Genomic DNA, 144,179 nt, shown 5'->3' with positions numbered 1-144,179 from the left:
GCCCCACATGTAGATCCACCTGCACAGCCCTCAATGGCACCCTAATATCATAGGCCACCATTGGCACTCAGGCTCAGTCTTACACAGCCTTAGTCACAACCTCTAGTCAGCCACACAGACAGTTTGCTCCATATCCTGCAGGTGGTAATTATCATGGCCCGAAGCCTTCACATCTACTCAACCTGGATACTCAGGCATTTCTCCCCAGACCATAGCTCAAATCCCTGCCTATGGGGGAAACTGAAGCACAGGAGTACTCCTCCTACCCGATGGCAGGAATCCTGGCTGTTTAGATGGGTTTCCAAGCCTCAGCGTGGGAACCAGCTGCATGGCCCATGAGACCACAGTCACAAACAGGCATTGTGACCCTCAGTGTGAGTATGCTTTCGAACAAACCACCTTGGTAGCTGGACCAACAGCACACAGGGCAAGCCTGCCAAGTCCCTAGGGCCAAAACCTCACCCTCGATGTTTTCCAGATGCCCAGTCCCAGTACCTGTCTCTGGAATCCCACTTTTGGGGGTCCTCTGAGACAGAAAACAGCAGTCTTCCCTTCCCCCAGACACATCAGACTCTAGGGAGCTGGGCAGAATCCCCAGAGTCGAAGAATCTCCCATGACCCCATGCAGAATCCCCTACATTTTGCAACTGTCCTAGACACAGAGTCCAGACAGAAAAGCAAGTGCTACGGCCTCCATGACACCTTAATTTCAGTACACTATGAGGTGCACTCATGCCATGAAGATTTGGCTTGGATCACACCAGCCCTCACCCTAACCATAGTTTGCGTTTGCAGATTTCTGTCCCCAAAACCCTGGCCCACATACCCTCCAGGATGGGACTTCTGGTGCCACACCAGACGAGTGTGCTTACACTCCCAAAGAAACTTTGTCCTTCACGTTTGCCAAAACCATGAATCTTAGGAGCAAAATACAAAGCACCTGAGCCCAGATCAATTTCAAAGAACGCTCTGGACCCAAGTGTATATTCTTTTTTTTTTAAGATTTTTATTTATTTATTTGACAGACAGATCACAAGTAGGCATGCAGGAAGAGAGAGAGAGGAGGAAGCAGGCTCCCTGCCGAGCAGAGAGCCCAATGCGGGGCTCGATCCCAGGACCCTGGGATCATGACCTGAGCTAAAGGCAGAGGCCTCAACCCACTGAGCTACTCAGGTGCCCCCCAAGTGTATATTCTGATACACAATGAGCACCTGCCTCCAGACAGACATCCAAGTAAAAGGCCTTGATTCAGAAGATTGAACTGAACATGCCTCTAGGAATTCATCGATACCCTAGCTTAGGTTTTCGGTCTCCTGTACCCAGAGGCCTGTTCTCCAATACCAACTTATATTTCAACATGTGGTCCCTCAGCCACACAACAGAACCCCTCTTGTCCCCAGAAGGATACCTTGCTCTTGGTAGCTGTGCCAAGACTCAATGCAGGAGAATCCTGTTTGACCCCGTGACAACCCCAAGATTCTAACATCTCCCTGGATAACAACCAACATTGTGACCCAACAGCATATAACTCCACGTCAACTTTGGCCTCGTGGAACTTCGCCTCAGAAGCACCAGAACAAACCTGCCATTTTCCTCAGCTGCAATGGTCAATGGAGTTGTGCTTTTAGGCATCCATGAGGGAGAGCTCTGCTACACAAACTTTCCATAATGTGGACCCTCTAACAAACAAACCAGACACCACCTCTCCACTAGAAGGAAAAATTGCTATTTGGAGCATCTCACAAGTCACAGTGGGGGAAATCCTCCATGGTCTCATGACGCCAGCCTTCCATTTGGCAGTCATCATAGACACAAACTCCAGTGTGAGCAAACATCTGATATCCACCCTTACTCACATGCTGGATATCTCGTATCAGCCGCTGCACCCTGGAAATGCCTTCTGCTTGTCACTGCATTTAACTGTAGCTTGTGTTTACAAATCCATCCTCACCCTCCTTGTGCCCACGCCCTCTTGATACAGGATTCTTTAGCCACAATGCAGCATTCTGCCTCCCCCACAGAAAGAAGAAGTGTCTGGTGAGTCTTCCAAGAAACCCCACATTAGGATACACCAGCATGGCCCTCGATGGGACCATAATACCTTAGGCTGCCATGGGCACTCAGGCTCTGTCAGACTCAGCCTGAGCTACGACCTTCAGTCAGCCACGCACACAATGGACCTCATATACTGCAGGTGGGACCTGCTGTGGCAAGAAGCCGTCACATTTACTCAACTTGGTTATTCAGTCATCTCTCCCCAGACCATAGCTCAAATACCTGCCTATGGGGGAAGTTGAAGCACAGGAGTACTCTTCCTTCCCGATGGTAGGAATCCTGGCTGTTGAGATGGGTGTCCAACCCTCAGAGTAGGATCCAGCTGCATGGCCCATGAGACCACAGTCACTCATGGGAGCCGCCCTGGGCACAAACAGGCATTGTGACCTTCAGCGTGAGCCTGATTTCAAACACACCCACTTGATAGCTGGACCAGGAGCCTGCAGAACAGGACAACCAGGTCCCTAGGGCCAAAGCCTCACACTTGTTCATGTTTTCCAGGTGCCCAGACCCAGAAACTGTCTCTGGAATCCCTCTTTTGGTGGTCCCCTGAGACGGAAAACAGCAATCTTCACTTCCCCCAGAGACACCAAACTCTTGGGAGCTGGGTAGAATCCCCCAAGATGAAGAATATCCCACGGCCCCATGACGACTCCAATACATTTTGCGACCATGCTGGACACACTATCCAGACAGAAAATTCTGTGCTACTGCCTCCATGACTCCTTAATTTCAGTACACTATGAGCTGCCCTCAGAGCCTGCAGATGGGTCCTGCAGATCATTTCAGCCCTCACTCTAACCCTAGTTTTCATTTCCAGATTTCTGTCCCCAAAGCCCAGGCCCACATGCCCTCCAGTATGGGGTCACTGGAGCCCCGGACAAATGTGCATACGTCCCCGAAGGAAACTCTGCCCTTCACTGTTGCCAAAACCCTGAAGATTAGGAGCAAAATACAAAACCCCTGAGCCCACCTCAATTTAAAGGAAAACTCTGGACCCAAATGCACATTCTGACACAATAATCTTCAGGTAGACATCCAAGTCAAAGGCCCTGAGTCAGAAGATTGAACCTGACATGCCTCTAGGACTTCATCTATACATGAACTTATGATTTCAGGTGCCTGTCGCCAGAGACCTGTTCTCCAATACCAACTTATATTCCAACATGTGGTCCTTGAGCCACACAACAGAACTTCTCCTGTCCCCAGAAGGATACATTGCTTTTGGTAGCTGTGTCCAAGACTCAGTGTAGGAGGATCCTGCATGGGCCCCTGACCACCCCAACATTTTAACATCTCCTTGGATGCAAACCAGCACTGTGATCCAACAACATGAAACTCCATGTCAACTCAGGCCTCTTGGAACTTCGCCCAAGAAGCACGATATCGAACCTGCCATATTTCTCAGCTGCAAAGGTCAATGGAGTTGTGCTTTCCTGGCATCCATGCGATATTGCTCTGCTACCCAAATTTTTCCATATTAGGGACCCTGGAGCAAAGAACCCAGACTCCCCCAGTCCAGTAGAAGGAAACCTTGCAGTTTGGAGCATCTCACAAGCCCCAGCTCGGGAAATCCTCCATGGCCTCGGGATGCCACCACACCATTTGTCGGTCTTCATAGACACAAACTCCAGCGTGAGCAAGCATCTGACATCCGCCTTTAGTCAGGTGCTGGATATCTCAAATCAGCCACTGCACACTGGAGCTGCCTACTGTCTGAGACTGATTGAACCATATCTTGTGTTTACAATTCCATCATCAACCTCCTGGTCCACAAACCCACTTGATAGAGAATTCTGGAGCCACAACACAACATTCTGCCTACCCCACAGAAAGAAGTCCTGCCTGGTGATTCAGCCCAGAAACCCCACATGAGAATCCACCTGCATGGCCCTCGATGGCACTCTAATATCATAGGCTGCAATGGGCACTCAGGCTCTGTCTGACACATCCTGAGTCACAACCTCCAGACAGCCATGCAGACAGTGGTCCCCATATTCTGCAGGTGGGAAATGCCATGACCCGAAACCGTCATCTCTACTAAACCTGGGTATTCAGGCTTTTCTCCCCAGACCGTAGCTCAAATCCCTGCCTATAGGGGAACCTGAAGCACAGAAGTGCTCCTCCTTCCTGATGGCAGGAAACCTGGCTGTTGAGATGGGTGTCCAACACTCAGAGTGGGAACCAGCTACATGGCCCATGAGACCACGGCCACACATGGGAGCCTCCTTGGGCACAAAGAGGCATTGTGATTCTCAGCGTGAGGCTACTTTCAAACAAACTCCCTCGGTAGCTGGACCAGCCTGCAGAGCGGACCTGCCAGGTTCCTAGGTCCAAATCCTCAACTTGATTCGTGTTTTCCATGTTCCCAGAACAAGGATCTGTCTCTGGAATCCCTCTTGTGGGTGTCCCCTGAGATAGTAAACAGCAGTCTTCCCTTGCCCCAGAGACACCAAACTCTTGGGAGTTGGGCAGAATCCCCAGAGGTGAGGAATCTCTCATGGCACCATGAAACACTCCTACATTTTGCAACTGTCCTGGACACACAATCCAGACAGAAAAGCCTGTGCTACTGCCTTTATGACACCTTAATTTCAGTACAATATAAGATGCACTAAGGGCCTGCAGATCGGGCCTGTGATCACCTCGGCCCTCACCCTAACCCTAGTTCGCGTTTCCAGATTTCTGTCCCCAAAGCCCTGGCCCACATGCCCTCAGGACAGGGCCTCTGGAGCCACACCGGACGACTGTGCCTACTCTCCCGAAGGAAACTCTATCCTCACTGTTGCCAAACCCCTGAATATTAGGAGCGAAGTAAAAAGCACCTGAGCAGAGTACATTTTGAAGAACGCTCTGGACCCAAATGCGCATTCTGACACAAAATGAGACCCTGCCTCCAGGCAGACATCCAAGTCAAAGGCCTTGAGTCAGAAGATTGAACCTGACATGCCTCTAGGACTTCATCAATACCAGAGCTTAGATTTTCAGGTGCCTATCCCCAGGGGCCTGTTACCCAATACCAACTTATATTCCAACATATGGTCACTGAGCCACACTACAGAACCCCTCCTGTCCCCAGAAGTATACCTTGCTTTTGGTAGTTGTGTCCAAGTCACAGTGTAGGAGAATCCTGCATGGCCCTCTGACCACACCAACATTCTAACTTCTCCATGGATCCCAACTAGCATTGTGATCCAACAGCATGAAACTCCATGTCAACTCATGCTGCTTGGAACTTAGCCCCAAAGCCACCAGATCGAATCTGCCATTTCCTCAGCTGCAATGGACCATGGAGGTATTCTTTCTAGGCATCAACGCGGAAGAGCTCTGCTACCCAAACTTTCCATATGGGGGACCCTGGATCAAGCAAACAAAAATCCTCCTGTCCAGTAAAAGGAAACGTTGCTGTTTGGAGCATCTCACAAGTCACATCATGGGAAATCGTCCATGGCCTCTTGTGCAACCCCTCCATTTGTCGGTCATCATAGACACAAACTACAGTGTGAGCAAACATCTGACATCCACCCTTACTCAGGGGCTGGGTAGTTAGAATCAGCCTTCTGACTGGCACTGGACTGAACTGTAGTTTGTGTTTACCATTCCATCCTCACCCTCCTGGTCCCCAAGGCCTCTTGATGGGAAATTCTGTTGCCACGATGCAGCATTCTGCCTCTCCCACAGAAAGAAGTACTTGTTGAGTCTGCCAAGAAACCCCACATGAGGATCCATCTTCATGACCCTTGACGGAACCCTAATATCATAGGCCACCGTGGGCACTCAGGCTCTGTTTGACACAGCCTGAGCCACAACCTCCATTCAGCCACACAGACAGTGGGCCCCATATTCTGCAGGTGGGACCTGTTGTGGTCCGAAGCCATCACATGTACTAAACCTGGATATTAAGGCATCTCTCCACAGACCATAGCTCAAATCCCTGCCTATGGGGGAAACTGATGCCCAGGAGTACTCCTCCTTCCCGATGGCAGGAAACCTGGCTATTGGGATGGTTGTTCAACCCTCAGAGTGGGAACCAGATGCATGGCCTATGAGGCCACAGTCACTCATGGGAGCTGACCTGGGCACAAAGAGACTGATATGACCATCAGCCTGAGCATGCTTTCAAACAAGCCCTCTCAGTTGCACCACCAGGATCCCGCATTGAAGGCCTGGTATGCCCCTAATACCAAATACTAACCCTTGTTGGGATATTTCAGGGACACAGACCCAGATCCTGTTTCTGGAATCCCTATTTTGGGTCACCCCTAAGATGGATAACAGCACTCTTCACTTCCCCAAAAAAGCCACCAAACTATTGGGAGCTGCTAGCATCCTAAGAGAGGAAAAATCTCCGTGTACCCATGAGACAACATCTGCATTCCGAGGCCATCTGGGACAAGAGTCCAGATATAAAAACTTGTGCTACTGCCTCACATCACCCTAATTACAGTTCCTGATGAACTGCCCTCCAGGTCTATGAACTAGGCCTCTGATCACATCGCCACTAACCCTAAGCCTAGTTTGTGTTTGCAGACGCCTCTCTCAAACCATGGATCACATTCCCCCCAGGATGATGTCTCTGGAGCCACACCACAGGACTTTGCCTGCCATACCCATGGAAATTTTGCCCTACCCACTTGCCTAAACCCTCCAGATTAGAAAAACCTGCAAGGCCCCTGAGGCCACCCCAATATTGGAGGCTGCACTAGACGCAAATGCACAGTCTGAAACACCCTTAGTCCCTACATCTAGGCAGACAATCAAGTCAATGGTCCGGAGTCTGAAGATTGAAACACACAGGCCCCTAGGACCTCATTGGTACCCCAATGAGGTTTTCATGTATCTGTCCTCAGAGGCCTGTTCTGGAATACCAACTTATGATACAACATGTGGTCCCTAAGCTACACAGCAGAAAAACTCTTGTCCCCAGAAGGAAAACGTGCTCTTGAACCTGTGTCAAATCCTGAAGTTAGGAGACTCCTGAATGGCACTTTAGCCACCAGCACAGTTTAAGATCTCCCTGGTAACAAATAAGCATTGTAACCCCTGTGCAAGACATTCCATGTCAACTCAAGGCCTTGGTAATTCATGCCAGAGCCACCAGAATGAAACTGCTATGATCCTCAGCTGTGTGGTCCATTGAGATACGCTTTCCAGGCAACCATGCAAGAGAGCTCTGTTACCCAAATTTCCATATGGGGGACCCTGGAGCTAAAACGCCAAACTCCAACTGTCCAGTAGAAAGAAACCTTGCTGTTTAGATCATCTCACAAGCCTCAGCATGGGAAATCCTCCATGGCTTCTGGATGCCAACCCTCCAATTGTCGGTCATCATAGACACAAACTCCAGTGTGAGCAAACATCTGACATACACCCTTACTCACATGCTGGATATCTTTCATAAGAAGCAGCCATTTGGAACTGCCTTCTGCCTGGCACTGAATTGAACTGTAGCATGTGTTTACAATTCCATCCTAACCCTACTGGTCCCTAAGCCCTCTTGATAGGGAATTCTGGAGCCACAACGCAGCATTCTACCTTCCTCATAAATAGAAGAAGTGCCTGGTGAGTCTGCCCAGGAACCCCACATGAGGATTCAATCTACTCCTGCCATGAGGGAACCCTGATTAATAGACTGCCCTGGCCACTACTGCTGTGTCTGACAGAGTCTGAGCCCCGACCTAGTGACCTCCTCCCAGAGAACAGGGCCCATACCAAGCATGTGAGACCAGTCATGGCTCAAGTCCATCATCTCTACCCATCCTTGTTATTCAGGCATCAATCCCCAGTCCTTTCCTGGAATCTTTGCAAATTGGGGTGTTAGGATCCATAATCAAAGGAGCAGGACTGAGGCAGAGTGAAGGTCAAGCAAAGCTATATTTCGTGCCAAGCATCGAGAATCACACTGACTGATCAGGGCCATCTCTTGCAAAGAGGTGACCCCTCCCAGGCTCACAGATTAACTTTTATATAGGTAGTTTAGCCAAGCTATACACAGGTGGCCAATGAGATTGCAGTACACAGAGAATACTGCACATGCATGGTATGTCTGCCTCACACAGAAAAAAAAAAGTTAAGTAACACACGTGTGCCCAACTGAATTTCAATTTACCATAGGAGATATATGTGTGACCCACTGATTGGATGTCTTCATCTGGCCTGACCCGCCCTTGTATCTAGGCTCTGTAATTAAGTTCCTCTGGGAGAGGCAGGGTCAATCTAAGTTTAGTGCATAGGGTCAATCTAAGTTCACTACATAAACACAAAATGATGCCCTCTGGCCAACCAGGCTCTTATATTCCCTCTTTTCTTTGGAGATTAGTCAAATCCTTGACTTTTCAGCCAGTTCTATGTTCTCTGGTTGTAAGGGGTTATACTGAGCATGTAAGTCTAACATTTTTATAGCTCTAGTTTTCTTTTGTCCAAATGATACTAGTGCACAGTCGGCTGATGAGTTAGCCATTTACTGCTTCATCTAATTTCCTACCTATACGTTACATAAATAGGTAACAATAAGAGCAACAATAAACTCATAGTCTTTTGAGTCTTAGCTTTAGTCCATGGTCAGCGGGGTTCATTGGCTGAGGCTTCCACCTCTGGGGGGCATCTTCATCCTCAGCTCGTTTGATGTGACCCTTGTGAATCCAGACCCTGATGCCTTCTACTTTTATTGCTGTGGGGTGGTCAGGATAACAGTAAACGGTTACTTTCAGCAAGGCTCCAAGTTCCCCACTTGATAGCGACGTATGCAATCCAAGTCCTTGGGTTGGTAAGGATGTGGTTCCATCTCCAACTCCATCCCAGTGTGGGGAGTCCAGATCCTGGCATGGGCTTTTTTTTTTTAAGACAGATTGTAATGCCTGCAGTGACTGGAGTACAGACTGATCAGTAATTTCTGCTAGAACAACCTCTTGTAGTCGAAGACAGAGTGGGGGGGTGGTCTCCCAAACATTATTTCAAATAAGGTCACCTTGTTTAAATAGGGTGTAAATCGTGCACTGAGGAGGGCGAAGGAAGGAGATCCAGCCATCCACTGCCAGTCTCCAGAATTATTTTTGTCAAGGTCTCTTTAAGAGTCCGGTTCAGGGCGCCTGGGTGGCTCAGTGGGTTAAGCTGCTGCCTTCAGCTCAGGTCATGATCTCAGGGTCCTGAGATCGAGTCCCGCATCGGGCTTTCTGATCCGCAGGGAGCCTGCTTCCCTCTCTCTCTCTCTCTGCCTGCCTCTCCATCTCCTTGTGATTTCTCTCTGTCAAATAAATAAATAAAATCTTCAAAAAAAAAAAAAGAGGAGGAGGAATCAAGATGGCGGAGAAGTAGCAGGCTGAGACTACCTCAGCTAGCAGGAGATCAGCTAGAGAGCTTATCTAAAGAGTGCAAACACCTGCAAATCCATCGGCAGATTGAAGAGAAGAAGAACAGCAATTCTAGAAACAGAAAAACAACCACTTTCTGAAAGGTAGGACTGGCGGAGAAGTGAATCCAAAGAGATGGGAAAATAGACCCCGGGGGGAGGGGCCGGCTCCCGGCAAGCGGCGGAGCAACGGAGCACAAAATCAGGACTTTTAAAAGTCTGTTCCGCTGAGGGACATCGCTCCGGAGGCTAAACCGGGGCGAAGCCCACGCGGGTTCAGCGTGACCTCAGGTCCCGCGGGGTCACAGAAGGATCGGGGGTGTCTGAGTGTCGCAGAGCTTGCGGATATTGGAACGGGAAAGCCGGCTGCAGAGACAGAGCCGACAGTAAGCTCGCAGCTCGGAGTTGCCTTGAACCGGTCGCAGGCTCGGTGAGCTCGGAGCGCTGCCGGAGGTTAGGCAGACGCGAGTTACTAGGAACGGTTCGCTGAGGGCGCACAGGGGAGCGGGGCCCCGGGCTCTCAGCTCCTCCGGGCTGGAGACCAGGAGGCTGCCATTTGTGTTCCCGTCCTCCGAAACTCTACGGAAAGCGCTCAGGGAACAAAAGCTCCTGAAAGCAAAGCCGAGTAGATCACTCAGCCCGGCCCCTGGTAAGGGCGGTGTAATTCCGCCTGGGGCAAAGACACTTGAGAATCACTACACCAGGCCCCTCCCCCAGAAGATCAACAAGAAATCCAGGCAAGACCAAGTTCACCTACCAAGGAGTGCAGTTTCAATACCAAGGAGAGAGCAGCAGAATTCCAGAGGAGGAGAAAACAAACCACGGAACTCATGGCTTTCTGCCTGTGATTTTTCAGTCTTGCAGTTAATTTTTTTCTTTTTCATTTTTTTTTCTCTTCTTCTGCTAAAATTTTTTATAACTTTTACCCTTTTCTTTTTAACGTTTTTTAACTAGATTATCTAATATATATATATTTTGCTTTTTTATACTTTTCTTTATTCATGTTCTTTTTTTTAATTCTTTTTTTCTTTTTTTTCTTTCTTTCTTTTTGAACCTCTTTTTATCCCCAAATCAGAAGAGATCCTAATCTCTTCAATCTTTTTTTTTCTTAATTCTTTTTTAAATTCTTGATTGAATTTTTAATTCAATCTCTTTTTTTTAATTCTTCTTTTTTCTTTCTTTCTTTTTGAACCTCTTTTTATCCCCAAATCAGAAGAGATCCCAATCAGAAGAGATTGGGAGATCCCAATCAGAAGAGATTGGGAGATCCCAATCAAAGGAGATCCCAATCAGAGGAGATCCCTCACCCAATCGTGAGGGGGGAGAAATCCCCCCTCACGATTTGGGATCTCTTCTGATTTGGTTAAAGCATATTTTCCTGGGATTGTTGCCACCCTTTTAGTATTTTACTTGCTCCTTCATATACTCTTAGCTGGACAAAATGACAAGGCGGAAAAATTCACAACAAAAAAAAGAACAAGAGGCAGTACCGAAGGCTAGGGACCTAATCAATACAGACATTGGTAATATGTCAGATCTAGAGTTCAAAATGACAATTCTCAAGGTTATAGCCGGGCTTGAAAAAGGCATGGAAGATATTAGAGAAACCCTCTCCAGAGATATAAAAGCCCTTTCTGAAGAAATAAAAGAACTAAAATCTAACCAAGTTGAAATCAAAAAAGCTATTAATGAGGTTCAATCAAAAATGGAGGCTCTCACTGCTAGGATAAATGAGGCAGAAGAAAGAATTAGCGATATAGAAGACCAAATGACAGAGAATAAAGAAGCTGAGCAAAAGAGGGACAAACAGCTACTGGACCATGAGGGGAGAATTCGAGAGATAAGTGACACCATAAGACGAAACAACATTAGAATAATTGGAATTCCAGAAGAAGAAGAAAGAGAGAGGGGAGCAGAAGGTATACTGGAGAGAATTATTGGGGAGAATTTCCCCAATATGGCAAATGGAACGAGCATCAAAATTCAGGAGGTTCAGAGAACGCCCCTCAAAATCAATAAGAATAGGCCCACACCCCGTCACTTAATAGTAAAATTTACAAGCCTTAGTGACAAAGAGCAAATCCTGAAAGCAGCCCGGGAAAAGAAGTCTGTAACATACAATGGTAAAAGTATTAGATTGGCAGCTGATTTATCCACAGAGACCTGGCAGGCCAGAAAGAGCTGGCATGACATTTTCAGAGCACTAAACGAGAAAAACATGCAGCCAAGAATACTATATCCAGCTAGGCTATCATTGAAAATAGAAGGAGAGATTAAAAGCTTCCAGGACAAACAAAAACTGAAAGAATTTGCAAACACCAAACCAGCTCTACAGGAAATACTGAAAGGGGTCCTCTAAGCAAAGAGAGAGCCTACAAGTGGTATATCAGAAAAGAACAGAGACAATATACAGTAACAGTCACCTTACAGGCAATACAATGGCACTAAAATCATATCTCGCAATAGTTACCCTGAATATTAATGGGCTAAATGCCCCAATCAAAAGACACAGGGTATCAGAATGGATAAAAAAACAAAACCCATCTATATGTTGCCTCCAAGAAACTCATTTTAAACCCGAAGACACCTCCAGACTTAAAGTGAGGGAGTGGAAAAGAATTTACTATGCTAATGGACATCAGAAAAAAGCAGGAGTGGCAATCCTTATATCAGATCAATTAGATTTTAAGCCAAAGACTATAATAAGAGATGAGGAAGGACACTATATCATACTCAAAGGGTCTGTCCAACAAGAAGATCTAACAATTTTAAATATCTATGCCCCCAATGTGGGCGCAGCCAACTATATAAACCAATTAATAACAAAATCAAAGAAACACATCAACAATAATACAATAATAGTAGGGGACTTTAACACTACCCTCACTTAAATGGACAGATCATCCAAGCAAAAGATCAACAGGGAAATAAAGGCCTTAAATGATACACTGGATGAGATGCACATCACAGATATATTCAGAACATTTCATCCCAAAGCAACAGAATACACATTCTTCTCTAGTGCACATGGAACATTCTCCAGAATAGATCACATCCTCGGTCCTAAATCAGGACTCAACCAGTATCAAAAGATTGGGATCATTCCCTTCATATTTTCAGACCACAATGCTCTGAAGCTAGAACTCAACCACAAGAGGAAGTTTGGAAAGAACACAAATACATGGAAACTAAACAGCATCCTTCTAAAGAATGAATGGGTCAACCGGGAAATTAAAGAAGAATTGAAAAAAATCATGGAAACAAATGATAATGAAAATACAACGGTTCAAAATCTGTGGGACACAACAAAGGCAGTCCTGAGAGGAAAATATATAGCGGTACAAGCTTTTCTCAAGAAACAAGAAAGGTCTCAGGTACACAACCTAACCCTACACCTAAAGGAGCTGGAGAAAGAACAAGAAAGAAACCCTAAGCCCAGCAGGAGAAGAGAAATCATAAAGATCAGACCAGAAATCAATGAAATAGAAACCAAAAAAAACAATAGAACAAATCAACCAAACTAGGAGCTGGTTCTTTGAAAGAATAAATAAAATTGATAAACCCTTGGCCAGACTTATCAAAAAGAAAAGAGAAAGGACCCAAATAAATAAAATCATGAATGAAAGAGGAGAGATCACAACTAACACCAAAGAAATACAAACTATTATAAGAACATACTATGAGCAACTCTACGCCAACAAATTTGACAATCTGGAAGAAATGGATGCATTCCTAGAAACATATAAACTACCAAAATTGAACCAGGAAGAAATAGAAAGCCTGAACAGACCCTTAACCAGTAAGGAGATTGAAACAGTCATTAAAAATCTCCAAACAAACAAAAGCCCAGGACCAGATGGCTTCCCGGGGGAATTCTACCAAACATTTAAAGAAGAACTAATTCCTATTCTCCTGAAACTGTTCCAAAAAATAGAAATGGAAGGAAAACTCCCAAACTCATTTTATGAGGCCAGCATCACCTTGATCCCAAAACCAGACAAGGATCCCATCAAAAAAGAGAGCTATAGGCCAATATCCTTGATGAACACAGATGCAAAAATTCTCACCAAAATACTAGCCAATAGGATTCAACAGTACATTAAAAGGATTATTCACCACGACCAAGTGGGATTTATCCCAGGGCTGCAAGGTTGGTTCAACATCCGCAAATCAGTCAATGTGATACAACACATCAATAAAAGAAAGAACAAGAACCATATGATACTCTCAATAGATGCTGAAAAAGCATTTGACAAAGTACAGCATCCCTTCCTGATCAAAACCCTTCAAAGTGTAGGGATAGAGGGCACATACCTCAATATCATCAAAGCCATCTATGAAAAACCCACTGCAAATATCATTCTCAATGGAGAAAAACTGAAAGCTTTTCCACTAAGGTCAGGAACACGGCAGGGATGTCCATTATCACCACTGCTATTCAACATAGTACTAGAAGTCCTAGCCTCAGCAATCAGACAACAAAAGGAAATTAAAGGCATCCAAATCGGCAAAGAAGAATTCAAATTATCACTCTTCGCAGATGATATGATACTCTATGTGGAAAACCCAAAAGACTCCACTCCAAAACTGCTAGAACTTATACAGGAATTCAGTAAAGTGTCAGGATATAAGATCAATGCACAGAAATCAGTTGCATTTCTCTACACCAACAACAAGACAGAAGAAAGAGAAATTAAGGAGTCAATCCCATTTACAATTGCACCCCAAACCATAAGATACCTAGGAATAAACCTAACCAAAGAGGCTAAGAATCTATACTCAGAAAACTATAAAGTACTCATGAAAGAAATTGAGGAAGACACAAAGAAATGGAAAAATGTTCCATGCTCCTGGATTGGAAGAATAAATATTGTGAAAATGTCTATGCTACCTAAAGCAATCTACACATTTAATGCAATTCCTATCAAAGTACCATCCATCTTTTTCAAAGAAATGGAACAAATAATTTTAAAATTTATATGGAACCAGAAAAGACCTCGAATAGCCAAAGGGATATTGAAAAACAAAGCCAAAGTTGGTGGCATCACAATTCCGGACTTCAAGCTTTATTACAAAGCTGTCATCATCAAGACAGCATGGTACTGGCACAAAAACAGACACATAGACCAATGGAACAGAATAGAGAGCCCATAATTAGACCCTCAACTCTATGGTCAACTAATCTTCGACAAAGCAGGAAAGAATATCCGATGGAAAAAAGACAGCCTCTTCAATAAATGGTGTTGGGAAAATTGGACAGCCACGTGCAGAAAAATGAAATTGGACCATTTCCTTACACCACACACAAAAATAGATTCAAAATGGATTAAGGACCTCAATGTGAGAAAGGAATCCATCAAAATCCTTGAGGAGAACACAGGCAGCAACCTCTTCGACCTCAGCCGCAGCAACATCTTCCTAGGAACATCGCCAAAGGCAAGGGAAGCAAGGGCAAAAATGAACTTTTGGGATTTCATCAAAATCAAAAGCTTTTGCACAGCAAAGGAAACAGTGAACAAAACCAAAAGACAACTGACAGAATGGGAGAAGATATTTGCAAACGACATATCAGATAAAGGACTAGTGTCCAAAATCTATAAAGAACTTAACAAACTCAACACCCAAAGAACAAATAATCCAATCAAGAAATGGGCAGAGGACATGAACAGACGTTTCTGCCAAGAAGACATCCAGATGGCCAACAGACACATGAAAAAGTGCTCCATATCACTCGGCATCAGGGAAATACAAATCAAAACCACAATGAGATATCACCTCACACCAGTCAGAATGGCTAAAATCAACAAGTCAGGAAATGACAGATGCTGGCGAGGATGCGGAGAAAGGGGAACCCTCCTACACTGTTGGTGGGAATGCAAGCTGGTGCAACCCCTCTGGAAAACAGCATGGAGGTTCCTCAAAATGTTGAAAATAGAACTGCCCTATGACCCAGCAATTGCACTACTGGGAATTTACCCTAAAGATACAAACGTAGTGATCCAAAGGGGCACGTGCACCCGAATGTTTATAGCAGCAATGTCCACAATAGCCAAACTATGGAAAGAACCTAGATGTCCATCAACAGATGAATGGATCAAGAAGATGTGGTATATATACACAATGGAATACTATGCAGCCATCAAAAGAAACGAAATCTTGCCATTTGCGACAACATGGATGGAACTAGAGCGTATCATGCTTAGCGAAATAAGTCAAGCGGAGAAAGACAACTATCATATGATCTCCCTGATATGAGGAAGTGGTGATGCAACATGGGGGCTTAAGTGGGTAGGAGAAGAACCCATGAAACAAGATGGGATAGGGAGGGAGACAAACCATAAGTGACTCTTAATCTCACGTAACAAACTGTGGGTTCCTGGGGGAGGGGGGTTGGGAGAACGGGGGTAAGGTTATGGACATTGGGGAGGGTATGTGCTTTTGGGTAAATTGGAAGGGGAGGCGAACCATGAGATACTATGGGCTCTAAAAAACAATCTGAGGGGTTTGAAGTGGCGGGGGGGTGGGAGGTTGGGGTACCAGGTGATGGGTATTATAGAGGGCACAGCTTGCATGGAGCACTGGGTGTGGTGAAAAAATAATGAATACTGTTTTTCTGAAAATAAATAAATTGGAAAAAAAAAAGAGTCCGGTTCATTCTCTCTACTTGCCCGGAATTCTGGGGCCAATAGGCACAACATAGTTTCCAATTTGTGCCCACGGCCTTGGCCAATGTCTGTGAGACTGAGCTAAAAAATGCAGGGCCATTGTCTGACCAAATCGCGAGAGGCAGCCCAAACCTAGGAATTATTTCTTCTAGTAACCTTTTTTTTGCCAATCACTCCTGCTGTCTCACGTTTGGTACTTGGAAATGCTTGCTTATAAGTTTCTAGAGTTTGTATATCTCCAAATAAGTACCCTGATGTGTCTGGTCTATTATCTTCTTACCTAGTCTTCGAAGAAGAATTAAATTTCTCTTTTAGTCTTAGCCCAGTCTCCTTCATATTCTAATTTATCCCATTTTGGTAAATACTTTAAATCTTCCTCTGAATAGTCCGGATTTTCTGGTAGGGCTAGAGCTGGGAGTGTAATCAGCTTTTGCACTGTTTCACAGGTTGCTTGCTTTGCAGCTTGATCTGCTAAGTGGTTTCCTTTTGAAATCAGATCAGTCCCCTTTTGGTGTCCTGGGCAATGTAGAAGGGCTTGGTAACATCTAGGATGGCCAATGCTGGGGCACTCATTAAGGCTGTTTGCAATTCCTAAAATTCTCCTTCTGCCTCAGCTGTCCACTCTATCATAGTGAGCCCTCCTTTTGCCAGTTCGTAGAGAGGTCAGGCAATCTCTGCAAACCATGGAATTCACAGCCTACAGCAACACACTGTCCCAAGATACATCCTCACTTTTCAGGACATGGTGGGGTGGGTATATCGCTAAACCTAACCCTAACACTAATCCTGAAGCTAACCCTGGCCGGCACATGGGCACAGAAGAGGCACATTGACCTCATCCTAATGGAAGCCCCGGGAAGTCTGAGTCACCAAGGTCAGAAGCCATTCACTGAAACCTTGCAAGGGGGGATGGGACACAGGCAGGAGGAGGGTGGCTTTGCCTAGATCCCAGAGCAGATCCAGGCCTCTTTGGGCTGTGTTCCATTCCGTTGCCCAGCCCCAGGCTCACCTTGCCTTGCCAAGTGTGTGCAACAGCCTCCTGGGAGAGTAGGATGGAATGTATGGAGAGGTTCTACCCCTGATGGCATCCCTAGAAGTAGAAGCCAAAAAACCCCCAAAGTGCAGATGGGGAGACTGGGGAGGCTCTGAGAGCCACAGGGTGTGTGTGGGCTCACAGTCCTGGGCAGGAGCAGGAGGCCGGTCTGAACCCAACTCTGTGTCCTAACAGCGGGGACAACAGCTGCACCCAGGCCTCCCAGGGGCTGGGGGGAGGCTGTGTGGGTGTCACTGGATGGACAGGGCATGGGGTGGAGTGTGAGCCTTGAGCAGCTGGGAGAGGGGCATCGTCAGGGAGCTCTGGTGGGAGCAGGAAGACACTAACACTAATCCTGACCCTGACTGTGAGCCTGATCCTAAACTTAACCCTAAATGTAAACCTGACCCTGACCCAACCACGGGCCATGACACGAAACTTAATGCTGACCCTAACCCTAACACTAATCCCTAACCGTAACCCTGACGCAAACACTGTCTAAACCTAATACTCAACCTAACTCTAACCCTAACCCTAACCACTAAATTTAACGTTATCCCTGACCCCATTCCTCACCCTGATCCTATCCCTAACCCTGAACTTTGCCTAACACTGAACCTGAACCTAACATTGAACCTAAACCGAACCATGACCCTGACCCTAAACCCATCCCTGAACGTAACCCTGATCCTGGCCCTGACACTGATCTTGACTCTGACCCTAACCCTGACCCTTACCCTAACTCTAACCCTAACCATGACCCTGAACCTGGCCCTGACCCTAACAGTAACTGTCACCCTAACCCAAACCCCTAAAACACACCCTGACCTTCCCTGCCTCCTTCCCACCCACTGACTCACGCCAGGGCTAAATCCAAGGACAGGCTGCACCTCTGTCCCAGGGAACAACCAGGTAGACCAAGCAGAGGGGGAGAGAAGTTAAAGTGGCCCACTGATTTCCCTGCCCTGACTTGTCTTCCACTGATGTATCCAAATCCTCTGGCTCAACCCCACCTTGAGCGGGACCCTGGGAGGGATTCTGAATTCCAGGCTAGCTGGGTGGGGGGTACTCGATGACATTTGCATCCCCAGATGTCCAACACACCTGGCCATGCACCCTGAGCCTTGCTTCCCAGGATAGGTATGGTTCCGGTAATCAGCAGAGTCTGGGGTCACAGAGCACCTGGCAGTGGTTAGGGAACATGGGGGACCCGTCAAGGACAGTGCCATGATCGCGTACACATCCACCGCTGCTGGGTCATGGTACAGGTGCTGTGTGCCTTGTCTCCTGTGCACACCTGGCCCTCTCGGAATGGAGGTCTTTGTGCCTGGTGCACCTATTCTCCACCTCCACCTACCCTTGGAGGAACGCCCAGGTTCAAGCATTTCCATGTCCATCCCTCAGGGACAATTGAGAATCTGCGGTCAAGAGAGGCAGCTACTGGCCCAGGACAAAAGACTGGTTCAGAGTCCAAGGAGCAGAGCTTCCCTCCAGTCCTAGGCAATCCCTGACCCTCCCATGAGGTTTGACTGGACAGTGAGAGCTCCTCAGATCCTTGGGGAGAGCTACCCACCCCATCCTATGTGGGGACATGGCCTCAGGCATCCCCAGACAACCAGAGGCATATGTGTTTGAGCGAACACATACACACACACAAACACACACAAACACACACACACACACACACACACACACACCCCGATCAGCCCAGCTAGGGGTCAAAGGTGGAGAAACCCGGGGCAAATGGTGGGTAACAAGGAGGAGAGAAGAAAGAGGTAGGAGACAGCTCGGCCATGGGGTCAAGGTCATCAGGACTCCTGGCCCAGATTGAGTTCCAAAGCATGGGGAGGGGAGACAGGACGGGCTGATGGTCAAGGGGTCCCCAGGCAGCCCAGGGGCTTTGCAAGGGCACTGGGTGCGGACAGTGTCTGGGGTCTGGTGTCCATCACCACCCTGGACTACTGGAAGTAGGAAGAGGTAACCAACCCATGTGGACAGGGCTACAACACCAAAGGCCTCCCCTTACTCTTCTATCAATGGGGCCATAGAGACAGGGTGTCCCTAGTCTCCCACAGAATTGTAGAAGAACCTGTTGGCCCTGAATCTCGATCCCTGACCCACGGTGCTCCCAGTCTTAGGAAAATTCTTTCTACTCCCTCGAGGTCCTTCTGAGCAAAAGACAGCATGGAGGCTTGGGGGACTGACATTGTGAGCTTGCAGAATGTGGCAGAGCACTAGGCCCCTGGCCTGAGGACCAAGGTCAGGACCCTCCTTCTTGACGGCTCAGGGTCCCCATGGGGAAGAGGTTCCAGAATCAGTGCTCTTCTCACAGTGAGAAGGTCTAAACTAGCAATGGACTAAGCACCAGCACAGGAGAGGGAAACAGGGACAAGGGAGAATTTGGATGTTTCTCCTTTCAGCCCTGGAGCCCACAGACCCTGCTCCTGTGAGACACACAAAAACAGAGAGAGACGCAGACGCAGACACAGAGACAACGACAAAGACAGACACTGAACACAGGAGAGAGTGAACCAGCAGAAGTGCCAGACATTCCTTCATCAGCTTGGAAAGGACAGCCAAATATTTTGTCCCTTTCTCAGGCCCACGGGCCATCCACCCTGGGAGGACAGATTCGAGAATACCCAGGGACCACTGTGGGGACTGGCCAGCACATGGGCGCAGACGAGGCCCTTGGACCTCAGCCTAACGGAAGCCCCAGGAAGTCTGTGTCACCAAGGTCAGAAGCCATTCACTGCAACCTTGCGACGGGGGATGGGACAGAGGCTGAGGGTACCAATGCCTGTTTGTGCCCAGCTGCCCATCCTGAGTTGGTGTGGTCCCATGGGCCAGGCACCTGGCTCCCACTCTGAGGGTTGGACCGCCATCTCAACATTCAGTTTTCCTGCCATGTGGAAGGAGGAGTACTCTTTTGTGCTTCAGGTTCCCCCATGGGCAGGAATTTGAACTAAGTTCTGGAACAGGTACCTGGTTACCTAGTTTACTTCAAGATGACAGCCTCGGGCTAAGCAGGACGCACCTGCAGGATATGGGGCCCGCTGTCTGGGTGGCTGACAGGAGGTTGGGGCTCGAGCTGTGTCAGACAGAGCATTCATGCAGAGGGCAGCCTATGATATTGGGGTGCCGTTGAAAGCCATGCACCTGGATCTTCATGTGGGGTTTCTTCACAGACCCATAGGGCAATTCTTTCTGGTGGGCAGGCAGAAGGCTGCGTTGTGGCTCCAGAATTCCCAATATGGAGGGCTTGCAGGCGAGGACTGTGAGGACAGAAGTCTGTAAACACTAGCTACGGTTAAGCTCAGTGACAAGCACATGGCCGTTCCAATGTACAGTGGTTCTTTCGAGATCTCCAGCACCTGAGTATGGGCGAGGGTCAGATGTCTGCCATGCTGGAGTTTGTAGAGATGGGCTCTGGGTCTGGGCACGTGGAAATTCCCACAAAGGGTTAGGATTTGGGCGTAGGGGCGTACCAGTCCTGCAATGCGTGATCCTGGAGGTTCAACTAGGAGGGCTTGTTTGAAAGCATGCTCAGGCTGAGGGTCACAATGCCTGTTTGTGCCCTAGGTGGCCCTCATGTGTGGGTGTGGTCTCACTGGCCATGCATCTGGCTCCAACTCTGAGAGTTGGACACCCATCCCAACAGCTAGGATACCTGCCATGGAAAAGGAGGAATTCTCTGTTGTGCTTCAGGTTCCCCCATTGGTAGGGATTCCAGCAAAGGTATGGGGACAGACACCTGAATACCAAGGATGAGTAGAGATGATGGAGTAAGGCCATGTTCGGTCCCACATGCTAGATATGGGTCCCACTCTCTGGGTGGCTGACACTAGGTCGGGGCTCAGGCTCTGACATACACAAACCAGCATTGTGATTAAAAAGCATGAAACTGGAGGGGACAAGATGGCGGGGTACTAGAAAGAGGCGTCTTTTCAGCTGGTACCCCAAAGTGAGCTGATTACCTACCAAAGAACTCTGATCACCCATGAAATCAGCCTGAGATCAGAATTATACACGTCTGGATCTCTACAGGGGCAGAAGATGCCAGTGAGCAGGTAAAGCGGAATGGGAACAGCGGACTGAGATCGGAAGATAAACAAAAGGGGGAGGGAGCCACCAGAGGCGACCGGTGGGAAAGTAATACCCCGATACGAGCGAGAGTGCCCTGCGTCTGGGGACCAGCATTAAATCGGAGACTGGTTGAAAGCACTCCAAAAGAGCAAAGGATCGCGGGGTCAAATTGTGGGAATCGGGGCGGCTAGGGACAGGGGCTTAAGTCCCCGGTCCCAGACGGCCTCCCCGGCGCGGAGGCAGAGAGAGTGCGGCGGAGAAACCGGCTCCTGGTCCCTAAGCCGCCAGCGTGCCCCAGAGCGCGGGGTTCCGGCTCCTGTGAGGGGATGGGAGCCGGTCTGCAGAACGCGCGCTAGCCCTACCACAAAGCTTGAGATGCGCCTACACGTCGCTCCAGCTCTCCTGGGTTTCTAAGGCCCTGGGGCGCTTCTAGACCCGGGCCATTGTTTCAAAGTCTAAGCCTCGCGCCCGCGAAACTCTTCCCCGGACAGAGGCGCGCAAAAGCCCAGCCTGCGGCTTACGGACCAGCGCCCCGTTCTCAGTGCCCCAGACGCGCCCCCGACCCACAGCCGCCTCTGAAAAGAGGTGCGCGCAAGCCGGGCACTCCCAGCCCCAGCCAGCGGCAAAATCTCAGTGTGCGATCGCTGCTTGGAACCTCTCTGGCGGTCAGGAGCTCCCAGACAGCCGCCACTGCCTTGGCTTTGGGGACGAGCAAAAGATCCTGCGCCCCCAGGGTCTTTAACTTGGAACCTGCACTGCCAGCATCCAGGGGGGAATTTATTCAGCTTCTGCACCCAGACTGAGGCTTCTGAGACGGAGATCAGGAAGTCTTCCAGGGTGCACCTTGACTGCACCAGAGTTGATACATCCAGCTACATCTGTTCAGTCTTCTCCCACCAAAATGACTAGGAGGAGGAATGCCCAACAGAAGAAAAATACAGAGGATGGACCTTCCGCAACAGAGCTAACGGCTATCAACATAGACAATATGTCGGAAAGAGAATTCAGGCTAACAATTATCCAGGCAATAGCTAGGTTGGAGAAAGCCATGGATGACCAAACAGAATTGATTAGAGCCGAACTGAAAGCGACCAGACAGGATGTTCACAATGTTAGGGCGGAGCTTAAAGCTACCAGGGAGGAGGTCCACAATGCTCTCAATGAGTTCCAATCCAATCTAAACTCTCTCAAAGCTAGGGTAACTGAGACAGAAGATAGAATTAGTGATCTGGAAGACAAACAGATAGAGAGAAAGGATCAGGAGGAAGCCTGGAACAAACAGCTTAGATCCCACGAAAGCAGAATTAGGGAAATAAGTGATGCCATGAAGTGTTCCAACGTCAGAATTATTGGAATTCCTGAAGGGGAGGAGAAAGAAAGAAGTCTAGAAGATGTCGTGGAACAAGTCCTTCATGAAAACTTTCCGAATCTCGCGAATGAAACCAGCGTTCATGTACTAGAGGCTGAACGGTCTCCACCCAAGATTATACACTCCAAAAAAACATCACGACACCTGATAGTCAAATTGAGAAATTATAATTGTAGGTATAATCTCTTGAAAGCTGCCAGGGCAAAGAGGCTCCTTACTTACAGAGGGAAGCCCATCAGAATAACGTCAGACCTGTCCACAGAGACCTGGCAAGCCAGAAGAGGCTGGCAAGATATATTCAGGGCACTAAATGAGAAGAACATGCAGCCAAGAATACTTTATCCAGCAAGACTGACATTCAAAATGGATGGAGAGATAAAGAGTTTCCAAGACCGGCAAGACTTAAAAGACTATGCAACCACCAAGCCGATACTGCAGGAAATATTAAGGGGGGTTCTATAAAAGAGGAAAAATCCCAAGAATAGCATTGAACAGAAATATAGAGACAGTCTACAGAAAGAAAGACTTCAAAGGTAACTCGATGTCAATAAAAACGTATCTATCAATAATCACTCTCAATGTGAATGGCCTCAATGCACCCATAAAACGGCACAGGGTTGCAGATTGGATAAAACGACAGGACCCATCCATATGCTGTCTACAAGAGACCCATTTTGAACCTAAAGATACACGCAGACTGAAAGTGAAGGGGTGGAGAAGCATCTTTCATGCCAATGGGACTCAAAAGAAGGCTGGGGTAGCGATTCTCATATCAGATAAATTAGACTTCAAACTAAAGACTGTACTCAGAGATACAGAAGGACACTACATAATCCTTAAAGGGACTATCCACCAAGATGATCTAACAATTGTAAATATCTATGCTCCCAATATGGGAGCAGCCAATTACTTAAGAAAACTATTAATCAAGATAAAGAGTCATATTGATATGAATACACTAATCGTAGGTGATCTTAACACGCCTCTTTCAGAATTAGACAGATCATCGAAGCAGAAAATCAATAAAGAAACAAGAGCATTGAACGACACATTGGACCAGATGGACCTCATAGATATATACAGAACATTCCACCCTAAAACAGCAGAATACTCATTCTTCTCAAGTGCACACGGAACCTTCTCCAGAATAGACCACATACTGGGTCACAAATCAGGACTCAGCCGATACCAAAAGACTGAGATTATTCCCTGCATATTCTCAGATCACAATGCTTTGAAACTGGAGCTCAATCACAAGGAAAAGTTCCGAAGGAACTCAAACACCTGGAAGCTAAAGACCACCTTGCTTAAGAATGCTTGGATCAACCAGGAGATCAAAGAAGAACTGAAACAATTCATGGAAACCAATGAGAATGAAGACACTTCGGTCCAAAACCTATGGGATACAGCAAAGGCGGTCCTAAGGGGAAAATATATAGCCATCCAAGCCTTGCTCAAAAAAATTGAAAAATCCAGAACACACCAGCTGTCTCTACACCTTAAAGAACTGGAGGATCAACAACAAATCAAACCAACTCCACACATAAGAAGGGAAATCATCAAGATTAGAGCTGAGATCAATGAGGGAGAAACCAGAGATACAGTAGAACGTATCAATGAAACTAGAAGCTGTTTTTTTGAAAGAATCAATAAGATCGATAAGCCACTGGCTACACTAATCCAAAAGAAAAGAGAGAAATCCCAAATTCATAAAATTATGAAGGAAAGGGGAGAGATCACAACTAACACCAAGGAAGTAGAAACAATCATCAGAAGTTACTACGAACAGTTATATGCCAATAAGCTTAGCAACCTTGATGAAATGGATGCATTCCTGGAAAAATATAAACTACCAAAATTGAACCAGGAAGAAATCAACAACCTGAATAGACCGATATCTAATAACGAGATTGAAGCAGTGATCAAAAATCTCCCAAAAAACAAGAGCCCAGGACCTGACGGATTCCCTGGGGAATTCTACCAAACCTTCCAAGAAGAAATAACACCTATTCTCCTGAAGCTGTTTCAAAGAATTGAAGCAGAAGGAAAACTTCCAGACTCTTTCTATGAAGCCAGCATTACCCTGATCCCCAAACCAGGCAAGGACCATACCAAAAAGGAGAATTTCAGACCAATATCACTGATGAATATGGATGCTAAGATTCTCAACAAGATCCTAGCCAACAGGATCCAACAACACATTAAAAAGATTATCCACCATGATCAGGTGGGATTCATCCCTGGGCTACAAGGATGGTTCAACATTCGTAAATCAATCAATGTGATACAACAAATTAATAGGAGAAGAGAGAAGAACCACATGGTCCTCTCAATTGATGCAGAAAAAGCATTTGACAAAATCCAACATCCGTTCCTGATGAAAACGCTTCAAAGTATCGGGATAGAGGGAACATTCCTGAACCTCATCAAATCTATCTATGAAAGACCCACAGCAAATATCATCCTCAATGGGAAAAAGCTTGCAGCCTTCCCGTTGAGATCAGGAACAAGACAAGGATGCCCACTTTCACCACTCTTGTTCAACATAGTATTAGAAGTCCTAGCAACAGCAATCAGACAACAGAGAGAAATAAAAGGTATCCAAATTGGTAATGAAGAAGTCAAACTCTCTCTCTTCGCAGATGACATGATTCTTTATATGGAAAACCCAAAAGACTCCACCCCCAAACTACTAGAACTCATACAGCAATTCAGCAGCGTGGCAGGATACAAAGTCAATGTGCAGAAATCAGTGGCTTTCTTATACACTAACAAGGAAAATACAGAAAGGGAAATTAGAGAATCGATTCCATTCACTATAGCACCAAGAACCATAAGATACCTGGGAATAAACCTAACTAAAGAGGTAAAGGATCTATACTTGAGGAACTATAGAACACTCATGAAAGAAATTGAAGAAGACACAAAAAGATGGAAGACCATTCCATGCTCTTGGATCGGAAGAATAAACATCGTTAAAATGTCTATACTGCCTAGAGCAATCTATACTTTTAATGCCATTCCGATCAAAATTCCACCGGCATTCTTCAAAGAGCTGGAGCAAATAATCCAAAAATTTGTATGGAATCAGAAGAGACCCCGAATCGCTAAGGAAACGTTGAAAAACAAAAATAAAGCTGGCGGCATCACCTTACCTGATTTCAAGCTTTATTACAAAGCTGTGATCACCAAGACAGCATGGTACTGGCATAAAAACAGACACATAGACCAGTGGAACAGAGTAGAGAGCCCTGATATGGACCCTCAACTCTATGGTCAATTAATCTTCGACAAAACAGGAAAAAATATACAGTGGAAAAAAGACAGTCTCTTCAATAAATGGTGCTGGGAAAACTGGACAGCTATATGTAGAAGAATGAAACTCGACCATTCTCTTACACCGTACACAAAGATCAACTCAAAATGGATAAAAGACCTCAACGTGAGACAGGAATCTATCAGAATCTTAGAGGAGAACATAGGCAGTAATCTCTTCGATATCAGCCACAGCAACTTCTTTCAAGATACGTCTCCAAAGGCAAAGGAAACAAAAGCGAAAATAGACTTCTGGGACTTCATCAAAATCAAAAGCTTCTGCACAGCAAAGGAAACAGTCAAAAAAACAAAGAGGCAACCCACGGAATGGGAGAAGATATTTGCAAATGACAGTACAGACAAAAGGTTGATATCCAGGATCTATAATGAACTCCTCAAACTCAACCCACACGAAACAGACAAACACATCAAAAAATGGGCAGAAGATATGAACAGACACTTCTCCAATCAAGAAATACAAATGGCTATCAGACACATGAAAAAATGCTCATCATCATTAGCCCTCAGGGAGATTCAAATTAAAACCACATTGAGATATCACCTTACACCAGTTAGAATGGCCAAAATTAACAAAACAGGAAACAACATGTGTTGGAGAGGATGTGGAGAAAGGGGAACCCTCTTACACTGTTGGTGGGAATGCAAGTTGGTGCAGCCTCTTTGGAGAACAGTGTGGAGATTCCTCAAGAAATTAAAAATAGAGCTTCCCTACGACCCTGCAATTGCACTCCTGGGTATTTACCCCAAAGATACAGATGTCGTGAAAAGAAGGGCCATCTGTACCCCAATGTTTATAGCAGCAATGGCCACAGTCGCCAAACTATGGAAAGAACCAAGATGCCCTTCAACGGATGAATGGATAAGGAAGATGTGGTCCATATACACTATGGAGTATTATGCCTCCATCAGAAAGGACGAATATCCAACTTTTGTAGCAACATGGACGGGACTGGAAGAGATTATGCTGAGTGAAATCAGTCAAGCAGAGAGAGTCAATTATCATATGGTTTCACTCATTTGTGGAGCATAACCAATAGCATGGAGGACAAGGGGCGTTAGAGAGTAGTAGGGAATTTGGGTAAATTGGAAGGGGAGGTGAACCATGAGAGACTATGGACTCTGAAAAACAGTCTGAGGGGTTTGAAGTGGCGGGGGGGTGGGAGGTTGGGGTACCAGGTGGTGGGTATTATAGAGGGCACAGCTTGCATGGAGCACTGGGTGTGGTGAAAAAATAATGAATACTGTTTTTCTGAAAATAAATAAATTGGGAAAAAAAAATAAAAATAAACATAATAGGGAAAATTAAAAAATAAATAAATAAATAAATAAAAAGCATGAAACTCCATGTCATCTCAGGTCGCAAGGAACTTCGCCGCAGAGCCACCTGATCGAAGCTGCCATGTTCTTCAGCTGCAATGAACAATGAAGGTGTGCTTTCCAGGCATCCATGCGCGAGTGCTCTGCTACCCAAACTTTCCATATGGTAGAGCAAACAAACCAGACTCGCCCTGCCCATTAGAAGGAAACCTTGCTGTTTGTAGCATCAAAAGCCCCTGTGTGGCACATCCTTCATGGACTCCAGACGATAGCCCTCCATTTGGTGGTCATCTTAAACACAAATTCCAGTGTGAGCAAACATCTGACATCTCGCCTTACTCAGGGGCTAGATATCTCGAATCAGCCACTACACACTGGAACTGCCTTCTGGTTGGCACTGAATTGAACCATAGCTTCTCTTGCCAATTCCATCCTCACCCTCCTGGTTCGCAAGCCCTCTTGATAGGGAATTCTGGAGCCACAACGCAGCATATTGCATGACCAACAGAAAGAAGAAGTGCCTTATGGTTCTGCCCAGAAACCCCACATGAGTATTCATCTACATGGCCCTCAACAGCACCTTAATATTATAGTCCACCAAGGGCACTGAGAATCTCTCTTACACAGCCTGAGCCATGACCTCCAGTCAGTCACACAGACAGTGAGCCCCAAATCCAGCAGGTGGGACCTGCCGTGGCCCGAAGCCATCACATCTACTCAACCTGGATATTCAGTAATCTCTCCCAAGACCGTAGCTCAAATCCCTGACTATTGGGGAACCTGATGCACAAGAGTACTCTTCATTCTCGATGGCAGGAAACCTGGCTGTTGAGATGGGTGTCCAACCCTCATAGTGGGAACCAGCTGCATGGCCCATGAGACCACGGCCACTCATGGTAACTGCCCTGGGCACAAACAGATATTGTGTCCCTCAAGGTGAGCCTGCTTTCAAATGATCCCCCTTGGTAGCTAGACCAGGAGCCTGCCAAGCATGCCTGCCATGTTCCTAGAGCCAAATGCTCATCCTTGTTCGTGTTTCATGGTGCCCAGACCCAGAACCTGTCTCTGGAATCCTACATCTGGGGGTTACCTGAGACGGAAAACAGCAGTCTTCCCTTCCCCCAGAGACACCAAACTCTTGGGATCTGAACAGAATCCCCAGAGACGAAGAATCTCCCATGGATTCATGAAGCCACCCTTACCATTTGCGACCGTCCTGGACACACAATCCCGACAGAAAATCCTGTGCTACCACCTCCAAGACAACTTAATTTCAGTACACTATGAGCTGCCCTCAGGGCCTGCAGATTGGGCCTGTGATCACCTCAGCCCTCACCCGAACCCTCGTTCCCGTTTGCAGATTTCTGTTCCCAACGCCCTGGCCCACATGCCCTCTAGGGTGGGGCCTCTGGAGCCATACCGGATGACTGTGCCTATCCTCCCGAAGGAAATTATGCCCTTCACTGTTGGCCAAACCCTGAAGATTAGGAGCAATGTACAAAGACCCTGAGCCCACCTCAATTGCAAGGAAAACTCTGTACCGAAATGTGCATTCTGGCACACCATGAGCACCTGCCATGAGCACGCAGTCATCCAAGCCAAAGGCCCTGAGTCAGAGGATTGAACCTGACATGCCTCTAGAACTTCATCGATACCCTAGCTTAGATTGTCAGGCGCCTGTCCCCAGAGGCCTTTTCTCTAATACCAACTTATATTCCAACATGTGGTCCGTTAGCCACACAACAGAACCATTCCTGTCCCCAGTAGGATACCTTGCTCTTGGTAGCTGTGTCCAAGACTCAGTGTAGGAGAATCCTGCATGGCCCCTGACCACCCCAACATTCTAACATCTCCCTGGATACAAACCAGCATTGTGATCCAACAGCATTAAACTCCATATCAACTCAGGCTGCTTGGAACTGTGCCCCAGAGCCACCAGATCGAACCTGCCATGTTCCTCAGCTGCAATGGTCAAGGGAGGTGTGCTTTCCATGCATTCATACGGGAGAGCTCTGCTACCCAAACTTTCAATATGGGGACCCTGGAGCCAACAAATCAGACCCCCCCTATCTAGTACAAGGAAACCTTGCTGTTTGGAGCATCTTACAAGCACCAGCATGGGAAATCCTCACTCGTGAGACCACCCCTCCATTTGGTGGGCCTCATAGACACAAAGTCTAGTGTGAGCAAGCATCTGACATCTGCCCTTACTCAGGTGCTGGTATCTCAAATCAGCCGCTGCGCACTGGATGTCTTCTACTTGGCACTGAATTTAACTGTAGCTTGTGTTTACAATTTTATCCTCACTGTCCTGGTCACCAAGCCTTCTTGACATCTAATTCTGGAGAAAAACGCAGCATTCTGCCTACCCCACAGACAGATGTGCCTGTTGAGTCTGCCCAGAAAACCCACATGAGGATCCACCTTCATGGCCCTCAACGGCATGCTAATATCATAGGCCGCCATGGGCACTGAGGCTCTGACACAGCCTGAGCGATGACCTCCAGACAGCCATGGAAACAGTGGGCCCCATATCCTGCAGGTGTGACCTCCTGTGGCCCGAAGCCATCACATCTTCTCAACCTGGATATTCAGGCATCTCTCCCCAAACTATAACTCAAATCCCTGCCTATGGGGGAACCTGAAGCCCAGGTGTGCTCCTCTTTCCCGATGGCAGGAAACCTGACTGTTGAGATGGGTGTCTGACCCTCAGAGTGGAACCAGCTGCATGGGCATGAGACCACAGTCACTCATGGAAGCCGCCTTGGGCAAAAACAGGCATTGTGACCCTCAGCGTGAGTCTGCTTTCAAACAAGCCCCCTCAGTAGCAGGACCAGGAGCCTGCAGAGTGGACCTGCTATGTTCTTAGGGCCAAATCTTCAACCTCTTCATGATTTCCACACTCCCACCCAGAACCTGTCAAGGGTATCCCTCTTGGGGTGTCCACTGAGATGGAAAACAGCAGATACACCAAACTTTGGTGTATCCCTCAGATACGCTAAACTCTTGGGATCCGAGCAGAGCAGAACCCCCAGAGACGAGGAATCTCCCATTGCCCCATAATCCAACCCTACATTTTGCGACCGTCCTAGACTCACAATCCAGACAGAAAAGCCTGCACTACCGCCTCCATGACACCTTAATTTCAGTACACTATGAGCTACCCTCAGGGCCTGCAAATCGGGCCTGTGATCACCTCAGCCCTCACCTAACCCTAGTTCATGTTTGCAGATTTCTGTCCCCAAAGCTCTTGCCCACATGCCCTCAGGAAGGGGCCTCTGGAGCCACACCAGACGGCCATGCCTACCCTCCCGTTGAAAACTCTGCCCTTCACTGTTGCCCAAACCCTGAATATTAGGAGCAATGTACAAAGCCCCTGAGCCCACCTCCATTTTGAAGAACGTTCTGGACCCAGATGCACATTCTGACACACAATGTGCACCTGCCTCCAAGCAGACATCCAAGTCAAAGGCCCTGAGTCAGAATATAAGACCTGACATGACTCTAAGAATTCATTGATACCCTAGCTTAGGTTTTCAGGTGCCTGTTGCCAGGGGACTGTTCCCCAATACCAACATATATTAACAACATGAGGTCCCTGAGCCACACTAAAGAACCCCTCCTGTCCCTAGAAGGATACCTTGCTCTTGGTAGCTGTGTCCAAGTCACAGTGTAGGAGAATCCTGCATGGTGCTCTGACCAACCAACAGTCTAACTTCTCCATGGATACCAACCAGCCTTGTGATCCAACAGCATGAAACCCCATTTCAACTCAGTCTGCTTGGAACTTATCCCCAGAGCCTCCACTTCGAACCTGCCATGTATCACAGCTGACATGGACCATAGACGTGTGCTTTCCAGGCATCCATACAGGAGAGCTCTGCTACCCAAACTTTCCATATGGGGGACCCTGGAGCAAACAAACCAGACTTACCCTGTCCAGTAGAAGGAAATCTTGCTGTTTGGAGCATCTCACAAGTAACAGACTGGGAAATCCTCCATGGCCTCTTGTGCCACCTCTCCATTTGTTGGTCATCATAGACACAAACTACAGTGTTAGCAAACATCTGATATCCGCCCTTACTCAGGTGCTGTATAGCTCGAATCAGCCACTGCACACTGGAGCTGCTTGCTGCTTGGCACTGAATTTAACCGTAGTTTGTGTTTACCATTCCATCCTCACCCTCCTGGTCCCCAAGGCCTTTTTATAGGGAATTCTGGAGCCAAGACACAGAATTCTGCCTGCCCCACAGAAAGAAGAAGTTCCTGGTGAGTCTGCCCAGAAAACCCACATGAGCATCTACCTGTATGGCCCTCGATGGCACCCTAATATCATAGGCTGTCATGGGCACTCAGGCTCTGTCTGACACAGCCTGAGCCACGACCTCCAGTCAGCCATGCAGACAGTGGACCCCATATACTGCATGTGGGAACTGTTGTGATCTCACATCTACTAAACCTGGATATTCAGGCATCTGTCCCCAGACTTAGTTCAAATCCATGCCTATGGGGGAACCTGAAGCCCAGGAGTACTCCACCTTCCCGATGGCAGGAAACCAGGCTGTTGGGATGGGTGTCCAACCCTCAGAGTGGGAACCAGCTGTATGGCCCATGAGACCACAGTCACTCATGGGAGCCACCCTGGGCACAAACAGGCATTGTGACCCTAAGCCTGAGCATGCTTTCAAACCCTCTCAGTTGCACCACCAGGATCCTGCATTACAGATCTGCTACACCCCTAGGCCAAAATCCTAACCCTTGGTGGGATATTCCAGGCGCCCAGACCCAGAGTACATCACTGTAATACCTATTTTGGGGCAACCCTAAGATGGAAAACAGCACTCTTCCCTTCCCCCAAAATGCCACCAAACTATTGGGTGCTGCTAGGATCCTTAGAGAGGAAAACTCTGCATGTACCCATGAGACAACATCTGCATTCCGAGGCCATCTGGGACACACAATCCAGATATAAAAGCCTGTGCTACTGCCTTCGAGTCACCCTATTTACAGTTTCTGACGAGCTGCCCTCTAGTTCTAGGCATGGGCCTGTGATCGCCTCGCCACTAACCCTAACCCAAGTTTGTCTTTGGAGACTTCTCTCCCAAACCATGGCTCACATGGTCTTTGAGCCACACCACAGGACTATGCCTGTCATCCCTAAGAAAACTTTGCCCATCACAGTTGCCCAAACCCTCCAGATTAGGAGAAACCTGCAAGGCCCCTTTGCTCACCCCAATATTGGAGGCCACTTTGGATGCAAATCCGTGGTCTGAAACACCCTGATCCCCTGCATCCAGGCAGACACCCAAGTCAATGGTCCTGGGTCAGATTATTGAACCTGACACACCCATAGGACCTACTTGGAACCCTCCATTAGTTTTTCAAGAATCTGTCCTCAGAGACCTGTTCAGGAATACCAACTTATGATACAACATGTGGTCCCTGAGCCACAGAACAGAACAACTCGTCTCCAGAAGGAAACCATGCTCTAGGACCTGTGTCAAAGGCTCAGTTTAGGAGAATCCTGCAAGGCCCCTTTGCCACCAGAACATTCTAAGATCTCCCTGTTAACAAACCAGCATTGTGACTCATGTGCAAGACATTCCATGTCAACTCAAGGCCTTGGTCCTTCGCCCTAAAGCCACCAGAATGAACCTGCCATGTTCCTCGGCAGCAATGGTCAATGGAGATGTACTTTCCAGGAATCCATATGGGAGAGCTCTGCTACCCAAACTTTCCACATGGGGGATTCTAGAGCAAACACACCAGACTCTACCTGTCCAGTAGAAGGAAACTTTGCCGTTTGGAGCATCTCACAAGTCCCAGCGTGGGAAATCTTCCATAGCCTCTGGACATGACCCCTCCATTTGTCGGTCAACATAGACACAAATTCCAGTGTGAACAAACATCTGACATCTGCCCATACTCACGTGCTGGATATCTCGAAAAAGAAGCAGCACATTGGAAGTGCCTTCCACCTGGCACTGAATTTAACCGTAGCTGGTGTTTACAAATGCATCCTAACCTACTATTCCCCAAGATCTCTTGACAGGAAATTCTGGAGCCACAACGCAGCATTCTGCCTTCCCCATGGAAATAAGTATTGCCTGGTTAGTCTGCCCAGCAACCCAACATGAGGATCAATCTGCTCCTCCCTCGAGGGGACACCAATTTATAAACTGCCCTGGCCACAAGTGCTGTGTCTGATAGAGCCTGAACCCCAACCTCGTGTCAGCCTTCTAGAGAGAGGGGCCCATATCCAGCATGTGAGACCAGCCATGGACCAAGTCTGTCATCTCGACCCATCATTGGTATCCAGGCATATGTCCCCAGACCTTTGCTGGAATCCCTGTCAATGGGGGAACCTGAAGCACAATTGAGAACTCCTCCTATCCCATGGCAGGAAACCTGGCTGTTGGGATGAGTGTCCAGTACTCAGAGTGGGAGACTTCTGCATGACCAATAAGACCATGCCCACTCCTGAGGGCCGTCCTGGGCAAAACAGGCATTGTGACCCTCAGACTGAGCATGCTTTCAAACAAGCCCTCTCAGGTGCACCACCAGGATCCCCCAATGAAGGCCCGGTATGCCCCTAAGCACAAATCCTATCCCTGGGTGGGATTTTCCAGGCCCGCAGACCCACAGCCCGTCTCTGGAATCCAGGTTTTGGTACACCCTTAAGATGGAAAACCACACTCTTCCCTTCCCTGAAAAAGCCACCAAACTATAAGGAGCAAGCAGATTACTTAGAGAGGAAAAATATCCCATGGACCCATGAGATGACACCTGCATTCCCAGGCCATCCTGGACACACAATCCACATAGAAATGCATGTGCTACCACCTAGAGTCACCCTAATTACAATTCCTGACAATCTGCCCTCCAGGCCTACGCACTGGGATTGCAATCACATCGCCACTAAACCTAACCCAAATTTGTGTTGTCAGACTTCTCTCTCAAAACCATGGCTCACATGCCCTCCAGGATCTGGTTTCTGGATCCACACCACAGGCCTGTGCCTGCCATCACCAAGGAAACTTTGGCCAACACAGATGCCAAAACCCTCCAATTAGGAGAAACCTGCAAGGCCCCTGAGCACAACCCAATATTGGAGGCCACTCTGGATGCAAATGCGAAGTCTGAAACACCCTGATTCCCTACATCCAGGCAGATACTCAAGTCAATGTTCCCTAGTCTGAAGTTTGAATCTGGTACACCCCTAGGACCTCATTGGAACTCCAATTAGGTTTTCAGAGATCTTTCATCAGAGACCGTTTCTGGAATACCAACTTATGATACAACATGTGGTCCCTGAGCCACACAACAGAACAACTCCTGTTCCCAGAAGAAATCTGTGCTCTTGGACCTGTGTCAATCCCTCAGGGTAGGACTATCCTGCATGAACCCTTATCCACCAGCACATTCTAAGATCTCCATGGTAACAAACCAAGATTGTGTCCCATCTGCAAGAGATTCCATGTAAACTCGAGGCCTTGGTACTTCGCCCCAGAGGTAAAAGAAGGAGCCTGCCATGTTCCTCAACTGCAGTGATCAATGGACATGTGCTTTCCAGACATCCATGTGAGAGAGCTCTGCTACCCAAACTTTCCACATGGAGGACTGTGGAGAAACCAAACCAGACTCTCCCTGTCCAACAGAAGGAAACCTTGCTGTTTGGAGCATCTCACAAGCCTCAGCGTGGGAAATTCTCCGTGGCCTCTTGACGCCACTCCTCCATTTGTCGGTCATCATAGACACAAACTCCAGTGTGAGCAAATGTCTGACATCCTCCCTTACTCAGGTGCTGGATATCTTGAATCAGCCGTTGCACATTAGAAATGCCTTCTGCTTGGCAATGAATTGAACCGTAGCTTGTGTTTACAATTCAATCTTCACCCTACTGGTCTCCAAGCCCACTTGATAGGGAATTCTGGAGTCACAACGCAGCATCCTGCCTTCCACATAGAAAGAAGAAGTGCCAGGTGAGTCAGCCCAGAACTCCACATGAGGATCCATCTACTCGGCCCTTGAGGGAACCCCGATTTTTAGGCTGCCCTGGAGACTAGTGCTGTGTCTGACAGAGCCTGAGCCCCTAACTAGTGTTAACCACCCAGAGAAGGGGCCACATAACTAGCTTGTGGGACCGGCCATGGCCCAAGTCCGTCAACTCTACCCATCCTCGGTATAAAGGCACCTGTCCCTAGACCTTTGCTTGAATCCCTGCCAATGGGGAACCTGAAGCACAATAGAAAACTCCTCCTTTCCCATGACAGGAAACTAGGCTGTTGGGATGGGTGCCCAACCTTCAGAGTGGGAGCCACCAGCAAGGTCAATGAGACCCGCCCACTCTTGAGGGCCGCCCTGGGCACAAACAAACATTGTGACCCTCAGCCTGAGCTTTCTTTCAAAAAAGCCCTCTCAGTTGCATAACCAGGATCCTGCATTGCAGGCCTGGGACGGCTGTAGGCCCAAATCCTAACACTTGGTGGGATTTTCCAGGCGCCAAGTCCAAGAGCCCGTCTCTGAAATGCCTGTTTTGGGGCCCCCTAAGATGGAAAACAGCTCTCATTCCATCCCTGAAAGCCACAAAACTATTGTGAGCCACCAGGATCCTTAGAGAGGAAAAATCTCCCATGGACCCATGATACCACACCTGAATTCTGAGACAATCCTAGACACACAATCCAGATAGTAAAGGCGTGCTTCCGTCTTCGAGTCACCCGAATTACTGTTCCTGATGAGCAGCCCTCCAGGTCTATGCATTGCCTTGCGAAAACCACGCCACTAACCATAACCCGAATTTGTGTTTGCAGACTTCTCTCCCAAAACCATGGCTCACATGCCCTCCAGGATGGGGTCTCTGGAGCCACACCAGAGGACTGTGCCTGCCATTCCCAAGGAAACTTTGTCCATTACAGGTGCCCAAAACCTCCAGATTAGGAGAAACCTGCAAGGCTCCTGATCCAACCACAATATTGGAGGTTGCTCTGGTCGCAAATGCACAGTCTGAAACACCGGGATCACCTACATCCAGGCAGACAACCAAGTCAATGATCCTGAGTCAGAAGATTGAATCTTACATGCCCCTAGGACTATATTGGAACACTAGATTAGGTTTTCAGGCTTCTGCCCTCAGAGGCCTGTTCTGGAAAACCAACTTATGATACAACATGTGGACCCTGAGCCACACAGCAGAACATCGCCAGTGTCCAGAAGGAAACTGGACTCTTCGACCTGTTCCAAACCCTCAGGGTAGGAGAATCCTGCATGGCCCCTTAGCCACCAGTGCATTCTAAGATATCCCTGGTAACAAACCAGCATTGGGACCATCTTCAAGAGATTCCTGTCAACTGAAGGTCTTGGTACTTCGCCCTAGAGCCACCAGAACGAACCTGTCATGTTCCTGAGCTGCAAAGGTCATTGGATGTGTGCTTTCCAGGTATCCCTTCGGGAGAGCTCTGCTACCCAAACTTTCCACATGGGTACCCTGGAGCAAAGAAAGTAGACTCTACCTTTCCAGTACAAGGAAACCTTGCTGTTTGGAGCATCTCACAAACTTCATGGCCTCTTGACACAACCCCTCCATTTTTCGGTTTTCATAGACACAAACTCCATTGTGGGCAAACATCTGACATCCGCCCTTATTCAGGTGCTGCATCTCTAGAATAAGCTGCTGCAATTGGAACTTTGTTCTGCCTGGCACTGAATTGAACCGTAGCTGGTGTTTACAATTCTATCCTCACCCTACTGGTCCCCAAGCCCTCTTGATAGGGAATTCTGGAGCCACAACGAAGAATTATTCCTTCCCCATGGAAAGAAGAAGTTCTTGGTGAGTCTGCCTAGAAACTCCACATGAGGATAATTGGCTCGGCCCTCAAGGGAACCCCGTTTTATAAGCTGCCCTGGCCACTAGTGCTGTGTCTGACAGAGCCTGAGCCCAGACCTAGTGTCAACCACCCAGAGAGGGGGCCTGTATCCAGCATGTGAGACCAGCCATGGTCAAAATCTGTCATCTTAACCCATCCTTGGTATTCAGGCATCTGTCCCCAGACCTTTGCTGGAATACCCACCAATGGGGGAATCTGAAGCACAATAGAGAACTCCTCCTTCCTCATGGCAGGAAACCTGGGTTTTGGAATGGGTGTCCAACCCATAGGGTGGGAGCCAGTTGCATGGCCAAGGAGACCATGCTCACTAATGAGGGCCACCTTGGGCACAAGCAGGCATTGTGGCCCTCAGCCTGAGCATGCTTTCAAACAAACCCTCTCAGTTGCACCACCAGGATCCCGCATTGCAGTCCTGGGAAGCCTCTAGGCCAAAATCCTAACCCTTGGTGTAAATGTCTTGGTGCCAGACCCAGAGCCCATCTCTGGAATCCCTGTTTTGGAGCATCCCTAAGATGGAAAACAGCATTCTTCCCTTCCGTTGAAAACCACCAAACTATTGGGAGCCGACAGAATCCTTAGAGAGGAAAAATCTCCCATGGATCCTTGAGACCACACCTGTATTCCGAGGTCATCAAGGACACACAATCCAGATACAAAAGCCTGTGCTAACGTCTTCAATTCACCCTAATTACAGTTCCTAAAGAGCTGCCCTCCAGGTCTATGCATTGGGCCTGGGGTCATCTCACCCCGAACCCCATCCCGAGTTTGTGTTTGCAGACTTCTCTCCCAAAACCACAGCTCACATGCCCTCCAGGATGTGGTTTCTGGAGCTGCACCACAGGACTGGTCCTGCATGCCCAAGGAAACTCTGCCTATCACAGTGGCCTAAAGCCTCCAGATTTTGAGAAACCTGCAATTCCCCTGACCCCACCCCAATATTGCAGGCTGCTCTGGATGAAAATTTGCAGTCTGAAACACCCTGATCACCTACATCCAGGCAGACACCCAAGTCAATGGTCCTGAGTCAGAATTGAAACTGGCATGCCCCTAGGACATCATTGGAACACTAGATTAGGTTTTCAGGCATCTGTCCTCAGAGGCCTGTTCTGGAAAACCAACTTATGATAAAATATGTGGTCCCTGAGCCACACAACAGAACATATCCTGTCCTCAGAAGGAAACCGTGTTCTTGGACCTGTGTCAAACCCTCAGTGTAGGAGTATCTTGCATGGCACCTTAGTCACCAGCACATTCTAAGATCCCCCTGGTAACAAACTAGCACTGTGTCCAATGTGCAAGAGATTCCAAGTCAACTCGATGCCTTGGTACTTCGCCCAAGAGCCACCAGAACAAACCTGCCATGTTCCTCAGCTGCAATGGGCAATGGAAGTGTGTTTTCCAGGCATCCAAGTGGGAGAGCTCTGCTACACAAACTTTCCACATAGGGGAACCCGGAGCAAACACACCATAATCCACCTGTCTAGTAGAAGGAAACCTTGCTGTTTGGAGCATCTCACAAGCCTCAGTGGGGAAAATCCTCCATGGTCTCTTGATGCCACCACTCCATTTGTCAGTCATTCTAGAACCAACTCCAGTGTGAGAAAACGTCTGACATCTGCCCTTACTCAGTTGCTGGATGTCTCGAATAAGCTGCTGCACATTTGAACTGCCTTCTGCTTGGCATTGAATTCTACCATAGCTTCTATTTACAATTCCATCCTCACACTTCTGGTCCTTAAGCCCTCCTGATAGTGAATTCTGGAGCCACTACGCAGCATTCTGCCTTCCCCATAGAAAGAAGAAGTGCCTGGTGAGTCTGCCCAGAAGCCCCACATGAGGATCAATCTGCTCGGCCCTCAAGTGAACCCCGATTTACAGGCAGCCCTGGCCACTAGTGATGTGTCTGACAGAGCCTGAGACCCGACCTAGTCAACCACCCAGAGATCAGGCCCCATATCCAGCATGTGAGACTGGCAATGGCCCACGTCCATCATCTCTATCCATATTTGGTATTGGGTTACATGTCCCTAGAATTTTGCTTGAATCCCTGCCAATGGGGGAACCGGAAGCATAATAGAGTACTCCTCCTTCACCATGACAGGAAACCTGGTTGTTGAGATGGTTGTCCAACCCTCAAATGGGAGCCAGCTTCTTGGCCAATGAGAATACAGCCACTCCTAGGCACAAACAGGAATTGAGAACCTCAGCCTGAGCTTGCTTACAAACAAGCCCTCACAGTGGCACCATCAGAATCCTGCATTGCAGGCCTGGTATGCCCCTAGGCCCAAATACTAACTTTTTGTGGGATTTTCCAGGCAAACAGACCGAGAGCCCGTCTCTGGAATCCTTTTTTGGGGCACCCCTAAGATGCAAAACAACACTCTTTCTTTCCACGAAAAAGCCACCAAACTATGTGGAGCCACCAGGATCCTTAGAGAGGAAAAATCTCCCATGGACCCATGAGACCACAGTTACATTCCGAGGCAATCCTGGACACACAATCCAGATATAAAAGCCTGTGCTACTTCTTCCCAGTCACCCTAATTACAGTTCCTGACGAATTGCCCTCCAGGTCTACGCATTGGGCCTGCAATCACCTCGCCACTAAACTTAACCTGAATTTGTGTTTGCAGACTTCTCTCCCAAAACCATGGCTCACATGCCCTCCAGGATGGTGTCTCTGGAGCCACATCACAGGACTGTGCTTGCGATCCCCAAGGAAACTGTGCCTGTCACAGTTGCCCAAACCTTTCAAATTAGGAGAAAACACTAAGGACCCTGAGGTCACCCCAATATTTGCGGCCACTACAGACACAAATACGCAGTCGGAAACTCCCTGATACCCTACATCCAGGCAGACAGCCAAGTCAATGGTCTTGCGTCAGAAGATTGAAACTGGCATGCCCCTAGGACCTCATTGGAACCCTAGAATAGGTTTTCAGGCATCTGTCCTCAGGGGCCTGTTCTGGAATACCAACTTGTGATAAAGCATGTGGTCCCTGAGCCACACAACAGAACATATCCTGTCCCCAGAAGGGAACCGTCCTCTTTGACCTGTAGCAAACCCTCAGGGTAGGAGAATCCTGCAGAGCACTTTATCAACAGGCCCATTCTAAGATCTCCCTGGTAACAATCCAGTATTGTGACCCATCTGCAATAGATTCCATGTCAAATCAAGACCTTGGAACTTCACCCAAGAGCCACTGGAACAAACCGGCCATGTTTCTCAGCTACAATGGTCAATGGAGGTGTGCTTTCCAGACATCCATGCTGGAGAGCTAGGATCCTCATACTTTCCACATGGGCAACACTGGAGCAAACAAACCACACTCCCCTTTCTGGTAGAAGGAAACCGTGCTGTTTGGAGCATCTCACAAGTCTCAGTGTGGGCAATCCTCTATGGCCTCTTGACACCACCCCTCCATTTGTTGGTCATCATAGACATGAACTCCAGTGTGAGCGAACATCTGACATCCGCCCTTACTCATGTGCTGGGTATCTCGAATAATCAGCTGCACATTGTAACTGCTTTCCGCTTCATACTGAATTGAACTGTAGCTCGTGTTTACAATTCCATCCTCATCATACTGGTCCCCAAGCCCACTTAAGAGGGAATTCTGGAGCCACAATGTAGCATTCTGCATTGCTCATAGAAAGAAGAATTGCCTGGTGAGTCTGCCCAAAAACACCAAATGAGGAATAATCTGCTCGGCACTCGAGGAACCCCATTTATAGGCTTCCCTGGCCACTAGTGCTGTGTTTGACAAAGCCTGAACCCCGACCTCCTGTCAGCCACCCAGAAAGCGGGCCCCATATCCAGCATAAGAGACCAGCCATTGCCAAAGTCCGTTCTCTCTACCCAGCCTTGGTATTCAGGCATGTCCGCAGACCTTTGCTGGAATCCCTGCCAAGGAGAGAACTTGAAACACAAAAGAGAAATGCTCCTTCCCTTTGGCAGGAAACATGGCTGTTGGGGTGGGTGTCCAATCCTCAGAGTGGGAGCCAGCTGCATGAACAATGAGACCATGCCCACTCTTGAGGGCTGCCCTGGGCACAAGCAGGCATTGTGGCCCTCAGCCTGAGCATGATTTCAAACAAGCCCTCTCAGTGGCACCACCAGGATCATGCATTGCATGCCTGGGATTCCCCTCAGCCAAAATTTTAACACTTGGTGGGATTTTCTAAGCACTCAGACCCAGAGACTATCACTGGAATCCCTGTTTTGGGGCACCCCTAAGAGGGAAAACAGCACTCTTCCCTTCCCCAAAAAAGCCATCCAACTATTGTTCGTCGACAAGATCCTGAGAGAGGAAAAATCTCCCATGGACCCATGAGAGCACACCTGAATTCCGAGGCCATCCTGGACACACAATCCAGATATAAAAGCCTGTACTTCCGCCTTCGAATCACCCTAATTACAGTTCCTGACGAGCTGCCCTCCAGGTCTACACATTGGGCCTGCTATTACCTCGCCACTAACCCTAACCCGAGTTTGTGTTTGCAGACTTCTCTCGAAAACCATGGCTCAAATGCCCTCTAGGATTGGGTCTCTGGAGCCATACCTGAGGACTGAGCCTGTCATCTACAAGGAAACTGTGCCGGTCACAGTGGCCCAAACCCTCCAGATTGGGAGAGATCTGCAAGGCCCCTGTGCCCACCCCACTAATGGAGGCCTCTCTGGATGCAAATGCTCAGTCTGATACACCCTGAACACCTACATCCAGGCAGACACCCAAGTCAATGGTCCTGATTCAGATGATTGAACCTGACATGTCCTTAGTACTTTATTCGAAAACTAGATTAGGTTTTCAGGCATCTTTGTCAGAGGCCTGTTCTGGAATACCAAGTTAGGATAAAACATGTGGTCCCTAAGACCCACAACAGAACATCTTCTGTCCCGAGAAGGAAACCATGCTCTTGGACCTGTGTTAAACCCTCAGGGTAGGATAATCCTGCATGGCACCTTAGCGACCAGCACATTCTAAGATGTCCCTGGTAACAAACCAGCATTGTGACCCACGTGCATGAGATTCCAAGTCAATTCAAGGCCTTGGTACGTCACTCCAGAGCCACCAGAATGAATAGGCCTTTTTCTTCAGCTGCAACGGTCAATGGATATGTGCTTTCACGGCATCCATGAGGGAGAACCCTGCTACCCAAACTTTCCTCATGGGGGACCCGGAACAAACAAACCACACTTCAAATGTCCAGTAGAAGGAAACCCTGCTATTTGAAGCATCTCACAAGTCTCAGTGTGGGAAATCCTCCATGGACTCTTGACTCCACATATTCATTTGCCGGTCATCATAGACCCAATCTCCAGTGTGAACAAATGTCTGACATCCGCCCTTACGCAGGTGCTGGATATATCGAATAAGCCGCTGCACATTGGACCTGCCTTCTGCTTGGCACTGAATTTAACCGTAGCTTGTGTTTACAATTCGATCCTCACCCGATTGGTCCCCAATCCCCCTTGATAGGGAATTCTGGAGTCACAATGCGGCATTCTGCCTTCCCCATAGAAAGAAGTGCATGGTGAGTCTGCCCAAACACCCAACATGAGTTGCTGCTCTGCCCTCGAGGGTACCCCAATTTATAGACTGCCCTGGCCACTAGTGCTGTGTCTGACAGAGCCTGAGCCCCGACCTAGTGTCAGCCACCCAGAGAGCGGGGGCCTATATAGCATGTGACACCAGCCATGGCACAAGTCTGTCCTCAATACCCGTCCTTGGTATTCAGGCATCTGTCCCTAGAACTTTGTGGGAATCCCTGCCAAGGGGGAAACCTGAAGAAAATAGAGAATGCTGCTTACACATGGCAGGAAACCAGGCTGTTGGGATGGGTGTCCAACCCTCAGAGTGGGAGCCAGCTGCATGGCCAATGAGAGCATGCCCACTCTTGAGGGCCACCCTGGGCACAAACAGGCATTGTGACCCTCAGACTGAGCATGATTTCAAACAAACCCTCTCAGTAGCACCACCGGTATTCCACATTGCAGCCTGGCACGCCCCTAGGCCCAAATGGTAACCCCTGGTGGGATATTCAAAACAACAGACCCAGACCCCGTTCCTGGAATCCTTGTTTTGGGGCACCCTAAGTTGGAAAACAGCACTGTTCCTTTCCCCAAAATGCCACCAAACTATTGGCAGCCGCCAAGATCCTTAGAGAGGAAAAACCTCCCATTGTCCTAGGAGAATACACCTGCATTCTGAAGCTATCCTGGACATACAATCCAGATATAAAAGTCTGTGCTTCCGCCTTCGAGTCACCCTAATTACAGTTCTTGACGAGCTGCACTCCAGGTCTACGCATTGGGCCTGCAATCACCTCGCCACTAACCCTAACCAGAGTTTGTGTTTGCAGTCTTCTCTCCCAAAACTATGGCTCACATGCCCTCCAGAATGGGGTCTCTGGAGCCGCAACACAGGACTGGGCTTGCCAAACCCATGGAAACAGTGCCCGTCACAGTGGCTCAAATTCTACAGTTTAGGAGAAGCCTGCAAGTCCCCTGAGCCCACCCCACTTTTGGAGGCCACTCTGGACGCAATCGTGCAGTCTGAAACACCCTGATCACCTACCTCCAGGCAGACACCCAAATCAATGGTCCTGAGTCAGAAGATTGAACCTGACATGCCTCTTGGATCTCATTCTATCCCTAGATTAGGATATCAGGCATCTCTACTCAGAGGCCTTTTCCGGAATACCAACTTAGGAAACAACATGTGGTCCCTGAGCCACACAACTGAACATCTCCTATCCCCAGAAGGAAACCGTGCTCCTGGACCTGTGTCAATCCCTCAGGGTAAGAGAATTTTGCATGGAACATTAGCCACCAGCCCATTCTGATCTCCCTGGTAACAAACCAGCACTGTGACCCATGTGCAAGAGATTCCCAGTCAACTCAAGGCCTTGGTACTTCGCCCAAGTGCCACCAGAATGAACCTGCCATGTTCTTCAGCTGCAATGCTCAATGGAGGTGTGCTTTTCTGGCATCCATGTGGGAGAGTTCTGCTACCCAAACTTTCCACATGGGGAACCTGGAGCAAACAAACCACATTCCACATCTCCAGTAGAAGGAAACATTACTATTTGGAGCATCTCACAAGACTCAGCTTGGGAAATCCTCCATGGCCACTTGAAGCACCTCTCAATTTGTCAGCAATCATAGACACAAACTCAACTGTGAGCAAACTTCTGACATCCCCCCTTCTCAGGTGCTGGGTGTCTCGAGTAAGCCACTGCACATTGGAACTGTCATCTGCTTGGTACTGAATTTAACCATAGCTTGTGTTACAATTCCATCCTTAGCCCACTGATCCCCAAGTTCTTTATTGGGAATTCTAAAGCCACAACACAGAATTCTGCCTTTCCCATAAAAGAAGTGACTGGTGAGTCTGCCCAAAAACCGCACGTGAGGATCTATCTGCTCAGCCCTCCATGGTACCATGATGTAGAGGCTGCCTGGCCACTAGTACTGTGTCTGACAGAGCCTGAGCCCCACCTCGAGTCAGCAACCTGGCCCAAGTCCGTCCTCTCTACACATCCTTGGTATACAGGTGCCTGTCCCCAGACCTTTGCTGGAATCCCTGCCAATGTGGGAACCTGAAGCACAATAGAGAACTTCTCCTTCCTCATGGCAGGGAACTGGCTATTGGGATGGTTGTCCAACCCTCAGAGTGGGAGCCAGCTGCATGGCCACTGAGACCACGCCCACTCTTGGGGGCCGCCCTGGGCACAGTCATTGTGACCTTCAGCCTGAGCATGCTTTCAAACAAGTCCTGTCAGTTGCACCACCAGGATCCCGCATTGCAGGCCTGGGACGCCCCTAGGCCTAAATCGTAACCCTTGGTGGGATTTTCCAAGCGCTCAGACCCAGAGCCAGTCTCTCAAATCCCTCTTTTGGAGCACCCCAAAGATGGAAAACAGCACTCTTCCCTTTCCAGGAAAAGCCACCCAACTATTGGTAGCTCCCAAGATCCTTAGAGAGGAAAAAACTCCCATAGACCCATGAGTCCACACCTGCATTCCGAGGCCATCCTGGACACACAGTCCAGATATAAAAGCCTGTGCTTCCGCCTTCGAGTCACCCTAATTACAGTTCCTGAAGAGCTGCCCTCCAGGTCTATGCATTGGGCCTGCGGTCACCTTGCCACTAACCCTAACCCGAGTTTGTGTTTGCAGACTTCTCTTCCAAAACCATGGATTACATACCCTCTAGGATTGGGTCTCTGGAGCTGCACCACAGGACTGTGCCTGTCATGCCCAAGGAAACTGCCTGACACAGTGGCCCATACCCCCAAGATGATGGTAAACCTGCAAGTCCCCTGAGCCCACCCCATTTTTGGAGGCCATTCTGGACACAAATGCGCAGTCTGAAATGCTCTTATCACCATATCCAGGCAGACACCCAAGTCAATGGTCCTGAGTCAGAAGATTGAACCTGACATGACCCTAGGACCTCATTCGAACCCTAGAATAGGTTTTCAGACATCTATTTTCAGAGGCCTCTTCTGGAATACCAACTTAGGATACAACATGGGGTCCCTGAGCCACACAACAGAACATCTCCTGTCCTCAGAAGGAAACTGTTCTCTTCGACCTCTTTCAAACCCACAGGGTAGGAGAATCCTGCATGGCACCTTAGGCACCAGCACATTCTAAGATCTCCCTGGTAACAAACCAGCGTGTTACCGATGTCCAAGAGATTCCAAGTCAACTCAAGGCCTTGGTACTTCGGCCCAGAGCCACCAGAACGAAACTACCATGTTCTTCAGCTGCAATGGCCAATGGAGGTTTGCTATCCCGGCATCCATGCGGGAGAGGTCTGCTACCCAAACTTTCCTCATGGGGGACCCCAGAGCAAAGAAACCACACTCCACCTCTCCAGTAGTAGGAAACCTTGCTATTGGGAGCATCTCACAAGACTCAGGTGGGAACCCTCCATGGCTTCTTGATGCCACCTCTCCATTAGTCGGTCATAATAGACACAAACTCCAGAGTGAGCAAACGTCTGACATCCGCCCTTTCTCAAGTGCTGGATGTCTCAAATAAGCTGCTGCACATTGGAACTGCTATCTGCTTGGCACTGAATTTAACTGTAGCTTGTGTTTACAATTCATTCCTCACCATACTGGTCCCCAAGCCCTCTTGATAGGGAATTCTGGAGCCACAACACAGCATTATGCCTTCCCCATAGAAAGAAGAAGTGCCTAGTGAGTCTGCTCAAAAACCCCCATGGGGATCATTCTGCTCGGCCCTAGAGGGAACCCCAATTTATAGGCTGCCTGTCCACTAGTGCTGTGTCTGACAGAGCCTGAGCCCTGGCCTCATGTCAGCCACCCATAGAGCGGGGTCCATAGAAAGCATTGAGACTGGCCATGGCCCAATCCATCCTCTCACCCATCCTTGGTATTCAGTTATCTGACCCTGGACCTTTGCTGGAATCCCTGCCAATGGGGGAACCTGAAGCACAATAGAAACCTGCTCCTTTCCCATGGCAGGAAACCTGATGGTTGGGATGGCTGTCCAACCCTCAATGTGGGTGCCAGCTGCATGGCCAATGAGACCACGCCTACTCCTGAGTGCCGCCCTAGGCACAAACAGACATTGTGACCGTCACACTTAGCATGATTTCAAATAAATGCTCTCATTTGCACCAACAGGATCCCACTTTTTAGGCCAGAGACGCCCCTTGGCCCATATTCTACCCTTGGTGGGATATTCCAAGCACTCAGACCCAGAGCCCGTCCCTGAAATCCCTGTTTTGGGGCACCAGTAAGATGGAAAACAGCACTCTTCCCTTCCCCAAAAAAGCCACCAAACTATTGGAATCCCCAGGATCCTCAGAGGAAAAATATCCCATGGAGCCATGAGACCACACCTGCATTTCGAGGCCATCCTGGACACACAATCCAGATATAAAATCCTGTGCAACCATCTTCGAGTCACCTTAATTACAGATCCTGACGAGCTTCTACCGAGATCTACGCTTTGTGCCTGGGATTAGCTCGCCACTAACCCTAACCCAAGTTTCTGTATGCACACATATCTCCATAATCATGGCTCACTTGCCCTCTAGGATTGGGTCTCTTGAGCCACACCGCAGGATTGTGCCTGCCATCTCCAAGGAAATTTTGTCTGTCACAGTTGCACAAACCCTCCACATGAGGAGAAACCTGCAAGGCCCTTGAGCCCACCCCAATATTGGCAGCCGCTCTGGATACATATTCACAGTCTGAAACACAATGATTACCTACATCCAGGCCGACACCAAGTTAATGGTCCTGAGTCAGAAGATTGAAACTGACATTCCCCTAGGACCTCACTGGAACCATAGATTAGGTTTTCAGGCATCTGTCCACCTTGTTCTGGAATAATATCTTATGATACAACATGTGGTCCCTGAGCCACACAACAGAACATCCCCTGTCCCCAGAAGGAAACCGAACTCTTCGACCTGTGTCAAAATCTCAGTGTAGGAGAATCCTGCATGACCTCTTAGCCACCAGGACATTCTAAGATTTCCCTGGTAACAAACCGACAATGTGACCCATATGCGAGAGATTCCATCTTAACTCAAGGCCTTGGTACTTCTCCCCAGAGCCACCAGAAAGATCTTGCCATGTTCTTCAGCTGCAATGGTCAATGAAGGTGTGCTTTCCAGACATCCATCTGGGCAAACTCTACTACCTAATGTATCACTTGGGGGACCCTGGAGCAAACAAACCAGACTCCACCTGTCCAGTAGAAGGAAACATTGCTCTTTGGAGCAACTCACAAACCCCAGCGTGGGAAATCCCCCATGGCCACTTGACGCCACCCCTCCATTAGTCGGTCATCATAAACAGAGACTCCAGTGTGAGCAAACATCTGACATTCTCCCTTACTTAGGTGCTGGATATCTCGAAGAAGCTGCTGAAGATGGGGACTGCCTTCCACATGGCAACGAATTTAAGCATAGCTTGGGTTTACAATTCCATTCTTACTCTACTGGTTCCCAAGCCCTCTGGATAGGAAATTCGAGAGTCACAACACAGCATTGTGCCTTCCCCATAGAAAGAAGAAGTGCCTGGTGAGTCTGCCCAGAAAACCCACATTAGGATCAATCTGCTAGGCCTTCGAGGGAAGCCCGAATTATAGGCTGCCCTGGCCTCTCATACAGTGTCTGTCAGAACCTGAGCTCCGACCTAGTGTCTGACACCGAGAGTGCGGGACACATATGGCCCACATGTGGGACCGAACATGGCCTTCCTCCATCATCTCTACTCATCCTCGGTATTCAGGCATCTGTCCCCAGACATTTGCTAGATTCCCTGCCAATGGGAGAACATGAAGCACAACAGAGAACTCCTCCTTTTCCATGGCAGGAATTCTGGCTGTTGGGATGGGTGTCCAACACTCAGAGTTGGAGCCAGCTGCATGTCCAATGAGACCACACCCACACATGAGGGCTGCCTAGGGCACAAACAGGCATTGTGACCTTCAGCCTGAGCATGCTTTCAAACAAGCCCTCTCAGTTGCACCACCAGTATCCCACATTGCAGGCCTGGTACGCCCCTACGCCCAAATCCTAACACTTTGTGGGATTTTTCAGGTGCCAGATCCAGAGCCAGTCTCTGGAATCCCTGTTTTGGAGCACCCCTAAGATTGAAAACAATACTCTTCCCTTCCTTGAAAAGACACCACACTATTGGGAGCTGCCAGGATCCTTAGAGAGATAAAATCTCACAAGGACCCATGAGACCACAACCTGCATTCTGAGCCCATTCTGGACACACAATCCAGATATAAAAGCCTGTGTTACTGCCTTTGAGTCACCCTAATTACAGTTCCTGATGAGCAGCCCTCCAGGTTTGTGCACTGGGACTGCGATCACCTTGCAACTATCCCTAACCCAAGTTTGTGTTTGCAGACTTTTCTCCATAACCATGGCTCACATGCCCTCTAGGGTCGGATCTGTGGAGCCATACCACAGTGCTGTGCGTGCCATCCCCTAGGAAACTGTGCACGTCACAGTTTCCCAACTCTCCCGATTAGGGGAAACCTGCAAAGCCCGTGAGCACACCCCAATATTGGAGACTGCTCTGGATGCAAATGCACAGTCTAAAACACTCTGATCACCTACATGTCGGCAGACACCCAAGTCAACTGTACTTGTCTGAAGTTTAAACCTGACATGTCCCCAGGACCTCATTGAAACCCTATATTACATTGTCAGGCATCTGTCCTCAGAGGCCTGTTTGGGAATACGACCTTATGATACAACATGCGGTCCCTGAGCCACACAACACTACATCTCCTGTCCCCAGAAGGGGACACAGATCGTCGGCCTGTGTTACACCCTCAGGGTAGGAGAATCCTGCATGGCACCTTAGCCACCAGAACATTCTAAGATCTCCCTGGTAACAAACCAGCATTGTGACCCATCTGCAAGAGATTCAATATCAACTCAAGGCCTTGGTACATCGCCCCAGAGCCACCAGAAGGAACTTGCCATGTTCCTCAGCTGCAATGGTCATTGGAGGTGTGCTTTCCAGGCATCCATGCAGGAGAGCTCTGCTATCCATAATTTCCACATGGGTGACCCTGGAGCAAACAAACCAGACTCCACCAGTCCAGTAGAAAAAACAACCTTGCTTTTTGGTGCATCTCACAAGCATCAGCGTGGGGAATCCTTCCATGACCTCTTGATGCCACTCCTACATTTGTCTGTCATCATAGACACAAACTCCAGTGTGAGCAAACATCTGACATCAGCCCTTACTCAGGTGCTGGATATCTCATTCATTGGCCATCATAGATACAAATTACAGCGTGAGCAGACATCTGACCCTCGCCCATACTCAGGTGCTGGAGATCTCGAAACAATTGCTGCACATTGGAACGGCCATGTGCTTTGCAATGAGCTTAAATGTAGCTTGTCTATTCTGATTTCTGTCCTCACACTTCTCTCCTGTTAACCCTCCATATTGGGAATTTGGCAGCCACAATGCAGCCTTCTGCCTGTCCACCAGAAAGAAGAAATGCCCTATGGGTCTGTGCAGAAAACACACATGATGATCCAGCTGCATGGCCCTCTATGGCACCCCAATATGATAGGCCACCCTGTGCACTAATGCTCTGTCTGAAACAGCCCAAGCCCTGACCTCCTGGCAGCCACCCAGATAGTGGGCCCCATATCCTGCAGGTGTGACCTGCCTTGACCTGAGTCCTTCATCTAGAACCAACCTGGGTATTCAGGTACCTGTCCCAGAACATAGCTCAAATTCCTGGCCATGGGAGACCCTGAGGCACAAAAGAGGACACCTCCTTCCCCCTGGCAGGAAAACTAAATATTGAGATGGTTGTCCAACCCCCAGATTGGGACACAGGTGCATGGAACAAGAGACAACACCCACTCAGGATGGGCACCTGGGCACAAACAGGCATTGAAACCCTCACCCTGAGTTCCATTTCCAACAAGCCCCCATGGGAGCTGGAGCAGTAACCCACAAAGTAGTCCTTTCATGCCTCTAGTCCCAAATCCTTAGCCTTGGTGGGGTTCCCAGGCACCAGGACCCAGAAACCATCTCTGGAATCCCTGATTTGACAGGAACTATGGCACAGTAAAACGTGCTCTCCCCTTCTCCCAGTAAGACACCAAACTCTTGGGTGCAGGCATAATCCCCAGAGAGGAAGAATCTCCGATAGACACATGAGGACACCCCTCCAAGGACACCTTCTCTGACTGTACACACAATCCAGTCAGATAAGTCTTTGCTCCTGCCTCCCAGCTGCCCTAATTTCCAATCCCGAGGAGCTGCCCCCAGGGTCTGCAGATAGGACCTGACATCACCTCGCCCCTAACTTTTACCTGATTTTTTGTCTGAAGACTTTGGTCTCAGAGCCCTGAACAACATGCCCTCTGGGTTGGGACCTCCCGAACCACAGCACATCAATGGGCCTGCTCTTTGGAAGAAACTATGCCCGACTCAGATGCCCAAACCCTCCAGATTAGGAGGAGCCTGCAAGGCCCCTAAGCCCACCCCAATTTTATAGGCTGCTCTTGAAAAAAATGCACAGTCTGACACAGCCTCAGCACCTACCTCCAAGAAGACATACAGGTCAGTGGCACTGAGTCTGAAGATTGAATCTGCCATGCCCCTAGGATCTCATCAGAACCCTAGCTTAGGTTTTCAGGCCTCTGTCCCCAGAGACCTGTCCTGGAAAACCAATACATAGTCCAATGTGGTCCATTAGCCATACAAGAGAACCCCTCCTGCGCTGATAAGGAAACCTGGCTCCTGGGAACTGGGTATAACCCTCAGGATAGGAGAATCCTGCATGGACCCAGGGCCTCCACCACATTCTAAGGTCTCCCTGGACACAAAGCAGCATAGGGACCATTTAGACTGAGAAATTCCATCAACGAAGATCACTTGGAACGTGGAACCAGAGACAGCAGATCAAGGCTACCTTGTTCCTAGGCTGTAATGGTAACGCGAGGTGGGCTTCCCAGACCTCCATTCAGAGAGCTGTGCTATCGAGTCTTTCCATATGGGGGACCCTGGAGTCCTCGAAGCGGACTTACCCTGTCCTGCAGTTGGACACCTTGCTGTTTGGAGCAGCTCACAAGCTCCAGCTTGGGAAAACATCCAAGGATTCTCGAGGCCACCTCACCATTCATTGGCCATCATGGATTCAAACTCCAGTGTGAGCAGACATCAGACCCTCCCACATACTCAGGTGCTGGAGATCTCAAAACAACCGCTGCATATTGGATCGACCATGAGCTCGCACGGAGCTTAACTGTAGCTAGTGTTTTCAGAATTATGACCTTACATTCCTTGCCTGCAAGCCCTGCATATTGGGAAATCTGGAGTCACAACACAACCTACTCCCTGCCGACCAGAAAGACGAAGTGCCCTATGGGTCTTCGCAGAAACCCCACATGAAGGTCCACTTGCATGGCCCTCAACTTTACCCCAATATCATAGGCCGTCCACTGCACTAATGCTCTGTCTGACACAGCCCGAGCCCCGACCTCCTGTCATCCACCCAGAGAGCAGGCCCCATCCTGCAGGTGGGTCCTGCCTTGGCCCGAGGCAGTCAGCTCGAACCAACCTGGGTATTCAGGTACCTGTCCCAGATCTTAGCTCAAATTCCTGCCCATGGGGGACCCTGAAGCACAAAAGAGTACTCTTCCTTCCCAAAAGCAGGAAAACTGAATGTTGAGATGACTGTACAACCCTCAGAGTGGGAGCCAGGTGCATGGCCAATGAGACCATGCCCACTCACCATGGGCAGCTGGGCACAAACAGGCATTGTGACCCTCAGCCTGAGAACCCTTTCCAACTAGCCCCCTCGCGAGCTGCATCAGGAGCCCACAGAGCAGGCCTGTCATGCCCCTAGGCCCAATCCTAAGCCTTGGTGTGGTTATCCAGGTGCCCAGAACCAGAATCAATCTCTGGAATGCCTGTTTGGATGGGACCCCTGACACTGAAAACCGCGCTCTCCCCTTCCCCCAGAAAGACACCAAACCCTTGGGGGCTGGGCAGAATCCCCAGAGATGTATAATTTCCCATGGATGCATGGGGCCACCCCTCCATTCCATGCCCATCCTATACACAGAATCCAGACAGAAAAGCCCGTGTTCCTGCCTCCCAGATGTCCAAATTCAAATCTCAAGGAGCTGCCTTCATGATCTGCATATCAGGCCTACCATCACATCACCCCTAACTCTTACCCGAGTTTGTGTCTGAAGACTTTGGTCCCAAAGTCCTGACCCACATGCCATCCACGATGGCGCCTCCAGAATGACATCACATCACTGGGCCTGCTCTCCCGAGGAAACTCTGCCTGTCTCCCTTTCCTAAGCCCTCCAGATTAGCAGAAACCTGCAAGGCCCCTAAGCGGCCCCTCAGGCATTTGTCTCTGGATGTTGTATCTAGGATAGCCATGGATTTTAGGGGTGGCCTCAGGAGCTACGGACGAGTCTCCCTCTCTGGGGATTTGGCCCAGCTCTCAAGAGTTTGGGGTCATTTTGTGGGAAGGGTGGAGTCCTGTTGTCTGGCTCAGGTTTCTCTCCAAGAGAGGGATTCCAGAGCAGAGCCCCAGGTATAGACAACTGTAAAACTCAAACTCTGGTGAGGATTGGGAGCATAGGGGTTTGGCAAGCCCCATATGTGGGTTCTTGGTCCAGGCCCTGAGAGACCTTACTTCAACATGGGGCTCATGCTGAGGGTCACAATGCCAGTTTGTGCCCAAGTCGGCACACAAGTTTGGGCGTGGCCTTGGGGGCCATGAAGGTTTCTTCAACCCTGAAGGTGTGACACCATGCCTCCAGCAAGCTTTACAGCCATGAGGAAGGAAGAGTTTTGAGTTGTGTTTCAGGTACCCACCTGTGCGGGGATTTGATATGATGTCTAGGATCAGGTATCTGAAAACCCAGGCTGGGAAGAGATAGCAGCCTAAGGCCATGGCGTGTCCAATGTGCTGGGTGTGCGGCCAACTCTCTCCTTGTCTGTCCAGACGTCTGTCCTCAGGCTGTGTCAGATACAGCATTAGGGCCCTGGGCAGCCTCACCAATTGGGGTACAGTTGAGGCCCAATCAGGTTGATCCTCATTTGGGGTTTCTGGAGAGCCCCATAGGGCAATGTTTTGTTTTTTTTTTTTTTCTGGTGGGCGGGGAGCTGCTCTGTGGTTCCGGAATTCCCAGTCTGGAGGGTTTGTTTGCCAGGAGTGTGAGGAAGGATGTCTGAAAACACAAACTAGCCTTAGGTTTGCAGCCGAGGGCACAGCAGGCCCACTCTGCAGAGACTGAATTAATATCTCATGCATCCGAGGTTGGAGCAAGTATGAGACATTGCATCAGACTAGAGTTTGTGTACATGATGGCCCCTTCCTGAAGGGGGTGGGAGGGTCATGAGGCCAGGGAGATTTCCCTACGCTGGGAGTTGTGAGCTGCTCCAAACCTCACGGTTTCCTTCTGCAGGACAGTCGAGTCCTATTGGATGATTCCAAGCTGCCCCATATGGAAAGACTCGAGAGTAGGGGTCTAAGCATGGATGCCTGGAAACACCACCTCACATTCACATTGGCCAGTCAGGAAAAGACAGGCTCAATCTGCGTGCTCTTGGGCGAGCTACCCAGAGGGCTGGGTTGAAAGGGACTCTCCTGAGGATGGGTCATAATGTGGGATTTTGGCCATGGAGACCTTGGAATGTGGTGGTGGCTCAGGGACTCTGCAGGATTCTCCAACATGAAGGGTTTGACACAGCTCCAACAAGGAAGTTTCCTATGTGGAGACGAGAGGTGTTCTGTTTGGTGCCTCAGGAAAGCCCCATATGCTGGTCTTCAAACCCAGGCCTCTGAGGAGTTACACCTGGAAGAGTTCAAGTTAAAAGCAAGAGTTCAGATTAGGGCCTAGGGTCGTGTCCAGTTCAATCTTCTGTCTCTGCGGTTATCTGTCTGTGTGTCTGCTTGGAGGTATTTGCTCAGATTGTGTCAGAATGCCTCTGTTTGTCTAGGGAAGCTTACAGTAGTGGGATGTCCTCAGGGGCCTTGTGGTTCCTCCTATTCTATACGGTTGTGGCTAATGGAATGGGCACAGTTTCCTAGGAGAGAGCAGGCACAATCTTGTGGTGTGGCCGCAGAGGCCCCATCCTGGAGGTGTGTGGGCTAGGGCTATGGGGACAGACGTTGAAAAACACTAACTTGGCTCACGTTTGGGGCGGAGGTTATGGCAGGCCTGATCTACAGTCCGTGATGGGATCTCCTCGGGATATGAAAGGAGGGCAACTGGGAGGCTGTCATTCAGGCTATTGTCTCTGGATGTTGTGTCCACGATGGCCATTTAATGTAGGGGTGGCCTCATGTGTCACCCTTTCTGGGGATTTGCCCAACTCCCAAGAGTTTGGGGTCATTCTGTGGGATGGAAGGAATCCTGATTTCTGCCTCAGGTGTCCCCCCAATAGAGGGAATCTAAAGTGGAGCAGCAGGTGTTGACAACTGGAATACCCGCCCTCTGGTTAGGCCTGGGGGACTATGGGCATGGCAAGACCCATATGCAGGATCTAGGTACAGCCACTGAGAGGCGTTACTTGAAAACGGGACTCACGCTGAGGGTCACAATGTGTTTCGGTGCCCAAGTGAGCCCTCAAGCACTGGCGTGGTCTCACGGACCATGCAGGTTTCTCCTGCACTGACCGTTGGACAGCATACAAACCACAAGGTTTCTTGCCATGGGGAAGGAGGAATTCTGATTTCTGCATCATCTTGACCTCTGGGCAGTGATTGGCGATAAGTTCTAGGTTCTGAAGCCTGAAACCTGAGGTTGGGAAGAGATGACGACCTAAGGCCATGGCGGGTCCAATGTGTTCAATTTGGGGCCAGCTGTCTGGGTGTTGTTTGGGAGGTCTGGTCTCAGGCTCTGCCAGACAGGGCATTAGATCCCAGGGTAGGCTGTATAACTGAGGTATAGTCTAGTGGCGTGCATTACATAATCATTTAGGGTTTCTCATTAGCACCATAGGCCAACATTTTTCTTCTAGAGGGCAGGCAGGGTGCTGCATTGTGGCTCTGGATTTCCCAAACTGGAGGACTTGTGGGCCAGGAGAGTGAGGACAGAAGTCTGAGAATACAAGCTAGGTTAGGTTTCGGGGTGAGGACACGGCATTCCCACTCTGCAGAGTTGAATAGAGACCTTGTGCATCTGAAGTCAGGGCGAGGATCAGACGTTGACTCAGGTTGGAGTTTCTGTCCATGGTGGCCTCATCATGAAGGAGGGGGGGTCATCACGAGGTCATGGAGGTTTTCCCATGATGGGAGTTGTGAGATGCTGAAAACCACAAGGATTCTTACTGCGGAACAATTAAGACCTGTTGGATGGCTCCAGACGTCCCATACAGAACAATTCCAGAGTAGGGTCCTAAGGATGGATGCCTGGGCAGGAGGCCTCACATTCCAATTGTCTCCTAGTGACAAGGCACGTTTGATCTGTTGGTTCTGAGCTAACAACCGAGGGGGCTGAGTTGAAATGGGCTCTCCTGAGGATGGGTCATAATGTGGGTTTGAGTCCATGGCGACCTTGGAATTGGGCAGTGGCACCAGGGCCTTAAAGGATTCTCCTAAGCAGAGCTTTTGACACAGCTCCAACGAGCAAGTTTTCCATGGGAAGACGAGATTTGTTCTTATTGGTGCCTCGTGAAACCACTGTATGCTGGTATTGGAAACCAGGCCTCTGAGGAGAGATGCCTGGAAACCAAAGCAATGGATCTGATTAGGGCATAGAGGTCTGTCCGGTTCAATCTTCTTCTCTGGGGATATCTGTCTACAGTTCTGAGTGGATGTATTTGCTCAACTGGTGTCAGATCACCCCTGTTTTTCCAGGGTGGCCTGCACTATTGGGATGGACTTGGTGACTTTGTAGGTTTCTCCTATTTGCAAGGTTGTGGCCAATGGAATGGGAAGAATTCCATTGGAGAGCAAAGGCACAGTCCGGAGGTGTGGCTCTAGGGACCCAAGTGTGGAGGTTGTGTGGGCCAGGGCTGTCGGGACAGAAGTCTGAAAACACAAATACCACTTGGGTTTGGGGATGTAGGTATGGCAGGCCCGATCTACAGACCGTGAGGAGAACTCTTCGGGATAAGAACAAAGGACAACTGTGAGGTGCTTGCTCAGGCTTTTTTCTCTGGATTCTGAGTCACCGATGGCCGTGGACTATCAGGGTGTTCTTATGGGCCATGGACGAGTCTCCCTCTCTGAGGTTTTGGCCCGATCCCAAGAGTTTGGGGTCATTCTGTGGGATGAAAGGAGGCCTTTCTGTTTTTTACCTCAGGTGTCCCACCAAAAGATGGATTCCAGAGCAGAGCCCTAGGAAGGGGCGACTGGACAACCCGACCTCTGTTTAACTTTGGGGACCTAATGGCATGACAAACCACACTTGTGGGCAATTGGTCCAGCCACAGAGAGGCCTTCCTTGAGGACAGGGCTTATGCTGAGGGTCACAAAGCGTGTTTGTTCCCAGAGGCCCTCAACATGACCGGGGCCTCATGGGCCACGCTGGTTTCTCCTACACTGAATGTTGGACAACATGCCAACCACAAGGTTTCTGGGCACGGGGAAGGAGGTGTTCTGATTTTTGCAACACGTTCATGCCTGGGAAGTGATTGGAGATTAGGTCTAGGTTCTGAAGCCCAAAAAACGAGGTTGGGAAGAGATGACGACCTAAGGCCCTAGCAGATCTGATTTGCTTATTTTGCAGCCATCTGTCTGGGTTTCAGTTGGGACGTCCGGGCTCAGGCTGTGTCAGACAGGGCATTTAGCCCAGGGTAGACTGTATCATTGGGGTGCATTCGAGTGGAGTGCATGTTGATCCTCATTTGGGGTTTCTGGGTATCCCCATTAGGCAACATCTTTCTTCTGGAGGGCAGGCACAATGCTGTACTGTGGCTCCAGAATTCCCAGACTCAGGGCTTGTGGGCCAGGAGTGTGTGGACCGAAGTCTGAGAACACAAGCTAGGCTTAGGTTGCGAGGTGAGGGCACGGCAGGCACACTCTGCAGAGTTGAATCGAAATCTTGTGCATCTGAAGTCAGGGCGAGGATCAGACTTTGGCTGGTTGGAGCTTCTGTCCATGATGGCCCCTTGATGAAGGGAGATGGTCTCACAAGGCCAGGGAGGTTTTCCCACGATGGGAGTTGTGAGATGCTCCAAACTGCAAGGATTCCTTCAGCAGGACAGTCGAGTCCTGTTGGATGGCTCCAGGAAGTCCCATATGGAATGACTCCCAAGCAGGATTCTAAGGATGGATGCCTGGGCAGCCCACCTGCCATTCTAGTTGTCTCCTAGCGAAAATGCAAGGTCAATCCGCTGACTCTGGGGAGTAACCGAGAGGGCTGAGTTGGAATGGTCTCTCCTGAGAATGGGTCATAATGTGTGTTTGAGTCCATGGAGACCTAGGAAAGGGGCGGTGGCTACGGGGCCTTGAAGGATTCTCCTAAAGTAAGTTACTGACACAGCTCTGACGAGCAAGTTTCCCATGTGGAGATGATATATTTTCTGGTGCCTCAGGAAACGCCCATATGCTGGTATTGGAAACCAGGCTTCTGAGTAGAGATGCCTGGAAACCAAAGCACTGGTTCCGATTAGGGCCTAGGGGCCTATCTGTTTCAATCTGCTTCTTTGGGGATGTCTCTCTATGGGTCTGAGTGGAGGTATTTGCTCAGCTTGTGTCACATCGCCCCTGTTAGTCCCGGGTGGCCTATACTATTGGGATTGCCTCAGGGACATTGGAGGTTTCTCCTAATCTGAATGGTCAAGGCCAATGGCATGGGCAGAATTCCCTTGGAGAGGGCAGGCACAGTCCTGAGTTGTGATTCCAGGGACCCCAGCCTTGAGGGTGTGTGGGCCAGGGCTATGGGGACCGAATTCTGAAAACACAAACTCCGCTTAGGTTTTCCGAAGTAGGTATGGCGGGCCTGATCTACAGACCATGAGGAGAACTCTTCGGGATATGAATAACGGGCGAGTTAGGCACTTGCTCAAGCTTTTCTCTTTGGATTTTGTTTGAACGATGGCCATGGAATGTAGGGGTGGCCTAATGGGCCGTGGATGAGTCTCCCTTTCTGGAGATTTGGCCAGATACCAAGAGTTTGGGGTCATTCTGTGGGATTGGAGGGGTCCTTTCTGTTTTTTTACCTCAGGTATCCCACCAAAAGAGGTATTCCAGTGCAGATCCCTGGGGATGGGTCACTGGACAGCCCGACCAGTGGATAAGATTGGGGACCTAGGGGCATGGCAAGCCACATATGCGGGCTCTTGGTCCAGCCACTGAGAGGCTTTCCGTAAGGATAGGGCTCATGCTGAGGGTCACAATGCGTATTTGTGCCCAACGAGGCCCTCAAGCCTGGGCGGGGCTTAAAGGGCCAAGCTGGTTTCTCCTACATTGAATGTTGGATAACATGCCAACCACAAGGTTTCTATCCATGGGGAAGGTGGAGTTCTGATTTCTGAAACACGTTCATCCCTGGACAGTGATTGGAGTTAAGGTCTAGGTTCTGAAGCCTGAACATCGAGGTTGGGAAGAGATGAAGACCTAAGGGCATGGCGGTTCCGATGTGCTCAGTGTTCGGCCAGCTGTTGAGTGTTTGTCGGGAGGTGCGGGCTCAGGCTTTGGCAGACTGGGAATTAGTGCCCAGGCTAGACTGTATAACTGGGGTGCAGTTGAGTTGCATGCAGTTTGATACACATTTGTGTTTTCCAGATAGCCCCAGAGGGCAACCTTTTTCTTCAGGAGGGCAGGCACAGCGCCCCATTGTAGCTCTAGAATTCCCAAACTGGAGGGCTTTTGGGCCAGGAGTGTGAGGACGAAATTCTGAGAACACAAGAGAGGCTTATGTTTGGGGGCGAGGACATGGCAGGCACTCTCTGCAAAGATGATTCAAGATCTCGTGCACCTTAAGTGAGGGCGAGGATCAGACATTGGCTCAGGTTAGAGTTTCTGTCCATGTGGGTCCCTTCATGAAGTGGAGGGTCTCACAAGGCCATGGAGGTTTTTCCACGATGGGAGTTGTGAGATGCTCCAAACTGCAATGATTCCTTCTGTGGGACAGTCGAGACCTGTTGGATGGCTCCAGGACATCCCATAAGGAAGTTCTCCAGATCCGGGTTCTAAGGATGGATGCCTGGGCATCCCAACTCCCATTCCAGTTGTCTCCTAGCGACAAGGCCAGTTATAGCTGCTGGATCTGGGGGAGCAACCGAGAAGGGTGATTTGAAATGGTTCTCCTGAGGATGGGTCATGATGTGTGTTTGTGTCCATGGAGACCTTGGAATGGGGTGGTTGATCCGGCACCCTGAAGGATTCTCCTAACTGGAGGTTTTGACAGAGCTGTAAGGAGTACGTTTCCTATGTGGAGATGAGATTTTTCAGATGAGTTCCTCAGTAATCCCCCATATCGTGGTATCGGAAACCAGGCCTCTGAGGAGAGATGCCTGAAAGCAAATCAATGGATATGATTAGAGCCTAGGTTCCTCTCCAGTTCAATCTTCTTCTCTAGGGATATCTGTCTATGAGTCTGAGGGGAGGTAGTTGCTCAGTTTGTGTCAGATCACCCCTGTTTGTCCTTGGCGGCCTACACTATTGGGATGGTCTTGGGTTCTTCGGAGGTTTCTCGTAATCTGTAGGGTTGTGGCCAATGGAATGGGCAGAGTTCCCTTGGAGAGGGCAGACACAGTTCTGAGGTGTGGCTCCAGGGGCCTCAGCCTGGAGGGTGTGTGTGCCAAGACTGTGAGGATAGAAGTCTGAAAACACATACTCTGCTTAGGATTTGGACATAGGTATGGCAGCCACGATCTACAGACCGTGAGGAGAGCTCTTTGGGATATGAACCAAGGGCGAGTGTGAGGCACTTGCTTAGGCTTTTGTCTCTGAATTTTGTGTCAAAAATGGCCATGGAATGTTGGGGTGGCCTCATGGTCCATGGATGAGTCTCCCTCTGTAGGGATTTGTCTGATGCCAAGATTTTGGGTACATTCTGTGGGATGGGAGGAGTATTTTCTGTGTTTTTGTTTTTGTTTTTGTTTTTTTTTACCCCAGGTGTCCTACCAAAAATGGGATTCCATAGCAAAGCCCTGGCGAGGGGCCCCTGGATGACCCGAACTCTGGTTAAGATTTGACCCTAGGGGCATGGCAAGCCCCATATGTGGGCTCTTGGTCTAGACACCGAGAGGTCTTACTTGAGAACAGGGCTCACGCTGAGGGTCATAACACGTGTTTTTTCCCAACGCGGCCCTCAAGCATGGATGGGACCTCATTGACTATGCTGGTTTTTCCTACACTGATCATAGGACAACTTGCCAACCATAAGGTTTCTTGCCATGGGAAAAGTGGAGTTCTAATCTCTGCATCATGTTCATCCCTGGGCAGTGATTGGAGATAAGGTCTAGATTCTGAAGCCTAACAACCGAGGTTGTGAAGAGTAGAAGACTTAAGGCCCTGGTGGGTCCGATGTGCTCAGTTTGGGGCCAGATATCTGTGTGTCGGTCGGGAAGTCCGGATTCAGGCTGTGTCAGACAGGGCATTAGTGCCCAGAGTAGACTGTACAATTGGGATACAGTCGAGTAGAATGCAGGTTGGTCCTCATTTGAGGATTCTGGGTATCCCCATAGGGCAATGATTTACTTCTGGAGGACAGGCAGAATGCTGCATTGTGGCTCTGGAATTCCCAAACTGGAGGGCATGTGGGCCAGGAGTGTGAGGACGGAAGTCTGAGAACACAAGCTAGGCTTAGGTTTCGTGGTGAGGGCACGGCAGGCACACTCTGCAGAGCTGAATCGAGAACTCGTGCATCTGAAGTCAGGGCGAGATTCAGACATTGGGCTGGTTGGAGTTTCTTTCCATGATGTCCCCCTCAAGAACGGGGATGGTTTCTTGAGGCTATGGTGGGGGGCATCACGAGGCCATGGATGTTTTTCCACGGTGGGAATGTATGATGCTCCAATCCACAAGGATTCCTTCTGCAGGACATTCGAGACCTGTTGGATGGCTCCAGGATGTCCCATATGAAACGACGCCAGAGCAGAGTTCTAAGGATGGATTCTTGAAGAGCCCACCTTGCTTCCAATTGTCTCCTAGTGACAAGGCAGGTTCAATCTGCTGGCTCTGTGGGAGCAACAAAGGGGACTGGGTTGAAATGGACTCTTCTGAGGATGGGTCATAATGTGGGTTTGAGTCCATGGAGACCTAGGAATGGAGCGGTGTCTATGGGGCCCTGAAGGATTCTCCTAATCAGAGGTTTTGACACATCTCCGACGAGTAATTTTCCCATGTGGAGATGATACTTTTTTCTGATTGGTGCCTCAGGAAACCATCATATGGTGGTATTAGAAACCAGGCCTCTGAGGAGAGATGCCTGGAAACAAAAGCAATGGAGCCGATTATGGTCTGGGGCCTGTCTGTTTCAATCTGCTTCTCTGAGCACATCTGCCTATGGGTCTGAGTGGATGTAGTTGCTCAGCTGGTGTTAAATCGCTCCTGTTATCCCAGGCCACCTACACTATTGGGGTGGCCTCGGGGACATTGGAGGTTTCTCCCAATCTGTAGGTTTGTGGCCACTGGAATGGACTTAATTCCCTTGGAGAGGGCAGGCACAATCCTGAGTTATGGCTCCAGGGGCCCCAGCCTGGAGGGTATGTGGGACAGGGCTGTGGGGACAGAAGTCTCAGAACACAAACTCCAGTTAGGTTGGGGACGTAAGTATGGCAGGCCCGATCTACAGACCATGAGGAGATCCCTCTGGGTTAAAAACAAAGGGTGAGTGTTAGGCGCTTGCTCAGGCTTTCTTTTTAGATTTTGTGTGAACAATGACTGTGGAATGTAGCGGTGGCCTAATGGGCCGTGGATGAGTCTCCCTCTCAAGAGATTTGGCCAGATCTCAATAGTTTGAGGTCATTCTGTGGGATGGGTGGAGTCTTTCTGTTTGTTTTTGATTTTTTTTGTTTTCTGTTTTTTTTTTACTTCAGGTGTCGCACCAAAAGAGGAATTCCAGAGCAGATCCCTGGGGATGGGTCACCTGACAACCCGACCTGTGTTTAAGTTTGTGGGCCTAGGGGCAAGGCAAGCCCATTATGCGGGCTCTTGGTCCAACCTCTGAGAGGACTTCCTTGAGGACAGTGCTCATGCTGAGGGTCACAACACGTGTTTGTGCCCAACGCGGCCCTCAGGCATGGGCAGGGTCTCATGGGCCACACTGTACGTTGGACAACTTTCCAGTATCAAGGTTTCTGACCATAGAGGTGGAGGAGTTCTAATTTCTGCATCACGTTCACTCCTGGGCAGTGATTGAAGAGAAGGGCTAGATTCTGAAGCCTGAAAACAAATGTTGGGAAGATATGAAGACCTAAGGATCTGGCGGGTCCAATGTGCTCAGTGTGCAGCCAACTGTCTGGGTGTCAGTCACGAGGTCCGGGCTCAGGCTGTGTCAGACAGGGCACTAGTGGCCCGGGTAGACTGTATCATTGGGGTACAGTCGAGTGGCGTGCTTTCAGGGCGAGGGCACAGCAGGCACACTCTGCAGAGTTGAATCAAGATCTCATGATTTTGAAGTCAGGGCGAGGATCAGACATTGGTCTGGTTGGAGCTTCTGTCCATGGCGGCCCCTTGATGAAGGGAGAGTGTCTCACGTGGCCATGAAGTTTTTCCCACTATGGGAGTTGTGAGATGCTCCGAACTGCAAGGATTCCTTCAGCTGGACAGTAGAGACCTGTGGGATGGATCCAGGACGTCCTATTAGGAACGACTCCTGAGCAGGTTTCTTTTTTTTTTTTTAAAGATTTTATTTATTTATTTGAGAGAGAGAGAGACAGTGAGAGAGAGCACGAGCGAGGAGAAGGTCAGAGAGCGAAGCAGACTCCCCATGGAGCTGGGAGCCTGATGTGGGACTCGATCCCGGGACTCCAGGATCACGCCCTGAGCCGAAGGCAGTCGTCCAACCAACTGCGCCACCCAGGCGTCCCTCCTGAGCAGGTTTCTAAGGATGGATACCTGGTAAGCCCAACTCGCATTCCAATTGTCCCCTAGTGAAAAGGCAGGTTCAATCTGCTGGCTCTGGGGGATCAACGGAGGAGGCTGAGTTGAAATGGACTCTCCTGGGAATCTGTCATAATGTGGGTTTGTGTCCATGGAGACCTTGGAATGGGGCAGTGGCGCCAGCGCCCTGAAGGATTCTCCTAACGGGAGGTTTTAAGAGAGCTCCAAAGAGCAACTTTCCCACGTGGAGATGAGATTTGTTCTGATTGGTGCCTCAGGAACCACAATAAAATGGTATTGGAAACCTGGCATCTGAGGAGAGATGCCTGGAAACCAAAGCAATGGATCCGATTAGGGCCTATGGGCCTGACCGGTTCAATCTTCTTCTCTGGGAACATCTGTCCATGGTTCTGAGTGGAGGTCGTTGCTCAGCTGGTGTCAGATCGCCCCTGTTTGTCCCGGGCATCCAATGCTATTGGGATGGTCCTGGGGACTTTGGAGGTTTCTCCTAATCTGTATGGTTGTGGCCAATGGAATGGGCAGAATTACATTGGAGAGGGCAGGCACAGTCCTGAGGTGCAGCCCCCGGTGTATGGGTGTCGGTCAGGAGATCCGGGCTCAGGCTGTTGCAGACAGGGCATTGGTGCCCAGTCTAGTCTGTATAATTGGGGTACAGTTGATGGCGTGCATTTTGATCCTCATTTGGGGTTTCTGGGTATCCCCATAGGGCAATGTTTTACTTCTGAAGGGCAGGCAGAGTGCTGCATTGTGGCTCCGGAATTCCCAAACTGGAGGGCTAGTGGGCCAGGAGTGTGAGGACGGAAGTCTCAGATCACAAGCTAGACCAGGTTTTTGGGGCGAGAGCATGGCAGGCACACTTTGAACAGCTGAAACGAGATCTCGTGCATCTGACGTCAGTTCGAGGATCAGACATTGGCTCAGGTTCAGTTTCTGTCCATGATCCCCCCTCATGAAGAGCGGGGGCATCATGAGGCCATGAAGGTTTTCCCACAATGGGAGTTGTGAGATGCTCTAATCGGCAAGGATTACTTCTGCTGGCCAGTAGAGACCTGTCAGATCGCTCCAGGATGTCCCATACAGAACAATGTCAGAGAGGTGTTTTAACGTGGATGCCTGGAGAGTCCGCCTGGCATTCCAATTGTCTCCTAGTGACAAGGCAGGTTCAATCTGCTGGCTCTGCGGCAGCAACCGAGTGGGCTGAGTTGAAATGGACTCTCCTGAGAATGAGTCATTATGTGGGTTAGTGTCCATGGAGACCTTGGAATGGGGCGATAGCTCCAGGTACCTGAAGGTTTCTTCTAACTGGAGGGTTTGACACAGCTCCAAAGAGCATGTTTCCCATGTGGAGACAAGATTTGTTCTGATTGGTGCCACCAGAAACCCCCATATGCTGGTATTGGAAACCAGCCTCTGAGGAGAGATGCCTGGAAACAAAAGTGATGGATCCTATTAGGGCCTAGGTGCCTGTCCAGTTCAATCTTATTCTCGGGGGATATCTGTCTCTGGGTCTGAGTGGAGGTCGTTGATCAGCTTGTGATAGATAGCCATTGTTTGTCCGGGGCGGCCGACACTATTGGGATGGCCTCGGGGACGTTTTAGGTATCTCCTAATCCATAGCGTTGTGGCCAATGGAATGGGCGGAATGCCCTTGGAGAAGGCAGGCACAGTAATGATGTGTGGTTCCAGGGGTCCCATTTTGGAGGGTGTGTGGGCCAGGACTGTGGGGACAGAAGTCTGAAAACACAAACTTGGCTTAGGTTTGGGGATGTAGGTATGGCAGGTTCGATAGACTATGAGGAGAATTTTTGGGGCTATGAAAAAGAGGTGAGTGTGAGGCCCTTGCTCAGGCTTTGATGTTTGTTCACACTGGACTTTGTGTCTACGTTGACCACCAATTGGAGGGGTGGCATTACGACCCATGGAATATTTCCTACCCTGGGGTTTGTGAGATGCTCCAAACAGCAAGGTTTCCTTCTACTGGACAGGGGTAGTCTGGTTTGTTTGCTTCAGTGTCCCCCATATACAAAGTTTGGGTAGCAGATCTCTCCCACATGTATGCCTGGAAAGCACACCTCCCTTGACCATTGCAGCTGAGGAACAGGACAATTTTGATCTGGTGTCTCTGGTGCGAAGTTCCAAGCGGCCTGAGGTGACATGGTGCTTCATGCTATTTGATCACAATGGTGGTTTGTACCCAGGGAGAAGTTAGAATGTTGGGGTGGGCAGGGACCATGCAGGATTCTCCTACACTGAGTCTTGGACACAGCTACCAAGAGCAAGGTATCCTTCTGGGGACAGGAGGGGTTCTGTTGTGTGACTCAGGGACCACATGTTGGAATATAACTTGGTATTGGAGAACAGGCCTCTGGGGACAGGCGCCTGAAAATCTCAACAAGGGTACCAATAAAGTACTAGAGTCATGGCAGGTTCAAATTTCTGACTCAGAGCCTTTGACTTGGATGTCTGCCTGCAGGCAGGTGCTCATTGTTTGTCAGAATGCACATTTGGGTCCTGAGTTTTCATCAGAATTGAGGTGGGCTCAGGGGTTTTGTACATTGCTCCTAATCTTCAGGATTTGGGCAACAGCGAAGGACATAGTTTCCTTCGGGAGGGTAGGCACACTCGTCCAGTCTGGCTCCAGAGGCCCCATCCTGGAGGGCTTCTGGATCAGGGCTTTGGAGACAAATCTGCAAACGGGAACTAAGGTTAGAGTGAGGGCCGAGATGATCACAGGCCCAATCTGCAGGCCCTGAGGGCAGCTCATAATGTACTGAAATTAAGGCGTCATGGAGGCGGTAATGCAGGCTATTTTGTCTGGATTCTGTGTCCAGGATGGTCGCAAAAGTTAGGAGTGGCTTCATGAAGCCATAGGAGGTTCTTCGTCTCTGGGTATTCTGCCCAGCTCCCAAGAGTTTGGTGTCTCTGGGGGAAGGGAAGACTGCTGTTTTCAGTCTCAGGGGAACCACAAATGAGAGATTCTGGAGACAGCTTCTGGTTAGGGGCGCCTGGAAAACACCACAGAGGGAAAGGATTTGGCCTTAGCAACCTGACAGGCCTGCTCTGCGGAATCCTGGTCCAGCTACCGAGGGCGTTTCTTTGAAAGCAGGCTCACACTGAGGGTCACAATGCCTGTTTTTTTTTTTCCCCCAGGGTGGCCCCCATGTGTGAACATGATCTCCCGGCCCATGCAGCTGGTTCCCACTCTGAGGGATGGACACCCATCTCACAGGCCAGATTTCCTGCCACCGGGAAGGAGGAGAACTCTTGTGCTTCAAGCACCCCCATAGGTAGGGATTTGAACTACAGTCTGGAGACAGATGCCCGATTAACCAGGTAGAGTAGAGATGACGGTTTGGGCCAGGGCAGTACCCACCTGCAGGATATGGGGCCCACTGTCTGTGTTGCTGACTGGAGGTTGTGGCTCAGTCGGTGTCAGACAGAGCCTTAGTGCCCATGGCGGCCTATGGTATTTCAGTGTCATCGAGGGCCATGCAGGTGGGTCTTCATGTGTGGGTTCTGGGCAGACTCACCAGGCACTTCTTCTTTCTATGGGGCAGGCAGAATGCTATGTTGTGGTTCCAGAATTCCCTATCAAGAGGGCTTGGGGACCAGGAGGGTGAGGATGGATTTGTAAACACAACTACGCTTGAATTCAGTGCCAAGTGGAGGGAAGTTCCAGTGTGCAGCGACTGATTTGAGACATCCAGCATCTGAGTAAGGGCGGATGTCAGATGTTTATTCACACTGGAGTTTGTGTCTATCATGATGGATATATGGTTGAGTGGCATCAAGAGACCATGGAGGATTTCTCACGCTGGGGCTTTTGAGATGCTCCAAACAGCAAGGTTTCTTCTACTGGACAGGGGGAGTCTGGTTTGTTTGCTTCAGTGTCCGCCATATGGAATGTTTGGGTAGCAAAGCTCTCCTGCATAGATGCCTGGAAAGCACAACTCTATTGACCATTGAGTTCAGGAACATGTCAGGTTCGATCTGGTGGCTCTGGAATGAAGTTCTAAGGGGGTTGAGTTGAGATGGAGTTTCATGCTGTTGGATCACAATGCTGGTTTGTATCCAGGGAGACGTTTGAATTTTGGGGTGGTCAGGGGCCATGCAGGGTTCTCCTACACTGAGTCTTGGACACCACTCCCAAGAGCAAGATATCCTTCTGGGGACAGGAGGGGTTCTGTTGTGTGGCTCAAGAACCACATGTTGGAATATAATTTGGTATTGGAGAAGAGGTCTCTGGGGACAGTCACCTAAAAATCTAACAAGGATATCAATGAAGTCCAAGGCAGTTTCAAACTTCTGACTCAGGGCCTTTGACTAGAATGTCTGCCTGGAGGCAGGGGCTCATTGTGTGTCAGAATGCGCATTTGGGTCCAGAGTGTTCTTCGAAATTGAGGTGGGGTCAGGGGCTTTGTATTTTGCTCCTAATCTTCAGGATTTGGGCAACAGTGAAGGGCAGTGTCCTTCAGGAGCGTAGGCACACTCGTCCTGTGTGGGACCAGAGGTCCCATCCTGGAGGGCTTCTGGGCCAGGGCTTTGGGAACAAAAATTGCAAATGCAAACTAGTTTTAGGGTGAGGGCAGAGGTGTTCACAAGACCGAACAGCAGGCCCTGAGGGCAGCTCATAGTGTACTAAAATTAAGGTGTCATGGAGGCGGAAGCAGAGGCTTTTCTGTCGGGATTGTGTGTCCAGGACGGTCGCAACAGATAGGGTTGGATTCATGAGGTCATGGGAGATTCTTTGTCTCTGGGGATTCTATCCAGCTCCCAAGTGTTTGGTGTCTCTTGGAGAAGGGAAGATTGCTGTTTTCCATCTCAGGGGACCCCCAAATAAAGGATTCGAGAGACAGGTTCTGGGTCGGGTTGCCTGGAAAACACAAATGAGGGTGAGGATTTGGCCCTAGGGACCTGGCAGGCCCACTCTGTTGTCTATTGGTCTAGCTTCCAAGGGGGTTTGTTTGAAAGCAGGCTCACGCTGAGGGTCACAATGCTTGTTTGTGCCCAGGGTGTCTCCCATGAGTGGCCCTGGTCTCATGGGCCATGCAGCTGGTTCCCACTCTGAGGGTTAGACACCCATCTCAACAGACAGGTTTCCTTCCATCAGAAAGGAGGAATATTCCTGTGCTTCAGTATCCCCCATAGGCAGGGATTTGAGGTATGGTCTGGGGATAGATGCCTGAATATCCATGTTGAGTAGATGTGACGGCTTAGGGTCATGGAAGGTCCACCTGCAGGATATGGGGCCCACTCTCTGCGTGGCTGACTGGAGGTCGTGGCTCAGGCTGTGAGACAGAGTCTTAGTGCACATAACGGCGTATGATATTATGGTGCTGTTGAAGGCCATGCAGGTCGATCCTCATGTGGGGATTCTGGGCACACTCACCAGGGAAGACTTCTTTCTGTGGGGCAGGAAGAATGCTGCATTGTGGTTCCAGAATTCCCTATCAAGAGGGCTTGGGTACCAGGAGGGTGAGGATGGAATTGTAAACACAAGCTATGGTTCAATTCAGTGACAAGCAGAAGGCACTTCCAGTGTGCAGCAGCTGATTCGAGGTATCTAGGACCTGATTAAGGGCAGATGTCCGTGTTTGCTCACAGTGGAGTTTGTGTGTATGATGACCAGCAAATGGAGAAGTGGCGTCAAGAAGCCATGGAGGATTTGCCACCTTGGGGTTTGTGGGATGCTCCAAACAGCAAGGTTTCCTTCTACTGGACAGGGGGATTCTGGTTTGTTTGCTCCAGGGTCCCCCATATAGAAAGGTTAGTAGCAGAGTTCTCCCTCATGGATGCCTGGAAAGCACACCTCCATTGACCATTGCAGCTGAGGAACATGGCAGGTTCGATATGGTGGCCCTGGAGCCAAGTTCCAAGGGGGCTGAGTTGACATAGAGTTCATGCTGTTTGATCACAATGCTGGTTTGTATCCAGGGAGAAGTTAGAATGTTGGGGTGGTCAGGGGCCATGAAGGGATCTCCTACAATGAGTCTTGGACACAGCTACCAAGAGCAAGGTATCCTCCTGGGGACAGCAGGGTTCTGTTGAGTGTCTCAGGGACCACATGTTGGAATATAAGTTGGTATTGGAAAACAGTCCTCTCAGGACGGGCCCCTGAAAACCTAAGCTTGGGTATCGATGTAGTCCTAGATGTCATGGTTCAGTCTTATGATCAGGGCCTTTGACTTGGATGTCTGCCTGGATTCAGGTGCTCATTGTGTGTCAGAATACACATTTGGGTCCAGAGCGTTCTTTGTAATTGAGGTGGGCTCAGGGGCTTTTACTTTTCTCTTAATCTTCAGGGATTGGGCAACAGTGATGTGTAGAGACACCTTCGGGAAGGTTGGCACAGTCATCTCATGTTGCACGAGAGACCCCATCCTGGAGGGCATGTGGGCCAGGGCTTTGGGGACAGAAATCTTCAAACATGAACTAGAGTTAGGGTGAGGGCTGAGGTGGTAACAGGCCCAATCTGCAGGCCCTGAAGGTAGCTCATAATGTACTGAAATTAAGGTGTCATGGAAGCAATAGCACAGGCTTTTCTGTCTGAACTGTGTCTAGGACGGTTGCAACAGGTAGGGTTGGCTTCATGGGGCCATGGGAGATTCTCTGTCTCTGGGGATTCTGCCCAGCTCCCAAGTGATTGTTGTCTCTGGGGGAGGGGGAGACTGCGGTTTTCCTTCTCAAAGGACCCCCAAAAGAGGGATTCCAGAGATAGGTTCTAGGACTGGGCGCCTGACAAACAGGAACGAGGGAGAGGATTTGGCCCTAGGGACCTGGCAGGCTCACTCTGCGGACTTCTGGTCCAGCTACTGGGGGGGTTTGTTCGAAAGCAGGATCATGCTGTGGGTTACAATGCCTATTTGTGCCCAAGGAGGCTACCATGTGTGGCTGTGGTGTCATGGGCTATGCAGCTGGTTCCCACTCTGAGGGTTGGACACTCATCTCAATAGCCAGGTTTCCTGCCATCGGGAAGGAGGAGTACTCTTGTGTACCAGGTTCCCCCATATTTATGGATTTGAGCTATGATCTGGGGAGAGATGCCTGAAAATCCAGTTTGAGTAGATGTGACGGCTTTGGGCCAAGGCAGGTCCCACCAGCAGGTTATGAGGCCCACTGTCCGCGTGCCTGACTAGCCATCGTGACTCAGGCTGTGTCAGACAGGGCCTGAGTGCCCATGGTGGCCTATGATATTAGGGTCCTGTCGATGGCTATGCAGGTGGATCCTCATGTGGGGATTCTGGGCAGACTCAGCAGGCACAACTTCTTTCTGTGGAGTAGGTAGAAAACTGTGTTGTGGCCCCAGAGTTCCCTATCAAGAGGGATTGGGGACCAGGAGGGTGAGGTTGGAATAGTAAACACAAGCTACGGTTCAATTCAGTGCCAAGAGAAGGCATTTCCAGTGTTCAGTGGCTGATTCAAGATTCCAACACCAGTTTTAGGGCAAATGTCAGATGTTTGTTCACACTGGAGTTTGTGTCTATGATGACCAACAAATGGAGGGGTGGCATCACGAGACCATGGAGGATTTCCTAGGCTGGGGCTTGTGAGATGCTCTAAACAGTAAACTTTCCTTTTACTGGACAGGGGGAGTCTGGTTTGTTTGCTCCAGAGTCCCCCATATGGAAATTTTGGGCAGGAGAGCTCTCTCTCATGGATGCCTGAAAAGCACACCTCTGTTGACCATTACAGCTGAGGAACATGATGGTTTTGATCTGGTGGCTCTTGGGAGAAGATCCAGGAATCCTGAGTTGACATGGAGTTCATGCTGTTGGATCACAATGTTCATTTGTATCCAGGGAGAAGTTAGAATGTTGGGGTGGTCATGGGGCCATGCAGGATTCTCCTACACTGAATCTTGGACACAGCTACCAGAGCAAGGTATCCTTCTGGGGACAGGAGGGGTCCTGCTGTGTGGCTCAGGGACCACATGTTGGAATGTAAGTTTGTATTGGAGAACAAGCCTCTGGGGACAGGTGCCTAAAAATCTCAAATAGGGTATTGATGAAGTCCTAGAGGCATGCCGAGTTCAGTCTTTTGACTAAGTGCCTTTGACTTGTATGTCTGCTTGGAGGCAGGTGCTCATTGTGTGTCAGAATGCGGATTTTGTACAGAGCGTTCTTCGAAATTGAGGTGGGCTCAGGGACGTTGTACTTTGCTCCTTATCTTAAGGGTTTGGGAAACAGTGAAGGGCAGTTTCCTTTGGGAGGGTAGGCACACTCGTCCAGTGTGGGACCAGGGGCTCCAACCTCGAGGGCATGTGGGTCAGGGCTTCAGGGACAGAAATCTGCAAATGCGAACTAGAGTTAGGGAAGAGCCAAGGTGATTGCAGGACCGTTCTGCAGGCCCTGAGGGCAGTTCTTAGTGTACTGAAATTAAGGTGTCATGGTGGCGGTAGTGCAGGATTTTCTGTCAGGATTTTGTGTCCCGGACAGTTGCAAAATGTAGGGGTGTCTTCATGAGGCCATGGGAGTTTCTTCGTCTCTGGGGATTCTGCCCAGCTCCCAAGTGTTTGGTGTCTCTGAGAGAAAGGAAGACTGCTGTTTTCTGTCTCAGTGGACTCCCAAAAGAGAGATCCAGAGACAGGTTCTGGGTCTGGGTGCCAGGAAAACACACACGATGGTGAAAATTTGGGCCTAGGGACCTGGTAGGCCCACTCTGTGGGATCCTGCTCCAGCTACTGAGGGTGTTTGTTTGAAAGCAGGATCATGCTGAGGATCACAATGCCTGTTTGTGCCCAGGGCGGCTCCCAAGAGTGTCCATGGTCTCATGGGCCATGCATCTGGTTCCCACATTGGGGGTTGGAAACCCATCTCAACAGACAGGTTTCCTGCCATCGAGAATGAGGAGTACTCGTGTGCTTCAGATTCCTCCATAGGCAGGGATTTGAGCTACGGTCTGGGGACAGATGCCTGAATACCCATGTTGAGTAGAGATGACGGCTTTGGCCCACAGCAGGACCCACCTGCTGGATAAGGGGACCACTGTCTGCGTGTCTGTCTGGAGGTCGTGGCACAGGCTGTGTCAGACAGAGCCTGGGTGCCCATGGCGGCCTATGATATTAGGGTGCCGTTGATAGCCATGCAGGTAGATTCTCATGTGTTTTCTGGGCAGACTCAGCAGGCACATCTTCTTTCTGTGGGGTAGGTAGAAAACTGTGTTGTGGCCCTAGAGTTCCCAATCAAGAGGGCTTGTGGACCAGGAGGGTGAGGATGGAATGGTAAACACAAGCTACGGTTAAATTCAGTGCCAAGCAGAACGAAGTCCCAGTGTGTAGCAGCTGATTCGAAATGTCCAGCACCTGAGTAAGGGCCAATGTCAGATGCTTGCTCATACTGGATTTTGTGTCTATGATGAATGAGAAATGGAGGGGAGGCGTCACGAAGCCATGGAGGATTTCCCACCATGGGGCTTGTGAGATACTCCAAACAGCAAGGTTTCCTTCTACTGGACAGGGGGATTCTGGTTTGTTTGCTCCACCATCCCCCATATGGAAAGTTTGGGTAGTAGAGCTCTCCCGCATGGATGCCTGCAAAGCACACCTCCATTGACCATTGCAGCTGAAGAACATGGCAGGTTCGATCTGGTGGCTCTGGGGCGAAGTTCAAAGTCGCCTGTGTTGACATGGAGTTTCATGATGTTGGATCACAATGCTGGTTTGTATTGGGAATTTTGGGGCGGTCAGTGGCCATGCCAGATTCTCTTACACTGAGTCTGGGAAACAGCTACCAAGACCAAGGTATCCTTAAGGTATATCAGGGGTTCTGTTGTGTGGCTCAGGGACCCCATGTTGGAATGTAAGTTGGTATTGAAGAACAGACCTCTGGGGACAGGCACCTGAAAATCTAAGGTAGGGTATTGATAAAGTCCTAGAGGCATGTCAAGTTCAATCTTCTGATTCAGGTCCTTTGACTTGGATATCTCCCTGGAGGCAGGGACTCATTGTGTGTCAGAATGCACACTTGGGTCAAGAGTTTTCATTGGAATTGAGGTGGGTTCATGGGCTCTGTACTTTGCTCCTTATCTTCAGGGTTTGGTCAACAGTGAAGGGCAGAGTTTCCTCTGGGTGTGTAGGAACAGTCTTTTGGTATGGCTCCAGGGCCCCATTCCTGGAGGGCATGTGGGCCAGGGCTTTGGGACAGAAATCTGCAAACCGAACTATGGTTAGGGTGAGGGCTGAGATATTCACAGACCCGATCTGCAGGCCCTGTTGTCAGCTCACAGTGTACTGAAGTTAAGGTATCATGGAGGCAGTAGTGCAGGCGTTTCTGTCTGCATTGTTTGTCCCGGACTTTCACAAAAAGTTTCCATGGCAGGAAACCTGGCTATTGGAATGGGTGTCCAAAATCAAAGTGGGAGCCAGTGGCATGGCCATGAAACCATGCCTACTCCTGAGGGATGCCCTGGTCACAAACAGGCATTGTGACCCTCAGCCTGAGTATGCTTTCAAACAAACCCTCTCAGTTACACCAGCATGATCCCACATTGCTAGACTGCTACACCCCTAGGACCAAATCTGAACCCTTGGTGGGGTTTTCCAGGCATCCAGACCCACAGCCCCTCTCTGGAATCCCTGTTTTGGGGTACCCCTAAGATGGAAACCAGCAATCTTCCCTTCCCCTAAAATCCACCAAACTATGGAGAGCCACCAGGATCCTTAGAGAGGAAAAGTCCCCATGAAACTTTAAGACCACAGCTGCATTCTGAGGCCATCCTGGACACACAATCCAGATAGAAAAGCCTGTGTTACCGCCTTCCAGTCACCAGATTTACAGTTCCTGACGTGCTGCCCTCTAGGTCTATGCATTGGGTCTGCCATCACTTGCCACAAACCCTAACGCAATTTTGTGTTTGCAGACTTCTCTGCCAAAACCATGGCTCACATGCCCTCCAGAATAAGGCCTCTGGAGCTACACCACCGGACTGTGCCTGCTATCTCTAAGGAAACTGTGCCCATCACAGCTGCCCAAACCTTCCAGATTAGGAGAAACCTGCAAGGCCCCTGAGCCCACACCAATATTGGCGGCCGCTCTGTAGGCAAATGTGCAGTCTAAAACCACCTGATCACCTCCAGACAGGCAGAAAACGAAGTCAATGAACCTGAGTCAGAAGGTTGAAACTGACATGCCCCTAGTACCTCATTGGAACCCTTGACTAGGTTTTCAGGCATTTGTCCTCAGAGGTCTGCTCTGTAATACCAACTTACCACTAACCCTAACCCAAATTTGTGTTTGTAGACTTCTCTCCCAAAACAATGGTTCTCATGCCTTCCAGGATGGGGTCTCTAGAGCCCCACAACATGACTGTGCCTGCCATCCCCAAGGAGACTCTGCCCGTCACAGTTGCCCAAATCTTCTAGATTAGGAGAAACCTATAAGGTCCCTGAGCCCACCCTAATATTGGGGGACACTCTGCAAATGCGCAGTCTGAAATATCTTGATCACATACACCTAGGCAAACACCCAAGACAATGGTTCTAGTCAGAAGATTGACCTTGACATGAACCTAGGACCTCATTGTACCCTAGATTAGGTTTTCAGTCATCTGTCCTCAGAGGCCTGTTCTGGAATATTAACTTATGATACAACATGTGGACCCTGAGCCACACAACAGAACATCTCCTGTCCCCAGAAGGAAACTGTGCTCTTCGGCGTGTTCCAATCCCTCAGGGTAGGAGAATCCTGCATGGCACCTTAGCAACCAGCACATTCTAAGATCTCTTACATATCTAACCAGAACTGTGAACCATGTGCAAGAGATTCCAAGTCAATTCAAGGCCTTGGTGTTTTGCCCAAGAGCCACAGAACAAAACTGCCATGTTTTACAGCAGCAGTGGTCAAAGGAGCTGTGCTTTCCTGGCATACATGTGGAAGAGCTCTGCTTTCCAAATTTCCACATGGGGGACCCTGGAGTAAACAAACCAGACTTCACCTGTCCAGTAGAAGGAAACCTTGCTGTTTGGAGCATCTCACAAGCCTCAGCATGGGAAATCCTCCGTGGCCTCTTGACACCACCTCTCCATTTGTTAGTCAGCATATACACAAACTTCAGTGTGAGCAAAAGTCTGACATTTGCCCTTACGCAGTTGCTGGATGTCTCAAATAAGCTGCTGCACATTGGAATGGTTCCACTTGGCACTGAATTAAACCGTAGCTTGTGATTACAATTCTATCCTCACCCAACTGGCTCCCAGGCCCTCTTGATAGGGAATTCTGGAGCCACAATGCTGTATTCAGCATTCCCCATAGAAAGAAGAAGTGCCTGGTAAGTCTATCCAGAAACCCCACATGAGGATCATTCTGCTCGGCCCTTGAGGGTACCATGATTTATAGGCTGCCATGGCCACTAGAGCTGTGTCTGACAGAGCCTGAGCCCTGACCTCGTGTCAGCCACCCAGAGTTTGGGGCCCATATCCAGCATGTTAGTGTGGCCATGGTCCAAGTCTGTCCTCCTACCCATCCTTGGTATTTAGGCATCTGTCCCCAGACCTTTCCTGGAATCCCTGCCAATGGGAGAACCTGAAGCACAATAGAGAACTGCTCCTTCCCCATATCAGGAAAACTTGCTGTGGGGATGGGTGTCCAAACCTCAGCGTGGGAGCCAGCTACATGGCCAATGAGACCACGCCACCTCATGAGGGCCACCCTGGGCACAAGTAGGCATTGTGACCCTAAGCCTGAGCATGCTTTCAAACAAGCCTTCTCAGTTGCACCACCAGAATTCTGCATTGCAGCCCTGGTACACCCCTTGGCCTGAATCCTAACCCTTGGTAGAGTTTCTTGGTGCCCGGTCACAGAGGCCATCTCTGAAATCACTATTTTGGGGCACCCCTAAGATAGAAAAATGCTCTCTTCCATTCACCAAATGGGCAGCAAACTATTGGGAGCCTATAGGATCCATATAGAGAAAAAATCTCTCACGGCCCCTTGAGACCACACCTGCATTCCGAAGCCATACTGGACACACAATCCAGATACAAAAGCCTGTGCTATCGTCGTCAGGTCACCCTAATTACAGTTCATGATGAGCTGCCCTCCAGGTCTACACAGTGCACCTGAGATCACCTCGCCAATAACCCTAAACCGAGTTTGTATTTGCAGACTACTCACCCATAACCATGGCTCACATGCCCTCCAGGATGGGGTCTTTGGAGCCACACTACAGACTTGGACATGCCAACCCCAAGAAAACTGTGCCAATCGCAGTTACCCAAACCCTTCAGATTAAGAGAAATCTGCAAGACCCCTGAGCCTACCTCACTATTGGAGGCCGCTCTGGAAGCAAATGCTCAGTCTGAAACACCCTGATCACCTGAATCCAGACAGAAACCCAAGTCAATGGTCCTGAGTCCGAAGATTGAACCTGACATGCCCCATGGACCTCACTGGCACCCTAGATTAAGTTTCAGGCATCTGTCCTCAGAGGTATGTTCTGGATTCCCAACTTGTGATACAACATGTGGTCCCTGAGCAACACAACAGAAAATTTCCAATCCCCAGAAGGAAACAGGGCTCTTCGATCTGTGCCAAACCCTCAGGGTTAGAGAATCCTGCATGGTTCCTTAGCCACCATCACATTCCTAGATCTCCCTGGTAATAAACCAACACTGTGACCCATGGGCAGGAGATTCCAAGTCAACTCAAGGCCTTTCCACTTCCCCCAAGAACCAGCAGAACGAACATGCCATGTTCTTCAGCTGCAATGGTCAAGGGAGTTGTGCTTTCCAGGCATCCATGCTGGAGAGCTCTGCTACCCAAACTTTCCACATGGGGGAACGTGGAGCAAACCAAGCAGACTCCACCAGTCCAGTAGAAGGAAACATTGCTAATTGGAGCATCTCACAATCCTCAGCACAGGAAATCCTCCATGGCCTCTTGATGCCACCTCTCCATTTGTAGGTCATCATACACAAACTCCAGTGTCAGCAAACATCTGACATCCGCCCTTACTCAGGTGCTGGATGTCTCAAATCAGCCATTGCACATTGGAACTGCCTTCCTCTTGGCAATAAATTTAACCGAGCTTGTGTATACAATTTCTCCCTTAACCGACTTGTCTCCAAGCCCTCTTGATAGGGGATTCTGGAACAATAACGCAGCATTCTGCTTTCACCATAGGAAGAAGAAGTGCCTGGTGATTCTGCCCAAAAACCCCACATGAGGATCAATCCGCTTGGCCTTCGAGGGAATCCCTATTGATAGGCTTCCCTGGCCACTAGTGCTGTGTCTGACAGAGCCTGAGATTCGACCTAGTGTCAGCCACCCAGAGAGTGGGTCCTATATCTAGCATGTGGGACGGGCCATCTCCCAAGTCTGTCAACTCGACCCATACTTTTTATGCAGGCACCTGTCTCCAGAACTTTGATGGAATCCCTGCCAATGGGGAAACCTGAAGCACAAAGAGAACTCTTCCTTCCACATGGCAGGAGACCTGGCTATGGGATTGGTGTCCAACCCCCAAAGTGGGTGACAGCTATATGACCAATGAGACCACGGCCACTCCTGAGAGCCACCCTCTGCAGAAAAAGGCATTGTGACTCTCATTCTGAGCATGCTTTCAAACAAGCCCTCTCATTTGCACCACGAGTATCCCGCATTGCAGGCCTGGTACACCCTTAGGCCCAAATAATAAACCTTGGTGGCATTTTCCAGACACCCAGAACCAGAGCTCGTCTCAGGAATCCCTGTTTTGGGGCACTCCTAAGATGGCAAACAGCACTCTTCCCTTCCCCAAAAAAGCCACCAAACTATGGAGAGGACCAGGAACCTAAGTGAGGTAACGTCTCTCATGGACCCAAGAAAACACACCTGCATTCAGAGTCCATCCTGGACACACAATCCAGATAGAAAAGCCTGTGTTACTGCCTTCCAGTCACCCTAATTACAGTTCCTGACGAGCTCCACTCCAGGTTTATGCATTGGGCCTGCAATCACCTCACCACTAACCCTAACCCGCATTTGTGTTTGCAGACTTCTCTCCCGAAACCATGGCTCATATGCCCTCCAGGATAAGGTCTCTAGATCCACACCACAGGACTGTGCCTGCCATCCCCAAGGAAACAGTGCCCGTCACAGTTGCCCAATCCTTCCAGATTAGGAGAATCCTGCAAGGCCCCTGAGCCCACCCCAATAATGTTGGCAGCGCTGGACGCAAATGTGCAGTCTGAAACACCCTGATCACCTACATCCAGGGAGACAGCCAAGTCAATGAACTTGAGTCAGAAGATTGAAACTGACATGCCCCTAGGACCTCATTGGAACCCTAGCTTAGGTTTTCAGGCATCTGTACTCAGGGTCCTGTTCTGGAATACCAAGTTATGATTCAACATGTGGTCCCTCAGCCACACAACAGAACATCTCCTGTCCCCAGAAGGAAACCGTGCCCTTCGACCTGTTCCAAACCCTCAGGGTTGGAGAATCCTGCACAGCACCTTAGACACCATCACATACGCTGAGTTTGTGCGTTGGTCCAAAAAACAAGGTTTCCTTCTGTGAGACAGTCGAGTCCTGTTGGATGGCTCCAGGATGTCTGATATAGAATGACTGGAGAGCAGCGTTTGAAGAATGGATGCCTGTACATCATACATCCCATTCCCATTTACTATTAGTGACAAAACATGTTTGATCTCCTGGCTCTGGGGCAAGCTACCCAGGAGGCTGAGTTGAAATGGACTCTCCTGAGGATGGTCATAATGTAGGTGTGTGTCCATGGAGACCTTGGAATGTGCTGGTGGCTCAGGGGCCCTGCAGAATTCACCTACCTGAAGGGTTTGATACAGCTCCAATAAGATAGCTCCCCATGTGGAGATGAGAGAGATTCTGTTTGGTGCCTCAGAAAAGCCCCAGATGCTGGTCTTCGAAACCAGTCCTCTGAGGAGAGACACCTGGAAACCAAAGATAAAATTCACATTAGGGTCTAGTGGCCTGTCCGTTTCAATCTTCTGTCTCTGGGGACACTGTTTGAGGGTCTACGTAGAATAGTTGATCATCTGGTGTCAGAGTGCCCCTCTTAGTCCAGGGTGGCCTGAATTATTGGCATGGCCTCGGAGGCCTTGGCAGTTTCTCCTAATCTGTAGGGTTGTGGCCAATGGATTGGGCACAGTTAACGTGGAAAGGACAGGCACCATCCTTCAGTGTGGCTCCAGAGGCCCTAGCCTGGAGGGTGATTGGGTCTGGGCTGTGGGCACAGAAGTCTGAAAACACAGACTTGGCTTAGGTGTGGCACCGAGGGTATGTCAGGCCAGATCCGCAGACCGTGAGGTGAGCTCCTCGGGTTATGAAAGAAGGGCGAGTGGGAGGCGGTCGCTCAAGCTTTTTTTTCTCTGGATGTTTTGTCCCCCGTAGCCATGGAATGTAGGGGTGGCCTCAGGGGTTATGGAAGAGTCTCCCTTTCTGCGGATTTGGCCCAGCTCCCAAGATTTTGTGGTCATTTTGTGGGAAAGGTGGAGTCCTGTTGTCTGACTCAGGTGTTTCTCCAAGAGAGGGAATCCAGATCACAGCACTGGGTGGGGGCAACTGGAAAACTCAAACTCTGGTGAGGTTTGGGATCATAAGGGCTTGGCAAGCCCCAAATGTGGGCTCTTTTTCCAGGCCCTGAGAGACCTTACTTCGACATGGGGCTCACACTGAGGGTCACAATGTGAGTTTGGGCCCAAGGTGGCACTCAAGTTTGGGCTTGGCCTCAGGGAACATGAAGGTTTCTGCTACCCTGAAGGTGTGACTCCATGCCAACAGCAAGCTTTTTAGCCATGGGGAAGGCGGAGTTCTGATTTATGTTTCAGGTACCCACCTGTGCAGGGATTTGATTTAATGACTAGGTTAAGATGTGCTGGATGTGAGGCCAGCTGTCTCCTTGTCTGTCGGGACTTCTGGCCACAGGCTGTATCAGACAGAGCATTAGTGCTCAGGGAAGCCTATCCAATTGGGGTGCGGTCGAGGCCTGAGAAGGTTGATCCTCATTGGGGGTTTCAGGAGAGACCCATAGGGCAACGTTTTTCTTCTGGTGGGCAGGCAGAGGGCTGCACTGTGGTTTCGGAATTCCCAGGTTGGAGGGCTTGTTTGCCAGGAGTGTGAAGAAGGAAGTCTGAAAACACAAGCTAACATTAGGTTTGGGGCCGAGGGAATGGCAGGCCCACTCTGCAGAGGCTGAATCGAGATCTCCTGCATCTGAGGTCAGCGCGAGTATTAGAGTTGCCTCAGGCTGGAGTTTGTGTCCATGATGGCCCCTTCCTGAAGGGGTGGGGCCATCATGACATCATGAGGCCAGAGACGTTTCCCTACCATGGGAGTTTTGAGTTTTCCAAACCTCAAGGTTTCCTTCTGAACACAGTCGAGTCCTATTGGATGGTTCCAGGACGCCCCATATGGAAATACTCGAGAGCAGGGGTCTAAGCATGGATGCCTGGAAACGTCACCTCACTTTGCCATTGACTGTTCAGGATAAAGCAGGCTCAATCTTCGGGGTCTTGGGCGAGCTACCCAGAGGGCTGTTGAAATGGACTCTGCTGAGGATGGGTCATAATGTGGGCTGGTGGCCATGGAGAGCTTGGAATGTGGTGGTGGCTCAGGGACTCTGCAGGATTCTCCCACCCAAAGGGTTTGACACAGCTCCAACAAAGAAGCTTCCCATGTGGAGACGAGAGGTGTTCAGTTTGGTGCCTAAGGAAAGCCCAATATACTGGTCTTCGAACCCAGGCCTCTGAGTAATGACACCTGGAAACCAAAGCAAGAGTTCATATTAGGGCCTAGGGGCCTGCCCAGTTCAGTCTTCTGTCTCTGTGGACATCTGTCTACATATCTGCATGGAGGTAGTTGCTCAGCTTGTGTCAGAATGCCTCTGTCCAGGGCGGCCTTGTTCCAGTCACTGAGAGGAGTTACTTGAATAGGGGACTCACGCTGAAGGTTACAATGAGTGTTTGTGCCCAAAGCGACCCTCAATCATGGGTGGGCATCATTGACCATGCAGGTTTCTCCTACACTTCACGTTGGACAACAAGCCAACCACAAGGTTTTTGCCACGGGGAAGGAAGAGTTCTGATTTCTGCAACATGTTCAACTCTGGGCAGTGATTGGAGATAAGGTCTAGGTTCTGAAACCTGAAGACTGAGGGTGGGAAGAGATGACGACCTAAGGCCATGCCATATCCGATGTGCTCAGTGTGCAGCCAGCTGTCTAGGTGTCAGTCACAAGGTCTGGGCTCAGGCTGTGTCAGACAGGGCATTAGTGCCCAGATAGTCTGTATAATTGGGGCACAGTTGAGTGGCATATTGAAGATAATCATTTGGGATTTCTCATTAGCCCCATAAGGCAAAGTTTTTCTTCTGGAAGGCAGGCAGAATGCTGCATTCTGGCTCTGGAATTGCCAACTGGAGGGATTTTGGGCCAGGACTGTGAGGACAGAAGTCTGAGAACACAAGCTAGGCTTAGGTTTAGGGGCAAGGGCACGGCAGTCACACTCTGCAGAACTGAATCGAGATTTCGTGCATCTGAATACAGGGCGAAGATCAGACCTTGGCTCAGGTTGGAGTTTCTGTCCATCATGGCCCCTTCATGAAGGGGGGTCATCACGAGACCATGGGGGTTTTCCCATGATGGGAATAGTAAGATGCTCCAAACCACAAGGATTTTCTGCAGGTCAATTGAAACTTGTTGGATGGCTTAAGGACGCCCCATATGGAACGACTCCAGAGCAGGGTTCTAAGGATGGATGCCTGGGCAGCCCGCCTCACATTCCAATTATCTTTTAGCGACAAGACACGTTTGATCTGCTGGCTCTGGTGTAGCAACCGATGGGGCTGAGTTGAAATGGACTCTCCTGAGGATGGGTCATAATGTGGGTTTGTGTCCATGGAGACCTTGGAATGGGGTGGTGGCACCGGGGCCCTGAAGGATTCTCCTAACCAGAGGTATTGACACAAGTCCAAAGAACAGGCTTCCCATGTGGAGATGATACTGGTTCTCATTGGTGCTTCAGTAACCCCCCATATGCTGGTATTGGAAACCAGAACTCTGAGGAGAGATGCCTGGAAACCAAAGCAATGGATCTGATTAGTGCCTAGGGGCCTGTCTGGTTTAATATTCTTCTCTGGGGACATCTGTCTACGGGTCTGAGTGGAGGTAGTCCCTCAGCTGGTGTCATATTGCCCCTATTCGTCCCGGGTGGTCTACACTATCAGGATGGCCTCAGTGACTTTGGAGGTTTCTCCTAATTTGCAAGTTTGTGGCCAATGAAATGGGCAGAATTCCTTTGGGGAGGGAAGGCAAGGTCCTGAGGTGTGGCTGCAGGGGCCCAAGCATGGAGGGTGTGTTGGCCAGAGCTGTGGGGACAGAAGTCTGAAATCAGAATCTCGTCTTAGGTTTGGGGATGTAGGTATGGGAGACCTGATCTACAGACCTTGGGAACTCTTCATGATACGAACAAAGGGCAAGTGTGAGGCGCTTGCTCAGGATTTTTTGTCTCTGGATTTTGTGTCACCGATGGCTGTGGAATGTCGGGGTGGCACCATGGGCCATGGACGAGTCTCCTTCTCTGGGAATTTGGCCAGATCCCAAGATTTTGGGGTCATTCTGTATGAAGGGAAGAGTCCGTCATGTCTTTTTACCTCAGGTGTGACACTAAAAGACAGATTCCAGAGCAGAGCCCTGAGGAGGGCTGACTGGACAACCCAAACTCTAGTTAAGATTGGGGGCCTAGGTGCATGGCAAGCCCCATATGCGGGCTCTTGGTCGAGCCACTGAGAGGCCTTACTTGAGGACAGAGCTCACAATGAGGGTCACAATGCATGTTTCTGTCCAATGCCGCCCTCAAGCATGGTCGGGGCTCATGGGCCACGCTGGTTTCTCCTACACTGAACATTGGACAACATGCCAACCATAAGGTTTCTTGCCATGGGGAAGGAGGAGTTCTGATTTCTGCATCGCATTCACCCCTGGGCAGTGATTGGAGATAAGGTCTGGGTTCTGAAGCCTGAAAACCGAGGTTGGAAAGAGATGATGACCTAAGACCTTGGAGGGTCCGATGTGCTCAGTGTGCGGCCAGCTGTCTGGGTGTTGGTCAAGATGTCCGGGCTCAGGCTGTGTCAGACAGTGCATCAGTGCCCATGTTAGAGTATATAATTTGGGTACAGTTGAATGGCGTTGAGGTTGATCCTCATTTGGGGTGTCTGGGAAGCTCCATAGAGCAACGTTTTTCTTCTGGAGGACAGGCAGAGTGCTGCATTGTGGGTCCTGTATTGCCAAACTGGAGGATTTGTGGGCCAGGAGTGTGAGGACAGAAGTCTGAGAACAGAAGCTATGCTTATGTTTCAGGGCAGGGGCAAGGCAGGCACACTCTGCAGAGCTGAATCGAGATATCATGCATCTGAATCAGGGTGAGGATCAGACGTTAGCTCAGGTTGGAGTTTCTATCCATGATGTCTCTTTCATGAAAGGGGATGGGGAATCACGGGGCAAAGGAGGTTTTCCCATGATGGGAGATCTGAGATGCTCCAAGCCGGAGGGATTCCTTCTGCGGGACAATTGAGACCTGCTGGATGGCTCCAGGAACTCTCATACGGAAGGACTCCAGAGCAGGGTTCTAAGGATGGATGCCTGGGCAGCCTACATCACATTCCAATTGTCTACTTGCGACATGACAGGTTCGACCGGCTGGCTGTGGGGGAGTAACCGAGCATCCTGCAATGAGCTACAATGTGGGTTTGTGCACAACTTGGAATTGTGTGGTGGCACCGGTCCCTGAAGGATTCTTCTAACAAGGGGTTTTGACAAAGCTCCAACAAGCACGTTTTCCATGTGGAGACAAGATGTGTTCTGATGGGGCCTTCTGGAAACCCCCATATGCTGATATTGGAAACCAGGCCTCAAAGAGATATGCCTGGAAACCAAAGCAGTGGATCAGATTAGGGCCTAGGGGCCTGTCCGGTTCAATCTTCTTCTCTGGGGATATCTGTGTATGGGTCGGAGTGGAGGTAGTTGCTCAGCTGGTCTCAGATCACCCCTGTTTGTCCTGGGCAGCCTACACTACTGGGATGGCCTTGGGGACTTTGGAGGCTTCTCCTAATTTATACGGTTGTGCCCAGTGGAATGGACAGAATTCACTTGGAGAGGGCAGGCACAGTCCTGTGGTGTGGCTCCAAGGGCCCCAGCCTGGAGGGTGTGTGGGTCAGGACTGTGGGGACAGAAGTCTGAAAACACAAACTCAGCTTAGTATTCGGGACATAGGCATGGCAGGCCCGATCTACAGACCGTGAGGAGAACTCTTCAGGATATGAACAAAGGGCGAGTGTGAGGTGCTTGCTCAGGCTTTTGTCTCTGGATTTTGTGTCAGTGTTAGCCGTGGAATGTCAGGGTGGTATCATGGGACATGGACAGGTCTCCCTCTCTGGGGATTTAGCGTGATCCCAAGAGTTTGAGGTCATTCTGTGGGATGGGAGGAGTCGTTTGTTTTTTTTTTTTTTTTTTTTTTACCACAAGTGTCTCACCAAAATAGGAATTCTAGAGCAGAGTCCTGAGTGGAGTGACTGGACAACCCGACCTCTAGTTAAGATTGGGGTACTAGAGGCATGGCAAGCTCCATATGTGGGCTATTGGTCCACCCACTGAGAGGCCTTACTTGAGGACAGGGCTTAGGCTGAGTGTCACAATGCATGTTTATGCCTAATGCTGCCTTCTAGCATGGGAGGAGCCTCAAGGGCAACCCTGGTTTCTCCTACACTGAACACTGGACAACATAACAAACACAAGGTTTCTTGCCATGAGGAAGGAGGAGTTTTGATTTCTGCATCACGTTCACCCCTGGGCAGTGACTGGAGATAAGGTCTGGGTTCTGAAGCCTGAAACCCGAGGTTGGGAAGAGATGACAACATAAGGCCATGGCGGGTCTGATGTGCTCAGTGTGCGGCCAGCTGTCTAGGTGTCGGTCAGGAGATCCGGGCTCAGGCTGTGTCAGACAGGGCATTAGTGCCCAGGGTAGACTGTATAATTGGGGTACAGTCGAGTGGCGTGAAGGATGATCCTCATTTGGGGTCTCTGGGTAGCCCCAGAGGGTAATGTTTTTCTTCTGGAGGGCAGGCAGACTGCTGCATAATGGCTCTGCAATTGCCAACCTGGAGGGCTTGTGGGCCTGGACTGTGAGGACTTGAGTCTGAGAACACAAGAGAGGCATAGGTTTTTGGGCGAGAGCAAAGTAGGCACACTCTACAGATATGAATTGAGATCTCATGCATCTGAAGTCAGGGCGAGGATTAGACGTTGGAAGGTTGGAGTTTCTGTCCATGATGGCCTCTTCAGGAAGGGGGGTGGGGCAACACGAGGCCATGGAGTTTTTCCCTCGATGGGAGTTTTGAGATGCTCCAAACCACTAGAACTCCTTCTCCGGGACAATTGAGACGTGTTGGAGGGCTTAAGGATGTCCCATATGGAACAACTCCAGAACAGTCTTCTAAAATTTGATGCCTGGACAGCCCTCTTCATATTGCAGTTGTCTCCTTGGGACAAGAGAATTTCAATCTGCTGGCTCTGGGGGAGAAACCGAGGGGGGTGTGTTGAAATGGACTCTCCTGTGGATGGGTCATAATATGGGTTTGTGTCCATAGAGACTTTGGAATAGGGCGGTGGCACTGGGGCTCTGAAGTATTCTCCTAACTGGAGGATTTAATGCAGCCCCAATGAGAAAGTTTCCCATGTGGAGACAAGATGTGTTCTGATCGATGCCTCAGGAATCCCCCATATGCTGGTATTGGAAACCAGTCCACTATGGAGATGCCTGGAAACCAAAGCAATGGATCTGCTTAGGGCATAGGGACCTGTCTGGTTCAATCTTCTTCACAGGGGGCATCTGTCTAAAGATCTTAGTGGAGGTAGTTGCTTAGCTGGTGTCAGATCAACCCTGTTTGTCCTGGGGGGCTGACACTATTGGCATAACCTCAGGCACTTTGGAGGTATTGCCTAATTTGTATGGTTGTGGCCAATGAAATGGGCAGAATACCCTTGGAGAAGGCATGCATAGTCCTGAGGTGTCACTCCAGGGACCCCAGCCTGGAGGGTGTGTGGTCCAGGGCTGTGGGGACAGAAGACTGGAAACACAAACTTGGCTTAGGTTTGGGGATGTAGGTAAGGCAGGCCGAATCTACAGACCGTGAGGAGAACTCTTTGGGATATGAACAAAGGGCAAGACTGAGAGGCACTTGCTCAGGCTTTTGTCTCTGCATTTTGTGTCACCGATGCCCATGGAATGTCGAGGTGGGCTCATGGGCCATGGGCGAGTCTCCCTCTCTGGGGATTTGGTGCGATCCCAGGAGCTTGGGGTGAATCTGTGGGATGGGAGGAGTCAGGTGTTTTTTTTTTTTTTTTTTTTTACCTCAGGTGTTCGACCAAAAGAGGGATTCCAGAGCATGGCCCTGGGGAGGGGTGAATGGACAAACCGACCTCTGATTAAGAATGGGGGCCTAGGGGCATGGCAAGCCCCATATGCAGGCTCCAGGTACATCCACTGACAGGCCTTACTTGAGGACAGGACACATGCTGAGGGTCACAATGCGTGTTTGTGCCCAATGCAGCCCTCAAGCATGGGCGGGGCCTCATGGGCCATGCTGATTTCTTCTACTCTGAACATTCGAAAACATGCCAACCACAAGGATTCCAAGGTCCCCATGGACACAAACCCACATTATGACCCACACACAGGAGAGTACATTTCAACTCAGTGCTCTCAGTGGCTCCACCAGAGACAGCAGATCGAACCTGTCTTAATGCAAGAAGACGATTGGAATGCGAGGCGGGCAGCCCAGGTATCCATTCTTAGAATCCTGCTCTTGAGTCATCCCTATGGGATATCCTGGAGCCATCTAAACGGTATCAATTGTCCCGAGGAAGGAATCCTTGCGATTTGGAGAATCTCACAACTCCCATCGTGGGAAAACCTCCATAGCCTCATGATGACCCCCCCCTTCATGAAGGGGACATCATGGACAGAAATCCCAAGCTGAGCCAACGTCTGATCCTCGCCCTGACTTCAGATGCATGAGATTTCGATTCAGCTCTGCAGAGTGTGCCTACCTTGCTCTCGCCCCAAAACCTATGTCTAGCTTGTGTTCTCAGACTTTTGTCCTCACACTCTTAGCCCACAAGCCCTCAGGTTGGCAATTCCAGAGCCACAATGCAGCACTCTGCCTACCCTCCAGAAGAAAAACGTTTCCCTATGGGGCTACCCAGAAACCCCAAATGAGGATCAACCTGCACGCAACTTGACTGTACCCCAATTGTACAGTGTTCCCTGGGAACTAATGCCCTGTCTGACACAGCCTGAGCCCGGACCACCCGACAGACACCCAGACAGCTGGCCGCACACTGAGCACATCAGACCTGCCATGGCCTTAGGTCGTCATCTCTTTCCAACCTCGTTTTTCAGCCTTCAGAACCTAGAGATTAACTCCAATCATTGCCCAGCGGTGAACGTGATGCAGAAATCAGAACTCCTCATTCGCCATGGCAGGAATCCATGGAATTGTCTCCTAGTGACAAGGCAGGTTTGATCTGCTGGCTCTAGGGGAGCACCCGAGGATGCTGAGTTGAAATAGACTCTCCTGTGCATGGGTCATAATGTGGGTTTGTGTCCATGGGGACCTTGGAATGGGGCAGTGGCACCAGGGTTCTGAAGGTTTCTACTAACCAGAGGTTTTGACACATTCCCACGTGCAAGTTTCCCATATGGAGACGAGATTTGTTCTGCTGGGTGCCTCAGGAAAGCCTCATATGCTGCTATTGGAAACCAGGCCTCTGAGGAGAGATGGAAGAAACGAAAGCAATGGATCTGATGAGGTCGTAGGGGCCTGTCCGGTTCAATCTTCTTCTCTGTGGACATCTGTTTCCAGGTCTGAGTGGAGATAGTAGCTCAGCTTGTGGCAGATAGCCCCTGTTTGTCCCAGTTAGCCTACACACTTAGGATAGACTTGGGGACGTTGGTGCTTTCTCTTAATTTTTTCTGATTGGTACCACCCCCATATTCCATGGCCATGGTTGACACAAAATCCAGACAAAAACCTGAGCAAGTGCCTCACACTCGCCCTTTGTTCGTATCCTGAAAAGTTCTCCTAATGATCTGTAGATCGGGCCTGCCATACCTACGTCCCCTAACCTAAGCTGAGTTGCTGTTTTCAGACTTCTGTCCCCACAAACCTGGCCCACACACCCTCCAGGTTGGGGGCCCCTGGAGCCACACCTAAGGACTGTGACTGCCCACTCAAAGGGAATTCTTCTCATTCCATTGGCCACAACCTTACAAATTAAAAGAAACCTCCAAAGTCCCTGGGGCCATCCCAATAGTGTAAGCCGCCCGGGACAAATGGGGGTGATCTGATACCAGCTGATCAGCTAGTTCCACACAGACCCGGAGACAGATGTCCCCAGAAAGAAGATTGAACTGGACAGGCCCCTAGGCCGTAATCTGATCCACTGCTTTGGTTTCCAGGCATCTCTCCTCAGAGGCCTGGTTTCCAAAACCAACCTTTGGGGGTATCCAGAGGCACCCATCAGAGCAAATCTCATCTCCACATTGGAAATTTGCTCTTTAGAGCTGTGTCAGAACCTCAGAGGTCTGGTTTCCAATACCAACATATGGGGGTTTCCTGAGGCACCAATCAGAACAAATCTCTTCTCCACATGGGAAACTTGCTCTTTGGAGCTGTGTCAAAACCTCCGGTTCAGAGAATCCTTCAGGGCCCTGGTGCCACCACCCCAATCCAATGTCTCCATGGACACAAACCCACTTAAGACCCATCTGCAGGAGAGTCTAATTCAACTCAGCATCCTCAGGTGCTTCCCTTAGAGCCAGCAGATCGAACCTGCCTTGTCACTAGGGGACAATTGGAATGCTAGGCTGGCTGCCTAGGCATCAATCTGTGGAACCCTACTCTGGAGTAATTCCTCATGGGACGTCCTGGAGCCATCCAACAGTTCACAGCTGTCCCACAGAAGGAATCCTTGTGCTTTGGAGCACCTCACAACTCCCATCGTGGGAAAAGCTCCGTGGTCTTGTGGTGCCTCGTCCCCTTCATGAAAGAGACATCATGGATAGAAACACCAACCTGAGCCAACGTCTGATCCTCGCCCTGACTTCAGATGCATGAGATCTTGATTCAACTCTGCAGAGTGTGCCTGCCGAGACCCTGCCCTGAAACAAAACATAGCTATTGTTCTCAGACTTCCATCCTCACACTCCAAGCCCACAAGCCCTTCAGTTTGGGAATTCTGGAGACACAATGCAGCACTCTGCCTGCCCTCCAGAATTGAAACGTTGCCCTATGGGGCTACCCAGAAATGCCAAATGAGGATCAACCTGCATGCCACTTGACTCTACCCCAATTATTCAGTCTCGCCTGGGCACTAATGTCCTGTCTGACACAGCCTGAGGCCTGAATTCCCAACCGACACCCAGACAGCTGGCCATACACTGAGCACATAGGACCCGCCATGGCCTTAGGTCATCATCTCTTCCCAACCTCGGTTTTCAGGCTTCAGAACCTAGACCTTATCTACACTCACTACCCAGGGGTGAATGTGATGCAGAAATCAAACTCCTCTTTCCCCAAGTCAAGAAACCTTGTGGTTGGCATGTTTTCCAATGTTCAGTGTAAGAGAATCCAGCATAGCCCATGAGTCCCTGCCCATGCTTGAGAACCACGATGGGCACAAACACATTGGGACCCTCAGTGTGAGCCCTGTCCTCAAGTAAAGCCTCTCAGGGGCTGGACCAAGAGCCCGCATATGGGGCTTGCCATCCCTTAGTCCCCCAATCTTAATGAGAGGTTGAGAGGTCTAGTCACCCCTACTCAGGTCTCTGCTCTGGAATCCCTCTATGGTGAGACACCTGAGGTAAAAAAAAATACCGAAATGACTCCTCCCATCCCCCGAATGAGCCCCAAAACTTGGGATCTGACCAAATCCAAAGAGAGAAAGAATCCTCCATGGCCATAGAGGCCATCCCGACATTCCACGGCCACCATTGACACAAAATCCAGAGACAAAAACCTGGGCAAGCGCCTCACACTCACCCTTTGTTCATATCCTTAAGAGTTCTCATGATCTGTAGATCAGGCCTGCCATATCTACGTCCACAAACCTAAGCCGAGTTGCTGTTTTCAAAATTCTGTCCCCACAGCCCTGGCCTGCACACCCTCCAGGCTGGGGCCCCTTGAGCCATACTTTAGGACTGTGACTGCCCTCTCAAATGGAATTCTGTCCATTCCATTGGCCACAACCCTACAAATTAGGAGAAACCTCCAAAGTCCCCGGGGCCATCCCAATAGTGTAGGCCGCCCGGGACAAAAAGGGGCAATCTGATACCAGCTGAGCAGCTAGCTCCACACAGACCTGGAGACAGATATCCCCAGAAAAGAAGATTGAATCGGGCAGGCCCCTAGGCCCTAATCAGATCCATCACTTTGGTTTCCAGGCATCTCTCCTCAGAGGCCTAGTTTCCAATACCAGCATATGGGGGTTTCCAGAGGCACCCATCAGAACAAATCTTGTCTCCACATTGGAAACATAATCTTTGGAGCTCTGTCAAAGCCTCTGGTTGGTAAAATCCTTCAGGGCCCCGGTTCCACCACCCCATTCCAAGGTCTCCATGGACACAAACGCACAATATGATCCATTCTCAGGAGAGTCCATTTCAACTCAGCCACCTCGCTTGCTCCCCCAGAGCCAGCAGATCGAACCTGTCTTGTTGTTAGGAAATAATTGGAATGTGAGGCAGACATACCATGCATCCATCCTTCGAATCCTGCTCTGGAGTCATTCCGTATGGGACCTCCGGAAGCCATCCAACAGTTCTCAAGGGTCCTACAGGAAGATTCCTTGCTGTTTGAAGCATCTCATGACTCCCATTGTGGGAATACCTACATGGAGTCTTGAGAACTTCCCCCTTTATGAAGAGGCCATCATTGACAGAAACTCCAACATGAGCCAAAGACTGAGCCACGCCCTGAGTTCAGATGCACAAGATCTCGATTCATCTCTGCAGAGTGTGCCTGCCATGCCTTCGCCCCGAAACCTAAGCCTAACTTGTGTTCTCAGGGTTCCATTCTCACAATCCTGGCCTACAAGCCCTCCAGATTGGCAATTCTGTAGCCACAATGCATCACTCTGCAGCCCCCCCGCCAGAAGAAAAATGTTGTCCTATCTGGCTACCCAGAAACCCCAAATGAGGATCAACCTACACGCCACTCAACTGTATCCCAATTATACAGTCTATGCTGGGCACTAATGCCCTGTCTTACACAACTTGTGTCTGAACCTCCCAACCGACACCCAGACAGCTGACCACACACTGAGCACATTGAACCCGACCATGGCCTTATATCATCATCTCTTCCCAACCACGGTTTTCAGGCTCCAGAACCTAGACCTTATCTCCAATCACAGCCCAGGGTTGAACATGATGCAGAAATCAGAACTCCTCCTTCTGCATGGCTAGAAACCATATGGTTAGCATGTTGTTGAACATTCAGATTAGGAGAAACCAGCGCTGCCCATGAGGCCCCACCCATGCTTCAGGGCCAGGTTGGGCACAAACTCACACTGTGACACTCAGCGTGAGCCCTGTCCTCAATTAAGGCCTCTCAGTGGCTGGACAAGAAGCCAGCATATGGGGCTTGCCATGACCCTAGACCCCCATTCTAAACTTGCAGTCGGGTTGTCCAGTCACCCATCCCCCAGGGCTCCCCTCTGGAATCCGTTTTTTGGTGGGACACTTGAGGTTAAAAAAACAGAAAGGACTCCTCCAATCCTAATGAATGACAGCTAACTCTTGGGATCGGACCAAATCACCAGAGAGGGATACATGTATATGGCCAATGACATTCAACGTCTATCGTTGACACAAAATCCAGAGACAAAACCTTGAGGAAGGGCCTCACATTTGCCCTTTGTTCTTATCACGAAGAGTTCTCCTCACCAACTGTAGATCGTGCCTGCCGTACCTATGTCCCCAAACCTAAGCCAAGTTTGGTTTTCAGACTTCTGTCCCCACAGCCCTGGCTCACACACCCTCCAGGATGGAGCCCCTGGAGCCACACCTCAGGTCTGTGCCTGCCCACTCCAAGGGAATTCTGCCCATTTCATTGGCCCCAACACTACAGATTAGGAGAAGCCTCCAAAGACTCTGAGGCCATCCCAATACTGTGGGCCGCTCAGGACAAACAGGGGTGGTCTGACACAAGATAGCAACTACCGCCACTCATACCGGTAGACAGATGTCCCCAGAGAAGATTGACCCGGACACACCCTTAGGCCCTAATCGGATCCTTTGCTTTGGTTTCCAGGCATCCCTCCACAGAAGCCTGGTTTCCCATACCAGCATATGGGGATTTCCTGAGGTACCAATCAGAAAATATGTCCTCTCCAAATGGGAAACTTGCTCTTCAGAGCTGTGTCAAAACCTCCACTTAGGAGAATCCATCAAGGCCCGATGGTCACTGCCCCATTCCAAGGTCTCCATGGACACAAACCCACATTATGACTCATCCTCCGGAGATTCCATTTCAACTCAGCCCACTCGGTTGCACCCCCACAGCCAGCAGATCAAACGTACCTTGTTGTTAGGAGATAATTGAAATGTGAGACGGGCTGCCCACGTATCCATCCTTAGATCCCTTCTCTGGAATCCTTCTGTTTGGGACGTTTTAGAGCCATCCAACAGTTCTCAACAGTCCCACAGAAGGAATCCTTGCCGTTTGGAGCATCTCACACCTCCCATCATGGGAATACCTCTGTGGCCTTGTGAGATCCTCCCCTTCATGAACGGGCCATTATAGATGGAAACTCCAACCTGAGCCAATGTCTGATCCTCGCCCTGACTTCAGATGCACGAGATCTCGATTCAGCTCTGCAGAGTGTGCCTGCCATGCCCTCGCCCCAAAACCTAAGCCTAGCTTGTATTCTTAGACTTCCGTCCTCACACTCCTGACCCACAAGACGTCCAGTATGTGAATTCTGGAGCCACACTGCAGCACTCTGCCTGCCCTCCAGAAGAAAAACGTTGCCATCTGGGGCTACCCAGAAACCAAAAATTAGGACCAACTTACACGCCACTCGACTGTACCCCAATTTTACAGTCTATCCTGGGCACTAATGCCCAGTCTGACACAGCTTGAGCCCAGACCTCCCAACTGAATCACAGAAAGCTGACCGCACACTGAAAACATCGGACCCGCCAAGGCCTTAGGTCGGCATCTCTTCCCAACCTCGGTTTTCTGGCTTCAGAACCTAGACCTTATCTCCAATCACAGCCCAGGGGCGAACGTGATGCAGATATCAGTACCCTGCCTTCCCCATGGCCAGAAACATTGTGGTTGGCATATTGTCTAATGATCAGTATAGGAGAAACCAGCGTGGCCAATGAGGCCCCGCCTATGCTTGAGTGCCACGTTTGGCACAAACACGAATTGTGACCCTCAGTGTGATCCCTTTCCTCAAGTAAGACCTCTCAGTGTCTGAAACAAGAGCCCGCATCTGGTGCTTCCATGCCCCTAGGCCCCCAATCTTAACCAGAGGTAGGGTTGTCCAGTTGACCCTCTCCAGGGCTCTGTTCTGGAACCCATCTTTTCGTGGGACTCCTGAGGTTAAAAAACAGGAAGGACTCCTTCCATCCCAGAGAATTACACCAAACTCTTGGGATCGGGCCAAATCCCCAGAAAGGGAGACTCGTCCATGGCCCACGAGGCCACCTCGACATTGCATGGCCATCAGTGACACAAAATCCAGAGAGAAAAGCCTGAGTAAGCGCCTCACAGTTGCCCTTTGTTCATATCCCAAAGAGTTCACCTCATGGTCTGTAGATCGGGCCTGCCTAACCTAGCTACCAAACCTAAACTGAGTTTGTGTTTTCAGACTTCTGTCCCCACAGCCCTGACCCACACACCCTCCAGGTTGGGGCCCCTGGAGCCACAACTCAGGACTGTGCCTGCCCTCTCCAAGGGAATTCATCCCATTTCATTGGCAAAACCATTAAGATTAGGAGAAACCTCCAATGTCCCCGAGGCAATCCCAATAGTGTAGCCCGCCTGGAAGAAACAGGGGTGATCTGACACCAGCGGAGCAACTACCTCCACTCAGACCAATAGACAGATTTCCCCAGAGAAATAGATTGAACTGGACAGGCCCCTAGGCCCTAATCGGATCCATTCCTTTGGTTTCCAGGCATCTCTCCTCAGAGGCCTGGTTTTCAATACCAGCATATAGGGGTTTCCTGAGGCACTGATCAGAACAAAACTCATCTCCACCTGGGAAACTGGCTCGTTGGATCTGTCTCAAAACCGGTGGTTAGGAGAAACCTTCAGTGTCCCGGTGCCACCGCCCCATTCCAAGGTCTCCATGAACACAAACACACATTATGAGCCATCCGCAGGAGAGTCCATTTCATCTCAGCCCCCTCGGTTGCTCCCCCAGAGCCAAGAGATGGAACCTGTCTTGTCGAGAGGATACAATTGGAATGCGAGGCAGGCTATCCAGGCATCCATCCTCAAAACCCTGCTCTGGAGTCATTCCTTATGGGAGGTCCTGGAGCCATTCAACAGGTCTCAATTGTACCGCAGAAGGAATCCTAGCAGTTTGGAGATTCTCACAACTCGCATCGAAGGAAAACCTCCATGGCCTCGTGATACCCTGCCCCCTTCATGAAGGGGCCATCATGGACAGAAACTCCAGCTTGAGCCTACGTCTGATCCTCGCCCGGACTTCAGATGCATGAGATCTCGATTCAGCTCTGCAGTGTGTGCCTGCCGTGCCCTCGTCCCAAAACCTAAGCCTTGCTTGTGTTCTCAGACTTTTGTCCTCACACTCCTGGCCCATAAGCCCTGCTGTTTGGCAATTCTGGAGCCACAATGCAGCACTGTGCCTGATCTCCTGAAGAAAAACGTTGCTTTATGGGGCTACCCAGAAGCCACAAATGAGGATCAACCTGCACGCCACTCGACTGTACCCCAACTATACAGTCTACCCTGGGCATTAATGCCCTGTCTGACACAGCTTGATCCCAAACCTCTTTACCGACACCCAGACAACTGGCCTCACACTGAGCACATTGGACCCACCATCGCCTTAGTTCGTCATCTATTCCCAACCATGGTTTTCAGGCTTCAGAAGCTAGACCTTATCTCCCATCTCTGCCCAGGGGTGAACGTGATGCAGAAATCATAACTCCTCCTTTTCCATGGCAAGAAACCTTGTGGTTGGCATGTTGTCCAACGTTCAGTGTAGGAGAAAACAGCGTCTTCCATGAGGCCCTCCCCATGCTTGAAGGCCGCGTTTGGCACAAACAAGCATTGTGACCCTCAGTTTGAGCTCTGTTTTCAAATAAGGCCTCTCATTGGCTGGACCAATAGCCCGTATATGGAGTTTGCCATGCTCCTAGACCCCCAATCTTAAACAGAGGCTGGTTTGTCCAGTCGCCCCTCCCAAGGGCTCTGTTCTGGAATCCCTCTTTTGGTGGGACACCTGAGGTATAAAAACAGAAAGGACTTTTCCCATACCACAGAATGAACCCAAGCTCTTAGGATACGGCCAAATTTCTAGAGAGGGAGACACATCCATGGCCCATGAGGCCACACCGACATTCCACAGCCTACGTTGATACAAAATCCAGACAAAAGCCTCAGCAAGTGCCTCACAATTGCTCTTTGCTCATATCCTGAAGAGTTCTCCTCACAGACTGTAGATTGGGCCTGCCGTACCTTCGTCCCCAAACCTAATCCGAGTTTATGTTTTCAGGCTTCTTCTGTCACCACAGCCCTGGCCCACACATCCTCTAGGCTGGGGTCTCTGGAGCCACAACTCAGGACTCTGCCTGCCCGCTCCAAAGGAATTTTGCCCATTCCATTGGCCACAACCGTACAAATTAGAAAAACCTCCAAAATCCCCAAAGTTATCCCAATGGTGTAGGTCGCTGGGACTAACAGGGGCACAAACAAATCTGTCACCAGCTGAACAAATACCTCCACTCAGAACCGTAGGCAGATATCCCCAGAGAAAAACATTGGCCCGACAGGTCCCTAGGCCCCAATCAGATCCATTGTTTTGGTTTCCAGTCATCTCTCCCCAGAGGCCTGCTTTCCAACACCAGCATGTGGGGTTTCTTGAGGCACTGATCAGAACAAATGTCATCTCCACATGTAAGTCGTGCTCTTTGGAGCTGTGTCAAAACCTCCAGTTAGGAGAATCTTTCAGGGCCCTGGTGCCAGCGCCCCATTCCAAGGTCTCCATGGACACAAACTCACATTATGACCCAGCTGCGGGAGAGTCCATTTTGAATCAGCCCCCTCGGTTGCTCCCCCAGACCCAACAGATCGAACATCTTTTTGCTAGGAGAAAATTGGAATGGGAGGCATTCTTCCCAGGCATCCATCCTTAGAACACTGCTCTGGAGTCGTTTCCTATGGGATGTCCCGAAGCCATCCAACAGGTCTCAATTTTACCACAGAAGGAATCCTTGCAGTTTGCAGCATCTCACAATACCCATCATGGGAAAACCTCAATGGCCTCCAAACGCCACCCCCCTTCATAAAGGGGCTATCATGGACAAAAACTCCAACGTGAGCCAACGTTTGATCCTCGCCCTGACTTCAGATGCACAAGATCTCAATTTAGCTCTGCAGAGTGTGCCTGCCCTGCCCTTGCCCTGAATCCTAAGACTACCTTGTGCTCTCAGGTTTTCGTCCTCACACTCCTGGCCAAAAAGCCCTCCACTTTGGGAATTCTGGAGACAAAATGCAGCACTCTGCCTGCCCTCCAGAAGAAAAATGTTGGCCTATGGGGCTACCCAGAAATCTCAAATGAGGATCAAACTGCAGGCCACTCAACTGTACCCCAATTATACAGCCTACCCTGGGCACTAATGCCCTGTCTGACACAGCCTGAGCCCAGACCTCCCGACCGACACCCAGACATCTGGCCGCACACTGAGCACATGGCACCCGCCATGGTCTTAGGTTGTCATTTCTTCCCACCCTTGGTTTTCAGGCTTCAGAACCTAGAACTTATCTCCGATCACTGCCCAGTGGTGAACGTGATGCAGAAATCTGAAATCCTCCTTCCCCATGGCAAGAAACCTTGTGGTTGGCATGTTGTCCAACATTCCGTGTAGGAGAAAACAGCGTGGACCATGAGGACCCTCCCATGATTGAGGGCCGCGATGGGCACAAACACACATTGTGACCCTCAGAGTGAGCCCTGTCCTCAAGTAAGGCCACTCAGTGACAGGGACAAGAATCCGCATATTGGGCTTGGTATGCCCCAAGACCCTCAATCTTAACCAGAGGTCGAGTTTTCCAGTCTCCCCTCCCCAAGGTTCTGCTCTGGAATCCCTCTTTTAGTGGGACACCTTAGGTTAAAAAACAAAACAAACAAACAAACAAAAAAACAGAAAACATTTCCCCATCCCACAGAATGACCCCAGTCTCTTAGGACTGGGCCAATTCCCCAGAGAGGGAGACTCGTCCATGGCCCCTGAGGCCACCATGACATTCTACAGCTATTTTTGACACTAAATCTGGAGACAAAAGCCTGAGCAAGTGCCTCACACTCGCCTTTTCTTTATATCCCGAATAGTTCTCCTCTTGGTCGGTATTTCAGGCCGTCCATATTTTCGTCCCCAAACCAAAGCTGAGTTTCTTTTTTTAGAGTTCTGTCCCCACAGCTCTGGCCCACACACCCTCTGTGCTGGCGCCCCTGGAGACACACATCAAGACTGTGTCTTCCCTCTCCAAGAGAATTCTGCCCATTCAATGACCACAACCCTACAGGTTAGGAGAAACCTCTAAAGTCCCGGTGGCCATCTCAATAGTGTAGGCACCCCGGGACAAACAGGTGCGGTCTGCCACCAGCTGAGCAACTACCTTCACTCCGACCAGAGACAGATGTCCCCAGAGATGAACATTAACCTGACAGGCCCCTAGGCCCTAATCGGATCCATTGCTTTCTTTTCCAGGCATCTCTCCCCAGAGATCTGGTTTCCAATACCACCATATGGGGGTTTCCTGAGGCACCAATCAGAACAAATCTTGTCCCCGCATGGGAAACTTGCTCTTTGGAGCTGTATCAAAACTTCTGATTAGGACAATCCTTCAGGCCCCAGTGCCAGCGCCCCATTCCAAGGTCTACATGGACACAAACCCACATTAAGACCCATGCTCAGGAGAGTCCATTTCAACTCTGCCTCCTCAGTTGCTCCCCCAGTTCCAGCAGATGGTGCCTACTTTGACGCGAGGAGACAATTGGAATGTGAGCAGGCTGCCCAGGCATCCATCCTTAGAAGCCTGTTCCCCAATCGTTTTATATGGGACATCCCGGAGCCATCCAACAGCTCTTGACTGTCCCACAGAAGGAATCCTTGCTGTTTGGAGCATCTCACTACTCTCATAGTGGGAAAACCTCCATGGATCCGTGATGCCCACCCCCCTTCATGAAGGGGCCATAATGGACAGAAACTCCAAAGTGAGCCAACATTTGATCCTCCCGCTGACTTCAGATGCATGATATCTCAATTCAGCTCTAAAGAATGTGCCTGCCATGCCCTCGCCCCGAAACCTAAGATTAGCTTGATATCTCAGACTTCCGTTATCATGCTCCTGGCCCACAAGCCCTCCAATTTGGGAAATTCGGACTCACAGTGTAGCACTCTGCCTTCCCTTCAGAAGAAAAACGTTGCCTTTTAGGGCTACCCAGAACCCCCAAATGAGGATCAACCTGCATGTCACTTTACTATACCCCCATTATACAGCCTGAACACTAATGCCCTCTCTGACACAGCCTGAGCGCAGACCTCCCAATCGACACCCATAGAGCTGACCTCACACTGAGCACATTGGACCCGCCATGGCCTTAGTTCGTCATCTCTTCCCAACCTCGGTTTTCAGGCTTCAGAACCTAGACCTTATGTCCATTCACTGCCCAGCAGTGAATGTGATGCAGAAATCATTACTCCTCCTTCCCCATGGCGAGAAACCTTCTGGTTGGCATGTTGTCCAACGTTCAGTGTAGGAGAAACCAGTGTTTCCCTTGAGGACTCGCCCATGCTTGGCGACCGCGTTGGGCACAAACACGCATTGTGACACTCAGCTTGTGCCCTGTCTTCAAGTAAGGTCTCTCAGTGGCTGGAACAAGAGCCCACATATGGGGCATTCATGCTCCTAGGCCCTCATTCTTAACCAGAGTTCGGGTGGTCCAATCGCCCCTCCCCAGGGCTCTGCTCTAGAATCCCTCTTTTGGTGGGACACCTGAGTTATGAAAAGAGAAAGGACTCCTCCCATCCCACAGAATGACCCCAAACTCTTGGTATCTGACCAAATCCCCAGAGAGGGAGACTCGTCCATGGCTCATGAGGCCACCTCGACATTGCACAGCCATCGGTGACACAAAATCCAGAGACAAAAGCCTGAGCAAGAGCCACACACTCGCCCTTAGTTCATATCCCAAAGAATTCTCCTCATGGTCTATAGATTGGGCCTACTTAACCTAGATCCCCAAACCTAAACCAAGTTTGTGTTTTCAGACTTCTGTCAACACAGCCCTGGCCCACACACCCTCCAGTTTGGGGCCACTGGAGCCACACCTCAGGACTGTGCATGCCCTCTCCAATGGAATTCTGCCCATTCCATTGGCCACAACTGTAAAACGTGGAGAAATATCCAAAATCCCTGGGGCCATCCCAATAGTGTAGGCTGCCCAGGACAAACAGGGGTGATCTGACACCAGGTGAGCAACTACCTCCATTCACAACAGAGACAGATATCCCCAGAGAAGAACATTAACTGGACAGGCCTCCAGGCCCTAATCAGATTCATTGCTTTTGTTTCGAGGCATCTCTCCCCCGAGGCCTGGTTTCCTATACCACCATATGGGGGTTTCCTGAGGAACCAATCAGAAGAAATCTCCTCCCCACATGGGAAACTTGCTCTTTGGAGTTGTATCAAAACTTCCGATTAGGAAAATCCTTCAGGGACCTGTTGCCACCACCCCATTCCAATATCTCCATGGACACAAACCCACATTATTACTCATCCACAGGAGAGTCCATTTCAACTCAGCCCCCTCGGTTGCTCGCCCTGAGCCAGCTGATCGAGCCTGTCTTTTTGCTAGGAGACAATTGGAATGCAAGGCAGTCTGCCCAGGAATCCATCCTTAGAACAATGCTCTGGAGTCATTTCCTATGGGATATCCTGGAGCCATCCAGCAGGTCTCAATTGTACTGCAGAAGGAATCCTTGAGGTTCGGAGCATCTCACAATTCGCATCATGGGAAAACCTCAAGGGCCTCCTGACTCCCCTCACTTCATGAAGGGGCCATCATGAACTGAAATGACAACCTGAGCCAATGTCTGACCCTCGCCCTGACTTCATATGCATGAGATCTCGATTCAGCTCTGGAGATTGTGCCTGCCCTGCCGTTTCTCCAAAACCTAAGACTAGCTTGTGCTATCATAATTTTGTCCTCACACTCCTGGCCTACAAGTCCTCCAGTTTGGGAATTTTGGAGCCACAATGCAGCTCTCTGCCTTGTCTCCAGAAGAAAATGTTGCCCTATGGGGCTACCCATACCCAAAAAGATTATCAAACTGCATGCCACTCGACTATACCCCAATTATACAGCCTACTCCGGTCACTAATGCCCTGTCTGACACAGGCTGAGCCCAGACCTCCAGACTGACACCCAGACAGTTGGCTGCACAATGAGCACATGGCACCTTCCATGGCCTCATGCCTTCATCTCTTCCCAACCTCAGTTTTCAGGTTTCAGAATCTAGACCTTATCTCCAATCAAAGTCCAGGGGTGAACGTGATGCAGAAATCAGAACTCCTCTTTCCCTATGGCAAGAAACCTTGTGGTTTGCGTGTTGTCCAACGTTCAGTGTAGGAGAAACAGTTTGGACCATGAGGACCTGCCATGCTTGAGGGCCGCATTGGGCACAAACACGCATTGTGACCCTCAGAGTGAGCCTGTCCTCAAGTAGGGCCTCTCAGAAGCTGGAATGAAAGCCCATATATGGGGCTTGTCATGCCCCAAGGCCCCCAATCTTAACCAGAGGTTGAGTTGTCCAGTCGCCCCTCCCCAGGGCTCTTCTCTGGAATCCTTCTTTTGTTGGGACACATTAGATTAAAAAAAAGAAAGAAAGAAAGAAAGAATTCCTCCCATAACACAGAGTGAGCCCAATCACCTGGGATCGGGCCAAATCCCCAGAGACAGAGACTACACCAGAGGCCACCCCGACATTGCACGGCTATCTTTGACACTAAATACAGAGTCAAAAGCCTGAGCAAGTGCCTCACATTCACTCTTTCTTCAAATACTGAAGAGTTCTTCTCACGGTCTGTATTTCAGGCCGGCCATAACTTCTTCCCCTACACTAAGCCGAGTTTTTGTTTTTAGACTTCTATCCCCAAAGCCCTGGCTCACAAAGCCTCCATGCTTGGGCCCCTGGAGCCACACCTCAGGACTGTGCCTGCCCTCTCCAAGGGAATTCTGCCCATTCAATTTCCCACAAGCCTACAGGTTAGGATAAACCTCCAAATTCCCCTTGGCCTTCCCAATAGTGTATCCCCCCAGGACAAACAGGGGCGGTATGCCACCAGCTGAGCAAATACCTCCACTCAGACCAGAGACAGATATCCCCAGAGAAGAACATTAACCGGAGAGGCCCCTAGGTCCTAATCAGATGCATTGCTTTGTTTTTCAGGCATCTCTCCCCAGAGGTCTGGTTTCCAAAACCAGGGTTTCCTGAGGCACCAGTCAGAACAAATCTCATCCCCACATGGGAAACTTGCTCTTTGGAGCTGTATCAAAACTTCCGATTAGGACAATTCTTCAGGGCCCTGGTGCCACTGCCCCATTCCAAGGTCTCCATGGACACAAATCCACAATATTACTCATCCAAAGGAGAGTCCATTTCAACTAAGCCCCCTCGGTTGCTCCCCCAGATCCAGCAGATGGACCCTGCCTTGTCGTTAGGAGACCATTGGAATGTGAGGCAGGCTGACAGGCATCCATCCTTATAATCATGCTTTGGAGTCATTTTATATGAGACATCCCAGCGCCATCCAACATGTCTCAAGTCTCCCACAGAAGGAATCCTTGCAGTTTTGAGCATCTCACAACTCTCATAATGGGAAAACCCCCATGGCCCTGTGATGCCCGCCCCCCCCTTTTTGAAGGGGCCATCAGGGACAGAAACTCCAATGTGAGCCAATATCTGATCCTCCCGCTGACTTCACATGCATGAGATCTTGATTCAGCTCTGCAGAGTGTGACTGCCGTGCCTTCGCCCCAAAACCTAAGCATAGCTTGTGTTCTCAAACTTTCGTCCTCACACTCCTGGCTCACAAGCCTTCCATTTGGGAATTTCGGACAGACAAGGCAGAACTCTGCTTGCCCTCCAGAAGTAAAATGTTGCTTTATGAGGCTACCCAGAAACGCAAATTGAGAATCAACCTGAAGGCCTCTTGATTGTACCCCCATTATAGAACCTACAGTGAGCACTAATGCCCTTTCTGACAGAGCCTGAGCCCGGACCTCCCGTTCGACACACAGAGAGCTGGCCACACACTGAGCACAACGGACCTGCCATGGCCTTAGGTCGTCATCTCTTCCCAACCTCGGTTTTCAGGCTTCAGAACCTTGACCTTATCTCCAGTCACTGCCCAGTGGTGAACGTGATGCAAAAATCAGAACTCCTCTTTTTCCATGGCCAGAAACCTTGTGGTTGGCATGTTTTCCAACGTTCAGTGTTGGAGAAACCAGCCTTGTCCATGAGGACCTGCCCATGCTTGATGGCTGCGTTGGGCACAAACATGCATTGTGACCCTCAGTGCATGCCCTGTCCTCAAGGAAGGCCTCTCAGTGGCTGGAACAAGAGCTCGCATGTGGTGCATTCATGGCCATAGACCCCCATTCTTAACTGGAGTTCGGGTTGTCCAGTCGCTCCTCCCCCATGCTCTGCTCTGTAATCCCTCTTTTGTTGAGACAGTTGAGGGATAAAAACAGAAAAGACTCCTCCCATCCCACAGAATGACCTCAAACTCTTGGAATTGGGTCAAATCCCCAGAGAGAAAAAATCATCCATGGCCCATGAGGCCACCCTGAAATTCCACGCTCACTGTTGACACAAAATACAGAGTCAAAAGCCTGAGCAAGTGCCTCACACTCGCTCTTTGTTAATAGTCCGAAAAATTCTTCTCACGGTCTGCAGAACGGTCCTGCCATACCTACGTCCCCATACCTAACCCAAGTGTGTGTTTTCAGATTTCTGTCCCCACAGCTCTGGCCCACACACCCTCCATGCTTGGGCCCCTGGAGCCACAACTCAGGACTGTGCCTGCTCTCTTCAGGGGAATTCTGCGCATTCCATTGGCCACAATCCTAAGATTAGGAGAAAACTCCAAATCCCCGAGGCCATCCCAAAAGTATAGCCCCCCCCCCGGACAAACAGGGGTGACCTCTCTCAAGCTGAGCAGTTACTTCCACTCAGACCCATAGACAGATATCCCCAGAGAAGAAGATTGACGCAGACAGGCACCTAGGCCATGGTAGGATCCATTGCTTTTTTTTCCAGGCATCTCTCCTCAGAATCCTGGTTTCCATTACCAGCATATGGGGGTTTCTGGAGATACCAATCAGAACAAATCTCGTCTCCACATGGGAAACTTGCTCTTTGGAGCTGTGCCTAACCTCCAGTTAGGCGAAACCTTCAGGTCCCCGGATCCCCTGCCCCATTCCAAGGTCTCCATGGACACTATCCCACACTATGACCCATTCTCAGGAGAGTCCATTTCAACTCAGCCCACTCGGTTGCTCCCCCAGTACCAGCAGATCTAACGAGACTTGTTGCAGGAGACAATTGGAATGCCAGTTGGGCTCTCCAGGCATCCGCCTTAGAACACTGCTCTGGCATCTTTCCGTATGGGACACGTTGAGCCATCCAACAAGTCTCTACTGGCCCACAGAAGTAATCCTTGCCGATTAGAGCATCTCACAACTCCCATTGTGGGAAAACCTCCATGGCCTCATGATGCCACCCCCCTTCATGAAAGGGGATCATGGAAAGAAACAATAACCTGAGCCAACGTCTGATCCTCGACCTGACTTCAGATGCACGAGATCTCGATTCAGCTCTGCAGAGCGTGCCTATCGTGCACTCGCCCCAAAACACTGGCTTTGCTTGTGTTCTGAGACTTCCGTCCTCATAGTCCTGGGCCACAGCACTTCAGTTTGAGAATTCCGGAGCAACAATGCAGCATTCTGCCTGCCCTCCAGAAGAAAAACGTTGCCCTATGGGGCTACCCAGAAAACCCAAAGGAGGATCAAAATGCACGCCACTGTACTGTACCCCAATTATACAGTCTAGCCTGGGTAATAATGCCTTGTTTGACACAGCCTGAGAGCAGACCTTCCGACCGTCAAACAGACAGCTGGGGCCACACCTCAGGACTGTACATGCCCTCTCCATGGGAATTCTGCCCATTCCATTGGCCACAACCCTGCAGACTAGGAGTAACCACCAAAGACCCCGAGACCATCCCAATAATTTCGGCCTCCTGGGACAAACAGGGGCAATCTGACACAAGCTGAGCAACGACCTCCACTAAGAACCACAGAAAGATGTTCCCAGAGAAGAGGATTGAACTGGTCAGACACCTAGGCCCTAATTGGATTAATTTCTTTGGTTTTCAGGTATCTCTCCTCAGATGCCACGTTTCTAATACCACCTTATTGTGGCTTCTGAGGCACCAATCAGAACAAATCTTGTATCCACATGGGAATCTTGCTCTTTGGAGCTGTCTCAAAACCTCCAGTTAGGAGAATCCTTCAGGGCCCTGGAGCCACTGCCCCATTCCAAGGTCTCCATGGACAGAAACCCACATTACGACTGATCCTCAGGAGAGTTCATTTCAACTCAGCCCTCTCGGTTGCTCTCCCAGAGCCAGCATATTGAACCTGCCTTGTCGCTAGGGAAAAATTGGAATGCAAGTTTGGCTGCCCAGGCATCCATCGTTAGGACCCTGTTCTGCAGAAGGTCCTTATGTGACGTCCTGGATCCATCCAACAGGTCTCGACTGTCCCGCAAAAGGAATCCTTGCCATTTGAAGCATCACGCAATCCCACTGTGCGAAATCCTCCATGACCTCGTGATGCACCCCCACCCCCACCTTCATGAAGGGGCCATCTTGGACAGAAACTCCAGCCTGAGCCAACGTCTGATCCTCGCCCTGACGTCAGATGCATGAAATCGCGATTCAGCTCTGCAGAGTGTGCCTGCCTTGCCCTCGCCCCAAAACCTAAGCCTAGCTTGTGTTCTCAGTTCCGTCCTCACACTCCAGGCCTACAAGCCCTCCATTGGGAATTCTGGAGACACAATGCAGCACTCCTCCTACCCTCCAGAAGAAAAACTTTGCCCTATGGGGCTGCCAGGAAACGCCAAGTGAGGATCAACCTGCATGACACTCAACTGTACCCCAGTCATACAGTCTAGCCTGGGCACTGAAGACCTATCTGACACAGCCTGAGCCCAGACCTCCCGACCGACACCCAGACAGGTGGCCATACACTAAGCACATGGCACCCGCCGTGGCCTTAGGTCATCATCTCTTCCCAAACTCAGTTTTCAGGCTTCAGAACCTAGACCTTATCTCCACTCATGCCCCAGGGGTGAACGTGATGTAAAAATGAGAACTCCTCCTTCCTCATGCCCTGAATCCTTGTGGTTGACATGCCCAATGGTCAGTGTAGGAGAAAGCAGTGTGCCCAGTTGGCCCCGTCCATGCTTGAGGGCCACTTTGGGCTCAAACACGCATTATAACCCTCAGCGTGTGCCCTGTCCTCAAGTAAGGCCTCTCAGTGGCTGGAACAAGAGCCCACATAGGGTGCTTGCCTTGTCCCTAGTCCCCCAATCTTAACCAGAGGTCGAGATGTCTAGTCAACCCTACTCAGAGCTCTGCTCTGGAATCCTTCTATAGTGGGACACCTGAGGTAAAAAAAAAAAAAAAAAATACTGAAAAGACTCCTCCCATCCACAGAATGACCCAAACACTTGTGATCGGGCCAAACCCCAGAGAGAAAGAATCATACATGGCCCATGAGGACACATTGATATTCCACATCCACAGCTGACACAAAATCCAGAGACAAAAGCCTGAGCAAGTGCCTCACAGTAGCCCTTTGTTCATAGGCCAAAAATTTCTTCTCACGGTCTGTAGATCGGGACTGCATACCTCCATTTCCAAACCTAATCCGAGTTTGTGTTTTCAGACTTCTGTCACCATAGCCCTGGTCCACACACCCTCCAGACTGGGGGCCCTGGAGCCACACGCCAGGACTATGCCTGCCCTCTCCAAGGAAATTCTGCCCATTCCATTGACGACAACCATACAAATTAGAGGAACCTCCCAAATCCCTAAAACTATCCCAGTGGTGTAGGTCACCCAAGACAAACAGGGGCTATCTGCCACCAGCTGAACAACTACCTCCACTCAGACACGTAGGCAGATGTCCCCAGAGAAAAATATTGAACCCAACAGGCCCCCAGACCCTAATCAGATCCATTGCTTTGGTTTCCAGTCATCTCTCCCCGGAGCCCTGGTTTCCAATACCATCAGATGGGGTTTCCTGAGGCACCGATCAGAACAAATGTCATCTCCATATGGGAAACTTGCTCGTTGGAGCTGTGTCAAAACCTTAGTTTAGGAGAATCCTCCAGGGCTCTGGTGCCACCACTCCATTTGAAGGTCTCCATGGACACAAACCCATATTAGGACCCATCTGCAGGATAGTCCATTTAAACTCAGCTCCCTTGGTTGCTCCCCCTGAGCCAGCAATCAAGCCTGTCTTTTTGCTAGGAGAGGCAGTCTGCCCAGGCATCCATTCTTAGAACCCTGTTCTGGAGTCGTTTCTTATGGGACATCCTGGACCAATCCAACAGGTCTCAATTGTACTGCATAAAGAATCCTTGTGGTTTGAGCATCTCAAAATTCCCATCATGGGAAAACCTCAAAGGCCCCTGTTGCCCCCACCCTTCATGAAGGGGCCATCATGGACAGAAACTCCAATGTAAGCCAACGTCTGATACTCACCCTGAGTTCCGATGCACAAGATCTCGATTCAGCTCTGGAGAATGTGCTTGCCCTGCCCTCTCCCCTAAACCTAAGACTAGCTTGTGTTCTCAGATTTATGTCCTCACACTCCTGGCCAACTAGCTCCCAGTATGGGAATTCTGGAACCACAAATCAGCACTCTACCTGCCCTCCAGAAGTAAATCTTTGCCCTATAGGGCTAACCAGAAACTCCTAAAGAGGATCAACCTGCACGCAACTCGACTGCACCCCAATTATACAGTCTATCCTGGGCCCTATTGAACTGACACAACCTGAGCCCAGACCTCCCAACCGACATGCAGACAGCGGGCCCCACACTGAGCACTCGGAACCAACATGGCCTTCAGTTGTCATCTCTTCCCAACCTTGGAATTCAGGCTTCAGAACCTTTATCTTATCTCTAATCACTGCCCAGTGGTGAACGTGATGCAGAAATCAGAACTCCTCCTTCCCCATACACAGAATCCTTGTGGTTGGCATGTTGTCCAATGTTCAGTGTTGGAGAAACCAGCATGCCCAGGTGGCCCCACCCATGCTTGAGGGCCACGTTGGGCACAAACATGCATTGTGATCCTCAGCGTGTGCCCTGTCCTCAAATAAGGCCTCGCAGTGGCTGGAACAAGAGCCCACATATGGGGATTGAAATGCCCTTAGGCCCAAATATTAACCAGATGTCAGGTTGTCCACTTGCTCCTCCCCAGGGCTCTGCTCTGGAATCCCTCTTTTGGTGGAACACCTGAGGAAAACAAACAAACAAACAAACAAACAACAACAACAACAAAAAAAAAACCACCACAGAAAGGATTCCACCATCCCACAGAATGAACCCAAACTCTGGGAGTCTGGCCAAATCCCTGAGAGGGAATCTAGTTCATGGACCATGAGGCCACCCCATCATTCCACGGCCATTGTTGACACAAAATCCAGTGACAAAAGCCTGAGCAAGTGCCTCACACTCGCCCTTTGTTCATTTCCCAAAGAGTTCTACTCAAGGTCTGTAGACCGTGCCTGCCATGCCTATGTCCCTTAATGTTAGCCGAGTTTCTGTTTTAAGACTTCTGTCCCCACAGCCCTGGCCCACATACTCTCAAGGCTGGGACCCCTGGAACCACACTTCAGGACTGTGCCTGTTCTCTCCAAGGGAATTCTGCCCATTCCATTGTCCACAACCTTACAGATTAGGAGAAACCGCCAAAGACCCCGAGGACTTCCCAATAGTGTAGGCCATCCGGTACAAACAAGGGCAATGTGACACAATCTGAGCAACTACCTCCAAATGACCGGAAGACTGATGTCCCCAGAGAATCAGATTGAACCGGATAGGCCCTAAGCCCTAATTAGATACATTGCTTTGGTTTCCAGACATCTCTTCTCAGAGGCCTGGTTTCCAATACCAGCATATCGGGGATTCCTGAGGCACTCATCAGAACAAATCTCGACTCCATATTGGAAACGTAATCTTTGGAGCTCTGTCAAAACCTCCGGATAGGAGAATTCTTCAGGGCCCCAGATCCACTGCCCCATTCCAAGGTCTCCATGGACACAAACGCACAATATGACCCATCCTCAGGAGAGTTCATTTCAACTCAGCCCACTCGGTTGCTCCCCCAGAGCCAGCAGATCGAACCTGCCTTCTTGCTAGGAAATAATTGGAATGTGAGGCAGGCACACCACACATCCATCCTTAGAATCCTGCTCTTGAGTCGTTCCATATTGGACCTCCGGAAGCCATCCAACTGTTCTCGAGGATCATACAGAAGGAATCCTTGCAGTTTGGCGTGTCTCATAACTCCCATCGTGGGAATACCTACATGGCCTCTTGAGACCCTCCCCTTTCATGAAGGGGCCATCATGGACAGAAACTCCAACCTTAGCCAAAATCAGATGCTCACCCTCAGTTCAGATGCACAAGATATCTATTTAGCTCTACAGAGTGTGCCTGCCATGCCCCGGCCCTGAAACCTAAGCCTAGCTTGTGTTCTCAGACTTCCATCCTCACACTTCTGGCCCACAAGCCCTCCAGACTGGCAATTCCGGAGCCACAATGCAGCACTCTGCCTGTGCTCCAGAAGAAAAACGTTGCCCTATGGGGCTACCCAGAAACCCCAAATTAGGATCAACCTGCATATCACTTGACTGTACCCCAATTATACAGTCTACGCTGGGCACTAATGCCCTGTGTGACACAACCTGTGTCCAGAGTGCACGACCGACACCCAGGCAGCTGGCCACACACCGAGCACACCTGACCCACAATGGTCTTAGGTCGTCATCTCTTCCCACCCTCGGTTTTCAGGCTTCATAACCTAGACCTTACCTCCAATCACTGCCCAGGGTTGAACATGATACAGAAATCAGAACTTCTCATTCCACATGGCAAGAAACCATATGGTTGACATGTTGTAGAACATTCAGAGTAGGAGAAACCAGCTTGGCCCATGAGGCCACACCCATGCTTGAGGGCCAGGTTGGGCTCAAACTCGCATTGTGATACTCAGTGTGAGCCCTGTCCTCAAGTAAGGCCTCTCAGTGGCTGGACCAGGAGCCAGCATATGGGGCTTGCCATGTCCCTAGGCCCCAATATAAACCAGAGGTCGGGTTGTCCAGTCGCCCCTCTCCAGTGCTCTCCTCTGGAATCAGTCTTTTGGTGGATACTTGAGGTAAAAAAAAAACAAAAAAACAAAAAACAAAAAAAACACACAAACAAACAAACAAACAGAAAGGACACCTCTCATCCAAAGAATGACCCCAAATTCTTGGAATCGGTCTAAATCACCAGAGAGGGATACTCGTCCACGCCCGATGAAGCCACCTTGACATTCAACGGCTATCGTTAAAGCAAAACCCAGAGACAAAAGCTTGAGGATGCACTTCACATTCGCCCCTTGTTCATATCACGAAGAGTTCTCACCATCTGTAGATCGTGCCTGCCATACCTACGTCCCCAACCCTAAGCCGAGTTTTTGTTTTCAGACTTCTGTCTCCACAGCGCTACTCCACACACCCTCCAGGACGGTGCCTCTGGAGCCACACTTCAGGACTGTTCCTGCCATCTCCATGGGAATTCTGCCCATTTCATTGGCCCCAACACTACAGATTTGGAAAAACCTCCAAAGACTCCGAGGCCATCCAATACAGTGGGTCGTCCTGGACAAACATGGGCGATATGAAACCAGCTGCACAGCTACCTCCACTCAGACCCATAGACAGATGTCCCCAGAGAAGAAGACTCAACCGGACAAGCCCCTAGGCCCAAATCGGATCCATTGTTTTGTTTCCAGGCATCTCTCCTCAGAGTCCTGGTTTCCAATACCAGCATATGGGGGTTTTTTGAGGCACCAGTCAGAACAAATCTCATCACCACATGGGAAACTTGCTTGATGGAGATGTGTCAAAACCTCAGGTTAGTAGAATCCTTCAGTTCCCCGGTGCCACCTCCCCATTCCAAGGTCTCACAAACCCACATTATGACCGATCCTCAGGAGAGTCCATTTCAACTCAGCCCCCTCGGTTGCTCCCCCAGAGCCAGCAGATCGAACGTGTCTTGTCGAGAGGATACAATTGGAATGCGAGGCGGGCTGCACAGGCATGCATCCTTAGAAAACTGCTCCGGAGTCATTCTGGATAGGAGGGCCTTGAGCCATCCAACAGGTCTCAATTGTCCCACAGATGGAATCCTTGCGGTGTGGAACTTCTCACAACTCCCATCGAAGGAAAAACTCCATGGCCACATGATTCGCCACCTCCCATTCATGAAGGGGCCATCATGGACGGAAACTCCAATCTGAGCCAACGTCAGATCCTCGCCCTGACTTCAGATGATGAGATGTCGATTTAGCTCTGCAGAATGTGCCTGCCATGCTCTCACCCCGAAAACCTGGCCTAGCTTGTGTTCTCAGACTTCCGTCCTCACACTCCTGGGCCACAATCCCTCCAGTTTGGAAATTCTGGAGCCACAGTGCAGCACTTTGCCTGTCCTCCAGAAGAAAATCTTTGCCCTATGGGGCTACCCAGAAACCCCAAATGAGGATCAACCTGCACGCCACTCGACTGTACCCCAATTATACAGTCTGGCCTGGGCACTAATGCCCTGTCTGACACAGCCTGAGCGCGAATCTCCCGACCGAAACCAAGAAATCTGGGGCCACCCCTCAGGACTGTGCATGCGCTCTCCAAGAAAATTCTGCCCATTCCATTGGCCACAACCCTACAGATTAGGAGAAACCTCCAAAGACCCCAAGACCATAACAATAGTGTAGTCCTCCCAGGAGAAACAGGGGCGATCTGATACAAGCTGAGAAATGCCCGCCAATCAGGACCATAGACAGATGTTCCCAGAGGGGAAGATTGAAGCAGACAGGCCCCTAGGCCCTAATAGGATCCATTGGTTTGGTTTCCAGGCATCTCTCCTCAGAGGCCTGGTTTCCAATACCTGCTTATGGGGGTTCCTGATGTACCAATCAGAACAAATCTCGTCACCACATGGGAAACATGCTCTTTGGAGCTGTGTCAATACCTCCGGTTAGGAGAATCCTTCAGGGTGCCGACCCACTGCCCCATTCCAAGGGCTCCATGAACACAAACCCACATTATGACCAATCCTCAGGAGAGTCCATTTAAACTCAGCCCCCTCAGTTTCTACCCCAGAGCCAGCAAACCGAACCTTCCTTGTCGCTATGAGACAGTTGGAATGCGAGTTGGGCTGCCAGGCATCCATCGTTAGAGCCCTACTCATGAGAAGTTCCCTATGGGATGTCCTGGATCCATCCAACATGTCTCCACTCTCCCACAGAAGGAATCCTTGCGGTTTGGAGCATCAGACAATCCCAGCGTGGGAAAACCTCCATTGCCTCGTGATGCACCCCCACTTTCATTAAGGGGACATTATGGAGAGAAACTCCAACCTGAGCCAACGTCTGATCCTGCCCTGACTTCAGATGCACGTTATTTCAATTCAGTTCTGCAGAGTGTACCTGCCATGCCCACGCCTCGAAACCTAGCCTAGCTTGTGTTTTCATACTTCTGTCCTTATAGTCATGGCCCACAGGCCCTCCAGTTTGGCATTCTAGAGACACAATGCAGCACTCTGCCTGCCCTCCAGAAGAAAAATGTTGTCCTATATGGGTAACCAGAAATGCCAAATGAAGATCAACCAACAAGCCACTTGACTGTTCCCCAATTATACAGTCTAACCTGGGCACTGAACCCCAGTCTGACACAGCCTGAGGCCAGACCTCCTGAATGACACCCAGACAGCTCTCCGCACACTGAGAACATAGGACTCGCCATGGCCTTAGGTCATCTCTTCCCAACCTCATTTTTCAGGCTTTAGAATCTAGACCATGTCTCCACTCACTGAGCAGGGGTGAACGTGATGCAGAAATCAGAACTCCTTCTTCCCCAAGGCAAGAAACCTTGTGCTTGACATGTTGTCCAAAATTCACATGTAGGAGAATCCAGCATGGCCCATGATGCCCCGCCCATGCTTGAGGGCCGAAATGGGCACAAACACACATTGTGACCCTCAGCATGAGCCCTATCCTCAAGGAAAATATCTCAGGGGCAAGAGCAAGAGCACACATATGGGGCTTAGCATGCCCCTAGTCCCCCAATCTTAACCAGAGTTTGAGATGTCTAGTAACCACTACTCAGGGCTCTGCTCTGGAATCCCTCTATGGTGGGACACCTAAAGTAAAATAATACCGAAAGGACTCCTCTCATCCACAGAATGACCCAAAACACGGGATCCGCAAAATCCACAGAGAGAAAGACTTGCGCATGGCCCATGAGGCCATCCCGACATTCCATGGCCACCGTTGACACAAAATCCAGAGACAAAAACCTGGGCAAGTGCCTCACAATAGCCCTTTGTTCAAAGCCTGAAAAATTATCCTCACAGTCTGTAGATAGGGCCTCTCATACATACATCCCCAAACCTAAGCTGAGTTTGTGTTTTCAGGCTTCTGTCTCCACTATACTGGCCCACACACACTCCAGGCTGGTACCCCTGGAGCCACATCTCAGGACTGTGCCTCCCCTCTCCAGGGGAATTCTGCCCATTCCATTGTCCACAATTGTACAAATTAGGAAAAACCTCCAAAGTCCCTGAGGCCATTCCAATAGTGTTGGCCGCCCAAGACAAACAGGGGCGATCTATCCCAAGCTGAGCAACTACCTCCACTCATACCCGTAGGCAGATATCCCCAGAGAAGAAGATTGAAATGGACAGACACCTAGGCCTTAATCGGATCCATTGTTTTTGTTTCCAGGCATCTCTCCTCAGAGGCCTGGTTTCCAATACCAGCATATGGGGGTTTCCGGAGGTACCAGTCAGTACAAATCTTGTCTCCACATGGGAAACTTGCTCTTTGAAGCTGAGTCAAAACCTCCAGTTAGGAGAAACATTCAGGTCCCTGGAGCCACCACCGCATTTCAAAGTCTCCATGGACACAAACCCATATTAAGACCCATCCTCAGGAGAGTCCATTTCAACTCAGCCCCCTCAGTGGCTCCCCCAGAGCCAGCAGGTTGAACCTGCCTTGTTGCAAGGAGACAATTGGAATGCGAGGCGGGTTGCCCAAGATTCCATCCACGGAACCCTTCTCTGGCATCGTTCTGTATGGGACGTCCTGGAGCCATCTGACAGGTCTCCACTGTCCCACAGAAGGAATCCTTGTGGATTGGAGCATCTCACAACTCCCATCTTGGGAAAACCACCATGACCTTATGATGCCACCCCCTTCGTGAAGGGGGATCATGAACAGAAACTCCAACCTCGCCAAAGTCTGATCCTTGCCCTGACTTCAGATACACGTGATCTTGATTCAGCTCTGCAGAGTGTGCCTGTTGGGCTTTCGCCCCAAAATGTAAGGCTAGCTTGTGTTCTCACACTTCCGTCATCACTCTCCTTGGCCACACACCCTCCAGTTTGGGAATTCTGGAACCACAATACTGCACTCTGTCTGCACTCCACAAGAAAAACATTGCCCTATGCGGCTGACCAGAAACCCCAAATGAGGATCAACCTGCTCACCACTAGACTGTACCCCAACTGTAAAATCTAATCTGGGCACTCATGCCCACACAGACTGAGGCCAGACTTCTCGACCGACATCCAGACACATGGACGCACACTGAGCACATCGGACACGCCATGGCCTTAGGTTGTCATCTCTTCCCAACCTCTGTTTTCAGGCTTCAGAACCTAGACCTTATCTCCACTCACTGTCAAGTCGTGTACGTGATGCAGAAATCAGAACTCCTCCTTCCCCTTGACCAGAAAACTTGTGGTTTAGCATGTTGTCCAACATTCAGTGTAGGAGAAACCAACATGGCCCATGAGGCCCGGGTTATGCTTGAGGGCCGCGATGGGCACAAACACACATTGGGACCCTCAGCGTTAGTCCTGTCCTCAAGTCAATCCTCTCAGGGCTGGACCAAGAGCTCGCATATGGGGCTTGCCATGCCCCTAGTCCCTCAATCTTAACCAGAGCTCGAGAAGTCCAGTCACCCATACTCTGAGCTCTTCTCTGGTATTCCTTTTGGTGAAACACATGAGGTAAAAATAATAATAATAATAATAAAATAAATAGATAGAGAAAGGACTCCTACCATCCAAAGAATCACCCCAAACACTTGGAATTGGGCCAAATCCACAGAGAGAAAAACTCGTCCATGGCCGAAGAGACCAGCCTGACTTTCCACGGCCATGGCTGACACAAAATCCGGAGACAAAAGCCTGAGGAATCGCCTCACACTCGCCCTTTAATCATAGCGCGAAAAATTCTCCTCAAGGTCTGTATCGGGCCTGTCATACCTACGTCCCCAAACCTAAGGCGAGTTGCTTTTTTCAGACTTCTGTCCCCACAGTCCTGGCCCACATACCCTCCAAGCTGGGGCCTCTGGAGCCACACCTCAGGACTGTGTGTGCCTGCCCTCTCCAAGGGAATTCTGCTCCTTCATTTGGACACAACCTGACTGATTAGGAGAAACCTCCAATGATCTCGAGGCCATCCCAATAGAATCGGCCGCCCAGGACAAAGAGGTGTGGTCTGTCACAAGCTGCACATCTACCCCCACTCAGACCCGTATACAGATATCTCCAGAGAAGAAGATTGAACCGGACAGACACCTAGGCCATAGTAGGATCCATTGCTTTTGTTTCCAGGCATCTCTCCTTAGAAGGCTTATTTCCAATACAAGCATATGTGGGTTCCCGGGATATCAATCAATACAAATCTCGTCTCCACATGGGAAACTTGCTCTTTGGAGCTGAGTCAAAACCTCCAGTTAGGAGAAACCTTCAGGTCCCTGGAGCCACCACCTCATTCCAAGGTCTCCATGGACACAAATCCACATTAAGACCCATTCTCAGGAGAGTCCATTTCAACTCAGGCCCTCGGTGGCTCCCCCAGAGCCAGCCGTTCGAACCTGCCTTATCGCAAGTAGATAATTGGAATGCAAGGCAGACTGCTCACGATTCCATCCTTAGAAACCTGCTCTGGCGTTGTTCTGTCCTGGAGCCATCTGACAGGTCTCGACTGTCCCGCAGAAGGAATCCTTGGGGATTGGAGCATTTCACTACTCCCATCATGGGAAAACCACCATGGCCTCATGATGCATCTCCCCCTTCATGAATGGGGGAAATGGACAGAAACTCCAACCTGAGCAAAAGTGTGATCCTTGCCGTGACTTCATATGCATGAAATATTGATTCAGCTCAGCGATTGTGCCTGCCGTGCCCTCACTCCAAAACCTACGCCTAGCTTATGTTCTCAGACTTCCGTCATCACACTCCTGGGCCACAAGCCCTCCAGTTTGGAAATCCTGGAGCCACAATGCAGCACACTACCTGTCCTCCTGAAGAACAACGTTGCCCTATGGGGTTACCCAGAAACCCCAAATGAGGATAAACCTGCATGCCACTCGACTGTACCCCAATTGTACACTGTACCCTGGGCCACTAATGCGCTGTCAGACACAGCCTGAGCCCAAAACTCCTGACCGACACCTGTACAGCTGGGGCCACACCTCAGAACTGTGCATGCCCTCTCCAAGGGAATTCTGCCCATTCTATGGCCACAACCCTACAGATTAGGAGAAACCTCCAAAGACCCCGAGACCATCCCAATAGTGTAGGCCTCCCGGGACAAACAGGGATAATCTGATGCAATCTGAGCAACGACCTCCTCTCAGAACCATAGACAAATGTTCCCAGAGAAGAAGATTGAAGCGGACAGGCCCCTAGGCCTTAATCAGATATATTGCCTTGGTTTCAGGCATCTCTCCTCAGAGGCCTGGTTTCCAATACCAGCTTATGGGGTTTCCTGAGGCAACATCAGAAAAAATATCATTTCCATATGGGAAACTTGCTCTTTGGAGCTGTGTCAATACCTCCAGTTTGGAGAATTCTTCAGGGCACAAACCCACATTATGGAATGGAAACTGCCCCATTCCAAGTTTTCCATGGACACAAACCCACATTAAGACTGATCCTCGGTAATGAATACTGTTTTTCTGAAAATAAATAAATTGGAAAATAAATAAATAAATAAATAAATAAATAAAAAGAAAAAAAAGGTTGATATCATGAGAGACTATGGACTCTGAAAAACAATCTGAGGGATTTGAAGTGGCGGGGCGGGGGTGGGAGGTTGGAGTACCAGGTGGTGGGTATTATAGAGGGCACAGATTGCATGGAGCACTGGGTGTGGTGAAAAAATAATGAATACTGTTATGCTGAAAATAAATAATTTTAATTAAGAAAAAATAAAAAAGACTGATCCTCGGGAGAGTCCATTTCAAATCAGTCCCCTCATTTGCTCCCCCAAAGCCAGGAGACCAAACCTGCATTGTCGCTAAGAGTCAATTGGAATGCGATTTGGGCTGCCCAGGCATCCATCAATAGAACCGTGCTCTTGAGAAGTTCCTTATTGTACGTCCTGGATCCATCCAAAAGGTCTCGACTGTCCCAAAGAAGGAATCCTTGCAGTTTGGAGCATCAGAAAATGCTCCCACTGTGGGAAAACATCCATTGCCTCATGATGCCCCTAACTTTCATTAAGGGGCCATAATGGACAGATACTCCAACCTGAGCCAATCTTTGATTTTGCTTTGACTTCAGATGCACAAGATCTCTATTCAGCTCTTCAGTGGGTGCCTGCTGTGCCCTCGCCTCAAGCCTAAGCCTAGCTTGTGTTCTCACACTTCCATCCTCACACTCCTGGCCCACAAGGCGTCCAGTTTGGGAATTCCAGAGCCACAATGCAGCACTCTGCCTGCCCTCCAGAAGAAAAATTTTGCCCTATGGGGCTACCCAGAAACCCCAAATGAGGATCAACCTGCACGCCAGTCCACTGTATCCCAATTATGCAGTCTAGCCTGGGTACCAATGCCCTGTCTGACACAGCCTGAGCCTGGAATTCGCGACCTACACCCAGGAAACTGGCCGCACACAACACATTGGGCCCACCATGGCCATAGGTCATAATCTCTTCACAACCTCGGTTTTCGAGCTTCAGAACCTAGACCCTATCTCCAATCACTGGTCAGTGCTGAACATGATGCAGAAATCAGAACTCCTCGTTCCTCATGGTCAGAAACCTTGTGGTTGGCACATTGTCCAACGTTCAGTGTAGGATAAAACAGCATGTCCCATGAGGACTGCTTGAGGGCTGCCATGGGCACAAACACCTTTTTGACCCTTAGCGTCATCCCTATCCTCAAGAGCTCAGATATGGGGCTTGCCATGCCCCTAGTCCCCCGATCTTAACCAGAGCTCAAGATAACTAGTCACCACTACTCAGAGCTCTGCTCTGGAATCTCTCTTTGGTGGGACACCTGAGGTAAAATAAATACAGAAAGGACTCCTCCCATCCACAGACTGACCCCAAACACTTGGGATCGGGCCAAATCCCCAGAAAGAAAGACTCGTCCATGGCCCATGAGGCCAGCCTGCCATTCCTCAGCCACCGTTGACACAAAATTCAGTGACAAAAGCTTGAGCAAGCGCCTCACACTCCCCCTATTTTCATAGCCTGAAAAATTTTCCCCATGGTCAGTAGATCAGGCCTGTCATACATACGTCCCCAAACCCAAGCCGAGTTTGTGTTTTCAGACTTCTGTCCCCATAGTCCTGGCCCACACACCCTCCAGGCTGGCTCCCCTGGAGCCACACCTCAGGAATGTGCCTGCCCTCTCCAGGGGAATTCTGCCCATTCCATTGGCCACAACTCTACAGATTAGGAGAAACCTAAACAGTCCCCAAAGCCATCCCAATAGTATAGGCTGCCCAGTACTAACAGGGGCGATCTATCAGAAGATGATCAACTACCTCCATTCAGACCCACAGACAGGTATCCTCAGAGAAGAAGATTGAACTGGACAGGCACTTAGACCCTAATTGGATCCATTGCTTTTGTTTCCAGGCAGCTCTCCTCAGAGATCTAGTTTCCAATACCAACATATAGGTTTTTCCAGAGGTACTAATCAGAACAAATCTCGTCTCCCCACGGGAAACTTGCTCTTTGGACCTGTGTGAAAACCTCCAGTTAAGAGAAACCTTCAGGTTCCCAGAGCCACTGCCCCATTCCAAGTTTGTGTCCATGGACACAAACCCACATTATGACCCATCCTCAGGAGAGTCCATTTCAACACACCCTCCTCGTTGCTCCCCCAGAGCCAGCAGATCGAACCTGCCTTGTCACAAGTAGACAACAGGAATGCGAGTCGGGCTCTCCAAGCATCCATCCTTAGAACCCTGCTCTGGCATTGTTCCGTATGGGATGTCCTGGAGCCATCTGACAGGTCTCAACTGTCCTGCAGAAGGAATCCTTGCCGATTGGAGCATCTCACAACACCCATCGTGGGAAAACCTGCATGGCCCCATGATGCCCCCCCACCTTCATGAAGGGGCCATCCTGAACAGAAACTCCAACCTGAGCCTATGTCTTATCCTCGACCTGGCTTCAGATGCACCAGATCTCAATTTAGCTCTGCAGAGTGTGCCTGCCATGACCTCGCCCCGAAACCTAAGTCTAGCTTGGTGTCCCAGACTTCTTTCCTCACACTTATGGCCCACAAGCCCACCAGTTTGGGAATTCCGGAGCCACAATGCAGCACTATGCCCACCCTCCTGAAGAAAAACGTTGTCTTGTGGGGCTACTCAGAAACCCCAAATGAGGATCAACCTGCACGCCACTCAACTGCATTCCAATTATACAGTATACCCTGGGCACTAATGCCCTGTCTGACACAGACTGAGCCCGGACCTCCCAATCGACACCCAGACAGCTGGGGCCACACGTCAGGACTGTGCCTTCCCTCTACAAGGGAATTCTTACCATTTCATTTGCCACAACCCTACAGATTAGGAGAAACCTCCAAAGTACCCAAGACCAGCTAAATAGTGTTGGCCTACCGGGACAAACAGGGGCAATCTGACACAAGCTGAGCAATGACTTACACTCAGAACTGTAAACAGATGTCCTCAGAGGAGAATATTGAAGGAGACAGGCCCCTAGGCCCTAATCAGATCCATTGCTTTGGATTCCAGTCATCTCTCCTCAGATGCCTGGTTTCCAATACCAGTTTATGGGAGTTTCTGAGGCACCAATCAGAACAAATCTCATCTCCACATGGGAAACTTGCTCTTTGGAGCTGTCTCAAAACCTCTAGTTAGGAAAATCCTTCAGGGCACTGGAGCCACTGCCACATTCCACGATCTACATGGACACAAACCCACATTATGACCTATCCTCAGGAGAGACCATTTCAATTCAGCCCTCTCGATTGTTCCCCCAGTGCAGATCGAACCTGCTTTGTCGCTCAGAGACAATTGGAATGGGAGTTTGGCTGCCCAGGCATCCATCGTTAGAACCCTGCTCTTGAGTTCCTTATGGAATGTCCTGGATCCATCCAACAGGACTCGACTGTCACACAGAAGGAATCCTTGAGGTTTGTAGCATAAGACAATCCCACCGTGTGCAAGCCTCCATGGTCTCATGATGCCACCCACTTTCATAAAGGGGACGTCATGGACAGAAACTCCAACCTAAGTCAACGTCTGATCCTCGCCCTGACTTCAGATTCAAGAGACCTCGATTCAACTCTGCAGAGTGGGCCTGCCGTGCCCTCTCTCTGAAACCTAGGCCTAACTTGTGTTCTCAGAATTCAGTCTTCAAACTCTTGACCCACAAGCCCTCAAGTTGGGAATTCTGGAGACACAATGCAGCACTCTGCCTGCCCTCGAGAAGAAAAACGTTGCCCTAGGAGCTACGCAGAAACACCAAATGAGGAACAACCTGCACGCCACTCGACTGTACCCCAATTATACAATCTAGCCTGGGTACTAATGCCCTGTCTGACACAGCCTGAGCCCGGACCTCCCGACTGACACCCAGCTGGATGCACACTGAGCACATTGGACCCGCCGTGGCCTTAAGACATCATCTCTTCCCAACCTCAGGTTTCAGGCTTCAGAACCTAGACCTTAACTCCACTGACTGCCCAGGGCTGAACGTGATGCAGAAATCATAACTTTTCCTTACCCATGGCCAGAAACTTTGTGGTTGGCATGTTGTCCAAAGTTCAGTGTAGGAGAAACCAGCGTGGCGCATGAGGACCCAGTCATGCATGATGATCTCGATGGACACAAACGCACATTGTGACCCTCAGCATGAGCCCTAGCCTCCAGTAAATCCTCTCAGTGACTGGACTAAGAGCTCACATATGGGGCTTGCCAAGTCCCTAGTCACCCTAATCTTAACCAGAGTTTGAGATGTCTAGTCACCCCTACCCAGGTCTCTGCTCTGGAATCCCTCTTTGGTGGGACACCTGAGGTAAAAAAAAAAAATACAGAGAGGACTCCTCCCATCCACAGACTGACCCCAAAAACTTGGGATCTGGCCAAATCCCCAGAAAGAAAGACTCGTCCTGGACAATGAGGCCAGCCCGACATTCCTCTGCTACCATTGACAAAATCTAGTGACAAAAGCCTGAGCAAGTGCTTCACACTCGCCCTTTTTTCATAGCCTAAAAAATTTTATTCACGGTCAGTAGATCAGGCCTGTCATACGTCCCCCAACCTAAGCCGAGTTTGTGTTTTCAGACTTCTGTCCCCACAGTCCTGGCACACACACCCTCCAGGCTAGGGCCCCTGGAGCCACATCTCAGGACTGTGCCTGCCCTCTCCAGGGCAATTCTGCCCATTCCATTGGCCACAACCCTACAGATTAGGAGAAAACTAAAATGTTCCCGAAGCCATCCCAATAGTGTAGGCCACCCAGGATAAACAGGGGTGATCTCTCACAAGCTGAGCAATGACCTCCACTCAGACCCGTAGACAGATATCTACAAAGAAGAAGATAGAACTGGACAGGCACTTAGGCCCTAATCGGATCCATTGTTTTTGTTTCCAGACATCTCTCCTCAGAGGCCTGGTTTCCAATACCAGCATATGGGCTTTTCCAGAGGTACTAATCACAACAAATCTCGTCTCTACAAACTTGCTCTTTGAAGCTGTGTCAAAACCTCCAGTTAAGGGAAACCTTCAGATCCCCGGAGCCACCGCCCCATTCCAAAGTCTCCATGGACACAAACCCACACTATGACCCCTCCTCAGGAGAGTCCATTTCAACTCATCCTGCTCGGTAGCTCCCCCAGAGCCATCAGATCGAAACTGCCTTGTTGCTAGGAGACAATTGGAATGCGAGTTGGGCTGCCCAGGCATCCATTGTTAGAACCCCGATCTGGAGAAGTTCCTGATGGGGTGTCCTTGATCCACCTGACAGGTCTCGACTGTTCTGCAGAAGGAATCCTTGTGGTTTGCAGTATCACACTCGTACCGTGGGCAAACCTCCATGGCTTCATGATGCCCCCACCCTCATTTAGGGGACATCATGGACAGAAACTCCAACCTGAGGCAATGTCTGATCCTCGCCCTGACTTCAGATGCATGAGATCTCAATTCAGCTCTGCAGAGTGTGTCTGTCGTGCCCTCGCCCCGAAAACCTAAGCATAGCTTTTGTTCTCAGACTGCCCTCCTCGCGCTCCTGGTTCACAAGCCCTCCAGTTTCGGATTTCTGGAGACACAATGCAGCACTCTGCCTGCCCTCCAGAAGAAAAACTTTGCCCTATGGGGCTACCCAGAAACCCCAAATGAGCATCAGCCCACACGCCACTTGACTGTACCCCAATTATACAGTCCATCCTGGGCAGTAATGCCCAGTCTGACATAGCCTGAGCCCAGATCTCCTGTTCGACACACAGAGAGCTGGCCGACACTGAGCACAATGGCACGCCATGGCCTTAGTTCGTTATCTCTTCCCAACCTCGGTTTTCAGGCTTCCGAACCTAGACCTTATCTCTACTCACTGCCAAGTGGTGTAAGTGATACAGAAATCAGAACTCCTCCTTCCCCATGGCCAGAGATCTTTTGGTTGTTATGTTGTCCAACATTCAATGTAGGAGATACCAGTGTGGCCCATGAGGCCCCGTCCATGCTTGAGGTCCGCAATGGGCAAAAACACACATTGGGACCCTCAGCATGAGCATTGTCCTCAAGAAAAGCCTCTCACGGGCTGGACCAAGAGCCCGCATATGGGGTTTGCCATGCCCCTAGTCCCCCAATCTTAACCAGAGCTCGAGAAGTCTAGTCACCCCTACTCAGAGCTCTTCTCTGGATTCACTCTTTGGTGGGACACATGATGTTAAAAAAAAATAGAGAAAGGGGGGGTGCCTGGGTGGCTCAGTTGGTTAAGCCACTGCCTTCGGCTCAGGTCATGATCTCAGGGTCCTGGGATCGAGTCCCGAATCGAGTCCCTCAGCAGGGAGCCTGCTTCCCTCTCTCTCTGCCTGCCTCTCCATCTAATTGTGATTTCTGTCAAATAAATACATAAAATCTTTAAAATGCAAAGTATAAAAAAAATAGAGAAAGGACTTTTACCATCCAGAGAGTGACCCCAACCACTTGGAAATGTGCCAAATCCACAGAGAGAAAAACTCGCCCATGGCCAATGAGGCCAGCCCAACATTGCCCGGCCACTGTTGACACAAAATCCACAGACAAAAGTCTGAAAAGGCGCCTCACACTTGCCCTTTGTTCATAGCCCGAAAATTTCTCCTCACTGTCTGTAGATGGGGCCTGCCATACCTATGTCTACAAACCTAAGCCAAGTTTGTGTTTTCAGCTTCTCTCTCCACTATCCTGGCCCACACACCCTCAATTCTGGGGCCCCTATAGCCATACCTCAGGACTGCGCCAGGCCTCTCCAAGGGAATTCTGCTCATTCCTTTGGAAACAACCCTACAGATTAGGAGAAACCTCCAATGTTCCCGAGACCATCCCAAACCTGACGTCCAGGACAAACAGGGGCGATCTGACACAAGCTGAGCAACTGCCTCCACTCAGACCCATAGACAGATATACCCAGAGAATAAGATTGAACCGAACAAGCACCTAGGCCTAATCAGATCCATTGCTTTTGTTTCCAGGCATTTCTCCTCAAAGGCCTGGATTCCAATACCAGCATCTCGGGGTTTCTGGAGGTACCAATGAAAACAAATCTCGTCTCCACATGGGAATTTTGCTCTATGGAGCTGTGTCAAAACCTCCCGTTAGGAGAAAACTTCAGGTCACCAGTGCCACCACCCCATTCCAATGTCTCCATGGGCACAATCCCACATTATGACCCATCCCACATTATGACCCATCCTAAGTACATTTTAACTCAATACCCTCGGTTGCTCCCTCAGAGCCAGCAGATCGAACCGGCCTTGTCTCTAGGAGACAATTGAAATGTGAGGCGGGCTCTTCAGGCATCCATCTTTAGAACCCGGCTCTGGTGTCGTTCTTTATGGGACATCCTGGAGCCATCCAACAGGTCTCGACTGTCCACAGAAAGAATCCTTGTGCATGGAGCATCTCACAACTCCCACCATGGGAAAACTTCCCAGGCCACATGATTCCCCCAATCTTCATGAAGGCAGATCGTGGGCAGAAACCCCAACCTCAGCCAACGCCTGATCCTTGCCTGATTTCAGAGGAATGAGTCTTGATTCAGCTCTTCAGAGTGTGCCTGCCGTGACCTCGAACCAAAATCTAAGCCTAGCTTGAGTTCTCAGACTTCTGTCCTCACACTCCTGGCCTACAATCCCACCTGTTTGGGAATTCTGGAGCCACAATGCAACATTGTGCCTTCCCTCCAGAAGAAAAACATTGTCCTATGGGGATACACAGAAATCCCAAATGAGGATCAACCTGCATGCCACTCAACTGTTCCCCAATAACACAGTCTACCTTGGGCACTAATGCCCTGTCTGACACAGCCTGAGTCTGGGTGTCCCGACTGACACCCCAACAGCTGGCTGCACAATGAGCATATTGGACCCACCAGGGACTTAATTCATCATCTCCTCCCAGCCTTGGTTTTCGGGCTTCAGAACCTAGACCTTATCTCCAATCACTGTCTAGCAGTGAACGTGATGCAGAAATCAGAATTCCTCCTTCCCCATGCCCAGAAACCTTTGGTGCACATGTAGTCCAACATTCAGTATAGGAGAAACCAGTGTGGCCCATGAGGCCCCAGCCATGTTGAGGACTGCTTTGGAAACAAACACGCTTTGTGACCCTCAGCGATTTGGCACAAGCTGAGCATCTATCTCCACTTAGACTGTAGACAGGTGTCCCCATAGAAACAGATTGAACCAGACAGGACCCTAGGCCTTAGGCTGTCATCTCTTCCCAACCTGGGTTTTCAGACTTCTGAACCTAGACATTATATCAAATCCCCAAAAAGGTGGGTACCTGAAGCACAACTTAGAACTCCTAGTTCCCCATGGCTGGAAAGCTTGCTGTTGGCATGGAGTCACACCTTCAGGGTAGGAGAAAAATTCATAGCCACTGAGGCCACGCCCAAACTTGAGTGCCGACTTGGGCACAAACTCGCATTGTGACCCTCAGCGTGAGCCCCATGTCGAAGTAAGGCCTTTCAGGGCCTGGACCAAGAGCCCGCATATGGCACTTGCCAAGCCCCTATGATCCCAATCCTCGCCAGAGTTCGAGGTTTCCAGTCCCACGTACCTGGGGCTCTGCTCTAAAATCCCTCTCTAGGAGACACACCTGAGCCAGAAAACAGGACTCCACCCTTCCCAAAAAATGACCCAACTCTTGGGAGCTGGGCCAAATCCCCAGAGAGGGAGACTCGTCCATAGCCCCTGAGGCCACCCTACAATCCACAGCTATCCTGGACACAACATCCAGAGACAAAAGCCTGAGGGACTGCCTTCTGCTCAACCTTTGTTCATAAGCCGAGGAGCTCCCCTCACGATCTGTAGATCCGGCCTGCCATTCACTCAGTGCCACACCTAAGATGATTTGTGTTTTCAGTATTCTGTGCCCACAGCCCATGGGCACAGAATACTGTGCCCAATCCTTTGAACACAACCCTACATATTAGGAGAAACCTCCAAGGCCCCCGAGGTCATCTCAATAGTTTAGGCCGCCCTGGACTAAGAGGGATACTCTGACACTAGCTGAGCAACTATCTACACTGAGACACTCAGGAAGTGTCCCCAAATACAGAAGATTGAAACGGACAGGCCCCTAGGCCCTAATCTGAACCAGAGCTTTGGTTTCCAGGTGTCTATCCTCAGAGGACTAGTTTAGAAGACCAGCATCTGGGGCTTTTCTGAGGCACCAAACAAATCCTCTCTCGTCTCCACATGGGGAGCTTTCTTACTGGAGCTGTATCTAACCCTTCGGGTAGGCGAATATTGCAGAGCCCCTGAGCCACCAGCACATACCAAGGTCTCCATGGACACAAACCCACATTATGACCCATCCTCAGGAGAGTCCATTTCAACTCAGCCCCCTGGTTAGCTCGCCCCAGAGCCAGCAGTTCAAACATGTCTTGTCGAAAAGAGCCAATGGGAATGTGAGGTATGCTGTACGAGCATCCATCCTTCGAACTCTGCTCTCCAGTCCTTCCGTATGGAAGGTCCTGGAGCCATCCAACAGGACTCGACTGTCTCGCAGAAGGAAACCTTGTGGTTTGGAGAAACTCACAAACTCAGCGTGGGAAAACCTCCTTAGCCTAATGAGGGACCCTCTTCATGAAGGCACAATCATGGACACAAACTTCAGCCTCAGCCAACGTTTGATCCTCACCCTGACTTCAGATGCAGAAGATCCCAATTCAGCCTCTGCAGAGTGGGCCTGTCGTGCCCTTGGCCCCAATCCTCACCCAAGCTTGTGTTTTCAGACATCCGTCCTCACAACCCTGGCACACAAGCCCTCCTGATTGGGAATTCTGGGGCCACAAAGAAGCACTCTGCCTTCCCACCAGAAGAAAAACATTGTCTATGGCTTTGCCCAGAAACCCGAAATGAGGATCAACCTGCTCAGCCCTCAGCAACACCCCAGTTGCATAGGCTACCCTAAGCACGAATGCTCCGTTTTACATAGCCTGAGCCCAGCCAGACCTTCCAACAGACACCAAGACAGCTGGCCGCAAACCCAGCACATCTGACACGCCATGGCCTTAGTCCATCATTCCTTCCCAATCTGGGTTTTCAGGCATTAAAACCTAGACTTTATCTCCAATCCCTGCACAGGGGGGAACCTGATGCACAAGTCAGAACTCCTCCTTCCCCATGGCAAAAAACCTGCTGTTGGCAGGGAGTCAAACCTTGAGTGTAGGAGAAACCTGCATGACCCATGAGGCCATGCCCATGCTTGAAGGCCACCTTTGGCACATACACGCATTGTGACCCTCAGCGTGAGTCCCGTATTCAAGTAACGCCTCTCAGTGGCTGGACCAATAGGTAGCATATGGGGTTTACCATGCCCATAGGTCCTAACCAAATGGCAGGTCTTCCAGTTGTCGATACCCACTGCTCTGCTCTAGAATCCCTCTACGGGGGGGGGGAGGACCACTGAGGCAGAAAAAAGGACTCCTCCCTTCCCACAGAATGACCCCAATCGCTAGGAAGCTGGGCATATCACCAGAGAGGGAATACTCTTCCTCGGCCCATGAGGCCACCCCTACATTAAACAGCCATCGTAGACAAAATATCCAGAGACAAAAGCCTGAGCGGCTGCCTCCCACTCAACCTCCTTTCATATCCCGAAGTGATCCCCTCACAGACTGTAGATCAGGACTGCCATAACCTCGGTCTCAAACCTGAGCCGAGTTTGTGTTTTGGGACATCAGGCCCCACAGCCCTGGCACACACAGTCTCCAGGCTGGGGCCTCTGGAGCCACACCACAGGACTGTGCCTACTCTCTTCTGGGAAACTGCCTATTCCATTGGCCACAACCCTACAGAATAGGAGAAACCTCAAGGCCCCCAAGGACATCCCACTACTGTAAGCCCCCCTGGACAAACAGGGGCATTCTGACACAAGCTTAGCAACTATCTCCATGCAGACACACAGACAGATGTCTACAGAGAAGATTGAACCGGACAGGCCCCTAGGCCCTAATCTGAACTCTTGCTTTGGTTTCCAGGTGTCACTCCTCGGAAGCCTGGGTTCGTAGACCAACATATGGGGCTTTCTTGAGGCACCAAACGGAACACCTGTCGTCTCCACATGGGAAGCTTCCTTGTTGGAGCTGTGTCAAACCCTTCAGGTTGGAGAATCCTGCAAAGACCCTGAGCCACCACCACATTCCAAGGTCTCCATGGTCACCAACCCACATTATGACCCATCCTCAGCAAAGTCCATTTCATCTCAGCCCTCTGGGTAGCTCGCCCAAGAGCTCGCAGATTAAGCCTGCCTTATCCCAACCAATCAATGGGAATGTGAGGTGGCATTTCAAGGCATCCATGCTTAGAACCCTGCTCTCGACTCGGGGGGACAAGATGGCGGGGTACTAGGAAGAGGCGTCTTTTCAGCTGGTACCCCAAAGTGAGCTGATTACCTACCAAAGAACTCTGATCACCCATGAAATCAGCCTGAGATCAGAATTATACACGTCTGGATCTCTACAGGGGCAGAAGACGCCAGTGAGCAGGTAAAGCGGAATGGAACAGCGGACTGATATCGGAAGATAAACAAAAGGGGGAGGGAGCCACCAGAGGCGACCGGTGCAAAAGTAATACCCCGATAAGAGCGAGAGTGCCCTGCGTCTGGGGACCAGCATTAACTTGGAGACTGGTTGAAAGCACTCCAAAAGAGCAAAGGATCGCGGGGTCAAATTGTGGGAATCGGGGCGGCTAGGGACAGGGGCTTAAGTCCCCGGTCCCAGACGGCCTCCCCGGCGCGGAGGCAGAGAGAGTGCGGCGGAGAAACCGGCTCCTGGTCCCTAAGCCGCCAGCGCGCCCCAGAGCGCGGGGGTTCCGGCTCCTGTGAGGGGATGGGAGCCGCGCCGGTCTGCAGAACGCGCGCTAGCCCTACCACAAAGCTTGAGATGCGCGCGCACGTCGCTCCAGCTCTCCTGGGTTTCTAAGGCCCGGGGGCGCTTCTTGATCCGGGCCATTGTTTCAAAGTCTAAGCTGCGCGCGCGCAAAACTCTTCCCCGGACAGAGGCGCGCAAAAGCCCAGCCTGCGGCTTACGGACCAGCGCCCCGTTCTCAGTGCCCCAGACGTGCGCCCGACCCACAGCTGCCTCTGAAAAGAGGTATGCGCAAGCCGGGCACTCCCAGCACCCGCCGGCGGCAAAATCTCAGTGTGTGATCGCTGCTTGGAACCTCTCTGGCAGTCAGGAGCTCCCAGACAGCCGCCACGGCCTTGGCTTTGGGGACGAGCAAAAGATCCTGCGCCCCCAGGGTCTTTAACTTGGAACCTGGACTGCCAGCGTCCAAGGGGGAATTTATTCAGCTTCTGCACCCAGACTGAGGTTTCTCTCTGAGACGGAGATCAGGAAGTGTTCCAGGGTGCACCTTGACTGCACCAGAGTTGATACATCCAGCTACATCTGTTCAGTCTTCTCCCACCAAAATGACTAGGAGGAGGAATGCCCAACAGAAGAAAAATACAGAGGATGGACCTTCTGCAATAGAGCTAACGGCTATCAACATAGACAATATGTCGGAAAGAGAATTCAGGCTAACAATTATCCAGGCAATAGCTAGGTTGGAGAAAGCCATGGATGACCAAACAGAATTGATTAGGGCCGAACTGAAAGCGACCAGACAGGATGTTCACAATGTTAGGGCAGAGCTTAAAGCTACCAGGGAGGAGGTCCACAATGCTCTCAATGAGTTCCAATCCAATCTAAACTCTCTCAAAGCTAGGGTAACTGAGACAGAAGATAGAATTAGTGATCTGGAAGACAAACAGATAGAGAGAAAGGATCAGGAGGAAGCCTGGAACAAACAGCTTAGATCCCACGAAAGCAGAATTAGGGAAATAAGTGATGCCATGAAGCGTTCCAACGTCAGAATTATTGGAATTCCTGAAGGGGAGGAGAAAGAAAGAAGTCTAGAAGATGTCGTGGAACAAGTCCTTCATGAAAACTTTCCGAATCTCGCGAATGAAACCAGCGTTCATGTACTAGAGGCTGAACGGTCTCCACCCAAGATTATACACTCCAAAAAAACATCACGACACCTGATAGTCAAATTGAGAAATTATAATTGTAGGTATAATCTCTTGAAAGCTGCCAGGGCAAAGAGGCTCCTTACTTACAGAGGGAAGCCCATCAGAATAACGTCAGACCTGTCCACAGAGACCTGGCAAGCCAGAAGAGGCTGGCAAGATATATTCAGGGCACTAAATGAGAAGAACATGCAGCCAAGAATACTTTATCCAGCAAGACTGACATTCAAAATGGATGGAGAGATAAAGAGTTTCCAAGACCTGCAAGGCTTAAAAGACTATGCAACCACCAAGCCGATACTGCAGGAAATATTAAGGGGGGTGCTATAAAAGAGGAAAAATCCAAAGAATAGCATTGAACAGAAATATAGAGACAGTCTACAGAAAGAAAGACTTCAAAGGTAACTCGATGTCAATAAAAACGTATCTATCAATAATCACTCTCAATGTGAATGGCCTAAATGCACCCATAAAACGGCACAGGGTTGCAGATTGGATAAAACGACAGGACCCATCCATATGCTGTTGACAAGAGACCCATTTTGAACCTAAAGATACACGCAGACTGAAAGTGAAGGGGTGGAGAAGCATCTTTCATGCCAATGGGACTCAAAAGAAGGCTGGGGTAGCGATTCTCATATCAGATAAATTAGACTTCAAACTAAAGACTGTACTCAGAGATACAGAAGGACACTACATAATCCTTAAAGGGACTATCCACCAAGATGATCTAACAATTGTAAATATCTATGCTCCCAATATGGGAGCAGCCAATTACTTAAGAAAACTGTTAATCAAGATAAAGAGTCATATTGATATGAATACACTAATCGTAGGTGCTCTTAACACGCCTCTTTCAGAATTAGACAGATCATCGAAGCAGAAAATCAATAAAGAAACAAGAGCATTGAATGACACATTGGACCAGATGGACCTCATAGATATATACAGAACATTCCACCCTAAAACAGCAGAATACTCATTCTTCTCAAGTGCACACGGAACCTTCTCCAGAATAGACCACATACTGGGTCACAAATCAGGACTCAGCCGATACCAAAAGACTGAGATTATTCCCTGCATATTATCAGATCACAATGCTTTGAAACTGGAGCTCAATCACAAGGAAAAGTTCCGAAGGAACTCAAACACCTGGAAGCTAAAGACCACCTTGCTTAAGAATGCTTGGATCAACCAGGAGATCAAAGAAGAACTGAAACAATTCATGGAAACCAATGAGAATGAAGACACTTCGGTCCAAAACCTATGGGATACAGCAAAGGCGGTCCTAAGGGGAAAATATATAGCCATCCAAGCCTTGCTCAAAAAAATTGAAAAATCCAGAACACACCAACTGTCTCTACACCTTAAAGAACTGGAGGATCAACAATAAATCAAACCAACTCCACACATAAGAAGGGAAATCATCAAGATTAGAGCTGAGATCAATGAGGGAGAAACCAGAGATACAGTAGAACGTATCAATGAAACTAGAAGCTGGTTTTTTGAAAGAATCAATAAGATCGATAAGCCACTGGCTACACTAATCCAAAAGAAAAGAGAGAAAGGCCAAATTCATAAAATTATGAATGAAAAGGGAGAGATCACAACTAACACCAAGGAAGTAGAAACAATCATCAGAAGTTATTACGAACAGTTATATGCCAATAAGCTTAGCAACCTAGATGAAATGGATGCATTCCTGGAAAAATATAAACTACCAAAATTGAACCAGGAAGAAATCGACAACCTGAATAGACCGATATCTAATAACGAGATTGAAGCAGTGATCAAAAATCTCCCAAAAAACAAGAGCCCAGGACCTGACGGATTCCCTGGGGAATTCTACCAAACCTTCCAAGAAGAAATAACACCTATTCTCCTGAAGCTGTTTCAAAAAATTGAAGCAGAAGGAAAACTTCCAGACTCTTTCTATGAAGCCAGCATTACCCTGATCCCCAAACCAGGCAAGGACCATACCAAAAAGGAGAATTTCAGACCAATATCACTGATGAATATGGATGCTAAGATTCTCAACAAGATCCTAGCCAACAGGATCCAACAACACATTAAAAAGATTATCCACCATGATCAGGTGGGATTCATCCCTGGGCTACAAGGATGGTTCAACATTCGTAAATCAATCAATGTGATACAACAAATTAATAGGAGAAGAGAGAAGAACCACATGGTCCTCTCAATTGATGCAGAAAAAGCATTTGACAAAATCCAACATCCGTTCCTGATTAAAACGCTTCAAAGTATAGGGATAGAGGGAACATTCCTGAACCTCATCAAATCTATCTATGAAAGACCCACAGCAAATATCATCCTCAATGGGAAAAAGCTTGCAGCCTTCCCGTTGAGATCAGGAACAAGACAAGGATGCCCACTTTCACCACTCTTATTCAACATAGTATTAGAAGTCCTAGCAACAGCAATCAGACAACAGAGAGAAATAAAAGGTATCCAAATTGGTAATGAAGAAGTCAAACTCTCTCTCTTCGCAGATGACATGATTCTTTATATGGAAAACCCAAAAGACTCCACCCCCAAACTACTAGAACTCATACAGCAATTCAGCAGCGTGGCAGGATACAAAGTCAATGTGCAGAAATCAGTGGCTTTCTTATACACTAACAATGAAAATACAGAAAGGGAAATTAGAGAATCGATTCCATTTACTATAGCACCAAGAGCCATAAGATACCTGGGAATAAACCTAACTAAAGAGGTAAAGGATCTGTACTTGAGGAACTATAGAACACTCATGAAAGAAATTGAAGAAGACACAAAAAGATGGAAGACCATTCCATGCTCTTGGATCGGAAGAATAAACATTGTTAAAATGTCTATACTGCCTAGAGCAATCTATACTTTTAATGCCATTCCGATCAAAATTCCACCGGCATTCTTCAAAGAGCTGGAGCAAATAATCCTAAAATTTGTATGGAATCAGAAGAGACCCCGAATCGCTAAGGAAATGTTGAAAAACAAAAATAAAGCTGGCGGCATCACCTTACCTGATTTCAAGCTTTATTATAAAGCTGTGATCACCAAGACAGCATGGTACTGGCATAAAAACAGACACATAGACCAGTGGAACAGAGTAGAGAGCCCAGATATGGACCCTCAACTCTATGGTCAATTAATCTTCGACAAAACAGGAAAAAATATACAGTGGAAAAAAGAGAGTCTCTTCAATAAATGGTGCTGGGAAAACTGGACAGCTATATGTAGAAGAATGAAACTCGACCATTCTCTTACACCGTACACAAAGATCAACTCAAAATGGATAAAAGACCTCAACGTGAGACAGGAATCTATCAGAATCTTAGAGGAGAACATAGGCAGTAATCTCTTTGATATCAGCCACAGCAACTTCTTTCAAGATACGTCTCCAAAGGCAAAGGAAACAAAAGCGAAAATAAACTTCTGGGACTTCATCAAAATCAAAAGCTTCTGCACAGCAAAGGAAACAGTCAAAAAAACAAAGAGGCAACCCACGGAATGGGAGAAGATATTTGCAAATGACAGTACAGACAAAAGGTTGATATCCAGGATCTATAATGAACTCCTCAAACTCAACCCACACGAAACAGACAAACACATCAAAAAATGGGCAGAAGATATGAACAGACACTTCTCCAATCAAGACATACAAATGGCTATCAGACACATGAAAAAATGCTCATCATCATTAGCCCTCAGGGAGATTCAAATTAAAACCACATTGAGATATCACCTTACACCAGTTAGAATGGCCAAAATTAACAAAACAGGAAACAACATGTGTTGGAGAGGATGTGGAGAAAGGGGAACACTCTTACACTGTTGGTGGGAATGCAAGTTGGTGCAGCCTTTTTGGAGAACAGTGTGGAGATTCCTCAAGAAATTAAAAATAGAGCTTCCCTACGACCCTGCAATTGCACTCCTGGGTATTTACCCCAAAGATACAGATGTCGTGAAAAGAAGGGCCATCTGTACCCCAATGTTTATAGCAGCAATGGCCACAGTCGCCAAACTATGGAAAGAACCAAGATGCCCTTCAACGGATGAATGGATAAGGAAGATGTGGTCCATATACACTATGGAGTATTATGCCTCCATCAGAAAGGACGAATATCCAACTTTTGTAGCAACATGGACGGGACTGGAAGAGATTATGCTGAGTGAAATCAGTCAAGCAGAGAGAGTCAATTATCATATGGTTTCACTCATTTGTGGAGCATAACCAATAGCATGGAGGACAAGGGGCGTTAGAGAGTAGTAGGGAATTTGGGTAAATTGGAAGGGGAGGTGAACCATGAGAGACTCTGGACTCTGAAAAACAGTCTGAGGGGTTTGAAGTGGCGGGGGGGGTGGGAGGTTGGGGTACCAGGTGGTGGGTATTATAGAGGGCACAGCTTGCATGGAGCACTGGGTGTGGTGAAAAAATAATGAATACTGTTTTTCTGAAAATAAATAAATTCGGAGGAAAAAAAAAAACAAAACAAAAAACCCTGCTCTCGAGTCTTTCCGTATGTGGCGTCCTGGAACCATCCAATAGGACTCTACTGTCCTTTTAAGGAAACCTTGAGGTTTGGAGAAACTCACAACTCCCAGCATAGGGAAAAGTCTCCAGTCTCATGACAGCCCCACCCCTTCAGGAAGGGGCCATCATGGACACAAACTCCAACCTCAGCCAATGTCTGATACTCGGCCTGACCTCAGATGCAGGAGATCTCGATTCAGCCTCTGCAGAGTGGTCCTGCCATGCCCTCAGCCCCAAACCTCACCCTAGCTTGTGTTTTCAGACATCCGTCCTCACAACCCTGGCCCTCAAGCCCTCCTGATTGGGAATACAGGGACCAAAACGAAGCACTCTGCCTGTCCACCAGAAGAAATACATTGTTCATGGAATTGCCCATAAGCCCCAAATGAGGATCAACCTCCTTGACCCTCGGCAACACCTCAATTGCATAGGCTACCTACCCTAAGCACTAATGCTCTGTGTTACATAGCCTGAGCCCAGACCTTCCTACAGACACTGAGACAGCTGGCCACACACCCAGCACCTTGGATCCGCCATGGCCTTAGGGCATTCATCCCTTCCCATTGACTTGTGTGTCTTCCTGGAGGTATGTTCTGAGGCTGTGTCAGACTGTGCGTGTTTCCAGAGCGGCCTATGAAATTGGGGTGGGCTTAGGGGCCTTGCAGGTTTCTGCTAATCTGGAGGGCTTGGGAAACTGAGACGGCCAGAGTTTCCTCGGAAGAGCAGGCCCAGTGATATGATGTGGTTCTGGAGTCCCCATCAAGGAGGGCATGTGGGTCAGGGATTTTTTACCAAAGTCTTCAGACACAAACTCAGGGAAGAGTTAGGGGTGATGTGATGGCAGGCCCGATCTGCAGACCCTGAGGGCAGCTGCTTGGGATTTGAAATTTGGACGGCTGGGAGGCAGGAGCACAGGCTTTTCTGTCCTTATGGTGTGTCTTGGATGGCCATGGAATGGAGGGGTGGCCGCATGGGTCCATGGGAGATGGGAGATTCTACCTCTGTGGGGATTCTGCCCGGCGCCCAAGAGTTTGGTGTCTTTCTGGGGGAAGGGGAGAGCACGGTTCTCCATTTCCGGGGTCCTGTCCAAAGAGGCATTCTGGAGAATGGTTCTGGATCCGGGAACCTGGATAACCCCACCAAGGCTTAGGATTTGGGCCTAGAGGCATGAAAGGCTCGCTCTCTTTGCTACTGGTCCAGCTCCCAAAAGGGATTGTTGGAAAGGGGTCTCAGACTAAGGGTCCCAATGCCTGTTTGTGCCCACAAGCCCATACGGGGTGGGCATGGTCTCATGGGACATGCACCTGGCTCCCACTCTGAGGATTGACCAGCCATCTCAACATTCAGTTTTCCTGCCATGGGGAAAAAGGAGTATTCTTTTGTGCTTCTGGGTCACCCATGGGCAGGAATTTGTTCTCCGTTCTGGGACAGGTACCTGAATACCTAGGTCATTTCGAGATGATGGTCTTGGGCCAAGATAGGACCCACCTTCAGGATATGGGGCCTGCTGTCTGGGTGGCTGACAGGAGGTCGGGGCTCGAGCTGTGTCTGATAGAGCATTCGTGCAGAGGGTGGCCTATGATAATGGGGTTCCATTGAGAGCTGTGCACCTGGATCCTCATGTGGGGTATCTGCGCAGACCCTTAGGGAAATTCTTCTTTCTAATGGGCAGGCAGAAGGCTTCTTTGTGGCTCCAGAATTCCCAATATGGAGGGCTTGCAGGCGAGAAGTGTGAGGACAGATGTTTGATAATACAAGCTACAGTTAAACTCAGAGCTGAGCACATGGCCAGCACATGGTTTTTTTGAGATCTCCAGCACCTGAGTATGCGTGAGGTTCAGAAGTTTGTATCCATGATGGCCAAAGAATGGTGGGGTTTTCTCAAGAAGCCTTGGAGGTTTTCCCAAGCTGGAGCTTGTGAGCTGATCCAAACAGAAAGGAGTCCTACTATGGGACAGGGGTAGTCCGCTTAGATTCGAGAGCACAGCTCTCTGAATGGAGGCCTGGGAAGCCCACCTTGGATTACCATTACAGCCGAGCAACAGGACAGGCTTGATCTGCTGTCTCTGTTTCCAAGTTCCAAGTGATCTGAGTTGGTGGAACTTCTCACTCTAACGTGTCCCAGTGCTGCTTCATGTCCAGGGAGACCTTAGAATATGACAGAGGCCCTAGGTCCATGAAGGATTCTCCTATCCTAAGGGCTAGACCAAGTTCCCTGGACAAAGTTTTCTTTCTTGGGACAGGAGGGGTTCTCTTGTATGGATCACGGACCACAGGTTGGACCATATATTGGTTTTCCAGAACAGGCCTCCATATATTGGTTTTCCAGAACAGGGAAAGAGGCCTGAAAACCTAAGCTAGGGTTCTGATGAGGTCCTAGGGGCATTGAAGATTCAATCTTCAGACTCAGCGCCATTTACCTGCATGTCTTCCTGGAGGTTGGTGCTGAGTCTGTGACAGACTGTACATTTCTTTCAAGAGCAGCCTATGAAATTGGTGTGGGTTCAGGGTCTTTGCAGTTTTCTCCTAATCTGGAGGGTTTGGGCAACTGAGACAGGAATCATTTCCTCCGGAGAGCAGGCCCAGTAATGGGCTGTGGTTCTTGAGGCCCCAACTTGGAGGGAATGTAGTTCAAGGCTCTGGGACCAAAATCTTCAGAAACAAAATCGGGTAAAAGATAGGGGTGAGGTGATGGCAAGCTCGATCTGCAGACCCTGAGGGCAGCTTCTCGGAATTTGAAATTTGGTCGGCTGGGAGGCAGGAGCACAGGCTTTTCTGTCTAGGATGGCCATGGAATGGAGGGGTGTCCTCAAGTGTCCATAGGAGTTTCTTCCTATCTGGGGATTCTGCCCGGCACCCAAGAGTTTGGTGTCTTACTGGGGGAAGGGGAGACCGCGCTTTACCGTGTCAGGGTTCCTGTCAAAACATGGATTCCAGAGATGGTTTCTGGGTCCTGGTGCCTGGGTAATCCCAACAAGGCTTAGGATTTGGGCCTAGGGGCCTTACAGGCCCGCTCTGTGGGGTCCTGGTCAAGCTCCCACTGGGGCTTGTTGGAAATGGGTCTCAGGGTGAGGGTCACAATGCCTGTTTGTGCCCAGCTCCCCATCCAGAGTGGGCGCTGTTTCTTGCACCTGGATCCCAATCTGAGGGTTAGAAAACCATCTCAACATTTAGATTTCCTGCCATGGGGAAGGAGGAGTACACTTTTGTGCTTCAGGGTCCCCCATGAACAGGAATTAGAGCTATGTTCTGAGACAGGTACCTGAATACCCAGGTTGTTTCGAGATGAAAAACTCAGGTCAAGGCAGATTACACCTGTAGGATATGTGGTCTGTTATCTGTTTGGCTGCCAGGAGGTCGGGGATAGGGCTGTGTCAGACAGAGCATTAGTGCACATGGTGGCCTATGATATTCGGGTGCCATAGAGGGCTGTGCAGCTGGATCCTTATGTGGATTTTCTGCACAGACCCATAGGGCACTTCTTCTTTCTGGTGGGCAGGCAGAAGGCTGCATTGTGGCTCCCAAATTCCCAATATGGAGGGCTTACAGGGGAGGATTGTGAGGACAGAAGTCTGAATAGACAAGCTACGTTTAATCTCAGTGCTGAGCTCATGGCCGTTCCAATGTGCAGCGGTTTTTTCGAGATCTCCAGCACCTGAGTAAGGGTGAGGTCAGATGTCTGCTTATGCTGGAGTTTGTATCTATGATGGCAAATGAACGAGATATCCAGCACCTGATTAAGGGCGGATGGATGATGTTTGCTCACACTGGAGTTTGTTTCTATGATGACTGAAAAATGGAGGGGTGGCGTTAAGGGTCCATGGAAGATTTCCCATGCTGAGGCTTGTGAGATGCTCCAAACAGCATGGTTTCCTTCTACAGAACAGGTGGAGTCTGGTTTGTTTGCTCCAGGGTCCCCCGTTTTGAACATTTGGGGAGGAGAGCTCTGTCTCATGGATCCCTGGAAAGCACACCTCCATTGACAATTACAGCTGAGGAACATGGCAGGTTCCTTCTGGTGGCTCTGGGGCGAAGGACCAAGGCCTTGAGTTGACATGGAATCTCTTGCAGATGGGTCACAATGCTGGTTTGATACCAGGGAGATCTTAGATGATGCTGGGGGCTAAGGTTCTGTGTAGGATTCTCCAAACTTGAAGGTTTGGCACAGGTCAAAGGACACGGTTTCCTTCTGGGGACAGGAGATTTTCTGTTGTGTGACTCAAGGACCACATAATTTATCCTAAATTGGTATTCCAGAACAGGTCCCTGAGGACAGATGTCTGAAAACCTAATCTAGGGTTCCAGTGGGGACCTAGGGGCATGCCAGGTTCAATCTTCTGACGCAGGACCATGACATGGCTGTCTGCCAATATGTAGGTGATCAGGGTGTTTCAGACTGCACATTTGCATCCAGAACAGATACCAATATGGGAGTGGGCTCAGTGATCTTGTAGGTTTCTCCTAATCTGGAAGGTTTGGGCAACTGTTACTGGCACAGTTACCTTGTGAATGGCAGGCACAGTCCTGTGGTGTGGCTCTGGAGATGCCATCCTGGAAGGCATGTGAGCCATGGTTTTGGGAGCGATGTCTTCAAAAACACAAATTCGGATTAGGGTAGTTGCGAGGTGATCTCAGGCCCAGTGCATAGACCTGGACATCAGCTCATCGGGAACTGTAATTACGTGACTCAAAGAGGGTAGCACAGGCTTTTATACTGGATTGTGTTTCCAGGATGGCCTCAGAATGCAGTGGTGTTCTCATGGCTCCATGGGAGGTTTTTCCTCTCTAAGGATCCTGGCGCCTCCCCATAGTTTGGTGGATTTTTGGGCGAGGGGAAGAGTGCGGTTTTCCATCTTATGGGTGCCCCAAAACAGGGATTCCAGAGACAGGCTCTGGGTCTGAGCCCCTGGAAAATCCCACCAAGTGTTAGGATTTGGGCCTATGGGTGTACCAGGCCGGCAATGCGGGATTATGGTGTTGCCACTGAGAGTGCTTATTTGAAAGCATGCTCAGGCTGATGGTCACAATGCCTGTTTATGCCCAAGGTGTCCCTCAGGAGTGGTCGTGGCCTCATTGGCCATGCATCTGGCTCCCACTTTGAGAATCGGACACACATCCCAACAGCGAGATTTCTTGCCATGGGGAAGGAGGAATTATCCTTCAGGAAACCTGCTTCAGGTTTCCCTATTGGCAGGGATTCCAGCAAAGGTCTGGGGACAGGTGCCTGAATAACAAGGATGGGTGAGAAGACAGACTTAGGCCATGGCCAGTATCACATGCTGGATATGGGGCCCGCTCTCTGGGTGGCTGACACTAGGTTGAGGCTCAGTCTATGTCAGACACAGCACTAGTGGCCAAGGCAGACTATGAGTTGGTATTCCTTTGAGGACCTAGCAGATTGATCCCCATGTGGGGTTTCTGTGAAGACTCAACAGGCACATCTTTCTAATGGGAAGGCAGAATGCTGTGTTGTGGCTCCAGAATTCTTCATCAAGAGGGCTTGGGGACCAGTAGGGTGAGGATGGAATTGTAAACATAAGCTAGAGCTGAATTCAGTGCCAAGCAGAAGGCATTTCCAAGGTGCAGCGGCTGATTCAAGGTATCTAGCACTTAAGTAAGGGTGGATTTCAGATGTTTGTTCACACTGGAGTTTGTGTCTATGATGATCGACAAATGTAGGAGTGGCGTCAAGAATCCATGGATGATATCCCACGCTGAGGGCTGTGAGATGCTCCAAACAGCAAGGTTTTCTTGTACTGGACAGGTGGGCCTGGTTTATTAAGTCCAGTGTCCCTCTGGAAAATTTGGGTATCAGAGCTCTCCCTCATGGATGCCTGGAAAGAAATCTTCATTGACCATTGCAGATGAGGAACATGGCAGATTCATTCTGGTGGCTCTGCGGCAAAGTACCATGGCCTTGAGTTGACATGGAATCTCTTGCAGATGAGCCAAAATGCTGGATTTTTACCAGTGAGATCTTAGAATGTGCTGGTGGTTAACATGCCATGAAGGATTCTCCTATCCTGAGGGTTTGGCACAGGTCGAAGAGCACAGTTTCCTTCTGGAGACAGGGATGTTTTCTTGTGTGGCTCAAGAACCACATGTTGTATTAGAAGTTGGTATTCCAGAAGGACTTTGAGGACAGATGCCTGAAATCCTAAGCTAGGATTCTAATGTGGTCCTAGGGACATGAAAGGTTCAATCTTCTGACTTCGAACCATTGACTTGGCTGTCTGCCTGGATGTAGGTGATCAGGTTGTTTCAGACTGGGCATTTGCATCCAGAGGGGCCAGCAATATTGGGATGGTCTCAGGGACTTTAGATTTCTCCTAATTTGGAATCTTTGGGAAACTGTGATGGGCACAGTTTCCTTGGGTATAACAGGCACAGTCCTGTGGTGTGGAGACAACATCTTGGAGGATATGTGAGCCATGGTATTGTTAGAGAAGTCTGCAAACACAATTTCGGGTTAGGGTTAGTTGCTAGGTGATCGCAGGCCTAATGCCTATACATAGAGGGCAGCTCATCAGGAACTGAAATTAGTTTGTGTCTCGAAGACTCATGTCTCATAGACTCGAAGGCAGTAGTATAGGCTTTTCTACATGGATTGTTTGTCCAGGATGGCATCAGAATGCAGCTGTGGTTGCCTGGTTCCATGGGAGATTTTTTCTCCCTAAGGATCCTGGTGGTTCCCCATAGTTTGGTGGCTTTGTCAGGGAAGGGAAGAGTGCTGTATTCCATCTAAGGGATGCCCCAAACACGGATTCCAGAGATGGGCTCTAGGTCTGAGCACCTCGGAAATCACACCAAGGGTTAGAATTTTGTCATAGAGACATAACATAGAGGCATTCAATGCAGGATCCTGGTGGTGCAACCGAGAGGGGATGTTGGAAATTATGCTCAGGCTGAGGGTCATAATGCTTGTTTGTGCCCAGGGTGGGTCCTCAGTCGTGGGCGTGGTCTCATTGGACATGAAGCTAGCTCCGACTTTGAGGGTTGGACACCCATCCCAACAGCCCGGTTTCTTGCCATGGGGAAGGAGGAATTCTCTATTATGCTTCCGGTTCCCCCATTGGCAGGGATTCCAGCAAACGTTTATGGACAGGTGCTGAATACCAAGGATGGGTAGAGATGATGGACTTGGGACATGGCCGGTCTCACATGCTGGATATGGGGCCCGCTCTCTGGGTGGCTGACACTAGGTTGGGGGCTCAGGCTGTGTCAGACACAGCACAAGTGGTCAGGGCAGCCTATAAATCGGGGTTCCCTTGAGGGCTGAAGATTGATTCTCATGTGGGGTTTCTGGGCAGACTCACCAGGCACTTCTTCACTTAATGGGGAAGGCAGAATGCTGCACTGTGGCTCCGGAATTCCTCATCAAGAGGGCTTGAGCACAAGTAGGGTGAAGATGGATTGTAAACACAAGCTATGGTTCAATTTACTGCCAAGCAGAAGGCATTTCCAATGTGCAGCGGCTGATTCGAGATATCCAGCACCTGAGTAAGGGGGTGTCAGATGTTTGCTCACACTGGAGTTTGTGTCTATGATGACCAAATAATGGAGGGGTGGCATCATGGAGGTTTTCCCATGCAGAGGATTGTGAGATGCTCCAAACAGCATCTCACAATGGTTTCCTTCTACTGGACAGGTCGAGCCTTTTTTTTTTTTTTTATTTTGCTCCAGGGTCCCCATGTGGAAAGTTGGGTAGCAGAGCTCACCCTCATGAATGCCTGGAAAGCTCACCTCCATTGACATTGCAGCTGAGGAACAAGGCATGTTCGTTCTAGTGGCTCTGGGGCAAAGGACCAAGGCCTTGAGTTCACATGAACTCTCTTGCAGATGGGTTACAATGCTGGATTGTTACCAGGGAGATCTTAGAATGTGCTGGTGGCTAAGGTGTCCGGCAGGATTCTCCTACCTTGAGGGTTTGCCACAGGTCGAAGAGCATGGTTTCCTTCTTGGGACAAGTGATGTTCTGTTGTGTGGCTCAGGGACCACCTGTTGTATCATAAGTTGGTATTCCAGAACAGGCCCCTGAGGATAGATGCCTGAAAACCCAATCTAGGGTTCCAATGGGGTACTAGGAGCATGCCAGTTTCAATCTTCTGACTCAGGACCATTTACTTGGCTGTCTGACTGGATGTAGGTGATCAGAGTGTTTCACACTGCGCATTTGCATCCTGAATGGATGCCCATATGGGGGTGACCTCAAGGGCCTTGCAGGTTTCGCCTAATCTGGAAGGTTTGGGCAACTGTGACGGGCACAGTTTCCTTGGGGATTGCAGGCACAGTCCTGTGGTGTTGCTCCAGAGTCCCCATCCTGGAGGGCATGTGAGCCATGATTTTAGGAGAGAAGTCTGCAAACACAAATTCGGGTAAGGGTTAGTGGCGAGGTGATTGCAGGACCAAAATGAAGACCTGGAGGCCAGCTCATCATGAACTGTGATTAGGGTGACTGGAAGGCAGTAGCACAGCCTTTTTTATCTGAAATATGTGTCCCGGATGGCCTCGGAATGAAGCTGTGTTCTCATGGGTCCATGGGAGATTTATCCTGTCTAAGGATCCTGGCGGGTCCCCATAGTTTGGTGGCTTTTTCAGTCAAGGGAAGCATGCGTTTTTCCAACTTAGGAGTGCCCCAAAACAGGGATTCTAGAGAGGGGTTCTGGGTCTGGGCACCTGGAAAATCCCACTAAGTATTAAGATTTTGGCCTAGGAGCATATGAGTTTTGCAATGCGTGATCCTGGTGGTGCAACTGAGAGGGCTTGTTTGAAAGCATTCTCAGGCTGAGGGTCACAATACCTGTTTTTGCCCAGGGCGGCCCTCAGGAGTGGGCGTGGTCTCATTGGCTATGCTGTTTTCACCCAATTTGAGGATTGGACAACCATCCCAACTGCCAGGATTCCTGCCATGGTGAAGGAGAAGATCTCTATTCTTCTTTAGGTTCCCCTATTGGCAAGGATTCCAGAAAAGGTCTATGGAGAGATGCTGGAATACCAAGGATGGGTAGAGATGATGGACTTGGGTCATTGCTGGTCTCACATGCTGGATATGGGGCCCACTCTCTTCATGGCTGACACTAGGTTGGGGCTCAGGCTCTCCCAGACACAGCTCTAGTGCCCAGGGAATCCTATAAATCGAGGTACACTCGAGGGCCGAGCAGATTGATACTCAAGTTGGGTACCTGGGAAGAATCACCAGGCACTACATTTTACTATGGTGAAGGCAGAATGGTGGGTTCTGGCTCCAGAATTCATTTTCACCAGGACTTGAGGACCGGTAGGGTGAGGATGGATTTGTAAACACAAACTACGGTTCAATTCAGTGCCAAGCAGATGGCAGTTCCAATGTGCA

Source organism: Neovison vison, chromosome 3 (assembly GCF_020171115.1).
Source record: "Neovison vison isolate M4711 chromosome 3, ASM_NN_V1, whole genome shotgun sequence".
Taxonomy (NCBI): domain Eukaryota; kingdom Metazoa; phylum Chordata; class Mammalia; order Carnivora; family Mustelidae; genus Neogale; species Neogale vison.
Note: the sequence above shows the minus strand (reverse complement) of the source record.